Genomic DNA, 142,653 nt, shown 5'->3' on the forward strand with positions numbered 1-142,653 from the left:
CATCCATCCTGAAACCCCACCCCACAGTACTGTACTGTGGGGTGTACTGGAGCCCACAGTAGAACTGAGAGAATTCGAGATGCTCTGCCTCAGCCGAGGAGTCTGGGAAGCAGGGACTTGGCGCTCAGACCTGGAGATGACCAGTATGTCCAGAGTGACACCGCAGAATTCTCCCCCTGGAGCCCCCCCACCCCCAAAGGCTGGAACTGAGGTGGTAGCAGTTGAAGGGCCTAGGTGGGGGGGAGAAAGAGACCAGACAGAATGGGGTCTCCAGCCAGCAGAGAGGCATGGACAGAGGTGACTAATTTCCCAACTACTCATGGTGAAAATATCACATTTCATGCTTTGTTGCCGATTCATAGAAAAATCCTATTAAAACCGGGTGGATTATTTATACAGTTTAAACAAATGATGATCAAAGATTTAGCACGTTTTGAAAAGAACCCAGAGTCATGCAGGCTGACTGGTGGCTTATCCAGAGCTGGGTGGACAAGTGGAAGATGTGGGCGTGCCTTGGTAGGAGGGTGGGGCAGGCTTGGATCCTTTGGCCTGGGGTGAGGAGGGGTGGACTACTGTTGTTCTTTCCAGCAGGGGGCGCCCTCCCCCCAATGTTGCTACCCCTCCCTCCTAATCAAAGCCCCACAGCTGGGCAACATTTCATGTCCCTTTTTGTCTGTGCATGGACCTGTCTCAAACGCCCCTGGACAAGCAGTTGTGAGTTGTTAGTGTTAGTGGGACTGTGCTCGTGTGGCTGGGCTTTGCACCTGGACGTGCACGATACCGCCCTGCGTGTAACTGTGCATGCTGGTCCAGCATCCTCGTCTGGGGCCAAATGGGCCTGCCTGCCAGTGCATCTCTGCTGGGTTCCCTATTATTTGTCCTTTTATGAGTCCCATGCTGAAAGTCTTGTCATCATACAAAAAGCTTTTTGCACACACGGCACTTGCACACGCGGGGACGTGACTCACACCTGTTCGTGCAGAGGGCCACTTTCTGGGAGGCAGCTCCTAAGGACTTAGGTTGGGGTAGTGGGAAATGGTAGGTGGCTGGAAGTACAGGCCCCCCTCTAGCAGGTGTTGGGAGATCCTAGCCTTGGAGGCATTGCTTGACATGGTTCCCCAAACTCAACTCTAAGACAGCCACAGAACCTCCTGAATCTACCAATCCTAGCTCCCTTGGGGGTATAACCCCCCCCCATGGTCTGTCACCCTGAGGAAGGGGTGCTAAGTAGTTGAGGTCCCTGGCTGAAGGTCAGCCTAGAGCCATGTGGTGAAAAAGTGGAGTCCAGATCAGCCCCAGGAGTTGGGGGAGGGGGGTCAGAGAGAGGGGTGGATGGTGCCTGCGGCAGGGACAGAGTGGCCCTGCATCCCGTGCCCCTGCCCTTGTCCCTGCCCACCAGGCCGTCCTGCCTCAGCAGTTTTATTACCCAGGGGGAGATAACACCCTGGGGGGAGGCAGCCTGTTCTGAAGGGGAATGTACTCACCCCCCCCACCCCACCCCCTACACACATACTCCAGCCTCAGGGTCAGCCAGAGACTAGCTGGATTTCTGGTCTGATGGCTTCTCAGGGGGCTAAGCCAAGATTTCCCAGGAGACCCTGGGGAGGGCCCTGCACAAGAAGGGGCAGAGAAGAAGCCACAGAAGAAGGAGAGATGGCATCTAGAGGGAGATGGCATCTAGAGATGGCATCTAGATGGCATCTAGAGATGGCATCTAGGTCTCCCCTTCAAGGGAGGAAGGAGGAAGTTTTGATCAGTGTTGGGAACAGCAGATCCGCCCTCCAGGAGGGCCCCTGACTGGGGTAGAGGGGCGCGGGAATGACCTCGCACCTGACGTGCTGTGAGCTCTCCCTGCTGATGCTGGGTCTGGGGGACTTGCCGTTTCTTTACCACTTGGTTTGCTTGTGCATTTATTTCTCGTCGGGGTCCCGCATGGGGTGCACTCCCAGGGCCTGTGCAGCTAATCAGGGAGTGAGCCTGGCTGGGGGACACCATGTCACTTCATCGTGGAGGCCCTGGCCTATTTGTCTTCCCCCAGACCGCACCCCTGACTCTCTCCCTTCTTTTTCTTTTCTTTTTTAAGAGAGAAAACAGGCCACATCGGGGATCCTGCAACAGCCGTGAGTAGAACAATCGCTTGTGACTGGAGCATCCATCATGGGCCGAGGTCCTACAGCAGCTTGGCCTGAAGGAGCCACCACCATCACCGCTGCCTTCACCGCGGCCCGCGCTTTATTAGAATTTATATGTTGCCCCGATTGAGGGGGAAAATAATTAACACCCCTACAAATATATCGTAAACAAAATATTTATTAGAAATAAATAACTCATTTATTTTACATATTTCATTTCAACAATAACATTACCCAATTTATCATTTAACATTTTTGCAAGACAACTTAACGACTACTTATTAGCATTTCCATTTTTCACCCGCGCACCATAAAGCACGGGCTCTCCCCAAATGGCCTAGCACAGGCCGAGCTAGGAGCTCAGAAGACCCCGGAAAGCGCTTTGGACCCCCTGCATCCCCCTCCCATATCCTCGAACACACATAGGACAAACATTCCACACCAAATACGTGTAGCCACCTTCAGACATTGATACCTTCTATAAGCCACAAGCCGCTGCCCTCCCAGAGTACACACCCCAGAAAAGATAGGCACACAGATGCACGAGCTGCTACCTAACTATGGACACAGACCCAGCATCCGTGTGCATGCTTGCATACACACGCGCCCACCTGCACATGAGAGTCGCTGGCTGTGTCCTTATGCCAACCTCAGACCTCACACGTGTAGGAATCACCACCTCATCCTTCTTCCGTGCACACATATGTGGGGTCTGAGCCCCTCTAGCTCCTGCCTGTGGTCCTCCCATCTGTGCCCCTCATGTGTTTCCTCCTACTCAGCAAGGATTTCCTGGGGTCAAGTACCCATTTCACTCCAAACTTAGCCTTTCAGGGGGTCATCCTAAAGAGCCTGGCCTGGGTTTCTCTCTCTACACCCCAACCCCAAATGTGTTCTCTGGGAAGAAAGTGTGCAACCTAGGTCTCAGCCGCTGGGGTCCTGGCTGTAAGTTCAGAGCTGGAGTGCTGGGTTACAAAGGAAGGGTTTGGATCTGGGTGCTGATGTTCAGTACATTTGAGGCTCTCCTGAGTCCCTCGGGGTGAAGGCTGAGCCAGCTTCCCAGGCCCCCTTCCTTCCGCTGGCTAACACTCCCCTGCCAAAGGAAGGAAAGAAGGGAGCAGGGAGCCAATACCCCAGTCTGGGCTGGGAGATACTTCCCCATCCTCCCACCCCTAGCACTGACCAGGCGCCTGGCGGGAGGGAGGGTGTCCCTAATTATTTATGGAATCAAACCGTAGCCCCCACCCCATCTCAATCCTAAATAGCACACGTCCCTAGAGCGTCTGCATATTTCTGTGTGCAGAGACAAACGGAAGGAACAGATGGGTGCACACCCCTCAAGGACACACACGGGTGCACATATATGTGCCTCTCTGTGCATTCTGCCCAGACTGACTAGAGGCCCTCGCCCCTGGCACCAGTCACAACAGTTGGGAGATTAAGGTCTGTTTGCGTCCTGGGACATTCCCCCTCGAGTGCACAGCCTCTCGCTGGGAGGTGGAGGTAGGAGGCTGGTGGCTGGGGGGCCTGGGGCCGGGGAGACAGGGCAAGGGGCCCTCAGAGTCAGCCTAGCCCGGAGCTGGGGGCAGGGCCTGGGGGAACACACACAATGGCTGGAGGTTGGAGGGTCTGAAACAGGAGACTTTAATAAAAGCCACTGACAGCAAATAAAGCTGCCAGGGGAGTCCCATTACCCACAACAAGGACCCTTTGTCAGCTGAGCAGGACTGAACTGACCCTTCTCCACTGGCCTGGCCCCGTACCCACCCACACTGGGCCCCCTCTCTCTTGCCGGCTCCATGTCCCCCCTCCCCAGTCCAGCACCAGGCAGCTCAGGGCTCGCCAGTGCTGAGGGAACCCAGCTTGATGTTCCCCCAGACTGCTGGTCCCTCTCCATGTCTGCCCCTAATTGCTCTAGTTTCTGATGCCACTAGCCTTTGGTTACTTAGTCCTCTTAATACGTGTTCAGTAACTGCAGGAGCAGCTTCTGTTAAGTGAGTGGGGAAACTGAGGCATGGTATGGGTTCCATCCACCCAGTCTAGTGGTGGGAAGGAGCCATTGCTGACCTAATCCTGCTACAGAACCTGGCATGTTCCTTAGTCCTGAGACTGCCCTGGCCCTCCCTGGGCCCCAGCAGCGGCCCCAACACTGAGTATATCAGAAAGACTGCAGCACAGGGGGCAGGAAGACCTGAGTTGAGTCCTGGAGCTAAAGCTTAGTGGTGGTTTGTCCTTGGGCGAGTCATTTCTCCTCTCTGGGCCCCTGTTTGCCAGCCTTTAGAGTGAGGCAGATTTGAAAGTGACCTGATATGTGAGACTTAGTGACCTGGTGTGTGCAGCACTTACAAACTTTGAAGTACCCACGAATGGGGCCTCCCCAGGTGGCGCAGGCGGTTGAGCGCAGCGCTGTGAAGCTGTCTGCAGCCTCTGCAGCGCCGGTTCGATCCCGGCCAGCCGGTGAGGGTCCCACATGACACAGAGGACCTCTCCTGTCGTGCCCGTTGCTTCCCTCAGCAGTGTATTTTGTCAGTCTGCCTGTTCTGTTCCCCGCTTTATCTCTGGTGAATCCTCTCACCTCCCGTGCATCTGGCCTGTACCACGGTTCTTGTATAAATAAATAAATAAATCTTTAAAGTACCCAGGAATGAGGGTGGTTGTAACCACTTACCAGTTCAAAATCAAACCGTTACTTGAACACCGATCTTTACAGATACTGAGTGCTGCTCTGATTTCTGTAATGGGACAATATTATAAAGGATGCAGGAAGCTCGATAAATAATTGTGAAATGAAAAATTGCAGAAAGGGATGGAAGCTATTCTAATCCCTGACCTTCGCTAACAATTGGCCTGATTGGTGGAGAAATATGGGAGAGCCATGAGGAAGAGAAAAAGTTGGGGGTCAGACCACTGGCCTGCAGTTTGGAAATATTTGGGGGGATTGGGAAAAAGTGAGTTCCCAGTAGGGGGCCTCTGAAAGCAGAGTTGGGGTGTGTAGAGAGAAAGTTTCTCAGGTTGGGTGCTGAGTTAAAGAGATGGAAAGCCGGCAACTCGTGAGATTCGGGGTCACCACTTGCAGGGCGAGGTGGAGCCTGAGATGGGGGTTGGAAGCTGGGGGTCCGGCCATGACAAGCCCCTCCCCAGTCCAGCAGGAGGGGATGCTGGTGCAGGGCGGGGAGGGAGATTAGGAGGCGCTCTCAATTGCCTTAATGGGCTCTAAGAGGCGGGATCCTATTACAGCTCGGGGTGCCCCGGGGTGCCTTGCTGGGAAGACAAGCTAATCTGCCATGCAAATTAAATCCTGCCTCAAGACGCAAGGCCTGCTTAATGTGATCCATTACACAGTTTACTTGTTTATATCTAATATTGGAACAGGCAGCCCGGGCGGGCGGCAGCGGCAGGCGGAGCGGCCCAAAAGCAGGAGAGTAAATTACCAGCAAAATGAGCTTTTCCATCCTCAGCCGCCGCCCGCGCCTTCCCTGCTCCGTGCGCCCGGGCGCCCCCTCCCGCCCGCCCGCGGCGTCCCCTGGCTCTCCTGGCTGTCGGCTCTCGCCGCCGCTCGGTCTTCAAGTCTTTCTTCTCTTTGTCTTTCTCTTTCTCTCCCTGTCCTTTGACTGTGTCTGCGCCCTAACCTCCTGTCTCAGCCTCGTCTTCTCTCTTCTGTCTTTCTGGACGTTTCTTTCTGCCCCGCGTGGGTTTCTCTCACTCCTGGCTCTTCTCTCTGCGGCTGGCTCCCCCCCCCCCCCTCGCAGCAGGGCCAGAGACCAAGGGAGAGGCCAGGCAGCTGTGTCATGCTGTGGAGGGTGAGTCCAGGCTTGGGGTGCCCGTTTGTGCATACCCACCTGGGGGAGCCCTGAAAGAGACTGAGGTTTAGAGGGCCTGGCTTGGGGCTCAGTGAGCTCCTAGCTACTGTTTTGCAAGCAACATTATCCTTGATTGAGGGTATGTGTGACCTTGAGGAAGCATCCTGTGACCCTGGCCATGTGTGGGCATGGGTGGGTGGGGGCCTGCCCCTGTGTGCCTGCTTGGGGCAGTGTTTTAACAAACCCTGGGAGATGGTTCCCACCTCTTCCCAATGCACATGTTCAGCTGGGCTTTTACCCTCTTACCCTCCTGGGTTAGCCTTTCAGGGATGTGGGCCTCCCCTCACCTTCTTCCCACTTCTTGTTGTAGCTCCTTGGAAAGAGCCCCAAGGATCTCAGTGCCCCGGGATCACTAACATCCACTCTCGGCGTCTCTGGGGGCCAGTGCTTTGCCCTCCTCTGTCCCTGTGCAGCTCCTCATCTCACGCTGGCCTGTACCCCTCTCTGGATCTGCTACCCCTCTGGCTGGACTTTCCTGAGGCCCAGAGAGTCAGAGGCTTGAGTCAGAGGCTCACAGACTGAGAGATGGGGGACAAAAACTTACAGAGAGGTGAGGGAGACACACAGAGAAAGACCGAAGAGGTGAGATTAAGGCAGATGCAGTGGACAAGGTCCGGGCCTGCAGGAGGCGACAGACGTGGGCACAGGTCAGGGGCCAGGCAGCGGGGTGGGGGATAGCTGGGCTGAGGATCGGTGGCTGAGAGCTTATACTTAAGCTCACGAGGCCACACACCTCGTGGGCTGTTCCAAACTCTAAAGTTGTTTGGACCTGGCAGGACAAGAAGGCTTAATGGAGTAGCTGCCCTGGGGCCTCATCCTGAGGAGGCAACATGCATAGCTTAGGCCTAAGCTTCTGGACCCCTGGCCTGTGCCTGTGGTCCCAAGAGAAGAAGCCCTTGCCACAAGGTTCCCAGAGTCTTGGGCCCTTGGGGCGGACAGGGGTGGACAGGGGCAGGGGGAGAGAAAGCTCCCACAGTCCAGGATGTGCACAGCTGCTGCACGCGTGCCTGCCCGCACACACACTCACTCACACGTGCCAGGCTGGAGGCTTGCCAGAGAGGCTCCCCTGGCCCTGGTCCATGGCGCTTGTCCTGCAGCCTAGCCACACTCTCTATGCCTGGGACTCCTGACTCCTTCCTGTTCCCCACGTGCCTTGGCCCCTCCCAGGCCAGGGAGCAAAGCTGACCCCTACTTTCCCAACCCCCCATCTTCTGAGACTGCTGACCCCCACCCCTTTATTCCCTCTGATTCCCCAGACCCCCAGAGCCTCCAATTCCAGGCACATGTCTTCTTGTCCATGACCCTTGGCTCTGATTGGGGGTTGGAGGGGTCCTGAGGAGTGGGGTCCATAGGAGGAAAGGTGTGAGTCTGTATGTCTGTGTGGAAAGGGGGCTGTTTAGATAAACAGATGGCAACAAATGGCATAAAATTATATACCCATAATGTCAGTTCATAACATTTTGTTCGACATACTTGATTTAATCGCTTAGCTGACGATTTGGCTTTTGGGCCCATATGGTGGGGAATGAAGCTGCGTGGCACCCGCTCCAATCTGGCTCTTTTATCACCAAGGCTGGGGGGGCGGGGATGGGGGGGTCGGAGAGGGGGAGGAGAGGGATGCAGATGGAAAGAGAATGAGCTGACAGGAGGGGGGCCGGGGAGGGGGTGGCTGTAGGGACTGAAGGGGACTGGACCCTGGCAGAGAGGAGAAGGATGTCTGGAGATGGTGTGGGAGGGGCTCGAGTCAGCCGAATGGGCCGGGTTGTCCCCACAAGAGATCTGGACTCCATGGCTGACCTCGCTAGACTCTGGCACTTGGGTCACAGATCTGCTTCCCTGAACCTGTCTTTTTCTCTCTTCAAAACCAAGCCCTGGATGCCCAGCTCCTGATCTCTGGGGTTATCCCCACCACTTGCCAAACTGAGTGATGTATGTGTGCGCGTGTAGGTGTGTGCTTGTACACCTGTGCTTGTGCGCATGAGCCAGGTGTGGGGAGACTGAGATCCGGTGTGCTGAGTTAGGTCTGCGCCGATGGCCCGACTTTCACTCTGAGAAACTGGGAGAGGGCTGACCAGGGGCTGGTGGCTATTTGCGACTGAGATTTGATTGTGAGTGGGGTGCATTATGTTCCGTCTGACTGGGACTTGGGATGTGTGCAAGTATGAGTGACATGTGAGTTTGTGTGGTGATGAAGGTGTGAGAGCGTGTGACAGTGGCGGGTGGTCTGAGAGTTGTGTGGGGTGTGACTGAGTGTGTGAATGAGTCAGGCAAGTTGCAGCGCATAGTAGGTGCTCAAACTGCTGAGTAGGTACATCCTGCTACCTCTCAGTGGTTTGTCCTGGGTATGAATGCTGGCCTGGGGGTGGTGTGTACTTGTGCACAGGCACACACACACACACACACGCGCGCGCATGCATGTACACACTGGGCAATTTCAGGAGGTTTGCAGCATGCATGCACACCTAGTCCCTACTAGCATGTGACACTTCTTCAGGGGCCCATCCTGCACTCTGCAGACAAGACAGGCCCTACACAGATGCCTCCTCAAGTCCCCCAGCATCCACCCTGAGTCTTTACTCACCTGGACTCTTCTGGGGCTCTGAGAAGAAAGCCAGGGCCTTCCTCCACGAGATACCCCTCCCTTCCCCATTGCCTGTCCGGCCTGCATATGCCCAGTCCACCCCCCTCCTGGTCTGGGAGCTGCGCCAGCCCCCCCAAGCACCGCAAATCTGGGCCCCACTCAGCGCCCATCACTCACATCACAGCCTCATCTGCCCCCTGCTGAGTGCCGCCCCCGAGGCTCTGGAATGGGGTGAGGAGCCTGCTCAGGATGGGGGAGACACCTGCGGGGGTGGGAACTTGCTTTCCTCTTCTACCTCCCTGGGACCCTTTCCTCCAACCCCGACCTCCCGGGCTGTGCTCAGAGTCTTGCGGCCCATCTGCCCTTCCTGAGTTTCTGCCGCAGGTTTTCTCTGTCCCTCCCCCCGTGTCTTCCTGAAGGCCACCTTCCCTCTGCTGCTCTCCCTGCTTGGCCTTTTGCCACGTTTCTGATCCTCCTTGCCAGTGCTTTTCTCTCCTTGTGCCTTTGGTCGTTCCTCTAGGGGTCTCTGAAGGTGGAGACCAGGGCTGGGGTGGGGCTGGAATCGACACCCCTCGGTGGTTTTTTCCATCTGGGAAACTCCATCACCACCCTTCCCTCACGGCAAGGAGACAGGGGTGTGGCGGATGGCAGTGGGGAGTGACAGGGCCCCACGGCTGCTCTTCGCATCCCAAGGCCATTAGTTCCCGCAGATGCTGTCATGGGTCCAAACCCTCCTCTCCTTCTCAGAGCACTTGGTCACGCATTCGTCTGACAATCAGGAGCGCACTTGACCTGCCAGGCGCTGTACTGACGCATAGAACAAGATGCTGTAGACTCTGTCCTTGAGGGTCTCCTTCCCCCTCAGGAGACATTTCTCATGGGTGTGCAAGCAGAGGAGGACGTGGTGTTTCAGGGGATGGGCGGGAGACCCCAGGGAGGCCCAAAGGAGGCAGAATTATACGGGGAGGGTTGCGGAGGCCTGGCCAGAAACTTTACAAGGGGATGCTCAGCTTCATCAAAGTATTTTCTTTTTCTACTTACAAAAATAATACCCTGCAAAAAGGCACAGAAAAATTTAAGGGAGAACAGGAACAAAATAGAATCTGTTAAGAAAGTTTCAGGGAGTTCACGCTTCAGATGGGTGGAGTTTTACTAAGTAAATTATGTAGAAATAGGGAGAGGTTGGAGAAGGGTATTCCAGGCAGGGATGGGGCATGGGCCAGCCACCCGGATTTACATGCAGGATCTTTGGTAGCTGTAAGTTCCTGTGGTGCCCTATAGGCTGTCTTAGGGCTTTGGGCCTTGTTCTATAGGCAAGGAGAAGCCATGCTGGAGGCTAGAGTCAGGTGAATGGTATCATCCTGTTTTCTATTTTAGAGCAATTGTCCTGGAGGATGAAGTGGAGGCAGTTGAGACTCATCAGGGAGAGCAGTCAGGAAATGAGTCCAGTTGTCCAAGAGAGGCAATGAGAGGTGGTGACAGGAGAGTTACAGGGAAAGAGGATACAGAAAGAAGAGAAAACGCTGGGAAGGCAGAATGAATAGGATTGGAGACCGGCTCCATGTGGGCATGGGGATGGCAGAGGGGAGGAAACAAGTATGAAGCCCAGGACTTTGACTTGGTCACTAGATGGAAAATTCCTTGAAAGAGGAGCAGGGTTGGGAAGGCACGGGGGGACGGCTGGGTTTGACTTCGGACATACTGAATGTGAGATAGAAACAGGAACGTGGAGGTGTTAGTTGACAGTGGAATACAGGGAATACCAGTGTTTGGGATGCAAATGTAGAGGTCATTGTTCGATTCTGTGGATCAGTCAACAAATCTCTGTTGAGGGTCTATAGTGGACTGGGCTGGGGATGTTTTTGTGAGTGCATGAGCCAGGCTGCATGAACCCTTCCCTGTAGGGTTCGCGTCATCAGTGGAGAGGTGGTATCTGAGCGTGGGTGAACTTCAGAGGGAGAAGAGAGGAAGGTGCTAGAGCACAGGGTCATAGGGCTGGAAGAGGGGAAGCCGGAGAACCAGCGTTTCTTGTGGCTCTCATGCTGTGCAAGGTCATCTAGTACTTGCTCTGGTACCCCCTGAGACGAGCTTTGTTGTCTCCTGTGGTGTCCATTCTCCAGGCCTGCTCCCAGTGTGCCCAGCGCCCCTCAGAGGGTGTGAGGCAGCCAGGCTCCCGGCACTTGCCCTACTTCCAGCAGACTCTGGTTCTGTCTGACACGTATATTCTTCCCAAGGTCCTGACATTGCTCGAAAGAATGAGATTCCTGCCAGGTCTTCGAATTCCTTCATGATCTGGCTCCCGCCCTGTTACCCAGCCTCATCTTCAGACCAGCCTCCCAGAAGCCCCTGTGCCCATCTTTCCAAACTGACTCCCAATTCCTGATTAGCCCTTGTTCTCTCGCGCCTTCGAGCCTCACACATGCTGTTTCTCCTGATACCATCTCCCTCGCCCACCAGCGGGTCCACCTGACTCTTAGTGTCATAGCTCAAGTAAGTGCCTCCCATACGGGGACCTTCTCTGTCTGCCAGAGGCCTTTGGGGACATCTCTTTAGGCCACGGACTTCTCTTTAGGACGGCCATATTGGCTAGATGTCTTTTACTTTCTCTCTCTACCTCTAGATAAGGGAGCCCTTTAAGGTGAGGCTTCTTTGTTTTGTTCATCTCTGTAGCTGCAGTGCCTCGTAGAGTTTTACTCAAAATTGTAGGCTGTGCATTAGCCAGACGGGTCGTGCACTAGGCAGGTGTTGAGATAGGGCTGGTGGGGAGGACGGTTCGTGTAGGGCAGGGTGGGTATTGAGACAGAGTTGGTGTCAGGGAGCACTGACTATGCCTAGGTGTTGAGGTAGAGCTGAGTGTTAGAAGTGGAATGGTAGGTGCTGAAGATGGGGTGATTGTGGGGGGTAGGGCTGGGTGTCCATGTAGGGAAGACACGGAGGTGGAACTAGGTACTGGAGACTGGGGTCGCGTTGGTGTAGTGCTACGTGTTCGGAAAAGCGATGATGTCAGAATGTTAAGAGAAATGTTGACAGGTAAGCGGGCTCCTGGATCTGGGGGTGGGGCGAGGGCTGGGTGTTGCGGGCGGGCAAGTGAGTGGTGAAGGGATGAGGACGGGAGCTGGATTTGGGAGCACAGGAGAGAGTCCTCCCTCCCTCCCAGACCTCTCAGAGTTCTGACTTTTAATGCTGCTGATCCAGCTCTTCCTTAGTAACCAGCTTCTCCCCAGAAGGAGAGAAGGAGAGGAGAGGAGACCCGGGGAGAAGAGCCTAAAAGGGTGAAGAAGGATTTTCATTATGAAGTTAATTAGCTTCAGAGCCGCTGCACCTTTCAGGACGAGGAATTAGAGGGATTTAATTGCTTTATCAGCCTTCCCTTTGATTTTCAGCAATCAGGCCGATTCCATTTAATTTAACTGCCACAGACGAGGAGAAAATTGATGCGCTCACCTGCCTCCGAGCAGAAAGAGAGAGAGTGGAGAAGAGGGAGTGGGGGAGCCGGAGAGACTGGCAAACACAGAGTCTGCAGATTAATGAAAATCAACAGCATTTGCTCACCATTGGAGATGAAGTGTGCCCTCGAGGTGTTTGGAGCTGCGTGTGTGATCGTGTCTGTGTGGCCCTGTGTGGATTGTACGGAGGACCATGTGGGAGTGTCGGTGACTGTGCATGTCTGCGTGGGTGTGACTGTAGTGGCTGAGCTGACGTGGAGGTGGGTATGTGGGTGAATGTTGGCATTTGGCTGTAGGCAGGGCACGGCAGAGGAGCGTGATTCCTTGTACATGGAAACAGGGTGAAAAAGGAGGCTGTGTCTGCCTGTGTAGCCACAAATACAGTGACGATGTGTGTCCCATTCTATAGGTAAGAATTTTACTGTGTGTGAAACCGAACATCTATTAGTTTATTCATTCAGTAGCACTGACTCTCCTCCTGCTAAGAGCCAGACATAGTGGCGGGGGCAACGGTAACGAAGGTGGGGCTCCTACCCTCAAGGATTCAGAGTTTAACTGAAGGGACAGACAAGTAAATAAATGTCACAGTTCTGTGCCACATGGACTGGTGTGGAAGCACATTCTGGAAGGCCTCCCGGAAGAGGTGGCTTAAAATATTAAGTTTCCAAGTACAGATGGGATTGATGGGGCTGTGAACAGTTGCAGAGCATAAGGGAAGGGCTGCTGTGCTCACTTTGGCAGCACATATACTAAAATAAGGGAAGGGCCGCTAAGCAGGGCAGACCCCCAGCAGAAAGGGTCATGCTAAGAAATGTGGACTTTTCCCTTAGTGTTGAGTGGGAACCTACCAGATCTGCAGGTTCGAAAGGCTTCTCTGCTGTGTAGAGGCTGGACTGGAGAAGGCAAGACCAGAGGTAAGACAATTAGTCACAACCATTGAAAATTCCAGAGGCGAGATTGCAAGAGTCTGAGGGAGGAGGGAAGAGAGAATAGATTAAGTAGAATGGGCAGAAATTGGAAAGGGGAACAGGGCAGAAAGTATGGAAGGTTATAAAAATCTAGGTAGTAGGCAATTCCAGAAAGGGACATGTTGGAGGAAGAGCAAGTTGGGGGATGAGGTCTTAAACATGTAGAGACTCAGATGTGATAGGATCAGGTTGAGGTATCCCGAGGCAGCTGACTATGAATCTGGGGCTCATCAGAGAGATCCAACCTGGAGACAAAAAAGAAAAGGGTCCCCAGCATGTGTAGGTAAATCGTGCCCCAGGAATGGATGACACCACCCAGGGAAGTGTTGAGATCATGGAAAGAAGATGGTTAAAGGCAAGAGCCTGGAGATCACACACCTATATGAGACCAGGGGAAGAAAGAGAATCAGGGAAAGTTAACTTGAAGAATCAGAAAAAACAGAAGTATACTGAGAGAAAGTCAGGAAAGAGAACTCAGATGAAAATTTGAGTTCAATTTCAGATATGTTGCTTGTGGTCTGCTATGAGACATGTGTGTAGGGGAACCCAGGGGGCAGGATCTAGACATCGGAGCTCTCAGCATGAGCGGAGGCTGGGGGGGTGTGACAGTTCATGGTGGAATCTGGTGCAGTGGGTGTGTAAGATGATGGATGTAGAAGTTGGTGAGACTGGAGATGTGAGTTGGGGTATACATAGCTCTGAGTAGCAGCCTACATGTTGGTACTTCCATATGAAGCCAGGAGTTACTGATTTTCTCTTTAGAGACATGTCTTAGTTTGATTTCTCTCCAAATGAGAGACCAAAATTAGGATTTGGGTGACGGCAGTTTATTTGGGAGGTGACCCCAGGGAGTAGAATGGAATGGGTAGTGTGAAACAGAAGAAAGCTGATTGCCAATGTGGACAACAGGTGCTCAACCCTTGGGGAGCCACTCAGGAATCATGTACCTCAGAATTGTTCCTCTGAAGGATGGGAAGCTGGGCCCTTGCCTACCTACTAAAGTATTCCATCGGTTAAAGGTTGTCTGCCCCCCAGAACCATTACAATTTGGAACAATTGCACTGAAATCAGAAGTAGGCTTAAGGGAAGCAATGCTGGGAACAATAAGAGCAATGACTTGGGAGATGGATTGGAGAAGGAGTGATTGGGGTAGAGGTTGATCATATGTCCAGACAATCCAAGATGAAGAATAGAAGAACTGACAGAAGGAAGGGTATTTTTACAAGCATGGAATTAAAGGTCTTGAAGACAAACAGGGCATTTGGGGTTTGTGGTAGACAGAATAATAGCCCCTCAATGTCCAGAAGAAACTATGAATAGTCCCAATAAACTATGAATGTGTTGTTACATGGTAAGGAAAATTAAGGTTGCAGATGGCATTAAGGTTGCTAATCAGGTCCTGAAGATTATTCTAGGTGATCTGGGGGAAATGAATATACTCGCATGTCTTTTATACTCATGTAAAGGGGTGGCAGGAGGCTCAGAGTCAAAGAGAGATTTGAAGGTACTATGATTTTGAAGATGCAGAAAAGGGTCATGAGTGAAGGAATGCAGGTGGCCTCCAGAAACTGGAAAAGGCAAGGAAACAGAATATGCCCTCCAACCTCCAGAAGGAAGGTAGCCCGATCAACACCTGGACTTGAGCTCCGTCAGACCCACTTTAGACTTCTGATTCCTGTAACAGAAAGATAATAAATTTATGTTGTTTTAAACCACTACCTCTGTGGTCCTGGTAAACGAATAATGGGCTCCAGGAAGAAGGCTCTCAATGACCTCCAAGACATCTAGTTTGGGCCAGGTATAGGAGGAACTTGTTGAGAAAGGGAGAAGAAAGTAAACTGAGAGAGAAGCTTCTGAATTATTTCTACCTTGTTCCTGTGTGACTGGAGGGATTTCCACGTGGAACTGCTCTCATGGAACATGAAGTCATAAGGTGTGGGGAAGATTTGGGGGAGAGGGTCTTCATCAATGGGATGACACCTGAAGCTGTGGAAGCAGATGAAGGGACCTAGCAGAGGGTGAGACAAAGCCTGGGGAACCCACCAGAGCATTGGGGCTGATGGAGTTGGCAGTGGTAGTGGCAGGGCCTGTTGATCTGTTTCCTCCTAATGAGGCTCTTTGAGCTCGTGTGTTGGTCCTGGCCTCTATTCTCCCGCCTCCACGTCCCCCAGGCCCTTGGTTTCTCAGGAGGTGACGTGCAGGGCTGCTCTGTGCACATTCCACTGTCTACAGCCAGTGCTCTCGTCGACAATCTGCCGCCTCTGTACGTGATGGCATGGATGGCAGTAGCCACACCAGAAGAGAGACTCTCCCTCATCTCTAGCTACATATTCAGAATCTCAGCTCTGGCTTGAATCCAGGGTGGAAGAGAGGTCTCAGGAGCAAGCCCAGACTCAGAGTGGGAGCAGCCCCTGGAAGGAGGGCCCTGGAGGCCAGGCTGTCAGGTGTCCAGGCCCGATACCTTTGTCGACTCCCATTCCTGGGGAGGGCAGCGCTTCCCTCTCCTCCTGGAACCCTATCCCTGTTGACTGCCTTTTGATTAGAATGTGGACTCTAACTTGGAATTAACCTGATTAATGTAATGAAGGCAGGGCCGGCTCAGCACCGCCCGGTGATGAGGGGAGATGGATTGGGAGCGAAGGCGCTCGGATGGAGGCGCGGCCGTAATTGCTGCGTTTACTGCTACCTGCCTCGCTGACCCTGCTGTTTAGCCCATTAATGATGATGCACAAGCCTCACTTTCTAGAGATAATGACAGAGAATCTCGGGGGAGGGTGCAGGAGGAGGGAAAGGTACTGGGGGTCTGGGGTCTGACATGGGTCTGAGGATGACTGTCTGGCAAGGGTGATGCAATGAGGGGCCAGGTCACAGAAGCACATGGGGAGCTGAAGGGTGCAAAGGTACATCACAGGGGTTCCTCGAGGTTCCTGCCCCTTAGGGTAGCCACTCATCACTGAGTCTTAAGCAGGGGCCGCTGCATTTGGCAGGGCTTTCTAACTGGGTTGGAGGCCAGCACGCTGCCTCCCCAATTCAAGAGGGCTTCCTGGAGGAGGGGCTTTTGAGAGGACAGATAGTCTAGGCTGTTGCACAAGTGTTCAGTTAATACACCAGTCTTGGGTGAGGGGGAGAACATGTGGGAGGTCAGGGAGGAACTTTATTGACACCTGCCACCTGCCCCAGAGGCCAGGTGGGCTAAGTGGCCTGAGGACAGTCCTGCAATCCTCCGCTGGACTCCATTTGTGCACCCTGCACCCGTGTCTTAGCTTTGTAACTGGCAATCTTCGTGGATCCACACGAAGCTCCCGGGCAACTAGAACTTCCTGCTTTTCCTCACCTGAGCCACTGACATACCTGGACTGACTCACAATGCATTGGGGCAACCAATATGTGGCACAAATTCAGGACTTCACATTTATCTCTTAAATTCCATTTTGTCAACCCATCTTTCCAAGCTGTCTGTAAGAGCCTCGTTTCATCCTCCATCATTTGAAACATATTTTATATCTTCTGATTATCCGATGAAGGTCATTAACAAAAACAGAAGGGCCGCGGGTAAAGTCATGGGCCCAAGCTCTCAAAATTTCAGGCCTCCACACACTCACCTCCTTTTTCTTTCCCTTTTCCCATTTTGATTACTGGTTCTTAGCAGGCCTGCGCCGGTTGTCATGGCGCACGAGTGTTTTTGTCCACCCACTGGTGCAGTTAAGAATGCACGTTGGGTCAGGATGTAAATGCCATGAGGGCAAGAACTACATTTGTCCTGTTCATCACAGTATCTCCAGGCCCTAGTTCTCTCTCCGAGGCACAGGAGGTACTCAGTGTAGAGTCGTGGAGAGAATAAAGGACGTGTCTGACAGAAATAGGGGTAATAGTGACGTCAAGGTGGGATGACCAAGGGGCTATTGTGCAAGACGTTAGGGATATTAACTCGGTTATCACCTCAGGCACCCGCCTTCTGGACTTTGCCCCCAGGTCTGGCATTTGAAGGGGTGGAGAGGGGAAGATGTGGTGGGAATTTTTAAATAAAAACTCTGGAGGGAGAAAGAGAGAGGTACGTGAGTTGGCTTTGGGGTCAGGAAAACTTGGTTGTGATTTTGCTTTAGTTGTTTAGTACCTGCATGATTGAAGGCCATTGCTTATCGTTTCAGACTCTCAAGTTTTTTCATCTGTAAAATGGGCTTAATAACACCTACCCCCCTCAGTTGTGGGATTTAAATGCAACAATGGAGTCAAAGCTCAAAGCAGGCACCATGTCTGTGAGCTGTGGCCCCGGCGCCCTTTCTTCTCCCTCTTCCTTACAGTGGAGACTGAAACTCTCAGGGGAGAGAAGAGTGTGAAGAATGTTGTGACCAGCGAGAGGGACACCAGTTTACTAAGAGACTGTGTGAAGCACCTGAGAGGTTAAGGCTGGAAAGGAGGGGAGGTCAGTAAAAGCTGCCTGGCAGGACAACACCCAATAAACCCATGGGCATCCATCTGCAGAGAGAGAGGCCACAATCTCAGAGTGAGCCCCGCCAAGTGCTGGCACAATGTATATTATTAAATGCGACAAACAAGTTCAGAACAAAAATCTGTATTTTTGTATATTTGTGCATATACCAGGATATCACCTCTTTTTTTCTTTTTGCAAAGAAGTTAAGTTTAAAAACTAAAAACCAAGATTCTCCTTAATTTCTCCACATTTGTTAATCTTTGTGAAGACTCAATATAAATAAAACTCTTAGCATTAAAGGGAATTTTAAAAATACAGTGTACTTTTCCTTTTTCATTGTGATAAAATATGCCTTTTAACCATTTTAAAGTTCAAAAATCTGTGGCAATAATCATATTCACAATGTTGTGCAGTCATCACTACTATTTCTAAAAAATTTCTCATCATTCTAAACAGAAACTCTATGCTATTAACCAGTAACTTCCAATTTTCCCCACTCATAAACTCCTGGAAACATCTATTGTGAGTTTGCCTATAAATGGAATCATATGATATTTGGGGTTTTTTGCTTCTGGTTTCTTTCACTTAGCATAATGTTTCTGGAATCATCCATGTTGTAGCTTATATCACAACTCCATTCCCTTTTTGTAACTGAATAATATTCCATTGCATGGCTATATTAATACCACAGTTTGTTTATCTATTCATCAGTTGATGGCCAGAGATTTTCTCTCAATATCTGAAATACATTTCTTCAAATCAAATGCTCTGCTTGAACTGAGAACTTATTATGGTATTTTTAATAGGAAAAATGATAACAGGTCATGTGTCCACTCAAAACCCTGACTAATATATCCAAGCAAAGTGCCTATATGTATATAAAATGTAGCTAAATCCAACTAAAATGCCTATATATAAATAACAAATTATTATGTTATGGCATACTCAAAGCATTGCTTTCTGGTTACCAAATAATACACATGGTTGTAATAGATGACTGCTTCATTAGCAATAAGTAATTTCAGCATCAGCCACACCCCAGATGCACAAACCCTTTGTTGACACTTCTTAAAACATCTAGACATGATTCTGACACTCTACCAATTCTATTTGAAATGTAACTTTGCATTTTTCCTGTGTATCATTATGTTCAGAATGAACATAGTGGTGAGTTTTGGGGATGCAAATACTGAATATATTTTCCCTGTATAAACAACTCGGAGATACATGGGTTCTATAAAGTTTAGGTTCTGAAAGTCTAGAGCTGTTATTCCAGGAAATGTTAACAGGGGAATGTGTTCCACAAGATAGCAAATATGGTTAAACAAAAAACAAAAGCAGGTCCTCCCTGGTAGCACAAGGGATTAAGCACAGCATCGTGAAGCTATCCACAGCCTCTGTAGTATAAGTTCGATTCCCTGGCTGGCCAGGGAGCTACCCACATGGTGCAGCAGACCTCTCCTGACTTGCCCGCTGCTCCCCTCAGCAGTGTATTTCAGTCAGTCTGCCTGTTTTGTTCCCCACTGTCTCTGGTAAATCCTCTCACCCCCACCTCTGGGATGGAAATGGACAAGTACAGAGACTGTATTAAGCAAGGATTAGACAATGAATCCAGAAATTAAAGATTGGCAAGATTGATTCCTGGCAAAATTCTAGAAAATGCCTTTATATATGGGATCTGACAATGCTTAGCAAGGAGAATGCATCTGCCTTTTGGCGGAAGCCAGCCAGAAATACATGTCAAAGGGTAGAACATCTTGCTTCTTCTGCTGTTAAGGACACTGAATGGAGAGGTGAGGGGAAAGCTGAAGATACTGTTTTTTGCTTTTGAGAGGGTGTGAAGCAGTTTGTCATATTATCCTTGAGGATGCAATAAAGCAATGTGGGCTGCATAATATCCCTGCTTGGTGAGTTAATAACCTCTGACTCACTGCCCCCAAAGATGTGATAGCAACAGGGTTTACATTTTTCCACCTGGAAGTCTTCAAGTCTGTGACTCAGACCTGGGAATGTGATGTTTCTCTTAGTGGCTCAGATGAAGATGTAGGTATTTAGCTCATCACACTTCCAGATGACTCCAAGAGGAGCAGGATCACTAATAGGTTGGATGACAGACCTGAGATTCAAACTTACTTGACAGGCCGGAACAGGGATCCTACACTGAATGGCATTGGGAGAAGGGTGGATATGGAGTCCTGCAGACAGGTTAAAAAGATCAGAGGTACAAATATGGGGCTGGGAGCCCTGGCTTATGAATGAATCATTGGAAAAAGATCAAGTTTATTTGACAACTAATTCATTGTGAATCAATTGTGCAGCACTGCCAAGAGGACCATGACTCCCAGGCTCCCAAGCTGCCTTGTGGACAGAGAAAGGCCAATGGTCCCATTAGGTCCAGTATTTTGCTCATCTTGGGGGTGAGGATGGCATCTTAAGAGTGATGTTCAGGGCAGAGCAAGCCTGTGGTAGAGGATGCAAACACCAAGTTCAGAAAATTTACTACTAAACTGGGACATATTTGAGAGTGAAAGAAAGTGCTGTTAATAACTGCTATGTATAAATCTATCTTTGAAGCATCATTGAAAAAGCTGGGACTTTTTATATTGAAGAAAATTAAAAAATCAAATCAAATAGTTGTAATATGAGAAGGGGAATAGATTTCTATGGTCCATTTTTTTAAAAAAATGTTTATTTAAAAAGGAACATGCTTTTTGAAAAAAACTCAAACAATAGCCAGCTTCCTTCTGTCAAATGGTATTGATACTAGTGTTCATCTTGTTATGAGGACGAAAGTGTTCAGAATGGTATATGGCATAAGAATTTGTAAGATGGAGCCTCCCTGGTGCCCTGAGTTCTATCATCGGCCAATACAGTGCTGCAGACCTTTTCTGCCTCCCCCTCTGCTCCCCTCACCAGTGTATTTAGGTAGATCTGCCTGTTCTGCTCCCCACTCTGTCTCTGGTGAATCCTCTTACCACCGCCCCCCACCTCTGGCCTACACCCCAGTTCTTCTATGCATAAGTAAATAAATAATCTTAAAAAATTAAACAATAAAATGTGAAAAAGAAAGAACTTGTTAGATAAAGACAAAAATGAAACTACTTAAAAGAAAAAAAGTTTTCCTTTTTCCCATAATCTCCCATCCTCTCAGTTCTGTGCCTCAGAAGTAGATATATTATTAATTTTCTGTGTGTATTTCTACATTTTTTATTCAAAAATTTAAACTAATGTGCTGACATGAAGCAAGTGTAACAAGATCTTGATAATGACTATTTCTGAGTGATTAGAATATGGGAGTTCATTGTACTATTCTATTTTTACGTATCTGAATTTTTCATTAAAAATAGTTATGTGTATAGCTCAAAAAGCAAGCTAATACAAGGCTATAGCTATCCTCCTATTAGCTCCCCAAAGACTATCATTTTTAAATTGTTTACCTACATCTTCTCGTATTTATTTCCCTATTTCTATTGAAATATTATGTTTCCATTGTTATTTTTGGCTATTTGTGTTTTAGATATTATCTGTTGTCTACCATTTACGGAAGAAGAGGATTGAATTCTCTTATGAATATCTATATTAATGTTATATTTGTTAATTCTCTTAATATACACATCATAATTTGGAGTAAAATCAAAATTTCATATTTATGTACATGAATATATAAATATATGTATTTTATAGTTGAGGACTATTTTGATTTTCATCACATTTTATTTCTTGAATAGACTTTTGTTTTCTTTGAGTTAATTACCTCAGACATTTTTGGTGGTTTGCTAAGTTTTCTAATTACTTATTACTAATTCATGTACAAATTTCCAACAGAAATATGAAAATCATTATATTTTGTCATGCATATTTCATCATCTATTGTTACCATATTTTAGTGATGGCATTGTTTTTGAATCTGCATTTTTTCCATTCATGGCCATCACTAACACAAATCACACTTTTGAATAAATTAAAAAAAAACACTCTCTTTGGCCTCACGGATTATGAAAAGAAGTTTCCTGGGATGGCAAATTAAGAATGGTGCTCTCCTTGGGAAGACCAATTAGTAAGAGTGTCTTCTTTCTCTGGGTTTGAGGCGACTCTTCAAATGGGGGTTGGCAAGCTGAATGCAAGGTAGATCTCAGTTCTTATTTATGACCTCCAAGTTATTGTCAGGGAACAACTTACACAACTTCTACCTGTGCTGGTTACTGCATGGAATTTTCCTTCTACATCATTTTGGGAATTTCCTTCACCTCTCTCTTGTGTTAGATCTTTTACTTACAGATTCCCAAGTAGTGCTTTTTCTTGGGTTATTCATTCATTTTTGATAGAATGGGGAACACTGTGCAGCAGTTTTAAAGACAGGATTCATCGGAATTTTAGGGGATTTTGGAAATGAGATAGTGAGAATTAATTTTAGTCTAACACATAACTGATATTTTAGCTGGTTATAGAATTCTAGACTTACTTTTTCTAAGATTTTTTAAAAATAAATCTTTCAAGTTGGCTTTTTTCCAAAGTATAATTACTATTCTAAGTCTATCACATTTTCTTTTTTTTGTTTACTTCTTCCTTTTCTCTCTACACCTTTTTAAAAAAATTTCACATCTTTTCAATAAATTGATATTTCCCCACCACCACTCTCCTCACACCCCTTTGATCTTTTGCCTTCACTCTTCCCTCTTAATATCACTTTATTAGTGTCCACTGTATAAAAGTCCAATATTTGTCTTTGTCATTCTCACTTGCTGTACTACACGTAATTCCCTCAAACTCCTTCCACTGTTCTGTATATGGCAATATTCCATCTTTTCTTATGCCTCAATTATATTCCACTGTGTAGGTATACTATATCTTCTTGATCCAGTTCTCTATCAGTGGTTAGTTTTCATTGTTAATCTTCAGAAACTTACTCCCGAATTTTTGTAATTAAAACATCTTTTCCCTTTCTCTCATTCTCAAAGCTTCTCTGTAACCCTTTGTGTTCTAAAATGTTATGATTATGTGCTTTGTTATGAGAAATTATAAATACACTGTGCTGGGTATTATATTTTCTTTATTTATACTCTAGTTTTCATACTTTCTTTCCTAATTTCTTTCCTAGTTTCATCTCTGTGATTATTCTGTTTTCTGGATTTTTTTCAATCTTACCTTGAAAGTCTTCCATTAAATTTTTTTTTTCTCTAATTATATGTACATACACACAAATACACATAAATATTCATTTCCAGGGGTTAAAAATTATTATTCTAAATGTGCATTAAAAATACACCTTGTCTTTGTTTCATGAATATAAATTTCTTTGACTTTTTTGAGACTGTTAATTAAAGATGAGTTTCTTCTCTTCCCTGAATTGTCTTTGATACTTTCAAGTTCTTTTTCTTGTGGTAGGTAACCCTGGTTTATATTTCTTATGTTGGAAACATTTTTTTTTAACTTTGTTTATTTATTTGTTTGTTTGTTTATTTATTTATTTATACAAGAACTGGGGTACAGGCCAGATGTATGGGAGGGTGAGAGGATTCACCAGAGACAGATGGGGGAACAGAACAGGCAGACTGACGAAATACACTGCTGAGGGGAGCAGCAGGCGCGACAGGAGAGGTCAGCCGGATCATGTGGGACCCTCGCCAGCCTGCCGGGAACGAACTGGCACTGCAGAGGCAGCGGACAGCATCACAGCGCAGCCTGTGCCACCAGGGAGGCCCTGGAAGCATATTTTAAAGCACTAATGTCCTTCCTTTTCTGTCCACCAATACACAAAAGTAAAGTAGAAAAGACTGAAAACTCTGGGTATGTTTTGGATCTGCTGATTAATAGACATCATTGAAGAGTGATTTAGTGGGAAACCAGATTTTTTTTGCAGGAGAATCTAATTACCAGAATCTAGAGGTTTCTTCTTTTGAACTGGTAAGTTTTTCCAGGATCTTCAACTTAGTTAAGAAACTGAAGACAGGGCCTCCCCGGTGGCGCAGCGATGGAGCGCTGGGCTGCGAAGCTGCCCGCGGCCTCTGCGGCGCCGGTTCGATCCCCGGTTGCTCCCTGGCCACCGGAGGAGGGTCCCACATGGCGCGCAGACCTCTCCTGCCGCCCGCTGCTCCCCTCAGCAGTGTATTTCGGTCCTTCTGCCTGCTCTGCTCCCCGCTCTGGCTCTGGTGAATTCTCTCACCCTCCCGCACTTCTGACTGTACCCAGTGCTTGTATAAATAAATAAATAAATAAATCTTTAAAAAAAAAAGAAAAAAGAAACTGAAGACAAATGTTATTTTTCTGAAAGTCAAGATATAGAAGATGGCCACCCCAGAATTTACTAGATTGTTTTACTATAACAATGATTTGAAAACTTTTTATTATAGAAAATTTCAAACATATTTTAAAATAGAGGGGACTCCAGCTCCAACAATTACTAATTTATAGCCAGTCATGTTCCATATAGTCCCCAAATATTCTACCCCCCATATCATTTATAACAAATCCAAGATATTATATCACTGAATCTATAAACACCTCTGTTTAAGTTTTTAAAATAAAATGATTTCAAAAGTGACCATAATATCACTAGTATGTCTAAAAAACATCATAATATGCAATCAGTACAATGTTTGTGTATGTATTTCCCTCATAATTTGTGTTCCTATTCTCCCTGTTCCTCTTCTTTTTAAACTCTTTGCAGGATTCAGATATAGTACAATTAGTTGATATGTCTCTTAAGTCCGTTTTATCCTATCCATTTTCCTCTTTGCAATTTCTTTATTGAAGAAGCCAGATTGTTTTCTCTAAAATTTTTGAGTCTGGGAAAACTATACGAGCAAGAGCCTAAATCTGAATGCATCCTTGTGGTTTCTCAGTTCCTAGCATTACCTAGAAGATGGTAATTACCATTGAATTCTTTTTTTTTTTTTTTTTAATAGAGGCATGCTTTTTTTATTTATTTATTTATTATATTTGTTTGTTTGTTTTTTTTTGTTTATACATGCACTAGGTACAGTCAGAAGCGCGGGAGGGTGAGAGAATTCACCAGAGCCAGAGCGGGGAGCAGAGCAGGCAGAAGGACCGAGGTACACTGCTGAGGGGAGCAGCGGGCGGCAGGAGAGGTCTGCGCACCACGTGGGATCCTCCTCCGGTGGCTGGGGAGCAGCCGGGGATCGAACCGGCGCCGCAGAGGCCGCGGGCAGCCTCGCAACCCAGCGCTCAATCGCTGCGCCACCGGGGAGGCCCAATTACCATTGAATTCTTGATCAGATTCAGGTTTGATCTTTTGGAAATCCTACCTAGTAGGGTTTTTTTGGTTTTGTTTGTATTTTCATTGAGTGTCACAAAATGTTGTTTCTCCTTTTGATAAATTAGCAACCATTGATGATCATTACCTACATGTATTATTCGACAAGGACTGCAAAATGGTGATATTCTAATTCTATCCATTCCATCTTCATTCATTAGCTGGAAGACTTCTATAAAGAAAAACTTCCCCTCACTCACTATTTCATTTTCTTGAGTTACATTTCATATAAGAAAGGCAGTAGGCATGCTTTAGTCTCTTATTATCAGTTTTCCAAATAATGAGTTGGGTTTCTAGCATCTTCCAAAGAAGACCAATGAGACTTTTCTTTAAAGTTTAGCTTTGTTCTCATAGGTTTAAACATATGTGCTGAGTTTCAGTCAACTGCAACTGCTATTCTCACTGATACTTAGTTATCCCATTGTTGGTCAGTGGGAGCTTCTGATTTGCATGTAAGTCATTTTGAAATGACTCTAATAGTTTTCAATAGCTTCCTTTTATGACAAGATTTCCAGAATCATCTTGTACATTTCCTGTTTCAGACTTGGCATGTTCTATTTTCCCAGAGTTCTGGTTCCTTTTAGGACCAATGGTATTTAAAGACCACAATCTGAGGACTAGCAGTGCTTATTGTTGCTGAGTTGGTCAATTTCTTATCTTTTTCAGTGGACAGAACCAAGAGATACATTTTTGAAAAAGTAAAACCCATCAAGAGTTATTATTAGAGGGCCTCCCCTGATGGTGCAGCGGTTGAGCACTGGGTTGCAAAGCTGCCCGCAGCCTCTGCAGCGCTGGTTTGATCCCTGGCCACCGGCGAGGGTCCCACATGGCGCGCAGACCTCTCCTGCTGCCAGCTGCTCCCCTCAGCAGTGTACTTCGTCAGTTTGCCTGTTCTGCTCCCCTCTCTGGCTCTGGTGAGTTCTCTCACCCTCCCACGCTTCTGACTGTACCCAGTGCTTGTACAAATAAATAAATAAATCTTAAAAAAAAGAGTTATTATTTGATATGTCCAATTGAAATCCAGGGCCACAGGGAATTTATTTATCTTCACCCACTGTCCACCAGATTTTGTTTATTTCTCCCACACCAAATATCTTTAAGAACATCAGTACCATTATTTATTTGCTTTATTAGTGTTTGTCCCACTAGGAAATGTATATATTACAAGGTTTAAAATCAATTACAAGGTTTTAAATTAATTGAAATAGTTTCTTTCTGAGTGGTTATAATACCAACTCCAAAAGTAGTTTCATTTTGTTCTTGATTTGGGGCGGTATTTATTTATCTGATTTTGTTGCATTGTTATGTGAAATATTTACATAGTTCTAGAATAGAGGTATAAGCAATGATATCTACCTTCTACCCTGTTCTCTCCAGTTTGCCTCCTCCCTTCTTCACTGGACGAACATTTAAAAAATTTTTGGATTATCTTTCCATTTTGTAAAATGTAAGTAAATGAGTATATATATTCATAGTTCTCCTTTCTTGGATAAATGGTTACCAATTACACATATTTTCATTCACCTTAACATTAGTTTTTTAATACAATTTTTGCCTAGCAATATGTTATGTGTTTTTCTTGTGACTCAGTCTGTCCCTGGCTTGCTTCTTACCCAGGGACATATACTTCTTAAAGTAGATTCCCTATGGCAATGGCATGGATATGCTTTCAAGAGAAAGGGACATGGATTCAAATTCTAGCTCTACCCTTTATTTGCTGTGTGACTTTGGACAAACATCTTAACCTGTCTGGACCTCATTATCCTTATCTGTAAAATAGAAATTATGAAGTCTTTTTTACAGGGCTATTGTGGACAATTCAGGAAGCACACTGAGCACAGTGCCTACTCCATAAACGTGAATTGTTTTCAATTGTGTTTTAAGTGCTGAGTTTTCTTTTATACCTCACAATGTGGTGATTCTAAGAATTTTACAAGTACTGAAGGTCATTTACCATCTGAACAGATACCTTTTGAGCCAAGTGAGCACTCAGAATCCTGAATGCTGCCAGGCATGATCAGTGACTGCTTTGCAGTTGGGGGCAGCCTCTTTCTGACCCCAGCCTAAGGCACCACCATTCTGGCCAGCTCTGCAGAGCTGTGACCTGTCCTGAAAAGCCACTGCCATTTCTTGCCTCACTGACTTCCCCTCTTGGCTTAGCCATTTCCTGTCCCAGGCAGCAGCATCCCTCCGGAAGCTGCTTCCAGACCTCTGGTGCACCCTGAGGAGGCTTTAACCTTAGATTAGGTAAGAATTCCGTTCTTGGGGCCCTGGGACTGAATTCCGTCCGCTTCCCTTCCCCTGTGCTTTATTATTGCGTAACATCATTGCCACTCTGCCATTAAGTTGTGGCATCATTATATCAGTACATCATTAGGTAGTTAGCATGATTATGCTGTCAGGTTGTCATTTCATTGTTGGGTTGTGTGCCTCATTACAGTCATTTCAGCACTACAGTGTCACTGAGTTCATGGTTACCTCATTACCACAAAAAAGCCCCATATTTTTAACCAGTATATTGACCCATCGTTTCTCTGCTGGTGTTTGTCAATTGTCATGTGGTTATCCTGTTTCTGAACTACACCATTACAGCTCTACACTATCGCCTGTACTTGGTGACTTGTTTTTACTGCATTGTATCTTTGTAGGGTCACTTTGTTTCAGTGTTATACTATTCCTTTGCCACAGGCCTAGATTGATCCACCCTGACTGAAGTCAGATTTGGAGACTAAGAAAGTGTATTTCTCAATTCAACATCCCAAGGCCAATTCACCCCCCTGAGCTAGTGCTTGTGGATTCTGTTTATTGGACTTCGTGCTCCGGAGTGTCAAACTCAGACAGGTACGCAAGGTCATACTCATTGTTTCTAACCCCAAGTCAGTCTTCTCACCTCTGCTGATGGCCTCACCGGCTACCCAGCTTTTTGGAAGACAAACGTGAGGGCAGTCATCTCGACCAGAGTGTTAAGCTGGAAGTCAGTGTATGAGTGCCTGCGCCATCTCAGACAGCCTGTCACCAGGCCTGCTTAGGCTTCTAAGCAGGGAGCTGGAGCCCCCTCAGTTCACCTGTCTCCCTCTGCCCTTCAAGAGAGACTTCTCTAACACAGACCTTCCTTCCTCAGGGCACACGCTCTCTCTCTTTCTCTCTCTCTCTGATCTGATGGTTTCTCTGTCTCAGCCTTTCTCCTCAACTACACTGACAGTCAGAATTAACTTTGCATCTGGCCATCTTTAGAAATGGTCAATGACCCTACTCCCACCCCCACCCCCATTAGGGGCAGGAAAAAGGTTAAGCAAAGTCCTGTCTGCTACCCATTGCCCTTCACAAATTGGTCTCCTTCTTCCTTATGCCTTCCACCTCATCAGTATCCAAGTCCTGTCAATTTGATCACTGGTAAATATATCAAACTCACTTTTCACAAGTCCCCTTTCTAACTCCCTCCCCTGGCCAGCCCTTCTCTGATCAGCTCCGTGCTTCAGCCAACCTGTGCTTCTGCACAGAGCAAGCTTCTAGGCCCTAGCTCTGCTTTCCTTGAAGTCCTCTGCCTTTGCTCTACCATTCTGCCCTGCAGCTCTTGGCAGTCTCTCCCTCTTAGCCCAGCACAGCTGGTTTGGGCCAGTGTGACGAGCTCAGCCACAAGTTGATTGAGTGTTTCTGAGGGTCTCTCATCCCTCTAGCCACCCCAACCTGTCTTGGGCTGACAGCAGTGGTCTGACTGCAGGATCCTGGCCCCAGAGTTAGGCCAGGGATAGAGCCAACACACGGTTAGGTCTTTATTCATTCATATATTTATTCAACAAATATTTTCTGGTATTCATTAAATGCCAGATTTGAAGAATCAAGACAAGGACTGAAACTTAACATTTTGGTGGAAAGACAGACAAGGCACATGTTGATGGATAGGGGAGTTTGGGGAGCTGTAAAAGCGCATCACATCAAAGGGTCAGGGAAGGCTTCCAGGAGGGAGTGATATTTAATCTGAGATCTCAAGGATGAATAGGATTTAGTCAAGTAAACGGGGGAGGGTTTTGTGTGTGTACCTGAGTGGAAAATGCTTTCCGTGTGCAAAGGCCAGAAGGAAAGGTCAACGGGACTGGAGCAGAGAGATCAGGGAGGCGTGCTGGAGGTGACACTGGGCTGGAGGCAGAGGCTGGGGCTTTGCAGTTTGAGTTAAGTTAAGAGTTTGAACTTGAATCCCTGCAGGTCCATTTGGTCGACCAGAGTGTTAAGCTGGATGTCAGTGTATGAGTGTTTGGGAGGTGAGCAGAATATTCTTTGCATTTTTAATGATAATACTAGTTATATGCAAGAGTCTAAATCAAGAGAGCACACAGAACTGCTGGTGACTCAGCCTTGGGGGAGGAACAAGAAGCAAGAAGTATTAAATTTGACAGTTTTCCAGAGGCTGAATTGACAAGACTTGGATTGTGATTGGATAAGAGGGATGAGGAGAAGGGAGGGGTCAAGGACAAGTGGTGGGATTCTGATTTGAGTAGTTGAGTAGCCTGATTCCCCCAGATCAAGCTTAGTGGGTAGGACAACCATACTTTGGGCTCCACACAGAGATTCACCCAAAAGGTTTGAGGGTAGTGATAGGGGAGTACAGGTTGTTATGGGGCCTAGCCCAGTCAGAGGGTCAAAGAGGGCTACCCGGTGGGGCTAGTGGATGGCAAGGCCGAAGTCCAAGTTATGCCTCTAAAGTCCAAGTTATGAGCTTGGGCCTAGGATTGGGATCTGGGGGTATCTGGAACATGAGGAAGTAGAAGGCCTGGAGACTTGGAAGTGGACTCAGGGTGGCCCACGTCCTGGGTGACTCTAGCCTTGGTTGGTGACAGACGGCTGGGCTGGGCTGGGCTGCCCTCTCCTCCTCCGATAATTAATCCCGCGCGGGGGCCGCGGGCGATGACAGGGCTGTCTAGCGTGCACTTAAGCATTAAATGACCAATTTCTGTCAGACTAACTTCCCCAGCCTCCCCGTCCCCTCCTCTGCCGCCCACCCCCCGCCTGCACCCCCTCCCTCTGCTCCCTGCACTCTGAGTTTTTCAGCAACTGATGGCTCCTGGTTCATTTCTGTGGAATTAATTGGTCCCTGAATGAATTCTGTTGACAGGGCAATTTATCATGTGTTTGGGCTGACAGTGCGGGTGTCGGGGGGTAGGGGGGTGGGGAGACGAATGGGGGGGCTGAGATGAAGGGAAGGAGGGGGTCTGGGTTGGGGTGAATATTGACCATAGATGGTGACTTGAGAGGTGCCAGCCCAAGGGCTTGGGGTGCCATAGAGCACCCCAATCATGGCTTCATCCTTTGCTACACATCCCAATCCCACAAGTTTGAGAGAAAATGCCAAATTGGAAAGAGCTCCCCAAACTTTGTCTGGCTTCTCAAATCTTCAATCATATCACTTGGGGGTGTCTCCATTGGGGGTATTCCGCATCACCCTACTTTAACCCTCTGAAGGCTGAAACAGGGCCTGGGACTCTGGGAAAGATTAAGGGAGTATGAGTGTGTATGTGTGTCTCTGTGCGTGCACGTGCGCACGTTCATGTACTCAAGGAGTGAAGGACTGATTAGTCTGGGGGGTAAGGGGGCTGGTCCCCAGGGAGTTGGGCGCTCAGCCGGCCTGGCTAACAGGGGCCTAAGGGACTGGCTAATTAAGGTATTGGGATGATTTGGGCAGGCGGGGGTGTGGGGGGAGGCAAGAAATGTAGTTGGTCCCAAATAACTGTTTCCTTTGTCTCCCTACCCTGCACCCTCGATGGTCCCCACCATTCTCCTGTGTCAGAGCTTGCAGCCCCTACCCCTGGAGAATTGTGGACAGACGCTGGAAAGAGAGATAAGAAATGGCAGTGCTCACTCCCAGGTGGGAGAGATGGCAACACATAAATAGATGCAAACCTCCTTCTTCTCAGCTTACAAAAACCCCATCTGAATACAGCCACTTCACTTCCACCACAGAGCTTTCTTGAACTTCTCCTGGCCACAAAGATTGCCCACGCACCTACAGGCCCCAATGCAGAAGCCTAGAATATCAAAGCAGGAAGGACTAGGGGACATCTGGTTTTACACAGGAAGAGACTGAAGCACAAAGAGAAGGAGGGGTTTGTTGAAGGTCACACGATGACCTTGTAAGCCAACTTCTGGCCCCTTCTACACTCCTCTGGGAGATCATTACACACACGTGATTTCTCTTCTCCTCTAGGCTGCATATGGGAGCTGGGAATTGCTTGGGGTGAGGTTCTTATTCACACCTCACCTACAAGGTGGCCGAGGACACTCTTGGGCACTTGGGTACGGACAGTCACAAAGATCGCACCATGAGAATGGGCTAGGGATGAATCAAGTAGGGAAGTCACAGGAGGGGGGTGCGGATCAGGTGGGAAAGGGAGAAGAGTGGTAACTTGGGGCGCCTGGACGCTGTGTCCTGAGAGACAGAGCCCAGCCAGGGCAAAGGCCTACCTCCCGCATGTGCACTTCCTGAGCTGGCTGGTAGTAGGCTCCTGCTGCTCTCACAGCTCTTTCTGGATCCCCAAGAAAGATTCTTCCCAAACTCTCTACCCTCAAGGATGGGCCCAACTCTGTCCCCCAGCCCCGCCCCACTTTCAGTAGATAGCAGTTGTGTCTCTTGCGATCTCTGAGCAAACCTAGTAGCCCCCAGCTTTCATGACTTCCTCTCCCCAGGAGAATTTTCTGGTTCCTCCCCAAACCACACCTCAAAGTCTCCATCCACCATTTCAGGCCTCCTTCCATAAGCCCCTCATAGCCATCTCATAGCAGCCCCACCCCACCCCACCCCACCTCCCTCCACTGCTCCAGCCAGCGGGCTTGTCCACACAGCCCTCAGCCTGAAAGAAACTTCCCTCAAGCTCATCGACCACCCCTGCCTTCTAGACCTTTCAAAGGACCTGTGCACCCGGTGCCTCCTCCTGGGGCTCAGCCACCCCTCTTCCCGGTGACCCTTCCTCCAGCTTCAGAAAGCACCAGCTTCGGGTCACCAGGCGTCCCCTATTCACCAAATCCAATGGCCTTGCCCTGAGTCACAGTCACACAGCCACACCCTCCTCTCCAAATTTGGTTGACTCATTAAAAAGGGATGGTTTTCCACATGTTCCACAATGTTTGCAGCAGCTTATTTGCAACAGCTAGGACCTGGAAGCAGCCTAAACCTCCTGCAAAGGATGAATGGATCAAAAAGATGCGGCGCCTACACACCACGGAGTTACCACCTTGCCACCAGGAGGCCCGGCGCAGCCACTGCCAACAAAGTGGAGGGAATCTGAAAAAAAGATATTTGTAGCAAATTTAGTCGGAGTGATGAAAACAAACACTGAACTCATCTGACAGACAGTTCAGCAACATCAAATACTTTCAAAAACGAGTGGACAGCAGTAAACAGCACGCGGGCGCTGAGGCTAAGATGGAGGAGGGAAGGGCAGGGACACAGGGTCCCCAGCGGTGGGGGTGGGAAGAAGTAAAATGAGTATCCCCCCAAAAGTGGTTTTTTTAATCTGTCGAAGACCTGAATCTCTTTATTTTTTAATTTAAATTTTATCTTTCAATAAAATAAAAGTCACATTTAAAAAGGACACTCACAGAAATCTCCTTCCCCGCTCCCCACTTGTAACTACATTTATTGGATTGTTACTTTTCTGCTGTTATGTGTATAGTGCGAGTGGGGTCAAGACCTTACTTTCCCTCTGCCTTACAGAGTGCCCACGGTGGCTGCGCATTTTCTTTTTTACTTAAAAATATAACGTGGCCATGTTGCGGTGTCAGTGTCCTTCACGAGCTAGTCCCTTGTTTGGACCCCGTCAGCTCTTTTTTAAAGATTTATTTATGCATACAAGCACTGGGGTGTAGCCAGAGGTGAGAAGGTTCACCAGAGACAGAGTGGGGAGCAGAACAGGCAGATCCACTAAAATACACTGCTGAGGGGAGCAGCGGGTGAGACAGGAGAGGTCGAGCTCCCTGGCCAGGGATTGAACTCATGCCGCAGTGGCTGGTGATAGCTTCACAGTGCTGAGACTGAACCCCTTGCGCCACCAGGGAGGTCATCTCTTCCCTGCCGCCTTCTCCCAGCCCTGCAGAACTGGGCCATGGTAATGGGCTCAGACAGGTGTCCTGCCCCACTGTTTCTCCTTGTGCCCGCTCCTCTTCCAAAAATGTCAATCTCTTAAGCTATTCTTTCTTGCTCAAAAAATGTCTGTGGCTCTTACTGCCTGTAGAAAAAAGCCCAAATTCCCTCCAGAACTGCTTAAGTCAGAGCTTTCTGGTTGCAACGGACAGACACCCACCACAGTTCCTTAAGTGAAAAAAAAAGGAGAATGTTTTGGACCCTGGAAGTTTAAAAGTGGCTCTGGCTTCAGGCCTAGCTGACTTCAGAGGCTCGAATGAGCCATCAGAGCGCCTTTTCTCTCAGCCTCTTTGCTCTGCGTGTCCCTGCCTGACTCTGGGGCTCACTGTGCCCTCAGGGAGACGCTCTCCACAAGGTGGCAGGGAGTCCTGGGGGGCAAGAAAGAGAGCCTCTGTCTGCAGCACCCAATAACAGGCCTCTGAGGGGACTCTTGTTCCTGGTGTGAGGTGTGTGTGCTGCGGACAGAGGTGGGTGTTGGGCCCCATCCATGGTCAGGTGCTGCGAGTATACTCTTGACAGTCCCGTGAGAACCACACGAGACATGTGGAGGGGTAGTTTCCAATGGAAAAAGGGGTGCACCCTTGATGTCCCCCATGGGATTGTGAGAAGTATGTTGGGTTGTAAGGAAAGTCACCCCAGATAACAGTGGGGGTTGCTGGACCAGCCTGAACCACGGGGCTGCACGGGCAGGGACAGCACTGCCTCTCCCAGCCCCCTTAGTCACTCAGCTCTCTGGGGATGCCTGCCTCCCTTTAGTGACTGACGGGTCCTACCATCTCTCGCCCTCCACTCTAGTTCTCTCCCCTGCCTCAGGCTCTGGCTTACTCATAATTTCTCCCTCCTCATCACTTTATTCATTTATTTGTCTGTTATACATTTGCAGAACAGCTCCTGTGTGCCCATCACTGAACCAGGCCCTGGGGACAGAGCATTGAACAGAACAAAAAAAATCTGCCCTCATGGAGCTCACCCTCCAATGGGAGAGGCAGGACAGGCGTCGAGCAATAAGACATAATCTATCAAGGGGCGAGAAACAGGGAGAGGGAACAGAGTGAGGGTGGGGTGCTGATAGTCTCCTGAAGTTGACCAGGGAAGGCCTTCCTGGATGGTAATGCCGGAGCAGAGACCTGAAGGAAGTGGGGGTGCATGTCATGGGGCTGGCTGGGTGCAGAAGTCTGCAGAAGCGAGTGCTTCGTGTGCTTGGCGTAATCGAGGTGCAGAGGCCCACGCATCGGAGCACAGTGATCTGGGGAAGATATGGGGGGCAGGTTACCAGAGGGGGAAGGATGTGGGGGGCAGATAGCCTCATCTTGTAGGCCACCTTCAGGTGTCTGACTTTGACTCTGAGGGACGAGGGGAGCCACGGGAGAGCCCCCGGCAGAGGAGGGCTGCGGTTGAGGCTTTGCGTTCTGGAGGAGAACAGACTGGGGTGGGTGGGGCGAAGACAGAAGCAGGAAGTCCCATGGGAGCATCTTGTGTAAGATCAGGTGAAGGGTCAGCGCAGCTGGCTGCGGGCGGGCGGCGTGGGCAGTCAGAGGGTGGAATTCTGCACCTGTTGTGAAGGCAGAGCTGTCTGGCTTTGCGTTGGGTCAGCTGTGGGTGGGGAGATAAGAGGGGTCAGGGAGTCTTTGGATTCTTGGCTCTTGTGACTGGTAGGGCGGGGTCGTCCTTGACTGACAGGAGGAAACTGGGGAGTCCTCTCCGGGGCCCCATTGGGCACCGTGGTTAATGGCCTCATTCGTGCCGTACTTCCTACTTCTGTGTCCTGAGCGAGGGGCCTGGTTGGAGTGGCTTGGATTCGCGCCCAAGTCCAGGTTTAGGAATAGAGTCATTGGTGCAAACATGGCATCTAGGTGGGCAGGAGGGGCCGTGAGGGGGCAGTCTCCCCACGGGGGTTGTGTGACTGACACCGTTGGGACGGGTTCGGTACAGCAGCCTGGCTTTCCACTACTTTTAAACCTCGTTGCCTGCCACCTTCTCCCACCCCTTCTGTCTCTTTCTTGGCACTTGATACTCCAGCCACATGTTACTTGATCCAGCCCATGCCGCCATATTTGCTCCTTACAGCCTACTGTTCGCTCCTTACCAGGACACCCTTTCTCCACCTGTCTCTCTCACACTTGAGAACTCTAGGAATGGGCAGGGACTGGACTTGCAGGTTCAGAATTAGGTGAGTTCTGGGGAACACTGAAGCTGGAGAACCAGTTCTCTTTGTGTTTGGGGTGGCAAATGGGATGACAGTAATAGGCAACTTGTCAAAGACAATAGAGCATGTTTTGGGGGGCCTCAAGTTGCTCCCAAGCAAAAATAAGTAGCTCAAGAGGGACACAACAGAAATGCTTCTGGGCGGAAGTGGTCACTATAGACAGTGGATGCTCACTGCCCAATTTGATATGAGGATCCAGAAATAGAACAGAAGGTAAGAAATTCTGATGGGACCCAGGTAGAAAGTCGTGGCTGTCAGTGTGATGGGTTGGTCAGGGCAGGCTTCTCAGTCTGGAGGCAAAGGCAGGTACTGTGGGCCAGGTAGCCAGTCGTGATCATGAGGGCAGTAATGCTGGGCCAGCCCAGTGCCTCGATGACTTCAGGACTCACCCACTGGGCATCAGGCAATAGTTCTCCCATTCTGAACATTCATGGGTTCTGATCAAGATCTCCGAAGAAGGGTGCGCATCTTTGGGGGGCAAGGCAATCCATTTAGGCAAGAGAAGAAGAAATTAGAACTGCTATTTCTGTTTAGTCCAACTTCATCCTTTTTCTTTTTTATGTCTTGTAAGAGTTATAACATGCTAGTTCAGTAGTATATTTGTGGAATTTGTAAATAGTGAATGTATTGGGAGTGCATGTTTAGAATTCCTTTTACTGATAGGGCTATGATCAAAGAAATTTTTACACCATTCTTCTAGGAGACTCCGCATGGGCAGAGTGGAAGACTGGACCGAAGTGGCTGAACTCAGAAGACTGCTGAGATTGGAATAGGAAGGGGTCACAGGAGGGGAGGAAGATGAAATACAGTGCACTTGATTAAAGACTTGTTGAACTGCTGGGAATCCTGCAATGTACTGGCGTGTGTGAAGCAACTAGGGTTGGGGAAAGAAAGGTCGCTGGGATCCTGGTGGGAGAGAGACCTGACACAGCCACCAGTCAAGCAGGAAGGTCACTCCTTAGTTTGTCTCTTGCTTGCAGCCCCCCAGCCACTCCTAGCAGCTCCGCTTCAAGATACTTTCAAGTGAGAAGAGACAGAGAAAGGAAGCTGAGCTGGGAAGGTTTCCCAGCGGCAGAGAAGGAAAGTCTCCAAGGGCAGAGACAGGTGGAAGCTGCAGCCGTTCCAAAGTAGACACAGGGACACACACACACACACACACACACACACACACCCTTCTCTGGACACCTGGGCACAAGAACAGCAAAGATGTTTGAAGCAACAACAACGACAGTAAGGGTGTTTCAAAAAAAAAAAAAACAAAACAAAAACAGCTCTCCCACCCCCAGACCCACCCAGGGGCCTGCAGACCCAGGCAGGCCAACACCGGACAGAGAAGCAGCCTCCCGCCCAGCCCAGCGGGAGACACGCCCAGACCACACCTATCAGAGCAGCTGCGCCAAGGCCCCCAGATTCCTCAGGAACGGGGGTGGGAGGGTAGGAGGAGGAATAGAAAGGGGGTGCCAGAGGGCGTGGAAGGAGGGCCTGAGAGCAGCCGCAGGTTCTCCCAGGGTCTCGGCGGGGCTGCGCCCTCTCAGGCGGGGAATACACGCGCTGCGCTGGACACTTGTGGCAGGGAACGCGGTCTCCGCGGCCTCGGGGCGCCCCCGGGGAATAAAGCTGCAACTGCGTGGGTGAACCGAGGAGAGAGAGGACGGCAGACAACTCCCCACTCGTGGGGACAGGGCGCCCGAAATCACGTTCTGAGAGCCCTAAATCTGGGCGCCGACGAGAGGCAGGGCACAGACATGGCCTAGCGTGGACGCGTAACTCCAAGTGGTCGCTGAAGTTTTGGCCCCGACAACTCCTGGCGCGAAGGGCGCAGGCTGGGGCTTTGGCTGTAAGCGCGGGTTCACCTGGGTCTTCACCCGCTTTCTGCGGCCGCTGAGAGGGGGGCGGGTTTCGCCGTGGGGGTGTAGTTGGGAGGATCGTTGAGGGGGTTATTTGGGATCGACCAGCGTGAGGGGAGGCCTGTCCCAGAGGCAGGGAGAGACAAACCTGGAGCCATGGGGAGTGACATACAAAATTTTATTATTATTATTATTATTATTAATTATTATTATTATTATTTATTTCTCATGTGCACAAAAAAAAAAAGAAAAAAGAAAAAGAAAAGAATCAAAACGAACCGACGCGCTGAAAGTGGCCAAGGAGACCAGAGCCATCGGGGATCTGTCGAGGGTTCCGCGGGGTCCTGCCTCGAGGGGCCCTCGCCGGGCAGCCCCTGCAAAGCCTGGGGTGCGCGGGCCTCGGAGCTGGAACCTCGGCGACCCAGACGCCCCGCTCCGGCCACTGCAGCCTGGCGCCGCCGGCAGTTCCCTTAAACTATTCTCTTTTCTCGTTTTCCTTTCCATACAAAAAGGCTCGAAGGGGAGAGCGATCTGGGCGAGAACTCCAAGCCTTTTGGGATTTGTTCAAGGATTTTTATTTATTTATTTTCACTTTTATTGACTTTGTTCTGTTATTTCGAGTCGTCACGATCCACGGGTGAGGAGACATGCAGGGCGCATCGCCGCTACCGAGAGAGCAACTACGGGGCGGGGCGGCCCGGCCGCCGGCGGCCCAGGGCGCGCGGGGCGCCGTCCGAGGGCCGAGCCCGCGGGCGGAGCGGCCGCCTCCCGTCGAGCCTGCGAGGACAAGGCGGGCGGGGCGGGGCGGGGGACACTGGCCGGGGCGGGGGGGGGTGCGGGGGGGCAGAGAGAGCGACACGAGAGAGACGGAGACGGAGAGACAGAGACGGGGGAGCAGCAGAGAGCGGTGGCGCGGGGGAGATGCGGAGGGCAGCGGAAACACGGAGTTACAGAGAAGTAGCCAACAAAACGGAGGCGAGAGGAGTCCACAGGACCATGTTCGTCATTTTGCATAGAGATTTTTCTTTCGTATTTTTTTTTTTGTAACATAAAAAATGCCCCCTCCCCCAGGACGTGCTGTGCTTTAGTGGGCGCGTAGCTGTGTCCCCCCCTCCCCCCAGCGAGCGGCGACTCGCAGCACAGACAGCGGGGCGTATCTACAGGCAGGGCGGGCGGCGGGGGCGCTACCGGGCGGGGCGGGGCGGCGGGGCGGGGTTATATACACGGGTTCGCCTTCACTCGACACACACCGTCTTTCTACAAAGCAGCAGCCTGTTGGGTTTTTGTTTTTCTTTTTTTTTTTTTTTTCCTTTTTGCAAAGACCATCATATTAAATAAATGCAATTTTTTTGCGGGTCCGTTCAGTCCCTGCCAGAGGAGAAGGCCAGGGGTGAGGCTGGGGATAGAGTGGGCAGCCCCCCCCTGCACCCCTCCGCAGCTCAGAGCCTGCTCCTACCACCAGCAGCTCGAGGGTCTGTGCCCGGGGCAGGGGCATCAAGTAACTGCTCGGAGACGAGTGCCCGAGGCGTATGGCAACTGGTCCCGGGCCGGCACCCCGGAGCCTCCGATGGGGTGGCGAGTCAGGGTGCAGATGGGATGGGGCAGGACGGGCAGGAGGGGGCACCGGAGGTCGGCAGATGGAGGAGCTGCTGAGGTAGGGGCAAGGCGGGGCGGAGCGTCGGGCGCGGGCAGGCGTGCCCGGCACCCGGGCAGCTGATGGGGAGTAGGGGAGAGCCGAGAGTCGGGCTCGGGGGCGCGGGCTGCCGGGGCCTGCGAGCCTCGGGTCCCGACCTTGGGAAGACCTGACTATCCCTGTCCTGTCCCTAGAGCTCGGCCCCCGCGGCCCCCTCTCCGTCCACCTTCTGGGGCGGGGCGCGCCGGAAGGTGGGGGCGGGCAGTCCGGCCGGCGCGGGGCGCGGCCTTCCCCCCGACGGCTGGGCGGCGGGCTTTCTCCCGCAGAAAATCGTTTTGCGCTGTTTGCCCGATCCCTCCAGCGGAGCCTCCCGGCTCCGGAGCGTCCGAAGCGGGCTGCCCGGGCGGGCCGCGCCGCAGTCCGCGCTGATTGTGTGTCACAGGAACGTGTCCCCCGCACGCCGCGGCGGGTCGGGCCGAGTCCGGCGGGGTGGCCGGCGCGCTCCGGGGCCGGCTCTGGCGAGGCCGGGCCCTCCTCGCGACGGCGTGCGGTCCAGGCAGGCGGGGAGGGGCGGCGGGCGGGGTTGGGGGCGGCGGGCCCGGGCCTGAGGGTCCCGCCCGCGGCTCCACCCGTCCTGTCCGGCCTCCGGCGGGTGCAGTGAAGGGCTGTGGGGGTCCGGGGGGGGGCGGGGGGCGGTGGCCGGGAGGCGTCGCGGCGCGCCGGTCCTCCCTCCCTCCGGGGCGGGCGGTCAGACGGGGACGATGTGGAGGCCGAAGCTGTCGGCCTGAAGCTTGATGTGGTCCCCGCGGTAACTAGTGGCGGTCATAGGCAGCGGCAGCAGCGGCAGGGGCGGAGCCCCGGGGGGCGGCACTATAATAATAAGGGGAACCTGGAAGTTAACACAGGAGAAGAATGGGCTGGGTGAGAGGACAAACAGGAGAACAAAAAAGGAAAGAAAAGCAAAGCCAAGCCCTCCCCGGGCCGGGGTCCGGCGGGATCCGGGCGGGCAGCCCTCGCGGGGTGCAGGGCCGGCTGTCCCCGGCACAGCTGCGTTCTCGGGGTGCGCGAGGCCGGGCCTGTGGCGCCGCCGGGCCGCAGGCCTCGGGGAGGGGCGCGGGCGCGGCGGGGCAGCGCCTTCCCGCGCGCGAAGGGAGCGGGGTGCGGGATGGGGCCGGAGGCGCGGGCGTCCTCCGGGGATCCCGGGGCCTCAGCGCTGCGCTGCAGAGCCTGCCCGGGCCGGCCCCTGAGGGTCGGGGTCGCGGGGCCTCGGGCCCGCGCGGGAAGCAGCCCCCGAGCCGGCCGGCGGGCGGACGCGCGGCCAGCCGGGCGGCGTACTCACTTAGTAAGGCGGGGTTGCTGAATCTCCAAGCCTCGTTGTAGGCCGTGTACTGGGGGTGGCTGTACGGGTTGCCGGAGAACTCACTCCCTGCGGGAGGGCGGGGAGTGGGCGTCAGACACGCACAAAGTCCCCGCGGACCCGACGCGCCGGCCGGCGGCCTCCCCGGGGTCCGGGTCCGAGGTGCAGGCGGGCGGGGCAGTGCCCTGGGCGGGCACGCGGGCTGGGCAGAGGCAGAGAATCCACCAGGTCAGCGCAGGGAGCGCCCGCGGGCGGGAGGAGCGGCAGCGAGGCCTCGCACACTGGCCTGGGGGGGCTTGGGGGTCAGCACTGTCCGGGCTCCCCGCGGAGGCGCCCCGGGCCACCCTGGGTCCCGGAGAGCCCGGCCCTGCGTTGGGGGCCAGGGCCTTTCCCTGGAGACTCCGGGTCTAGAGACTCTAGTGCACGGGATGGGAGCGGGGGAGGGCGGTGAAGCGGGGCCTGCGGGACACGCTGTCCCAGAAAGTCCTAAGAACGGCATCTGAGCGCGGGGCCGCCGCAAGGGGTGGGGGCTCTGCTGGGAAACACCCCCTCCCGCCTTGCCCTGAGAGGCTGGAGACGTGGGCCGCGCGGGGGGAAGAGGCGGCGGGAAGCGGGCGGCCTGCCCGCGGGTCCGCGAGCCCGAGCAGAGGGCCCGGTGGGCCGAGGGCCGTCGGAAGCCGCCTCCCTCCCTCCGCGGGAGAAAGGCCAGGCCTCAGGGTTTCCCCCTCGCCCTTTCTCCTGTGTGATGACCCCAGACTGTTTACAGTGATCCCTAACCGCGGGTTAAGTAGAGGAGAAGGGGCCCCTCTCGGAGAGGGAGCTGGGGTGGGGGTGGGGGATGCAGCCACTGGAAAGCCTGTTTATTGACGAGGAGGGAAAGCATGCGTGCAGCAGGATAATGAGCTTCTGAGCTCAACTGTGACCAAGAGGAACTGAGCTATCTCCTTCCCCATCGCTAATGAAACAAGTGTAATTTCCTCATCAGCACTAGATTCTGTTTAACGACTCCCCCCTTGCCACCATGAGCTCTGGCAGCTCCCCTCTTCCCCACCTCCTTGCAGACTGCCCCCCTCCATCACCGCCACCTCTCTAAGACCTCCAGGCTCCACCTGCTCTCTGCCAGGGCCTCAGGAAGCCCTGTTGGCCTCATGCCTCTGCTTCCCTGTCCCCGACCCTGGGCAGGAATCCCCGCACCCACCCCACCCAGCTCTCCTTGGTCTAATTCCCTTCAGGCCCGTCCACACCCCCCTGTAGCCATCTACCTCTTCGCCATCCCCGGCCCCCAGTCCCCGGATGGATGGTCCAGGAATCAGGCCAGCCACCCTCTTCTATCTCACTCCCCCCATGGAGGCCGAGCTCTGGGGAAGGGGCACCCCGGAGAGCAGCAGAGAGAGTGTGTTGCAGGCCCAGTGTCTCACCCTCTAAAATGAATGGGGTTTGGGTGGCGGTTGTTTATGTGAATAGGCACATCAACCCTCTGGCTTCAAGCTGGCCTCCCAATCCGAGGTGGAGGGTTGGGGAGAGGACAACACCCCCCCCCACCCCATAGTCAACAAGACCCTAAATGTGGGCTCCTCCTCTCTGATCCACGCATCCCAAACCCAACTTCTCTCAGACAAGGAATGGGTCAGAGCCCCCAGGGGCAATGAGGGTTCCCCTAAGCAGATGTGGGGGTGCTCTAGTTATATCTCTGAAGCCAGTCTCTGGTTCCTGCCATAGCCTGTCCTCATTTCCCTTCTCCTAAGGGACTAGTTCCCTCCTCTCTCAGGTGGGGCTGGTCCTCGGAACTGGTCTTCCCTGTGGGTTGGTGTGGACCAGGGTGGCTTTGTCTGAGTGACTGACATGTCCCTGGAAAGTGGCTCTTGGCTCCAAGTTTCCATGGAAACCAGGGTAGGCTCTTCCAAGCAGTGGGTTGGGGCACTGAGGGTGGAACTGAGGCTGAGTGCTCCAGGGCACAGGCTCAGGAGGATGGGCACTTTTGGGGGGCATGACATACAGTCGGGTGCATACAAGGGGGCATGTCTGCAAGCTTCCTCCCTGGGTTGCTCATGGGGACAGGGGATGAGGGACCAAATGAGAGAGATGGAATAATGGTTTTTTGGGAGGTGATGTTGGGTTTCCCCCAAACCCCAGTCTCAGACTATAGATCACTCAGCAGCTCACCCACAATTTAGTTACCCCCACCCAAATTAGGCAGCTGCCGCATTGTCACCTACCAGGCACCATTCCTGCCAGGGTGGAGGTGGGGTAGCTTCCCTGGCCAGTGGGGGGCACGTGAGGGGGGTAACCAGGCAGAGTGGTGCTCGCCATGTCACGACCTGGAAAAACACAAAGGGGAAGGAGTGAGGCCTGGAAGAGAGGGGCCTGCCTCTACTCACACCAGGGGACTCCAGGGAAGGGAATCTCCCAGAGAGGAGAGGAAAGAGCTGTACACAGATATGTGGGGATGCTGCTGGCTGAGCAGCCCCAGATGTGCCTTTACATGTGTCCCCGCTCATGAGCTGCATGTCAGCCTGCGATCAGCTGTGTGTGTGCCCCTCTGCTCTGTGTGTCTCTGTATATTTGCATTTATCTATGTGTCTTTGTGACCCAAACCCAGATGGGGATAGGAGGGAGAGGGCCTGTTATAAAACTCCTCCTTCAGCAAGATATTCTGTAGGCGTCTCTCCAGCAGCCAAATGGATCTCTATAATCCTGCTCACCTCTCCCTAACACCCCATCTTTCCTTCAGGCTTGGACGACACCCCACTACCACCCACACAGGAGCTGATGGGTGTTTCCTGTCCCCTCCAAGTGGAGCTGCAGGTGCCAGGCCTGGCAGGTGTGGAAAGCAGGATCCACAAGTGCGCTCTTTTGCTTTAGTGTTTATGACATTTAAATGATAGAAAACCTTCCCTGAATCAAATCAGGAGCTTTGAGCCAACAGTGCCAGTGGATCAGATCAAGTTTCAGTAAGCAAAATCTGCTCCCCCTTCCCCCTAGCTGCTGCTGGACTTTTGTCCCTGGAGACCTCTGTTAGCTAGAGCCTGGAGGGTGGGAGACAGAGTTTCCTTAGCAGTATCCTGGAGTGAAGGCAAAGCAAGTCCCAGGGACTATGGGAGATGCCCATGGTCCACAGACATCTCCTCTGGACCACAGCTGCACCTGAATGACCACCCTTCCTTGCCCACCCTCCATTGCTGGGAGGGGCTCACCACCTCCCTTTGCACTGAGCACACGCCAATCTCTAATGACGATAATTGCCCTCTCCCATCTCCCACACTTCCACAGCCCCAGACTACTTTATCTTCTGAGTATCCAGGCCCCATTTAACCTGTCCAGAGACCCCTCTTCAGCCAGTGCCACTCTGCCATCTAGTGCCTCAGCCCGACCCCAGGAAGGCAAAGTGAGTCCTAACCCAGGTCGCTGTGATTTGCCCAGTCACCATCCTCTTGAAGGCTACTCCAAGATACTTCTCGCTCTCCCCTTAAAATTGACCCCACCTCCTCCTTCTCTGAGACTTGTGGGCTTCCTCACCCCTTCCCACCTCTTCCCACCCCTTCCCACATCCATTCTCCCCTCGGTGTTCAAACAGCAGTGCCAGCCACCTGCCAAACACTTCCATCCATCGGCTCACTGGCACCTCAAACCTGACAGGAGTCAGAGGTGACTCCTCTCTCTCTCCCCCCAGTCAGTCCTGCAGACCCTCTAGAAGAACAGCAGGCCCAGAACTTTGGAGTCCTTCTCGACATGACCTCCTCCCCCCACATGAAGTCACTCACCATGTCATCAATTCTTGGCTATGTCCTGCCTCCACTTTCTCCACCACCTCCACTGCTCAGCTCCCGAGCACTTGTCCCACCACATTTTCTTGGTTTGTATATTCTGCCTCCATATTCTGACCCCTCCCCTCTCTCCCAAATGTGGCTGCTCAGCGGCTAGTCGTCAGGAAGCACGGCTTTCATCGCACCACTTCCCTTGTAAAAACCATCATCGATTCTCTGTAGTCTACAGTTTGAATCTAAACTCTGCCAGGCTTCTCGAGCCCCCAGGTCCTCTGCTGTCGCCCAACTTGCTCAGCTCTGACTGTCACCCCTCCTGGTTCAGTATGACAGTTTCACTGTTTATGTGCTGGGAAGCCTCGGTGCTTTTACCACATTGTTTTCTTCTCCTTCCTCATAGTTTCCCGCTCCTTCCAGCTCAATCCTCAACCCCCTACCATCCTATCTGCAGGGAAAGCGCCTCTCCTTTAAACTGCAGTCTGTGCTGCGCGGTCTACCTGGTGGCTCGATTTCTTCCACCAGCCCTATTGTTTCACATCACGGCTCCTCAAACAGATCATAATCCGCCTCGGGCAGGGCCTGTCTCTTCTTTCTTGCATAGTTGAGAACATGATAGATGCTCAATAAATACTTGTTGATCAATTCTCTATCACTCTATTGCACTTATAGTCAATTCCAGGCAGGTTATATTGTTTTCTGATTGTTTTACACGTGTTAGTCTCTTTTATAGAGGTAAAGACAGGGACAAAATGTCAATGTTGGAACCGGCTTTTTTCTAAAAATAGTTTAAACAATGGGTTATGATTTACAGTGAGGGACTGAGCTTTATCAGACAACAGAATAAGTTTTCTCGATACCTAGCTAATATCTTACATTTCTTGAAACTCAAGAACAAACAACAGAATAGAACTGTCAAATAAGAGATCAAATAACTGTCAAATAAGAGATAGAGACAGAATCTGTGTTTGCTGCCAGAGAGATAGAAGAAAGAATCAGGTTTTCTTTTATTGACTTCTTTTGTCAATGAAAGGTACCCTCCTCCTGACCACCTCAGCAGAGTAGACCTGAAGTGGACAGTGACAGCAGTATCTCCTAATTCCTAGAGAGATGGATAATGTGGCAATTTACTGCTTGAGAAAGACCCAAGACAGGAGAGTAAGGAAGAGATTTTGAAATTGGAAAGATAACAGAAACCCAATTCCTCCTGGCCCCACAATCTTAATTCTACAAAGCAGCCATGAAAAGAAGTATGCTTCTTTCTTAACGAGCAGGAATGTAATCATGACTGAATTCTGCCTGGTTGCCATAACCTGTCATGAACTTCTTGTACCTGAAGGTTTGTCACACCGTCCCCTGCCTAGCTTCAGGAGACAGGAAGAAAGACTGGATGATGGAGAGATGTGTCCCTCACACACTCTTTATTTCCACTGGTTTTTTCTTTCACAAAGTGGGGCGGTCCACTTCCAGCACACAGAAACTTCTGCATCCTGAAAGTCACCCACCCGACTATTGAGGCAAAGACACATCTCCAAATTCTGTTTTAAAAACTGAATCTGGGGGGCTTCCCCTAGTGGTGCAGCGGTTAAGCGCTGGGCTGCGAAGCTGCCTGCAGCCTCTGCAGCACCAGTTCGATCCCCGGCTGCCGGCGAGGGTCCCACATGGTGCGCAGACCTCTCCTGCCGCCTGCTGCTCCCCTCAGCAGTGTACTTCGGTCCTTCTGCCTGCTCTGCTCCCCGCTCTGGCTCTGGTGAATTCTCTCACCCTCCCGCGCTTCTGACTGTACCCAGTGCTTGTATAAATAAATAAATAAATCTTTAAAAAAAAAAACAACAAAACTGAATCTGGGAAATGCTATGTCTGTATTTTCAGAAGGTGAGAAGAGACCCCCGATGAGGAAAGGCGCGCCAGCTTCCCGACGTTCTGTGTACAGCTGTGCTGCTGCTGCTGCAAATTCTGTAACACTCACCAAAAGAGGTACCTGTGCAGGGCCCCTGAGCCGACTAACGTACACATGACTGAATAGAAAGCACTCTCAGTGGCTTCATTAGTACACAGGTGACTCGTGGAGAGCAGGGAAAAAATTGACCAAACTCTTTGTCAGAGCCATATATTCTTCTGGAATGCCGTTGTCAATAATGGAAAACACATAGAGCAGGAAGTTTTCAAATTACTAAGACCGTCATAGCATTTGCCCAGCAGCGCTCTTGGAGCAAGCCTCTTTTGGCGAGAGAATATGAATGGAGAATGGGATCTGTGCAAGGAAGAATTGACAGAGCACTGGGTCTTGCATTACTGCAGATGGGTGGACACAGGGGTGCAGAGATGGACTTTAAAACTGTAAGACAGTACAGTCTCTTCCTTAAAACAAACAAGCAAACATTCAGAGACAGGAGGGAACAGCTACGTGGCAGAACATCTCAGTTATAAAATATGCGCCATCCAACAGAGGACAGGAAGCAGGAAAGGATTTGCTTTGCTCACTGCCAATGCCAGTAACATGAAAACAGCATCAGGAATCACAAACGGATAAAAAAATCCATGAATTATAAGCGAATGAGCATTTCATGTTGGACATTTGCTGCCTAAGGTTATAAAGTTTTTAAAGATGTCAGAGACTTTGGGATTATCGGTCTAACAGTCTGGTTTTTAAAGCCAGGAAATGGAGGCATAGGGAGGCCTAATGACTTCCCGGTGACTACACAGCTAGTGAGTGATAGAGTTAAAGTTCGAAGCTCTGTCTATATTACACTGTCTTTAATGATAACATGAAGCCAGATGCTCTCAAAAGAGGCGAAGAAAAGGAAAAGAAACCTTCTGACAAGCAAAGTCTCATATTGTCAATGCTGTCATTAAGATAAGGAAGGAAAAACAGGACACAAAGAATAAAATACTGATACTGAAACTCTGTAGTAAAACTCCATGGGGTGGAGTATTAATCTCCTTTGAGAGTTTTCTAAAAAACAAAGAGGCTCTTCAAGAAACAGTAGTAGTCGAGAATCTTAAAGTACCCAGAAGTGTTAGAAGCACTGTACTTGATGAGGATGCCTTCTCAGTTCAACTGCAGAAGTCCCTGAAGATTCTAAAGCCAATTTCTACAGCAATCACTACATCTGAATCAGACAGTGCACTTTTGTCAGACATTCCTTACTAAATGGGCCAAATCAAATCAACGGTTTTGGAGAATCTAAGTGCAGTTTCTCTTACAAGTACAGAGAAAAAGCAAAGTGAAAGAAACTTTATTAAGAAATTAGAAATTTCTGTTCGTCAGATAATTTGTTATCTTGTCAAGTCTGAGAGTTAAGGACAGAGTTGTGTTTCTACCTGCACCTGACTTAGCTAGAATTTGCTGAGCACCTACTATATGCTAGGTATTATCCTAAATAGTTTTTGTGTATATTATCTCATTTAACCCTCATTTCAACCTAAGATGTTGATCTGTTTTTAATTCCTATTTTGCAGAACAGAAACGAAAACTCAGAGCAGTAAGTATGATGTCCAAGACTTCTCAGCTAGTAGATGGCAGAGCCTGGGCTACAGAACAAGAAGAATACTTGAGAGTTGATTCTAGAAGTCAATAGTCTAGGATTCTACAATCTCAAATATTGTAGACCCAAAAAAGATAGGTATTTGATCCAGGAAAGTAACCTGGGATTATGCTAAGCGAGTCCTTCCTATTACAGAATATCTTGTCACTTATTTTTTCTTGTATGTTTTAAGTTCTTTCATTTTCTACTGCAAGCATTTTTAATTGGGGTCATTGATCCCATAGGACTCCATAAATGCCCTTCAGAGAGTCCATATAAAGCTATACATAGATGTTACAGATACATAAATGTACAATCTCTAGATGACTTTTATCACATCAAAAGTATTTATGATCAAAGATTAAGCACTGTTTAGAAAAGACCAAAAGAACCTCTGTTCTTTGACATAAGAAAGACACTGATTTTCTTGAAACTACTCAAATTGTACCAATAAACAAGAGCATACAAAGAAGAGGAAAAAAATCTGAAGACGCAGACAGCCTTATCCCAAGTCAAGGAAAATACCAGCATTTAGAAGACCAAGGAAATAATAAAAAGGAAACCGCCAAAGAAGCAGAGACTGCAGGTAGGGATGGCTTAGTCAACAAGACTTATTAGACGTAGATTTATACAGCTAAAGTTATATTCAATGAGTTCAGAGATGCTTTTCCTCAGCATCTTTCTCTGAAAATGAGCATTTTTGCTATCCACTTGACACTATGGAGGACCCTAAGGCCAGAAAACATAACTCTTGTTTTACTATCCTATCCTCAAGTTTTGTCTGCTTCTTAGAAGGTAGCAAAAATAAAGACATTAGATTTCTTCAAGGTTGACAGTTGGTTCCTGTATTTGACACAACATTTATAATACAAGACTATACAGTTATTAAATCTGTAATTACTGCCTGAATATACTGTACATTTACTATACCAATTATGAGCTCTTTATGACCGATGCCAGTTATATATGACACACTAAAATGATATACTTTAAATTTGTAAAAGACACTTGAAAAGGAGACGGAGTTTTCTACATATTTCATTTGTTTCTTTTTTCCCTGGGTTTCCAAATCCTAGCAAAGGTTTGTCTTCTGGGGCAGGGGTCCCAGAGGGCTTAAGGTCCCAGCCCCAGGCCAGAATTGCCAGGCCTCCCCCCACCCCAACCCCACTCGACCTGAGGCTGGCCTGCTCTTCACTCCAGCAGAGGGGGCTGTGCCCACAGCTCAGGTGGCTGTTTTCCTGACCTAGGTTCTCACTAACAGCTGCACCTTTAGTCCCTGGGGTGTCTGAGACAGAGAGGCTGCCCAGATCTGTGCGGGCTCAGTGAGGTCTGGACCTTGATGGCCAACCAGGGGGACACAACCAGTCACTGTTCCTTCCCTTCTTCCCAGCACGCGCCCCACCACCCCTCATCTGGGTCCTGTAGCCTGCTGCCCAGGGCCCCACAAGAAGTGGTTTCCAGGGATGGAGATGCAGCCTCAGGTTCCTGGGACTAGGCAGAGAGAGCTGGGAGAACCACATTTTCAAAGGCTGAAAGGCTTTTGGTCCAACTTTATTTTCTGGTGGAAGAAACCGAAACTCTTAGCAAGGGGAAGTCATCCTCGGCCCTCTCCCTCCTCTCTTCAATTCACTCCCCCGCATGCCTTCTCTGGCTCCTTTAGTAAACCACAAATGAACACAAATGAATACTGGACTGGCGCAGGCGCTGGCACTGGGCTCTCCCGAGGCTGGGCCCAGTCTCACGGATGGGCTGACAGCGCGAGACCCTCGTGCTGCGGGCACAAAGGTTAAGCCTGTTTGCACAGTCTCCTGATACTCCAGGTCTCCCAGTTCCTCTCGGGCTTTATTTTGTTCTCTGAGAGCACTGAATTGTCAGCTCTAATCCTTCCGAAAGTGCAGCGTTTTTCAGGCGCTCTGTGTAAGTGAAACCCTAATCCCAAGGAAAACGGCCAGTTAAGCTGCTGGAGCATTAGGCTGCTCTCTGAGCCTGCTGCGGGATTTCCTCCCTCCCGGCCTGCCAGTCCAGCGCCACCGGGGAGGAGAGGGAGGATTCCAGGTTGAAGGAAAGCAAAGCCTTCTCAGAGGTAACAATAGTGGCAGGGTTCACTTCCCAAAGCTCAGGGCTGAAAAAGTGCTGGCTTCTTTGTCCCGAGGCCACAGCTAATAGTGGGGGAAGGAAGCATCTGATTCCCCTGGAGAGGGGGTGGGGGTCTCCTTAGGGTGAGTGGCTGTCTCCTTGGTCAGGAGAGAGGAAGGGTCTCACGTGGTAACTCAGCTCACCAGGACATTTCTGAGCCCTTGGTTCCGACTCATAGCAGGACAGGGCTATTTAGAATTTCTAATCATTCAGAAAAGGTAGGGTTGACTGACTTTATTTTTACCTAGCCAACCTTTTCTTCTTAGAAAGTGCCAAAAAAAATGGAGTGAGCAAGCTTAGTGCCCAGGGATCCCTCTTTTTGGAAAACTCTCCTTTGGAACATCCCAAGCATCTCTTAACATTTACAGCAACCGAAAGGCTCCCTATAACCGAGCTGATCATGTAAGCGGAGTCCAGTGTTTTCTATGAGGCAGCCCTGAGCAGCCTGAGTTGGCTGCTACATGCACTGGAAATAAAGATCTGTGATTTCTTGAAGAGATTTTTTCCACAATCAAAACTGGCCTCTCCCCTTGATCTCTCAATGAATTTAGTGAGACTGGGGGCCGGGGGAGCAAGTACAGTCCGTTTGGCGCGCATGGTGTTTGGGTCTCATGGATGGAGAGCAGAAATGGAGGGAGGCGTGAAGAAGACCCAAGAAGTTGGGCCAAAGTGAGATCATATTAGAAGGCCACAGACCTGGGTCTTCGCTAAGGTGCCAGGAACACTTCGTAACTTCATCCTCCCCAGATGCTCCTCCTGCCCCAGCCCTATTCTCAGCCTGCCCCAGGTGCTTTTGCCCAAGGCACTCTGCAGGGGAGGGCAGCCTATCATGCTGGGATGGCTGGAGATTGGAGCACTCGTTGATTCTGCTCAAATCTGGCCTGATTCTACCTGTCCTAGAGCGGTTTAGTGTCTCTTTTTAATATCCTTTCCCTCTAGAGGTGAATCTCTTAGAGGAGGGCAGGAAAGAGCCCTGATCCCACGGCCCCCTAGGCTGCGGGCCCAGAGCACCTGCATTATCTGTCAATGTCTCATTGCTATGGAAATGCCCCCATAATTAAATCAGACTTGATGTCTGGGGGTTGGAGGTCCTTGGGGATGTGGCTGAAGGCCTCAGGGATGTTTGGAGGAGACTAACCGTTTTCTCTTGGGCCTTCTCAGCTAAATGAGGGGTCTGGAGCCCTTGGGTGTCGGAGCCTCCCTCTGGCTTGGTGGCCTCTACAGTTAAGGGCTGTCCTTGCAAGGTTGGAGAGAAACTCTGATGTCTGTGCCCTAAATTCCTCTAGCTAATCAGGGGCTTTGAGCCAATAGACAAGGCTAGGAGCCTCCCAGCCTCCTTCAGAAACATTTCTCAATCTTTATTGCCCCCCTCCTCCCCCGGAGGGGCGGGCCAAGGGCTAAGCTGTTTGTTTTATGGAGGGAAATGCAGTTGCATTGGAGGGGGGTTGTTAACTGCAGGAAAGAGGCAGTTCCTGGAGGTCCTCAGGACTCCCTGCACAGGAGGAAGAGTGTTTCCCAGGGTCCACACTTCTGTCTGCTGAAAGGCCACTCTGCGACCATCCCAGATATGGGCAAGGAGTCTGCTTCTGTGAGTTCACAGCCCTTCCTCAGAGCCCACACTGCTCCCAGGCTTCCAGGACCCTTGTTTTCAGCTTTGAACTTTGCCTTGCTGGCATCCCCGGCTGTTCAAATTTGCCAGATGCCAGGAGACCAGCATCCTCTGCTCCCTCTCCCTCTTGGGCAGCATCCACATCCCCTGGATCTTAGCTAGAGATTCCTTCAGGGCCACAGTCTCTAGGCAGCAAGAGAAATTTTTCCCAGAGCAACTGAGTAAAACCACCTTCTCTGAGCCTCCTTGCTACCAAGGAGGGAGTTAGCAAGGCTTCCCTCCTCTCCAGCCTGCACTGGGGAGGAGGGTATTGGCCTTGTTCCTAGTTCTCTGGTGTTCAGACATCTTTCTAAAGCAACAGGAAGGTTCTGTGGGAGACTCAGCTGTCTGGGAACTTGCATGAACAGGGCAAAGGCTCTGTTTTCCGGCTGCCTGAGGCTCAGGCCTTTCTGCAGCTCCTGCACCAGAGCAACAAGCTACAGGTGTGGTCTTCATTCTTGGCCCTTCTTGGTTTGTATTATCTGCTGATTTGCTGAGCAGTGGTGGGGAGGGGGATGTGGGATCTGGGTCTATGATAAAGACACAATAGATACTTCTCTTTTATCATTTTTAGAATATTAAACATGCTTTTTTTTATAGTTGTTTTGGATTGGATTTTGCTATTAGCTCCAGTTTTGGAGGGTTGTTAAACGTCCCATATATTGCTGCTGCTAACGCTCCCTCATGCTAGTTTGTATTCACATGAGATGAGTAATTTTTTATAGTGAGCTCATCTTCAGCGGGGGCTTTGTTTCCTGCGGGAGTCCCATGGGCCCTGGATTGTGGAATGTCTACAGAGAAGGCCTGCCCTGCTTCCTGCTGGAGTTTCTGATTGGGTTACTATCCTGGACAAGTTTTTTTTTGTTTTTAATAGAGGCATGTTATTTATTTATTTGTTTGTTTTGTTTATACATGCACTGGGTACAGTCAGAAGCGCGGGGGGGGGGGGTGGTGAGAGAATTCACCAGAGCCAGAGCGGGGAGCAGAGCAGGCAGAAGGACCGAAGGACACTGCTGAGGGGAGCAGCGGGCGGCAGGAGAGGTCCGTGCGCCATGTGGGACCCTCCTCCGGTGTCCGGGGAGCAGCCGGGGATCGAACCGGCGCCGCAGAGGCCACGGGCAGCCTCGCAACCCAGCGCTCAACCGCTGCGCCACCGGGGAGGCCCTATCCTGGACAAGTTTTTATGTAAGTTCTTGCCTGGGGATGTCCGCCACACACTCCTGGTGTGAATGTGGACTCTCACCTCCATGTCTCCTGATGACATTTTCCCCCCTCACTTGCTTCCCTAGGCCACTGGCAGGAATTTGCATGTTTCCCTTTCCTGGATAAGTCTTAAAGAGGATATTCCTGCTTCTGTTGGATCCACAGTCATGTCTCCTGTCTGACACTCCAACTTCCCTAATTCGGGTCCCCCTTGTGTGACACCAGCAGTCACTTGCATGTTGCACCGACTTGAATCTCCCTGCATTTTGGCACCAGAGAATTGGTTTGGCCCTGTATTAATAATTCTCATTGTTTTATTTTTTCCAGCTGTGCTTAGGTGGGTCTGCCTGCCTTGTTTCCGGACACCATCCTGTTCCTCCACAGCCCTCTGGTACTAAATCAGGGTGGTGGGAACTGCATGTGCACAGACTTCCCCAGTGCTGGGCAGTACTGCCCACTAGAGACCAGTGAGACCCACCTGCTGCAGCAGCTGTGGGGCGGTGGTGCCCCCCTCAGCTTCCCGAGTGAGCATGGAGAGCCTGGCACCAGCCCTGGCGTCCTCCAGCACCATGCAGCTCCATCTGGACTCTAGGATGGCGAGCCTGCTCTCACTTCCAGGGTGGACGTTCACTAGGCCAAAGGGCTCTCTAAATGCTCAGAAGCCTCTCCAAATGACCTTGGGAATGCTGAAACTAGCACTCATCTCTCCTCCCAGGATCAACCTCACTGCCAAGGTCCCCTCGTGCTCCTCTGTGGTCACAGACCTGGGCAGGCACAGAAGGCAGGGTGGAGGGGAGCAGTTCACGGCAAAGAGAAGCTCTTTCCTGTCTGTGACGGGAGACTTGAGGGAATGAAGGCACCAGCCCACAGTTGGGGGAGGGTCCTCACCGAAGAGGCCTGGCCCAGAGGTCCCCGGACTCTTGATGGAGGCTGCCTGGGGGTGTTTTGGAAGCGTAAGGAGGCACTAGAAGGTACCAGCCACAGCCAGACAACCTGAGAAGCCTGGGGCCAGAGAACCCCCCAACCCACTCTCATCTAGCTGGTCCCTTTTTCCTTATCACTTAGGAGCGACTCGGCTCCGTTCCAGACCAGCAGCCTAGAGCAGTGGGCTGGAGAGAAGAGATGCCGCTGAGCTAGAGCAGCCCAGCGGCGGAAGGGAAAGTGGGTGATAAATTTAAATAACCAGCTTGACTTGGCAGCTTGCTGAGTTGTGATGCAGTGAAATTAAAATCTCGGCAGAACTTGCAAACACTACCCAGAAAAATCAGTCTCTCTCCTTGGTTCCATGATGGAAGGTGGGGAGGGGAGGCTGCTCGACCGAGCCCCTGCCTGGGCGGCCACCCTTGCTTGCAATGTGATTAGCTGTGTCCTGGCCCACTGGGTCCCTCTCCCCCTCCACACAATAGTCCAAGCTCCACTCTTCTCTCAGTCCTGACCTTGTGGAACAGCTGCATCAAGTGGCTGCTGAAGTTTGAAATCAGCCTCCAGTGCCAGGAGGTGGAAGGAATATCAATAAGGTTGACTCTTCAGGTTGGGCCAGGGCGTTCCTGGGCTGGTTTCCCCAGGACTCCTTCCTGAAGGCTTGCAGCCTCAGCTGCTATCCCCGGGGAAGAGGTGCTGGGTGCCTGAGCTGCAGGGGGTGAAGAGGCTCTCAGAACACCCTGGCACACCCAAGTCATCCTCTGGGCACAGGACCACTGCGCTGTTCTCTCACCTCTGACATCCACCTCGCCAGGCTGCCCTACGTGTGCCATCTCTCTTTTTCTTCCTTCACCAAAGACCTTCATATTTCCCCTCCCACACACAAAATAAGCTTTGTAAGAACCTTCGAAGGAAATTTCTACAAATACGCCAAAAGCCTCTCCTCAATCCCAGCCATGCTAGAAGTCCAGTTCTCAGAGATGCCAACATCTTTCTAGAAGAACTCACCCAAAGTCCACCTCTCTTGGGTCTGCTCTCCTTGCACCATGATTCCCTGCTACCCACGAAGGCCCGAATGGCGCGCGGACCCACTGCCAAGATGGCCCGTGAAGCCTCTGGACACTGCCCCGTTTCTCACCTTGACAGTACCTCCAGCAAATTCTGTTTGTCCCCATAATAAACACATCATGAATCATTCATCTTTAATAGATTATGCAAATTAGGAGGACATAAAATCAACAAAGATCAATAACTGCAGCCGTTTAATTGCCAGCAAAAACATTTTAAGAATGAGCATAATCTGCAGCCCTTTCTCGGGTAATGGCACCATTAATCCAAACATTGGATCTTGGCCTAAGTGTAGAAAAATCGTTCCCTGCCCCCACCCTGATCCCCTCCCCTCCCCCACCTCTCCACACACTTCTCTCTTTTTGGTAATTTCCAGTTTCTGAGCGAGTTTCCCCGTCATTACCACTGGTGAACAGCTCCGAATGTTAATGGTTCTGCTTTTGTTACTCCTCGCTTGATTGAAATGTCGCATACAGATTGAGATGTTAGTGCTAACTTGCCACCTGGGAATGTCAAGCTGGGTCTGAAATGAACTTTTCTCACACTTGGATCCAGATGGATCAGCCGGAGATGTTCCCGGGCTGAGCTGGGACTGTTCCAGGGCCATGGGGGGGGGGGGGGGGGAGGCAGGCGGGGGATGCTCAAGGTGGAGTCACTTTTCTGCACCAACCCGAGTTCTCCTGCAGCAGGAACCCTATCCTGAAGATCCATCTCTCCACCCCAGAAAGCCCCTCCCTGCCTTCTGGACAGTGGACCCAGGCGCAGGGAAGCACAGCTAGGTTTAGAGCAGTCTCCTGGGTGCCCTTTTGCCAGCTGCCCGGGTAAGCCACTTTGGGAAGCGACCACTGTAACTTTCAGCAGACCAGGAGAAAGCAGGCTGGCGTGGGCCATCTCTTCCACCTTGGGACAGAAGAACCGACAGGTCCGAGAGCTTCCAAGTTGAGTGGAGGAGGGCTCCTGCCGATGGCCAGTTGAGAATTGTCTGTATCCTGACTGGTTAACCCAGCTGAGGTGGTCACTCCCCAAAGCCCCATCCAGTTCTCTACGCTTCCGGAACTGAGCCGCTGATTGCCTAGCCGAAGAGCTCTAGTCTATACCAAGACACCCCCTTAAGGAGAGCCTGGGAAGCTAACTGACAACAGGGCGTGCCCAAGCCCCCAGGTGGAGGCTGGGTGGCCACTTTCAGACCATCTCAGACCTGAGCCGTGCTCAGATCAGCTCCAAGTCAGAACCAGCTCCCTGTGCCACAGCGCGGCCATGCCTGCTCCCCGCCTTTGCCACGAAATGCGACTCTCGCTGCTTACAACCCTGCTGCCAGGTCCCCAGGCCGCCTCCGCTCGCCTTGCTCGGCAGGTAACGCCTCAGTGTCTCCCAATCCCCACTGAGACCCTTCTCAATCATTCTGTCTCCCAAGGAACAAACGGCACATTGGCTTTAGTGTCTCCAGAATAATTAGGTGAATTTTAATAACACCTCAATGTGTGTCTCTCCCACTTGGGCACTTCCCTGGCCCCGAAACCCTGCTGCAGTGCCAGGTGCCTTCCACAGCCTGCAGCTCCGCAGCCTGGAGCCCGGCCCTTCACTGTGTCACACCTCAGCCGTCTTCCACTTGCGCTGCCTCTGCTGTTCCCAACCCATGGGAACACCCAGGTGGGGTGCTCCGCCCCTGCGTGTGACTGCAGGACAGGCCTGACCCCACCTGGCTTTGAAAGGAAGCCTTGGTCCCAGGGATTTCCTCAGGAAGCAGAAGAAGGACTGGAATAATTGGGTTGATCTACAGCCACACAGCTGGATACCATGTTCTGAAACCCACAACCAGAGGGAGAGGAAAGCAAGTCCTCTAAAAGCCTTGGGGACACAGGAGTGTGGCGGCTGGACACTGCACACTCCCTTCCATCCTCACCAGCCTGCTCTAATTGCCCTTCTCATTCCTCTGCACACGTCACAGCAAGAGGCTTGTAATTCTAGCACCTTAGTGAAGGCAAGAAAAATGGTAGAAGAGAAAGAGGCCAGAGGCTGGGCAGAAAGAACCAGCCACAGTCCTCCTGGCTCTGCTCTTTCCAGGCTGAAGCCCACAGAAACCCTGACCACGAATTTTTCTCCCCCGTCTGCACACCTGTTCAGGAAGCACCCTGGGTTCGGAGGCTCATTCTCTGCAGATATCATGGCAGGGGGCCCACTTGTCACCTGGGCCCCAGATGAGGCTGTAGCACCTCCAATGAAAGCAGCGCCCCCACCCTCCTGGAAGCCCCCTTACCAGTCACCACGGGGTAGGTCTGCGTGCCTGACACGTTGCTGCCCAGTTCGGGGTTAGTGGATGCAGATAGACTCGACTTGACTTCATCAAGCCCAGGGGTCAGGGCTGGGAGGGAGTACTCATTCCCCTGGGAGGAGAGAGAAAGCGACAGCTCTCTATTGATGAGCACATGTGGGGAGAGGGCTCAGTGTGCAGATGGGGAGGAGGAACAGGAGGAACAGGGGAGCCCTCCCAGATGGGGTGGAAGGAGGTGGCCAGGCAGAGGGCGGGGGTAGGGGGAGGGGTGGGCACAGCGGGTGATGGAGGGTTCTGTGTGGGTGGGGTAGACCTGACTCTGTGAAGCTGGGGGTCTGGCCTATACATTATGGAAGGTATCCCCGCACCCTCTAAATGTCTGCGGCATCTCCTGTGCAAGAAGCCCCAAGAGCAGGGCACAGCAGTGAGGATCTCCCTGGCCAGAGGCAAGGGCTATTTTAAGGTCCCCTGGGGTGAGGAGCCCTGGGGAGGAGGGATGAGCCATGACTTGCCGGCAGGGGCCCTGGCTGGGGGAAGGGCCTGGTGGGGCCTTCAACCTGGCACTGCTGGGTCTGCTGATCGGGTGCTGGCGCCCCTTTTTTTTTAAAACAAACAAAGACGGCCCCACGGGCCCCTCGCTCTCTGCCTGTGCACTGGGGTATGAAATTGGGGAGGGGGAGAGTCCACATGGCTAACAGAAGGGTGGGAGGGGGCCAGTCATTGACTCTGAAAGGGTGTCCTGCCCGAAACACTCGGGTAATTGCCTTTTTATTGCAACCACGCCAAGCCAGACCCCAGAGCCGGGCAGGCCAGGAGCCTGCACAAAGCAGGAAAAGTTGCTCTGATTAATATTACGTTAAATTAAAACTGATTTTCTGCTCTTTCGGGTCCGTTTTTTTCCCTTCCGCTTCCTGGCCCCCCCAGAGGGCCCCCTCCCCTCCCTGGCTGGACGGGATTGCCTCGTCATTTCCAATTCCTTCTCGTATTGATCTTCCTGTAGAAATCAGTTTTGTAATTAGCTGCAAATTAGGCCTTCTACTGGGGGTGAAGCTGCCCCCTGATTTATCACCAGAGTAATTCGCTGTGATCGGAGAGAAATTAAAATGAACTCAATTAGGCTTCGGATTTGCTTTATGGGCCCTGCTCCGAGTTTCAGGGGGAAAAATGACTGTGCTGGTGTTTAATAGTCTAATGAAAGTAAATAAAGGTTATTCATTGTAATACAGCCGGGGACTCAGGGAGGGTGCACTGAGCCGCCCGCCTCGGCCGGCTCCTCCTTTGTTGGTTTATGGCTCAGGGCACCTTAAAAAGACTTTTGATTTTTGTTTTATGAAGACAAACAGCTTATGGGATAAAAGGACGGGCGGGGAGAAAGGCGAGTGGCTGGGAGCTGGTGGAATCCTAGAGCGGAGCTGTGTGTGTGAGCCTGTGGGGCTGTACTGGTGTGCGTGTGCATGCGTGCAAGCACAGCTGGCCATGCTGTGGGCCTGCACGAGGCTGTGGCTGTGGGAGGAGGGGGTGTGTGAGAGGTACACTGGGGCTGGACTGATGGTGGGTGGAGGTGGTGCTGGGCTGGTGGTCTGGGAAAATGAACACCTACTGGCCAGTGGTTACCGTGCAACAGGGTGTGTGTGTGTGTGTATGTGTGTGTAGGGGGTCGGGGGGATGGTCTGTAAACATGTACACACAGGTAGCTGTAAGGCATCAGGAGATGTGTTTCTGCACATCTCCTGAGTGGTGGTGCAGCTGTGTTTGGGTGGTTCCGCACCTATAGGACACCTAACGGTCTAAAGGTAGGTCGGCAACCTGCCTGGGATCACACTGGACGGCTGAGGCAGCTATCCTGACACCAGGCAGGAAGAGCACACAGGCTTGCACAGATTTTCTGTAGGAGCCTGGGAACATGCAGGCCAGGGCGCTGCTGAGTGCTCTGGGTCAGGAGCAGGCTGAGAGGACCTGCTAGGCCACACAGCCACATCCTTCATTGTACAGATGGGGAAACAGAAACTCCAATAAGGGATAAGATTTACCTACTGCCATACTTTCTAATGACCATGTACCACAATGCTTTTTCTTCTCTATCGCAATGTCCTTGTGTGTGCTGTTCACACAGCATGTACACGGCGCGGCAGAGTGAAGCACGCATGTTGAGCACATGGCTGATCCATGACACATTTCCCAGAGGCCTCCCTCTGCCCAGTTCCTTCCCCCTTCCATCAGCAGAAAGTTCCTTCCTCACCTGTTCCGATTTGATGTGCTCTGATGCTTGGAAGACGTCAGGGTAGGAAGGACGCTCAAAGACCCGGTCCAAAGCTTCCAGCTGCTGCTGGGTGAAGGTGTCAGCTCGCAAGTGCTTCCGCAAACTGTCCACACCACTCTGAGAGTCTCCATTGGGGACTGAACCCTCGGACACATCTGGAGGACACACGGACACTGGGGCATCAGCACAGGCTGGCAGAGGCACGAGTGTGCACTGGGCAGAGGGGGTGGGCCCCTGCTTGGCCCCTAGAACTTTGCCCCCCTGCTGGAACCCCCGCCCCCCAGTCTCTTGGCTAGAGAGGCTGACCCAGGCACTGGCCATGACTCAGAGATCTGGCTGAGGAAGCTGGAGCCTCCAAAGGACTTGGGAAGAGAAACAGAGTTTGCCATAGCATGGGGGGTGGGAGTTGAAACAGGGTGAGGCAGAGGTGAAGCCAGAGGGGCTTTGGGGCCACCTCCCCAGGCCTATCTTCCCTGGGCCCCTCTGTCCCTGCCTGGGTCAGTCTGGGGGAGGGGGAGCAGGGCGTCTTGGACCAGCATCTGGAGCCTGTGGAGAATTGAACTCAGCTCTGAGATGAATTTCAGTTCCACTGACTCCAGAGGTGGAAAATCATCAAATCTCCGAGGCCGAGTATTACACGGAGACTGGGTGAAGTAATTAACTTCACCACCAAGGGAGGAGGGACTCTGAAAGCTGAGCTGAGACATTCAGCCTGCGATGGGCCGGGACTGAGACTCAAAGCAGGCCGGCAGGCAGCGCAGCAGCAGCAAAACACCGACTCAGGCAGCGACTGAGGACAGGATCCCCTGTGCCTGGCCATCCTTCTCTGTCCCTGATCTGGACACAGGCCAGGGCCCATCGGAGGCCAGCTACTTGGCCCCCTAGTTCTTGGGTCTCCACAGGGAGCTGAGACTCACTCTGTGAGGGAAAAGCCACAGTGGTGCCAGACTAGCGCTCGCTCCCAGGAGCTGCGGGCCAATCCTGCCCACCTCCTGCTCCACCCAGGCTTCTCACTACTCTGCCATCCCTGCGTTCCTGTCCCTGCCTCCTGCACCAGGTCCTTGCCGGTTTTCAGAGCAGACAGTGGGCAAAGCGCCTTCTCTGCCACCTCTCCCCTCGCCTACAGTGAGGTCCCCCCCGGCCACAGAGATGTTATTCTTCGGTTTCCCTCGGCCCAAGACCAGCTGGGGAGCACTGGGCCTGGGGCCGGCTTGTGCTATAGGCCCCAGGGTGTTCCTCTGGGACTGTTATATATATCAGTTTATAGGTGATTATATGATATGATATAATCAATACTGCATTATATACAGTAACACCATACAGTATCATTCAGGAGACCATAGAAAATATTACATATTGATTAACCTCAACCTGCCGCCATCCTTTCTTGCTGGCCTCCGAGATGGAGCATGGGGGTCTGCCTTCCAAAGGGGTTGCCTGTCTTCCCTCCACTCTATTCCAAAGGAGATGGGAAAGCAAAGAAAGTGGTCTCTGTGTGTGTGTGTACGAGAGCGAGAACGAGAGAGAGATAGGAGAGAAAGCCCAGGATCTAGTCTGAGGTAGACAGAGACACAGAGCAGCCCTGATGCTATTTCTACGTTCCCTGTGTTCTTACTGACATGAAACTTCGTTGTTGTTTTTTTTCTGTATAAGCCTCTGGAATGACCTCCTGCCTTAGAGAGTATATGCATCTCTGCATGGATTAGGGTGTGGCACATTAATTTTTCCCTTTCGCGTGAGTATTCTCTGTGTATATATATGTGTGCATGTTCAGATCCAGATAAAAAAGTGTGTAAATGACAGAGCAAGCGCCTTTCTGGAAAGGTGAGTGACCACGTGCAGCTACATGGGGAGCATGGACCACATCCCCCATGTTTTTTCTGGGCCTGCTTCTCTCTCCAGGATGTGGCATCACCCTAATTCTACCCTTTGTGGCTATTTGCATATCCCATCGTGTGTAATTCTCTCTTGCCGGGGTTCCCCTACCTTTTGTGGAAGCCCTGCCATCAGGGCCATCAGAGGCTGCAAGTGTCTTTGTGTGCAGCCCCTGCAGTGTCACCAGTGGGTCCTGGGAGTGGAGTGTACATTTATCTGTGAGCCTGTGCTCACACGTGGGTGTGTACACCTGTGTGGTGAGACTCCTGACTGCTCCTGTGGATTTGTGTGGATTTGTGCATATGCCTGTGTGTGGCTTGACTTGGCGTGTGTGTGTGCGTATGCTTGTGTGTGTGTGTAGGGGCTGAACTGAAGCTTTGTCCTCAGGTCACTGGCTGGAGGAGTCTCTTTTCCTTCATTTATTCAGGGGCCCTTCAGATCTTGACAAATCTGTCACTCTAAATTTGCGAGAGATTATGGTGCTCTCTCCCCAGCCCGCAGAGAGGTGATATATGATATCTGCTGCCCCTATTGATTGCCTGATCTGGTGGCAGAGGCCGGCGAAATGAACTTGAAATGAACATCATGCCTCAACTCATTGTGCGTATAATACACTACTTAATCCCACATTTTTCAGCCGCTATGGAATTCAATTGATCAATCATGTTCCACTGATAGTACTGTTTTAGGGGTTATTGCTGCTCCCTCCACTCACTGACCTTTTTATTTATTTATTTTTTTGTATACGCAGGCCCTGGTGATAAGACAGGTTACCGAGGCAGCACTGGAGAGAAAGGGGCGGGCAGGGCAGGGAAGGGGAAGGGAGCCTGCTACTGGGAGAGGTGGCAGCGGGAGGCGGGGAAAGCAGGGGAGAAGGAAGGGGGTAGGGGGAGAGAGATAAGGCTCTTGAGGAGCAGAAAAGCAATGTGGAGAGTACTTGAGAATCCCCAAGAAAGGCTGGAGGAGGCTGGAGGAATCTCCCCAAAAGAGAAGGAAGGTGATGAAGAGGGAGGAAAGCAGCAGGGATGATGAATGGCAAAGGGGCACAAAGAAGTTATGGGGGACCACAAAGGCAGGAGAGTGCAGGGGTATTACTGGGGGCACAGGAGGCAGCCTCCCAAATCAGCCAAGGGGCCTACAGGCTCCCGCAGACTCTTCAGCAGGGTGGCACCTTCCTGCAGCTGGAGAAGGGAGGGGGAAATGAAGGCAAGGAGTGAGGTCCAGGAGCGAGGAACGGAGGTGGGAGAGCCCCTCCTGGAGTGGAAGGCCCAAGGAGGAGGGACCCAGGAAAGGCAGAGGCCCAGAGGCACAGGACAGGCAGAAAGAGGGAGAGAAGAAAGCGGAGCAGCCTCCCGCGTCAGGTGGCTCAGAAGCACTGACTGGGCAGAGGGCACTGGCACTGGAGGAGCAACTGTGGCCCTGCTTCCCCGGAAACAAAAGCGGCCCTGCTGTCCCGCTGAGGAGGCAGCCAAGGGCCTGGATGGGAATGGGGTGGGGGGTGAAGGTGAAGACAGAGAGGTAAAGCAGAAAAGAGAACGAGGAAGAAGAAAACAGGAGGAAAGGGACAATGAAGTGGTTTCAGTGCCCACCACCTGGAGAGTCCTCCCTAGGAGGGTGGAGCTCAGGGGGACTCCTGAGGATAGTCTCAGGGTGACAGCAAGGCCTATGAGAGCACTGTGGGCCCAGATAAGGGAGGGTCCTGTGGCAGAGCTGAGTTCAACTGGAGGAGGCAGAAGTAGGTTTTGACCTAGGTGAGCAGGGAAGCAAAGTGTGTGTCATAGCTGCTTCCACCCTTGTGCCAAGGACCAGGCTGTGGCCCTGGTATGCAGAGACGGGGCTGCTGCATTGCTGCAGCTCCAGGGCCAGGCAGGGGGCTAAGCAAGGAGGCAGCACTCAGTGGATGAACGAGGCTCTCCTGGGTGCACTCAAAGCCAGACCTTGGGCAGGTCTCAGAACTGTCGGCCACCTGTCGGGTTTGGCACCCCAGGATACCTCAGGATGTGTGTCAGGCAAGTCCCATGCATCCCTAGTGGTCAGAGGATGTGCGGAGACCCACAGCAGGCACCTGGGCAGGCCTGTGTCCTTCTTCACTCACCCCTAACTGCTTAGAGGCTTTTAAATGTTTCCAAAAGCACCAACTCTCACTCACAGGGGGACCTTCCCACTCTCAACAATATCACCCTCTCCACCTTCAGCGCCTCTATCCACAGGGCAGAGGCCACCATGTCCCCAGCTAACCTTGGTGGCCCCTCCTCAGACCAAGGCCCTGGGCACACAAAGCAGGATTGGGATAAAATGAGTCTACCCAGCTGCGGTGGGCACGGGTTCCAAGGAAGGCCTATCGTAAAGGATAGGAGGTTGGGCTCACCTTCACCTTGGTGGGGTAACCAGCAACCCTTGATCAGGGCTTCAAGAAGAGGGTGGTCATAGGGTCTGGGCTTACTGGACCAACTGTGATTTCCAATACTCTTTCCCAGTCTCAGGCCACATTTGACTGAGGTTGGAAAATGTGGCTGCTGTGGGTTTAGTAAGACCCCAGAGAGCCAGGAAGGGCTGTGTGCTCCCGGGCGGCCATACACGGAGGAGTCAGCGCTGCTCTCCAGCGCCCCCTGCCCAGCTGTCACTCACAGCAGCCTTCGGGCCTGGGAATGGATCACAGGCCTACAGCGCTGTGTGGCACACAGCTCTTCCAACCCTTTCAACAACCCAGGGGGGGAAGAGAGGGAAACCTACTTTTAGAGGGGTTAAATAGCTCACCCCAAGCCGTGTGGCTGCGAAATGACACTCAGGATTTGAATTCAAGCCTGTCTGCCTGCAGAGCCTGCTGCTACCTCATTTCACCCTGCTGCCTGGGTGCCAGACACAGGGGCCCAGATGAGGCCACTGGACCCCACCCAGGACTCAGAGTTCTGCCCAGCACCCTCACTTCTCTGCCTGTACCCTCCCTGCACTGAAGCTACCGCCGGTGGTCTGTGTGCTGGTTGAGCACAGATTGTGTCCAGAATGATTAGGGGAGCTCTGGCCCAAACTCCTCATTTTACAGTAAGAAAAGCTGGGGGGTGAGCAGGAAGGTGGAGGAGGGGCAGGTGACCCGTCCAAGGTCAAAGGTAGGTAGGAATCTGGGACTGGAGCCACTGGGGTGCTTTGTCCAGTGCAGTGTGAGCACTTGTATGGAGAGTGAGCTACCCAGAGTCCTTTTTATAACCGGACAGAATATAAATAAATTAAACAAACTGCTGAGTTAAAAGTTTGATGTATATTATTCTTCCAAGGGGAACAAAGGCTCATATTGTCTTCTCCTCTGACTGCTTCATATTTGCTTAGCAGTTAAAAAAAAAAGCTTGCCTAGACCTTTGCTTATTTGGGCTTCTCAACCACTTTCCAAGGGAGGTAAGGATTATAATCCCCTTTTTGCTGGTGAGGAAACCGAGGCTCTGAATAAATGGGGTACAGATTAGAGAAGGTAAGTGCAGAGCCAGAGGGAGCTGCACAGGGAAGGTACTCTGCGGACACTTGCACTGAACCAATGAACAGCAGCCACCCCCTGCCCAGCCGACATCCTGGGCTTTAGTGGTGGCGCCCCATCTCCAAGCAAAGACAGAGAACTGCCAAGCCAAAAGAGCGTCTTGACAGGAAGGAGAGTCACTGACAGGGAAATAGTGGAAAGTTCCCAATCATAAGCAAATTATCTTCCTCTCAGCTAAGTTTTTCCATGTTGCCGAGGCTTTGTCTAACAGTCATGCACTTCTTCTAGAATCATTAATAGAAAATGTCTTTTGTACCTAAACGTGAAGACCTGACCTCTTTCATTCTAGCTTTGTCACCCCCCACCCATTTCTGGGCTGCCTCGGAGCACAGTCTGACCTCCTAGCCACCTCCTGGACATCAGGCCAGAACCCTCTCCCAGGCCAATCATGAATAGGTTTGTCCAGCGGGGTCTCAGCAGCTCGGGGGTGGGTGGGTGGTGGGGGAAGTCACTGAACATTGTATCTTAGGGACAAGGAACACAGCAGAAGGGGCCAGCATCCTTGTGTGTTGCTATTCTACCTGCATTCCCAAGTGGTCACTGCAGGGGACGAGAGAAAGTCTACAGAAGTTAGGCAGGTGGCAGGGTGGGGGTGGGGGCAATAGACAGAATAAAATGATGCCATTTCTCTGACTAGAAAGCACCAAGTTTCATCAAGATGGGATGATGGGGGCTGCCCACCAAATCCCGACAAGTAGGAAGGAGGCATTTGAGAGGAACTCTTTTACAGTAAAGAACTATACTAACCTCAGTTTTCTAAACCTACATACAATTATTTACCTGGGGACACTAATAATATTAGGTCTTTCATATATGCTCATTAAATCCACCCAACTCTACGAGGTACTGATTATTCTTCTCACCTTTTTAGTGAGGCAACTATTAGCTCAACAACACCCAGCTGGTGAGTTGAACTCAGTGATATCTGATTCCCAAGGCCTCTCTGTTCTATCAAACTTGCCTTCTTTGCCAAAGGTTATCATTGTCATCATTTACTGAGCACTAACTACATGCCAGGCAGCTTGAAGTGCTTTCCACACATTATGTCTCATCCTCACAGGACACTTGCAAAGGAGATGCCCTTAGTTCAGTTTCACAAATGAGGAAACAGGCGGAGGAAGAGTTCACATGCATGCAAGATCACAGCTGACCAGGCGCAACCTTAGGGAACCTTGCCTTCCTTCACCCCCAGAGAATGCCCTGAAAAGGTGGTGCTGGAGTGAAAGAGAAAAGCTAGGAGAAAGTGGGTGATGGGCCTCAGGGGCCCAGGGGAGCTGGGGAGTCCATGGTCAGCGGTGGTACGGGGGGGGCGGGGGTGGGGGGGGTGGGGTGTGTGCAAACCTTCACTCCATACCACTTCAACAGGCAGCCTCTGCCCCCTCTCTTTGTGCCTTAGCTCCTGGAACACCACCTTCCCCTTCTGAGGGGTTCACCCCTAAGCCACCCTCAGTCTCCCCAGCTGCCAGTTGTTGCAGTTTCCAACTCAATTGTTCTCCTCGGTACTGAGGCAAATGGAGTCATTAATTACCTTCTATCGGCTGGGCTGAGTTCAGAATGCGATCAATATCCCAGCTTGTCATTCAGGGCAGCCCGCCTTGCGGCCAGCCCCACCCCCACAGCGGTGCGGGGGGGGGGGGGGGGGTACCAGGGAGGTCTGGGCTGCCCCCCTGGCCCTCCCATCTAGTGAGGTGTGGATGCTGAGGAATGGGGCTGCTTTCCAGACTGGGAGAAGAGAAAGGGTTGATGGGATGGGTGGGGGGAGGCCCAAGGCAGGGGAGGTGGAAAGGTGTGTGAGGGAATGAGGAGAGGAGGGAGGGAGTCAGGAAACGCGAGGGGAGGAAAGGAGGAAGAGCCAGCGGAGAAGCTGTGGTGTAACAGGAAAAGGAGGAAAGCAGAGGGAAGGCTGCTGTGGTGTGCTGAGGGGGCTGCCCCGCCCAGGCTGGACAGAGGGTTGGTGGGACATTGGCCATGGAGATGGGGCTGCAGACCCCCCTGTATCCCATCCTTAACCTGGACAAGCTCCAGGGGAGGCGTGAAGAAGCCCTTGGAAATCTGGTCCAAAGCTTTGGCTCTGAGCAAGAGGGGGTTTGACCCAGGCTTCCAGCCCTGGCAAAGCACCTGCTCTGGGTGGCTAAGCCCAGCTGGAAAACATGCATGTGTTTGTGGTAGGGTGACAGGTCTGGGGATGGGGTGGGGCAGTCCCCCCTCCTCTGTCTTGCTGGGCCCATTTATACCCAAGCACCTCTAGGGACACAAATTGCTGGACCGGAAGTACCATCTCCTAGGCTGAAATTCTAGTTTTGATATATGTCATACTTGCTATATGACCTTGGCCAAGTCCCTTGTGCTTTTCTGGCTTGAGCTCCCTCAGATGTATACCAAAGGGGTGCTAGCTCCTTCCTCAGTGGCATTAATTTCTTCCTTCCCTGCATTCCAGTAGCCATCTATCAAAACTTCTATTATAGAAATAATAATAATAACAACTAAAATCGATCCAGTTCCTATTATGGCACCAGACACTATGCTTATATACCGATTTAATCCTTACAATAACAGCAGCTAACATTAAGTGCTTACTACATATTAGGTGAACATTTAAGGATTATACATATATTAACTCATTTAATTTTCACCAGAACTTAAGCAGGAAGCTTCTATTATAACTCCCATTTGGTAGATAAGGAAATAGAAGTACAGAGAGGTTCAGCAACTTCCCTGATGCTACACAGTTAACCAGTGATGGAGGAGGCAAAAACCAGGCAGGTACATGCCTCTGGCAGTTGAGCTCACAACCTGGGGAAACCCCAGAGTTATAGAGGTTACTTAACTTCCCCCAGATGACTCGCTCCAGGCGGGCAGCAGCATAGCCAAATTTAGAATACACACACATACCCCCCATTATATATATATATATATGTATGCATATATATATACACACACAGACACACACATAGAGACACACACATATATCATATATATATATATATATGAAGGGAAAGAAAAGTTATTTATTAACGTGTGTTTTCTCCATCACACTGTAACTATTTTGAAGGCAGGGACCCATCTTTGTCCTCTACCTTAGAACCTTATCTATAGGAAGTGATACAAATGTTGGTTGATTCATCTAATAGAATTCTGAAAGTACAAGCTAGTAAACTCTTAACTTGCTTTGCTCAACATTTTACCTTTTAGAAGGAAAAAGAGGTAACATAGGAAATTACTACTCTGGAGTCACAGAGTAACCACATTTACAACTGGAAAATATCATGGAGATCATCTAATTCTATTTTCTCTCAGAGATTAAAAAACAGAGACTCAGAAAGGTTAGGGGATTTTCTCGTGTCACACAGTTAGCCAAGTTCGGATGGAAACAGGTTCTCGCGCATTGTCCTTTCCATTATTGTAGATAACCTATTTTGACCAAGAAAGAAAAACTGATAAAGGAAAATATTGGGGCTCTGGAGACTAACAACCATATCTAGTTTGACAGTAGCAAAGAAAAGGGGCCCAGGACAGATTCCTACTTGAGGAAAGCAAACTACTATACATTGAGAAGAATGTGATTCCCATGGCAAGAGATTCTAGAAGGGGATATAATTCCATAAGGACAAGACGCTCTTAAAATGAAATTCTGCCTCTACAAGCTCAAACAATCAACCTGACAAAGTAAATCGAGTGGGAGTGGGGGAGGGGCAGGAAACGAAGGACATTTAAGGAAAATCATTGCTGTTGCACATGGATAAGCGTTAAAATATGATGAGCCTAGATTTTAAAAGGACATGTACACTGAACAGTGGAAGATTATGCAGCCATTAAAAAATCATGTTTTCAAGGAATATTTAATGATATGTGAAAATGGTCCTATAGAATGTTAAGTGAAAATAGCTAGACACAAGCTGTATATACAGTATCATTCCAATTTTGATAAAAATTATATATACACAGAAAAAAACAGACTGTAAAGAATACACCAAATTCTAATAGTGGTTCTCTCTAGGTGATGAGATTATAGGTGATTTTAAAAAGTGTACTGTATCTTCTGAATAGTTTACAATGACCATGTTTTTACACTTATAATCAGACCAAGTTTTCCCCTCTTGTAAAGGACACACAACAGATGGAAGGAAGACACCATAACCAAGGGTGGGGATGAGCAGACCATGAGCCTGTCAGAAAGACAAAAGCTTAGAACAAGCTGAGACAACAGAAAAGGGCCTGGTAGCTACATTGGGAGAAAGAACAAAAAGGAAGGCAGCTTTAGACTCAGTGCCAGGGAAGAGGCGGAGATTCTGAGAGGAGAGAAGGCAGGACTGGTTCACCCCCAGCTCGCCTGTCTTCCCCACCAAAGAAAAGAAACTTCAAAAGGGGACAGGCAGGAGTCACCCAAGTAGGCAGGAAGGAAGGGCAGTGTGACAGGGTGGCCCGGCAGGTAACTTTTTTTTTTTTTAATAGAGGCATGTTTAATTAATTAATTTATTTGTTTGTTTACTTATACATGTACTGGGTACAGTCAGAAGCGTGGGAGGGTGAGAGAATTCACCAGAGCCAGAGCAGGCAGAAGGACCGAAGTACACTGCTGAGGGGAGCAGCGGGTGGCAGGAGAGGTCTGCGCGCCATGTGGGACCCTCCTCTGGTGGCCGGGGAGCAGCTGGGGATCGAACTGGTGCCGCAGAGGCCACAGGCAGCTTCGCAACCCAGCGCTCAACCGCTGCGCCACCGGGGAGGCCCAACGGCAGGTAACTTTTAACCCCACTTCAACTGAATCAGCTTTCATGGATCAGGACCCTGGAGGGAAAGTGGTCTGGCTCCTAAAATTTTTAGTCATGCTCCTTGAGAAGTTACGATAAAACGGTGAGAGAATGACAAGGCCGTCCTACCTTATAACACAGGGGAAAGGTGAGCAAATGCAATGACTCTAATCAATTTAATATTATGAGCTGAGATCTCTTAAAAGAAATAATTATGCAGCTAATTTGTGGGCACTAGATAAGAAAATCATGGTATCTTGGAGCCTGTGTGCACTTGGCAGGAATAAGTTGTGGCATATTAACTAGATACAGTCCTTAGGTCAAATGCTATCCCCACCGACTCCCTCAGTTGCTCTGGTTGGAAGCCACTGCCTTTCATTTTACGTTCATCACAGCACTTCACACCTCGATCAGAGCATCTATCACATTCTGCTTGTATAATGATGTGTATGTCCATCCCCCCACTAGAATAGAAACTTCTTGAGGCCAAGGACTGGGTCCCATTTGCCTTGTAAATCAGTCTTTTCAGGTTTATACATAGCAGGTATTCAATCTGCTCACCAACTTAAATTGGATTTTTAAAAATTGATTGATTAAGGAAATGCTGTGGATGTAGTGAATGTTAACATTTCACAAAGAATTTTGCTCCTAAGTTTATGGACAAAATGAGGAAATGTGAAATGGTTGGTGGCTGCTGGGCTCAACAGCATCTAAAGCGTTCATTTATTGCAGCCAGGAGGGGGGTCTCCACTGGAGCCATGTGGCTCTCCTTTATTTTAAAGAAAATAACTCTTAAAAAAAAAAAAACGACTAGGATGATGATATGGAAGACATCCTTACGATCTTAATCGGATAGAATTAAGAGCCCAAACCAATATGATGAAATTCAACAGGGATAAATGGAATGCCCTGTGTTTAGGTTAAAAAAAATCAATTACACAAGTGCAGAATGGGGTAGACCTGGCTTGATAGCAATTGATGTGAAAAAGATCTCGAGGTTTTAGTTGACCACGAACTCAATATGAGCTTTCGTCTGACATGGCTGCTAAAAAATCGAATGTAATCTTAGGCTACATTATGGATGTAGAATCTCCAGGTGGAGAGTGGCCATGGTTCTATGTACTCGGCATTGGCCAGACAGTCTCTAGGGTTCAGCGTTCATTTAAGAGGGACTTTAACTGGCAAGAATGAATTCAGAAGTAGGTAACCAGGGTGGTGAGGGACGTCCCTCAAACGCAGGGCCCACATCCTGTGAGAAGCTGAACTCTACCTAGGGCTCAAGCTAGTGTTTTTCTAGGCACCCAGGAAAGGGGGTAGAATGAATGGGAGGGAGAGAGAGATGAGAAGGTGTCAGATGGAGATCTTCATCAGCACTCTACTTAGCGAGTGTTGTTATCTCTCTCTCAAAGGTGAGAAAACAGATTCAGAGACATGACCTAACTAACCAAAGCCCCCAGAGCAAGTAAGGAGCAGAGATGTTCACATTCAGACATGGGGACACCAAGTCCCCGCTCTCCCCTCAACACCATTGACTCTGCATAAAGACAGTGCAAACCATGACAACCGCCCAGTTATGTTCCATGTCCAGGCAGGGGCTGTGCCCTGTCAGGCAGAACTGCTGGAAGGGAGATATTATACAAGAGTGGCAGATAAGACTGGATGACCTTTAAGAACCTCTCGGCCTTGTCACCACTCAGCCCAGCCACCGGCTTCCCTCCACACTGGGGTGGGGGAGGGGTGTGGGGGGAGGGAGGGGTACCTCAGAGACAGCCCCTCTGAATCTTAGCCACTCCCAGGCTCAAGTCCCATCTCCTGCTTGCTTTTCTAGTCACTTCCCTGGATCTCTACTGAATGTTCAGCCACACGGGTCTCCAGGTAATGAACAGCGGGTTGTCTGATGTGTGAAATCCTTGCCTCCCTCACGAGATTGTAGGTTCCTTGAGATCCATGCCCTGGTTACTGGTCCTCTCACACAGCCCAACACAGTGGGCACTTGGGCCCATGCTGATACTGTTAGGGGGAAAGGATGATCTGAGCAAACTCCATACAGGCTTTGTGGACTCCACAAAGGGGAGGAACTACAAATCCCATGATCACCAAAGGATAGGCTGTGAGGACCTGAGGGCGGAGTTAAGCAACTAGGCTCTCGGTTTGAGTATTTAACTGGCCATGTGGCCGGAGGTCGGCCTCTTGGCCACACGGTGTGCTCTCCCCAGCTCGGCGGGTCATGGGGATTCCACGTCAGCGGAACGGGTAGGATGCATTTATGAACTTATCTGCCTCTTTTTCTCCCTGAGTTATTCATTTCCCCATCCCTTGCAAATAAGCCTTTTATCAACCTTTTTTGTATGTCTGCAGTTTAGCATTAATAAGTCCCCTTTAAGCATGCGGGTGAGGACCCACAGTCAGGCACCCCGTTTTATATTGAGGTTTGCCCTGTAACGATACAAAGACCTCCAGAAAGCTAAGTGTAAGTCTTCTCAATATTCCACTTATTTACAAGCAAAATCATAGATTCCAGCTCTGTGAAATGGTTTATAGGAAATCTGCCCAGGCACAGAGAGAACGAGAGAGCGATCAGCCAGGGCCTTCATATTTCCTAGCCAACCAGTGGAGAATAGGGGCATATGGAGCCCCAGGGAGTTGCACCAGTACTGCTACCTTCCCCCTTCTGAATCTGTTACCTCATGCTCCTCACAAAATCCCTCAGGTTACCTGTGGAAAAGAAGGGCACGGGCACCTACTGCCAACACAGCCCCCGAGTGCATGTGACCCAGATGTAGCACGAGGTGGGCAGGCACCTGTGATGGGTGGGGCAGCAATGGGAGGGAGGGGAGCCAACAGGTAGTGGGAGGAGACAGCTGCACAGAGCAAGGGGAGGGATGCGCACTGGATGGGCTGGGGTGCATTTCCCTCAGTGATAAACTTTCCTGCCTGAGAGCAGACGCTGTGCTTCCCGGCTGAGGTGGAGGCTCCAAGCTCACTGGCTGGGGGACCTGTGTCTCGGCAACAGAGGCCCCTCGGCCCAGGTGGGCTGTCAGGGCAGGCTCCAGCCTTCTGCCTGGTGCTGGGCTCCAGCTGGGGCCAGAACCAGTTAGAAACCCTCTGGAGCCAGGAGGGAAGGGGGCTTTGTTAGCTCAAAGGACACAAGCAAGGCGAAAAATTACATACCAGGCCGCCCTAAGTATGCTTGTTTAGAGAAACTGCTTGCATTTATGAAGTCTTTGGTGCGGAAAGCAGGGTTGCAAATGACTGCATCAGAGCGACAGTAAAGGCCATTAATTTCCTGTTATGTTTTCCTGTGTTGGGGGCTTTATTAATTTAATTTTACACTGTCGAACAACAGCGAGAGCTGACACTGCCACACCGCCAAGGCTGGGGTTTTCTTTTTGTGTGTAGCAAGGCTTTGCCTGACATGCAAATCAACGCTATTACCGGAACCAATAAAGATGTGTGAAGGGGAAGAGGGGAGGGATAGGAGCAGAGGGAGGGCAGGAGGGAGGAGAAAAGAGAGGAGGGGAGAGAAAGGGTGAAAGCCATCCTTGGGCAGGTTCTGCCTTCCTCCTGCCTAGTCTCCAGGGCCCTGCACCTCCGCGCAGCAGTTCCTGTCCACCCTTCACAGCCCTTTTACTTGCTTCCTTCTTCAACTCTGCCTTCTCTTGGCTCTACCCCTCCCTGTCCCAGCTCTGGAAAAAACATGGAAGTTCCCAGGGAGAGAGATGGGAGAAACTCCCCACTGCCTGAGAGGGGCACAGGGAAAAAAAAGACGCGGCCTACTCTGCATCTTCAGGGGCCTGTGGTCCATAGCGCCATGTTCTCTGCACTGTCCTTTTCTCCATGTCAAGGATCCTGGTTCACATACATATTATCAGTGCACGCACACATGAACCCAGGTGTTAGTGCAGGAAGAAGAGGCTAGAAGGCAGATACACCAGCTTGCACAGAAGCCTCTCTGAGAAGAACCTCCCTGGTGGTGCAAGGGGTTAAGACGCAACCTATGAAGCTATCAGCAGCCACTGAGCTATCCACATGGCGCAGCAGACCTCTCCAGACTCTCCTGCTGCTCCCCTCAGCAGTGTAATTCAGTCGATCTGCCTGTTCTGTTCCCCACTCTGTCTCTGGTGAATCCTCCCCCCCCCACCGCACCTCTGGCCAGTACCCCAGTTCTTATATGTAGAAACCAATAAATCTTTAAAAAAAAAAAAAAAAGGAAGCCTCTCTGAGCGCACCCATATCTTATCCTAGCCTTGTTAACTACTTATCTCCTTCCAATTCCCCGGGGAAAATACTCTCTCTAGTTCTTTCTCTGTAAGAGATTGCAGCAGCTATCTTCAGTAGCTGCAAGGTACCCACTCGGCCTAGGCCAGGACAAAGAGAAATGGATCCTAGCATCAAACAACAAAAAAAGGCCGGTTCCTGGGAGACCACATTCTGATCCATTTTAGAACCTGGACCTCATACCCACTCTCCCGAGACCACCCAGGCCGCCCCTCGCCCAGAGCGCCTTCCACAAGCTGGTTGTGCCCGGGGTGCCCGTGCCCTCCTCCCAGTTCACCACGTCACCAATTCACATACTGCCCCGTGTCTGGGTCGGCTGCACTGACAAGGAGACGGACATGAGAGAGGGCAGGGAAAGGGGAAGGGAAGCTCCTGGAATCACTGCTACCCAATGCACAGTCTGCGCCCCTCCATCCCAGGCCTCGTAGTCTTCCGGGGCCTAGGGGGACCTGCGTGAGCCAGAGAGAGAGAGATCACGCATCCATCTCTCCCTCTGTCACCGGCTGGCTGGCTCTCCTCTCGCCTGCCCGCACTTTCTGCTTCAGGAGCTGCTTGGCACTCTGAGAGGCTGCTGGATGGAGTCCAGCTCTCCCTGGGAGGAAAGCATCAACTCCATCAACTGCGTTTACTTTAATGCAGGTTCCTGGGGCTGCTGTCCTCGGGCTGTTCTTCCCTCCCCTTGGCCGCGCTGTCTCCATCGCATTTTATCCCTACCTCTGTGTGCACCCCCATGCAAACCCCCCCACCCACACACACTCACACCCCGGTACTCCTGAACAAGATGGAGGAGCAGGGAAAGGTGCGAAAGCCCTGTTTAAGGGGACATCCCCTGGGATGCCCACGTACTCGCAGCTAGTGGAGATGAGCACAAAGGGTGTTTTGAGGCAGCCAGGGGGGCGCCCCAGGGAGGGAGGGAGGCTGACATATGTGGGGATGGAGAAGTTAGGAGCCACCTGGAGGCTGGGCCCTGGGGCTCCAAGGAAGGGGGGAGAGGAGGCAAGGCCTCCACGCAGGTTGAGAGGTTTGTGAGGCCTCCCTTGTCTGGTGCTGTCAAGGTCAGCAGGTTCAGGTTCACTGAAGGGTCAGGATGGTTTGAATTACTGGCGCTGCTGCCACTCGGCTCTGAGGCTCGTGATCTGTCTCCAGCCCCTGAGCCAGGCCCAGCCCTCCCCCAACCCTCCTTGTCTTTCCATCCCACGAGGTGGGATGGGGAGGGTCCCAGAGAGCCCCCCAGTTACCATGGCCCTGAGGGAGGCCGGTAGGGAAGGGGTCCTTCTTTTTTAGCCAGCAGTGGTATCGGAGGCTACCAGGGCTCGCTCATGCGGTGGACAGCCATCCTGGGTGCCCCCAGCCCACGCTCTCTCCAAAGCCTTTTTTCTGAGGGGTCCCCGAGGCCCCTGCCCTTCTTAGCCGGCCTGCAGAGGAGGAGGTGAGCCTGGGAGTAGGAGGGCTTGGGGTGAAGCCTCAGCGCCTGGCTCCTCCCTCCTGGGGCCTGGCCTGACTTGAGGGAGAAGGGCAGAGCTGAGGCAGTGGATTTTGGGGTGTTTCGACTGGTGCCCTTGCCGGGTGGGGAAGGAGAATGACTCTTACTTGCAGGGTGGAAGGTAGTCGCCACCCTGGAAGTTGGGAAGACTAGTTCTGGGAAGACACGTTCTGACAAGATGGGGGGTGCATACAAGTGCCCAGAGTATACAGACATGGAGTGGGGGGCCTAGGGTCTTTGCTGAGAGTTTTACTACTGGACCACACCACCCCATTTCCAGTGGCCAAGGGCCACACACAGCCCCTTTCTCGGCAAATCCATGCCTTCTGCCTGGGGGGTGGTGTCAGCCTATTTTGATTTTTTGGTACTTTATGAGGAAAAAAGTACTCTTTTGTGTAAATCTCAACACACCTCCTCAACACACTTCCTCAGACAACCAAATATAACTATCCAGCATGAACTGCTTGGGAAACTAAGGAGGTTAATGATTTGGCTGCAGTTTCTGTACAAGCGCAGGGATTTATAGACAAATTCACACCCTATGTAGCTACACCAGGCATGGCTAACCCTGTACTTCCCCAGAGAAGCCCAGATGTGCTCAGGGTCCAAGGTAAAGGTAGCCAAAATCAGCCACAAAGCCTACCCTACCTCTGTGTAATGACACGGTCAGTGTTCAGCTGGCCCAGGGCCAACATTACCCAGAATTTGGCAAAAATATTTGATCCAACTAAAATAAGAGCAAACCTCCCCCTCAGGTCTGAGCAGCCTCATGTCCCAGGCTACCTGGAAGAGACCATCATAACAGTGAAAGTGTGTTGATAGTGGGGTGGTTTTCATTTCTTTAGTGTCTTAGTGCATGCTGACCTTTGAATCTTAGTTTTTCCTTGGACTTGCCTCATGGAGGGCAGAATCTATGACTGTGCTGGGCAACATAGTTCTGTGAAATCACACCATTCCAGCAATAACCCGCAGGCCCGCCTGACCTCCATCCACCAATACAGCCCCTTCTTACAGGGCCTGGAGGAGAGTGAGAGCAGAGGGAGGCCCTGCCGCTCCTCCTATGATACAAGCTCACTCCAGCGCTGAGGGCATAAGCGACCCAGGGCCACACTCTCCGATGGGTTTTCTGTAAGCAGGACCTGGAATGGCTTACACACACTCCCTGTGTGTGTGTGTGTAAGGACGAGGTGGTACACAGACACAGCTGTGCCCAAGAGCGGGGTTTAGGTTAAGGAATCAGTGCAACCTCGTTTACCGTTTATCTGATATCTTGCAACCTCACCATGTCTTCCGGGCCCTCATCTGCACTCCTCCCAGCTCCCTCAGGCTGAATCCTGCTCCACTAAAATGGTGTGTGCTCAGCAAAACTTCCCTATGCTCTTCCCAGGCAGGGAACACTCAGAGCCCTCGCTAGTTCTGCCAGCCCCCTGCGTCTGCGCCAAAAGCCCACAGAGAACAGGCCCTGGGTCCTGCCTCGGCCTCTGAATGTCCGCCATGCGAGCCTGCCGGGGGGTGCTCACCTGCAGACTCCCCATCAGCCTCCTCCAGGACAGCACGCTACACCCCCAAAGTCTCAGGGCCTGGGCAGCTGGGCTGAGGCGGCCTCTCCTCTTCCCTGGGGTCCTCCGCGTCTGCCTTTCCTGACACCAGCACTCTTTCCGCTGCCCCTCCAGAAAGAGCGTGGGGAAGAGAGCCGGTGGCCAGGGCAGGCCTGGTTTACATTAATGAGATACACCGAGTGTGATCCAGCCACCGCGGCAGCCTACAAAAGGAGGCGATCGGGCGGCCAGGAGCAGAGCAGCTCAGGTAATTGGTTTATCTATCTGGAAGCAGGGGGAGCAATCTCAGCACAGACAGACTAGCAGTAAAGTCTCTTCCTTAAGGCTATTTCCTTTGTCTTTTCAATTGCTTGCACATCCATGTGAGAGAGGGAGAGAGTGTTAAAGAGAGAGGGAGAGGGAGAAATGTTAATTTGTGAATTAATGGCTTTTCTCAGCGGAATTGTAAATTCAAATGTCACCTCACACGGTGACACCACGGCTGGTCTGCTGAAGAAGCAATGATAAGATCCCCCACCTCCCTCAGTGCCCCTCCCTCCCCAAAGATCGCTGTGGAGTGGAACATGCTACTTTTAATTTGCAATAACAACACAACAGAGGTATGCAGTAATGACTGCCTTTCTCCACCCTCCTCCTGGCTTCCTTCCCCCCAGTCCAGTTGGCTCCCCATTTCCTCCCTCCCCACCCCTTTGCTCTTCTGAAACAACACCTCACCTCACCCTGGCTGCCCCCCACCCACCCATCCAGGGCCTGATCACATGGGGGGGGTGCCTTTGGAATTGACGATGCTGCAACCCTCTCTTCTCCTTCAATAATCAGGGAATTAATGACCCTGAAGTTAAAGTGAGGCTGATACCGAGGCCCTGCCCAGCGTTGGGAAAAAGCCTTCATTGTTTTCAAGCAGGAGGCGGGCAGCAGTGAGGGAGATTCATGGATGGAGATTGAATATGCAATTTTCTTTCACCTTGCCAAGAGCTGCCCCTGGGCTGTGCCTGGCCTAAATTTTTCCTTTTACCATCTCTGCCTTATCCGGCCCTCCCACCTCCCTTCCATTCTTTCCAGAAAATTACCTTCAAAATTGATTTCCACTTTTACAAACAAATATAATGGGAACACAGGAAAAAACTTGGGCCGTGATGAATTAGGGCTGTCAGGTGCTTCCAGGTCTCCTTTGCTTTTGTTTTACTACCCGATCTGCTCTTTGTTTTTCCAAGGGCTGGAAAAAGTGTCCCCCTTCCACTGAGGGCCTGACCCCCAGGCCACTGGGGCCTCAGCCCCCAAAGCCCGCTGTGGCCCATGCGGAGTGATCCGGAGCCTGAGACTCCATCAGCCTCCTGGTTTCCCAGTGAAGCCCGAGCCACCTTCTCCTTCACCGCTTAGGAATCCACTCTCTGAATGGCCTCTAGCCGCCACCCCCAGCTCTTGCCCCTGACCCCCACACCATGTCCCCTCTGGCCCCCATACCTCTTAAAGTCCAGACCAGATGCAAACCTCCACCTCCTCTAATGTGGGCAGGATCAGTGTATACCTCGACTAGAGCAAATAAGAGACAGACAGACACTGAGAGTCCCGAAAGACAGGCAGGCAGACGACTAGGGGCAACACCCTGGGACTGGGAGACCAGGCTCCTCTCAAGTGGCTGCGAGGGTTCTGAGCTGCAACTCCCACACAGCCTGAGAGTGTCGGGGTTCCCAGCCTCAGCCTCCTCAGTCTCCTCAGGCTCAGTGGGCCCCAGGCCATCCCTGGAGGTAGGTCAGGACAGCCCATCCATTTGCCAAGAGGATTTGGGGAGAGGCCCACAGGGCCCTTTGGGCAAAACTGCATGCCAACCTGTGCCTCAGGACCACAGACACACCACACTCAGGCCTGGCTGAGAGCTCTCCCCATCATGGGCTCGGGCGGACACGCTCATGCCCACATCCGACCATCTCTTCAAGCATGTCACGACCTAGAAAACGGCCTGCCTGCCAATGCCTGGCATCCCATGTCCCCTTTCACCCAAAAATCTCAGAATGGTAGAAAACACCCACAGAACATGTGGGTAGAAATACCCACATTGGCATAAACATGTAAAAATTACATATGGGTCCATAAAACAAACATTTTCCAAGGTAAATAAGCTTGCATGTGGGAACAGAAAGACACCCCAAATAGATAGAGGAGCCTTCTTGTTAGAAAGACGGGGGTCCTAGGTTATTTACACGCATCCAGAATGCCCATGGATGCTAAGACACACGGCTCGACGGGATAGCGCAGAGCGAACGAGCAAGCGGAGATGGACAAAGACCCTCCCAGACAAACAGGTGAGGCTGCGTCCTGGCCCACCTCCTGTCCCCATCAGGTTAGCTTGTCCCAACACCGACTTCCTGGCGCCACAGTACTTACCAAGGTTAAAGAGCCTGTGCCCAGATAAGTTCTTCCTGACATCACTTTCCTTTCCCCTTGAGACCTAACCTGCCAGTTAGGCCTTCTCCTCATCTTCCAAGATGGAGTTGGCTCAACTCTGTAGCCTCATCTCGGGAAGTTACCATCTCCATCTTAGAGATGAGGAGGTGGAGCTGATGAAGGGTAAGTGACTGGCCCAAGGCACTAGGATTCAAGTCCAGTCGTGGCTCATTCCAGAGTCCGCCCCCACCCCCATTCAGGTCACGCACCAGGGGGACCTGAACGTTCCTTCCTGGGGTCTTTGAAGCCTTTCCTTGCCTGAAACCAGGGGCTCCCAGATCATCTCTTCAGTTAGATATACTACCTGGACAGAGGCGGTTCATCACCACAGCCTAATCTCATTTGCTCCAAACCTAACCTGAGCATCACACTTGGGGATGTCCAGGAGGAATAACTAAGGGAAGAAACTGCTTCTTCCAGTTACAGCTTCGACCAAAGCAGAAAGGAACCACTGGGGGCAGGGACAGAACGTGCTGTTTGCAGCCCTGCAACCTGCCTGCCTGCACACGCACAACTGCACGGTTTGGCAGCGCTCAACTGCACAATTCATTGTGCAGCTAATTAATGGAATGCAAAGTCACGGCCCCCTGCAATCCCACACATCAGAGGATGATACCAACACACCTCCCCTCACACAGATCAACAGACTCACACCATATGACTTCATTTGGATTTTTGGACAAGTTATGTAATTGCTCTGTGCTTCAGCAACACCGACAGACAGCAATGCTTTGGGCCTCTGGGTGAAGGCAAAGGAAGGACTTTGGTTTTCCAGGTTGACCCGAGAGAGGGGAAATACAAGAGTCTCTATCCTCCAGTCATGTAAGCAGCTACGTAGCTAAAGGGGTAAATATTTCAGCAGGATCCTGAATGGGGATCTACCTTCTCAGACTGGCAGACAGCCCATCTTCTGGGGGATTTATGATATAACTTCCTCATCTATCCCTGCTCTGTCTACTTGTCCCATTCTGGGAGCTACTAGACTCTTAGGGAAAGGACTCTTAGCTTAACTAGCATATTTCTCAAAGGAGATTCTGGGGATCTTTCCAGACTTCCAAAGGCCAAGTCATGAGGCCGCCTCTCAGGCTCACAGCCACTGTCAGCTTCCTGCTTCCCCAGAGTCCCAGCTGATCGGCCCTTTACTAATATCCCCCAGATATGATTGCTGCAGATACTAATGACACTGTCCATATTCCGAGTGCCAATGCCAATAATGCTCTGGGTATTATCACTGTGAACACCAATAACTACTGCTGAGATTGTCTCCAATAATGCCAGCACACGCTGCAGTGATTGTCCGCGCTAATGCCCACCACCGTGACATTGTTAGAGCTGAAGAATAGGCCGAAATGTACCCTGAGGCAGGAGCCAGAGCGGCTTCCTTGGGGACAGAGAGGCTCACAGCTTGCCCTAGGGGGATGACACTTCTAGGGACATGTCACACAGTGCTTGGGGCCAGCAGAGGGCCAATCTGAGGGAAGGAGTGGGGAGGGTTGGGGAGGGCATGGAGGGAGACTGCCCCTCCATGCCCTGGAACGTCCAGTCCCTTGCCACGTGTCCCTGATCCCATCCAAGTGCACCTCAGTGTCCCAAGTCAGTTTCCTCTTCTGCCTGTGGTGCTGGCCCAATAGCTGAAGGACACACCTGGGTGTCTGCAGCCATGCCTGAGGCAGCCTCCTGCAACCGGCCTGCCAGCTGCTTTGCTACCTTGGCCTGACTGCAGAGTTGGGCTACATCATCTTGACACATAATTATCTCCCCTATTCTTAATCATCTGAGCTGCTCCCTAATGCAAACTGGCCCTGGCTGTTTGGAGGCACCCAGAGTGGAAAGTGGGGGCGGGGAAGGTCTGCCTTTGCTCTGGCCTTGCCTTTCCTCTCCCTTCTCACTTGGGTGTATGGGGTCAAGTGCGTGTGTGTTAGCGGAAGGGCATTAGGAAGACCTAGTCTCCCTTATGGTCTCTGACCTTAGCCAGGAAAGGGACATCGCCATGTGATCTGGGGTTGGCCAAGAGGAAGGGGGTAGCCAGGAGAAGACACACAACGCCCCCCGCCCCCAGGTAGTGGGACCTCTGATCCTTCTTGCCACTTGACTAGGCCCAGGAAATAAGTGTTTAAGCAGCAGGAGGTGATGCAGAGAGCCCCATTCTCTCTTACCCCAAAGACTCCAACTGCTTCCGAGGTGTCACCTCGCTGTCACTTACTGCCACCCTGCTAGAGGGTGAGCGACCCCAACCCTGCCTTACACTGCTCCCTTCTGCTTTCAGATGCTTACAGTGTTACACCTGCAGAAGAAAGGCCAAGCTCCTTACAGGGTCCAGTCTTGGCCCAATTCCCTGTAGCCCCACCCCACCTGCTTCCCCTCATGCCCTTTTATCCAGCCAAAGTCCCCTGCATTTTCTCACCAAGGTGCCTGCTGGTTACAAGACTGAGTTTATCAGATAGAATGTCACATGACCATTGTCTTTGAACCTGCCTCTCATTGCTTGCTCAGGCCACTCCTCAAATAGCGGCCCTTCCTGGAGTCTATGCCCTCCCTCTCTGGGCAACATGGCCTGCAGCCAGACCCCCTCATCACACAAGTACCTGACAGGCCTTTCTGCTCTCCAGGCTCACGCGTTTCACACACCCCACTAGACTATAAGCTCCTTAATGACAAGAGTCATATCTTGTTCTGCTTTGGGACCCCAAGCACCAAGCCTTTCTTCAATTGATGCAATTGATGCAGCAGGAAAGGGCCACGGAAATGAACGACTTAAAACAATGAGTGTGATCAATGGCTCAGAGGGGAGCTCACTCTGTTCCAGGCCGGCTGGGTCCGACCTGGGTGGCCACAGTTCGAGCCAGTGCCTCCCTACCCCCAGCCTCCTTTCATGGCCCACAGAGCCAGGAAGCAGAGGGCATGCTTGGTCCCCACCACAGACCTATGGGAGAAAGTACAGAGGGGTCCTGTGGCCTCCCCTAGCCCCCTAGACATCTCACACTCTAACAAATGCAGGGCTGGCAGTTAATGGAGAGAGCCCCAGGGCGCCAGGGAGTTTGGCTACAGCCTGAATATGGGTAACCCCCCCGGGGAGAATGGAGACTCACGGCTGTTCACGCAGCCTCCCCTTGCCCATCAGGGGCTGCCGCCAAAACAACCACAATGAAATTTAGTGAGTGGCAAAGGCCGTGGCAGCCAAATGGGTTTGGATATTTTGGAAGAAGGCGAACTAGAGCCAGACAAGCTGTTTCCCTGTGAAACGAGGCCATTAGGGCTTCTGGAAGGAGGCCAGCCCCAGGTCATCACTGTCTTGCCAGGCCCAGGCCTTTCCTCTGCTCCGTCCATTCCGCTGGAGACCAGGGTTCTCACACCCTCCTTTCCCTCAGCCTGAACTCAGGGAAATCCCAGCTTGACCCCCCTTTCTCTCTTCCTTAGCCCCGAAAGCTTCCTCAGTCAAAGGTTTACCTATTTTGGAATCACCATATGATTTATTGTCCAAACAGGACATTTTTGAGAGGATAGGAGATGTTGACTGGCCAAGATGCAGAAACAAAGGCATAAATGGGGACTGTCCTAAAGGGGTGTGTGGCCACCCCCATCTTAGAGGCTTCTATTTCACAGGAGATGCACTTAAAATCATTGCTGTCCCTAGACCAAGTGGTGACTGCTTCCCCAGAGGGGACAGGAAGCAGCCTCCCGGCACCGTGACTCATTTGTCTGGCCTCAATTATCAAAAGACGGTCACCTAGGGGTCCCTCATGTCACCACATTCAAAAAGCCCCTCCCAAGCTCCTGGCCACCACTCTCTCCTCTCACTTCCTTCCCTTCCCTTTAATGTCTTGCCTAACTGCTGGTCTTGCCTTGAGACCAGGCAGGGAGTGAGGGGAAGCTCCAGAGAGGAGACCGAGAGGTGTCTCCTCCATGAGAACAGACAGGGGCTCCCTCCCTCAGCGGTGTTATGGGGGTGGTGTCCACATGTCAGAGAGAAAGGACATTGGGCTCAGCTGCACAGGACACTACCCCCCATGTCCTGATGGGTTGGGGTCAGGTGAGGACAAGGCAGGTCAGTCTTCCCTCCTCAGGTCAGAGACCAGCTGTCCCTCAACCTCCCAAACCTTCCCGAGGAACACGGTTCATGCTTCTCCTCCTGGCATCCCACCGGGATATTCAGGGTGAGACCCAGCGGCAGGTGAGGCGGTCGGGGCTGCCGAACAGATGGCGAGGCTGATGGTCCCCCAGCAACCTGCCTCCCTCTCTCTGGAGCCAGCAGGGCAGTGGGGGGACCTGGGCTTTGCTGCTAAAACTGATCTCACAGCAGAGCAGCTGTGAGGCCCGGCGAAACCGGAGCTCTGAGCCCGAGGACAAAGCATGCACAGGGGAAGCCAAGTCTCCGCCCGCCTCCCTACCTTCATCACGTTTCCTCTTCTCGCCATTGGAGCGAGGGATCCCCAGGATCCCGTTGATGGAGTAGGACCCCACTGGATCATTGGAGGCGCTGGAAACAGGAGGGGAGGCCGTACTGGGAACTGGATGGGAGCAAGGAGGATATGCCATCAGGAGAGCAGTTGTGATCACAGGCCAAAGCCCCAACCCCGGGGGCGGAGGAGAGAGGAGGCGTCTCCCCCTGGGGTTTAAGGATGAGCATGTCGCTGTGCTCCTGTCCAGCGTGGGCAAGTGGCGGCCAGTCAACCCCAGGCCTTCTCTGCAGACCTACAGGTCTCACTGACTCAAACCTACAGGTTTGAGCTGACTCAAACCAGAAAGCGACTCAGTTTCCAGGGTGCCAATGGCACAGTACATCCCCTCCTGGGGCTGGGCCGATCCCTCTGAAGGAACCCAGCTTGTGGTCTTGCAGTCTTCCGGGCTGTCTGTACCAGCCCTGATTTAGAGTCTGTGGCTTTCTAAGGTCCGCCTCTGACTCTCTAGGAGACACAAGAATGGTCCTGTAGTCCCCAGAGTGCCAGCTCCTCTCTCCCTGTTGCTTCTGGTCTTGAAATCGCTTGAGAAGTCCTAGTTTCTCCCCGAGGGCACGAACTAGTGAACACTCTCACTCTGTGTGACCAAGCAGGCAAGGCCCAGGCCCAGCTTTCCCTCCCAGCACGTGCTGTAATTCAGGCCAGTAAGCAACAGCTCCCCAACTCCAGGAGGGCTGGGAGCAGCCCTGGCTACTTCCTGATGGTCGAAAAGGAAGGGAACAGCTGCCAAGCGGGGCAGCAGGGCAAGGCTCACCACAGCCCATCCCTCAAGCCCAGGCCTCCTCTGTGGCTGGCAGCACCAGGGGCCCTTCAGCCAAAGGGAAGACAGTGGGGGGGGGGGGCGCTGGGAGGTATTCTGAGAGACCTGGGTCTGGTCTCTGGGACGTCCTGTGCAAGGATCAAAAAATAAGGAGGTTGGGGAGAGACAGAGAGTCACCATGTGGTGAGAGAGACAATGAGATCAAGGCAGGCCAAGAGGTGAAGGGAGGGTGCGGGACAGAGGAACAGGCACAGAAAGGAGAGAAGAGCCAGGGAAAGGCAGACAGGAAGGGAGAGGAGAGGAGGGCGTGGAAGGGAGAAGAAAAGGATAATTTTTTTAAAATTAAATAAAACTAGAAATGGAATATAAGTAAATTGAAAGAGGGACAGGTAGGGAGGCCAAATCATATCAAAACAGAAGATGGAGAAGCAGAAGGAAGGGAAGGAAAACTGGAGGAAATACACTGAAGAGAGACAGAGACAGGCTAACCACAGCCAGGCAGCTGCCAGGAGATGTGGGTGGGGGCAGGGAGCATCCCAGCGAGCTGGTCACTCTTGGGGAGATCCCAAGCCCTGGGTCTCCGAGAAAGCTGGGATTTAGAATATGGCCTTAGACCTTGGACCTCCTGGTGGGGCAGGTGAGCAGTTCCTGGCTCTCCTAGGTGGGGCCCGGCCTCCCCCCTTCCCTGAGCCTCTTACCAATAGTGTGGCCAGGGGCAGTCACTCCTGTCCCGGCCCCATCTGGTGTAGGGTGGAAAGGCTGCTGAACTTTGGTCCGGATGATCCTGCAACAGCATCACAACAGCGTCATGTATCACATGCCCCCCTGCGCCGTCCGGCTAGCCGGCCCTGCAGAGGAGCTCTCCTCAGCTCCTCGCCTGTCTGCTCCCTGCACCCCTGACTGCTGCGAGGCACAAGCTTTTCCTCCAGATGGTTCTACGGTCCAGCCTAGTGTAGGGAGCACCTGGGCGAGGCAGGCTGCGTTCTGTCCTGCCGTGAACATCATTCAATTTGCAGCTTGTATTTTTTGGTGCAAGGCGTGGGGCAGCAGAGTGGGGCACAGCATCCCGCTCTTTTTTGGGGGGTGGAGACTGCCCTGGTGCTTTGCTGTCTCCTTCCTTGCTCAACTGCACGCCCATCTCCTCCTGGGAATAGGGCTGGCTGGGTCGGGGGTGAGGGGGTGTCATTTTGAAGCTGGCTTCCCTACTGGGACTGTATCACATCCTCCAGAGTTGAGGGAAGAGGCAAGATTTCCCCGTTGCTGAGTTAAGAAGGATCCTTTGGTCCCAGGTCCAATACAGCATGGTCTCCTTGCCAGATGCCAGGCCCTGAACACCTTCTTCCTGAGTCCATGCGCTGCTCTTAGCAAGCCAGAGCTCTGTCCCCAGTGGGCTCCCGGGCCTGATGGCTTCCTCTTCTGGGGTCTTACTTGGGCCATAGCTACTTACCAGCCTAGGTAGAAGTTTGGTGCTGCCCACCTCATGCACTCCCATGAGTGGGGGACCAAATCAAAGATCCCACAGCTGGGCATAAGCCTGTTTGTCAGTGATCCAGAGGCCCCAGGACTCAGTGATGCAAAAGACCAACCTGGGGCCAGGATGCAGGAATACGCCCCTTCAAGCGCTGGCCAAATTAGGTGCCTTTGGAAGCAGCTTTTCCGAAGGCATTGCTTCCCTCCCCAGAGAGGTGCGAATCAAGTTCATCTCAACCAACCAGGTGAGTCACAGCCATGAGTGTCCTCCGCTCAAACCAGCTTTCACTACCCTCGCAGGCAATAGACCTAAGGCCCCTGCCTTACAGCACTGGGAATGAAGCTGGGGAGGGCAGATTCATGCCCAGAGAAAGCTAAGGAACCCCGAGGGAACTGGCGAAATGCAGAAGGATGCGGAGTAGGAATCACCCCCCTTCCAGGGATGGGGGTTGGGAAAGAAGTCACTTGAGGAGATAAAATCTGATCTGCAGAGCAGAGTGGGGCTGACCGTGAGGGACCAGAGGCACTGAGGACAGTGGAGAGGGCGCCAGGCTGCACGGAGGGACCCTCAGTCCCACTTTTGACTCCACTCAGTGGCTACGTAGCTGTGGACTCGCCTTTCTTCTTCCCAGGACCTCAGTTTCTTCAATTCTAAAGAGTTTAAGCCATGGGGCCTTAAGGTGGCCTTTCCCGGTGAAAATACATAGATGTATATGATTCCAAGAACAGAGAAGCAGAGGGAGGGCACTGAGGCAGGTGCTGGAGAAGGCGAGGGCAAGCGAAGGAGCTGAGTGAGCAGGCATTTTAGAGCCTCTCACCTTGACCAGTCAGCCGGGGCGGTGGAGGTATGGGAGGGAGTAAGAGGAAATAAGGCGGAAAACTTGGAAATGATGAGTAATAGCAATTTTCCACTTATTGATTGTTTACTATATACCAATATTACCTGTTCTTCATATCATATAGATATACACACACACCATAAATGCCAATGTATAAACGTGAATTCTTACAGTCACCGCCAATGTAGATACTGTCACGCTCATTGTGCAGATTTGAAAAGCAAAGCCGACAGAGGCGAAGCGTCTTACTCAAGATCACACTACGAGTCAGGGCAGAGTTAGAATTCCGACTCCAAAATCTGTGCTTTTTGTTACTTTGCCATACTTCCCCCAATATATAGGTTTAGAAGGTCTCAAGGCATAAGTGATTTCTAAACTAGAGGGGACATGTACATACTGATCCGGAAAAGCAACATACAGGTACTGACCATAAGCAGCTGGTCTCAGGAAAGAAAGGGAAGCATTTGGAAGACATCACCAAGATAGAACGGCCAGGATTTAGCAATGAACTGGAGTCAGCTGTGGCTCTAAGACCCCAAAGTCTGTGAAGTAGAAGGCTCGGGGTTTGTTCCATCATCAGGAAGAGGGGTGAGGGGAAGGAACTGTTTTGGGGGGAAGTGGCAATGTTCGTCCCAGACAGGTGGTGTCTGAGCTGGGAGTGGAGCATTCAGGTGGGCATGGCCATGTCCCAGCTGGCAACATGGCTCTCGTCTTAGGAAATGGTCAAGGAAAGGAATATTGAAAGGGACAAGAGGTCTAAGCAACAGATACTAAAAGACACCCACTTGCAGAGTGTCAAAGATGACATGAAGATGGAAGGGGGTTGGAAATAAGAACAGCACAGGTTTGGGAATTTTGGTGGCTACTCGTGACCTTGGGGTGAGTATTCTTGACAAAGCAACTGGAGCCAGAGGCAGTTAGAAAAAGATTAGCAAAAGAGTAGGAGGGAAGGGAGGCAGTGAAAGTAGACTACTGCCCTCAGAAGGTGGTAGAAAAGGAAAGGAGATAAGAGTGTGGAAGCTGGAGGATGGAACTGGCAGCTTAGTGGAGGGAAGGCTGTTTAGGCTGGAAAAGACCTGGATAAGTTTGTAGACCCAAGAGGAAGAATTGGTGAGGAGGGAAGAGACTGAAGTTGCCTGTGATGATTCCAAGAGTGAGGCAGAACAGGGGGAGGAGGAGAGGCCACGGGGAGGAGCTAGTGAGAGGGGACCCAGTGCTTCAAAAAGGGGCTTTTAGAGTTTTTATCTCTCAGCAAAGCACAAGGTAAGTCTATCCCCAAAAGTTGGGAGGAGATTTGGATCAAGATCACAACGAGAAAGATCAGACAGTGTTGACTGGTCTACAAGAAGTCTAGAAGGAGGGCCTCCCTGGTGGCGCAGCGGTTGAGCGCTGGGTTGCAAAGCTGCCCGCGGCCTCTGCGGTGCCAGTTCGATCCCCGGCTGCTCCCCGGCCACCGGAGGAGGGTCCCACATGGCGCGCAGACCTCTCCTGCCGCCCGCTGCTCCCCTTAGCAGTGTACTTCGGTCCTTCTGCCTGCTCTGCTCCCCGCTCTGGCTCTGGTGAATTCTCTCACCCTCCCGCGCTTCTGACTGTACCCAGTGCATGTATAAACAAAACAAACAAACAAATAAATAAATAAAACATGCCTCTATATAAAAAAAAAAAAGTCTAGAAGGAGACTAAGCAACTCAGGACAGCTGCTCCTAACTCACTGCAGCAAACATGTCTGGGATTTTACTGGGCCTGCAGGTGGCTCTGGCTCAAGGACTGATGGCTCAGTACTCAGGAGCTGCAGGGCTGGAACTGGGCGAGAAGGGAAACTGGAGTTTGTCTTTGTTACCCAGAGCCTCTGACCCCTGGGGCACTGGTACAGATTTAGCTGAGGCAGCAAGTGATGGAAAATCACTACTCCCTGACAGCAGCTTGGTGGTGCTTGGGGAGGAGCTGCGCAGGGTGCCTGCTGTGAGTGACTAATGCTCTCCACGACCATCCATGCCCCCCAGGCAATGGGCACTTGCTAGTCCCAGAGCTGATCTCAGGGAATTTAAGAACTGGGCCCGTGGAAGCCTGATGGTCATCCATTACCCTCCCGCCTCCCACACACAACCAACAACTCATGGCAATGTCACGGAGGGTTAAAAGGATAGTGCAAAGTATCCTTGGGTAACTGTCTGATATGCTTCCCCCATTCCTCATCCTTGTCTTGCTCCTCCTATTCCCTTCTTCCTCCTCTTATTCCTCCACTTCTTCCTGGTCTCCTCCTCTTCTTCTACCCTTCCTTCTCCTAACCACCCTTTTCTCCTCTTCCAAATCTTTTTCATTCTTGACCCCACAAAACATTCAGGAAGGAATGGCCTAAAAGTTAAGTGCCCCAGTATGGATCCTTGGAGGGTACAGTCAGGATCAGGGGGCACATATCTACTTGGGGGCTGAGAGGTGCCACTTCCTATTTCCACAGAAAGACTGTCCTGCCTGCTCCCCACTTCTTGAAATGAAGATATTTTTTCTCCCTCACCTTTCCTGGGAACCTCCAGGGCTTTGCCTGGGCCCAGCATGGAGACTTCAGGCAATCAGCATCTCCCACAGGGAGCAAAGGGGAAGGGGTGGGCTCCAGGTTCAGTTTGCCTGAGTCTCAGTCCCAGCTCTGTTAATTACTGCTTGTGAAACTCCTGACAGTTTCTTATCGCGTCATCTGTAAAAGTAGATAATGCCATTATCCACTTCACAGGACTGCTGCGAGGATTAAATAGGGTAATCCGTGTACAATGATTAGTATGGTGCTTGGCTCAATAAATGCCAGCCACAGTGATAGTAACTACTAGTATTGTTATTCCTAAGGGTGACCTGAGGCTCCTGCCTCCTATGTAGGGGCTGAGCCCGGCATAGTCAGGTGGCCTTTTGGCCGATCTGCTGATGGATGAAGCTCTGGGAAGAGCAGCAGCAGGTGTCACGGTCTGACCCAAAAAAAAGCTATACCAGAGAGACTTTTGGGAAACAGATTGGGAATCCCTGCCGGGGTCTGAAGCAGCTCCTTCAGGAGCCAGGCGATGCCGGGGCAGAGGCAGAGCTCTAGAGTAAAGGATGGCAAGGCAAGGGAGTCACTCTCTCTTTGGTCAAACTCCCAGGAGGCCTCCATCCCCCACCAGGCTGGAGATCAGCAGGGTTTCATCAGTTCTGCGAGTTAAAACGAAAGCATGTAACACGTCTCCTATTCCTGGAACTCAGGGAGAAGCAGAAGCTCGTACCACTAAGAAAGCCCTGGGGAGATGTGTACCCCTCTTCTGCTTCTAATCCCTCTCCCTCTTCCTCCTTCTCTCATTCCTTCCTACATGCTCCATTCTGTCTCTTTCTCCCCTCTCCGACTGTCCCCTTTGTCTCCCTTCTCTTTGTCTGTCTGTCTGTCTGTCTGTCTCCTTGCACCCTCAAGTCCCAAAGTGGCTTGGTGAGTATATTGATTTCTGAAAGCTGGGGGAAAGCAGGAGGCAGGCTGGGGTGCAGGCTCACGGATGGAAATAGAAGGCTATAAATTATTTGTGACAGGAAAGCAATAGTGGCAGAGTGCTGAGCACAAGTCCTGTGTCACTATTAGATTCCTTTTAGCCTGATGACACTGTAAAAAAGGTTAAGTGTCTGCTGGAATCGTACACCTGGGGGGCCGGGGCAGCCTGGGAGCAGAACAAGCCACTGAGAGCAGGTATATCAATTCTCCAGGCCAATAATATTCCTCTCATTGATCGCCACGCAAAGTTCAAAAATCTCATTACAGCCAGGCAGACCGGGAACTTTTTACAAATCAATAGAATGATATAATGTATGTATACTTAGTACAAATGTATCTATTCATCTATCCATCCATCCACTGTCCGCCTCAGGGTTTCCAAGTTAACCTACCCATCATATTATGTTATGTTATGTATGATATTATATTGCATTATATTATATGATAACAAATGGTGTGCAGAAACTCACCCTCAGGCAGAGACAAGAGGGGTCCTGTTAGCGTCGAGGTGGCCTCAGACAGCTCACCTTGGCAAAGTCAGGTGGCAGCATTTCCAGGACTAGGCTGGCCAGGACTTCTAGGAGCAATGCTTTCTTAACAAAAGTTCTGGTAAGAAAAACTATTGTGTGCTATTTACTATGTGCTAGCAATACTCTAAGTGCCTCAAACAAGTAGTTGACTTAATTCTCACAACAACCCACTTTGCAGATAAGGCATATTATAACTCCCCAAGGTGATCCATTTAATAAATAGCAAGTCTGGGGTTTGAAGTCAGGGGGACTCACCCCAGGGCCATACCCTTAACCACTAAGCTACACTACTACCAGGAGAGAGGATTCCAAAGCCCAGCATGCAAACTCCTAGATTCTACTTCCAGCCTCTTATTCTGTTGTGTTCTAAGAAACAAAGGTAAGGACTGTTTGAGCTCCAGCGGTCCCCTCTAAAGAGAGAGTAGCAACACCTGCTGGAAGCAGCTGCTGACGTGAGACACACCCACAGGTCTCCAAAGTTCCCGTGGATCCTATTCAGCTGCCCAGAATTCACTGTCTCCTCTCAGGGTAGATAAGTCACTTCCTAGTGGGACTGGCTGACCAGGACTGGCCACTTCACTGCTTTGCCTAAAGGGTGTTTGGGGCAAGAAGTCAAGTACCTACACACATGTATCATATACACATACAGAAATGGGTTTAAATCATCCCGGGGTTGACTGTCTACTTAGAGTCTCCGCAGAAAACATTTCATCTACACTATGGGGAAAGTCTTTCCTGATCTGATAACTCAAAGGAGGTCCACAGCTGGGCCCACCACCCACCGCACTGCATTGGCAGTGGGAGGTTCCCCTGCCAGTGACTTCAGGCCACCCGGGTATTGCAGACTGGACCATAATTGGGGACAATCTAACATTTGCTTCAGCAAAGGATATTTTGCCCAACGAATGCAGGTAATTGTGTCACCTCAAGCCTTCCAGAGCTGCCCACATCAGGCACATGTCCCTGGCTCAGCCCCGAGGCAAGGCAGAGCCACGCCAACAGCTGCAGGCTTTCTATGACAGAACCCCAAATGAGAGATCATACACCATCCAGCTCACTTTCACTTGTCCCCAAAATGGTTCCTGTTCTCTCCCTACACCTGAGAACTTTAAAGAACTAGAATCTTCTGGCTGTACATCCCAAGAATTGCAAAACTACGATTTACTACCTCCTCCCCACAGGAACCCACAGGAAACAGCATCCACCCTCCCCTCCCCACCAGCAGTCCAGAAATGCTGAACATAAATTCTGCTGTTCCAGGCTCCAGCTTAGCAGTGTGCACCGAGTTTAGAGTCGTCTGCCCATGCCCACTCAGATGCCCTGCAGGTATCGATTTGGACAACCGACCAGATGTCAGGTAGGGGCTGTGCATGGAAATGGCCACTGATGAGAGGAGGCCGCTCTGCAGTGCTATAGGCAGGGCATTCCACTTTGGCTGCATCAGGGTACAGCTGGAATACAGGATTCCTGGGTTTAGAGGGTCCCCCAAATGTGTCAAGACCCTTTGCCCCTTTGGTTCCTTCTCAGAAATCATAACTGAGCTCTAAGAGATAGGAACCCTACTAAAAAGGACTTTGAGAAGGGGGTCCTCAAACTACTGCCCTCGAACTCCAGGCACTGAAATCCCTCAGAATGTGTGCTAGAAGGCAACCCCCAGGGCCCACTCAGACAGCTGATTAGAATTTCTTTTTTTTTTTTTTAAAGATTTATTTATTTATTTATAAAAGCACTGGGTACAGTCAGAAGCGCAGGAGGGTGAGAAAATTGACCAGAGCCAGAGCGGGGAACAGAACAGGCAGAAGGACCGAAGTACACTGCTGAGGGGAGCAGCGGGCGGCAGGAGAGGTCTGCGCACCATGTGGGACCCTCGACCAGCAGCCGGGGATTGAACCAGCACTGCAGAGGCTGCGGGCAGCTTCTCAACCCAGCTCTCAACCCCTGCACCACCGGGGAGGCCCTGATTAGAATTTCTAAGGGCGGTGGAGCCCAAAATTCTGTAAGCATATTCTCAGGGTTGTTCTCTAATATTTGAGAAGACTAGTTCAAGCCAGGGAGTAAGGAAACCATCCTTAAGACAGTTGGGAGTAAGTAAGTTAAAAAACCTAGTAGATGACTCACACTTCCCTCAATCCACATTTTTCCCCACCTTCTGATCCTGACCCCAACTGATACAGAAGTTCGGTTGCAGTTTGGAACTACCGGCAGCTGTTCCTCTGTGCAAATTAAAGTACAGGTTAAAAATACAAATAATTTCAGACTAGTTTTTGGTGCAATCCTGGACGAGACTCCCAGCGGGTTCCATAGACACCAGGCATATACTTTGTCAATTTAGTCTCCTAAGAGCGGCACCGAGGGCTATAACCCCTCTGCCACATGTCCCTGGGAGCCCAGGCCAGATACAATTTACCAGGCTAGATGGGCCATGGGGCTGGCCCAAGGGGGCAATAGTGATGGTTTATATGATAAATGGTAAGCATATGGATTGATTTAACTTCAAGATATGCATAGGTTTAAAAATTAAGGGGCAATGTGTTTAACTAACCATTTGGAAACCAGTCTGCAGTGCATGCCAAGCCCAGCGCGTGACCAGACTAGCTCCTCTGCCACTGGCCCTGCCCTCATCTGTCAGGGCTTCCAGGCTAAGCTGGGGTCCACCAGCTGTCCACCCCACGGCCCCACTCAGGAGGCTCAGAGGCTAGAAGGCTGCCCAAAACATTGGTGAAAGGGGTGCTGCTGTGGACTCATTGCTGGAGCCAAGTCCTCCCTAGCCACCTGGGCCCCCATGGCATGCCCATCCCCCTGGGCAAGCAGAAGGAAGTGTGGGGCCTGCACACCTCCTGGTCTCCCAGCCTCTAGCCCCACCCACCTCTCACCTAGTTACTCCTGTATTCAAAAACAATCCATTGAGTCTCTCTTGGTTTCCTTCTGAAAGAAGGTGATGCAGCTAAATCCCACAATTGCCTCCTATTACCTGCAGGATAAATTCAAAATTCCTCAGCCTGGCTTTCAAAATCTTTTCCAATCTGGTTCCACCCTGGCTTTCCAATCTACTTCTCTGTACCCCCCTCTTCCCCTAAGGGTCTTGTTCTTTTGCTTACTCAATTCACATGAGTACCCCACTTGACTCAGCTCCACAAGGACAGATGTCACGCCTATTTTCCCTGACCATTGTATTTCTAGCACCTAGCAACAGTGCCTGGCATAATGTAAATACTTAAAAACTATTTGTTGAATAATGAGTGTCATGATTATGATTAATAGTAACAACAGCATAATCTTAGAGGGACATCGTGACTAATATATGTTCACTGCATACCAGGCAGTGACATCATAGACCTGGATCCAAAGTCTGGCTCCATTGCTAAGCACTTTATGTGGATCATTTAAATTGTTTCTCACTTCTTATAAAGATTATTATCTCTATTCTGTAGATGTAGACGTTGAGGCTCAGAGAGGCTAAGTAAGTTGCTAAAAGTCACATAGCAATAAATAGCAGAGTCAGGATTTAAATCTGGGAGCCCAACTTCAGAACCCATGCTGCTATTCACTGGATAGAATAAATCAATCTCTCAAGGACAGAGGGTAGACTCTCTGAGAGGCAGGGCCTGAATAAAAGCTATATATTGATATAATCATAGTAAAAGTAATAAATATCATTTATTTCATATTCAGTATATGGTAGTCATTGTAATAAATGCATTTTCTCATTCAAATCCTAACTACAACTCTATCAAATCGGCCTGTTCTCTATTTTACCAAAGAGATAACAGAGAGGCTAAGCAACTTGCCCAAGGCCACGTGCTTAACAGCAATGGAGCCAGACTTTGGATCCAGGTCTATGACATCACTGTCTGTAGGTTGAACCATATTACCTCCTCTGGAAATACCTAAATTACTATTTCTTTTCATTTATTAACAAATGGAACACAAACAAAATTTTTTTTGTCTCTTCACATCCATGATCTGGACAACTGAGCAAATATGTATATCAACAATTACCAGAGATTGCAGGTAGCTATGATTCTGAACATGCTTACCCACTTCCACAGTTATATTTGATAAACACCATGTTTACACTACAACTACAATTTTAAGCTAAGTGGCTATGATTTTAGTGTATTTTATATGCACTGCAAGGTTCGGGGGGTGGTGGTAGATTTTCCAAATTGTATGTGTGTGTGTATCTAGTTTCCAACTCATGTACATGACTGTGTGGCAAACTGTAAAGGGATGTGTTTCTCAGTTTCTGTGTTTCCAGAAACTATTTCCATGATTAGTGTATCTTTATATGAATATGTGCATTAATGTATTGATACAAGATTTATAGTGCTGGATATATTTGTTAAAACCTCCTTCATGAATAACCTGCCGATTTCTGTCACACATGTAAGTCACAGTCATATGTGACTCTACACTCACCACTGCTCTCTTTCCAGGGTTTTGAGATGTTCACACCACAACTGTGATTTTATATTGGCCCATGCACAATATTGATGTGCATAAATGTGCATTTGTATACCTGTGTATCTTTCTCTCTGTAGCCAGGATGGGATGGGGGTGGGGGGATGTGGAAATGAGAGAATTATTAAATGCCAAGTAGATGTGCAATAAATTCCATTGATTTTATAAACTCCAACTTGTCTTCAGTCTCCTTCCATTCTTTATCCTGGGGGCATTGCAACAAAAACCTATTTTAAATACCTTTACTTTCCCCCTTCCCCCTCCCCAAAAAAGTGTCAATATTTTATTTGGATTTTTAACTTCGCTCCATAACAGTTGTTTGACCTCCTGACTCGTGCGAGTCACATAAATTCTGGGACTTTATTCAGGAGCCATGTTCCTGCTATTGAATAAGCAATTTGGGAGGGTGAATTAATGACTTGTGCTGTTGCTGGAAAGTCCCTGAAGAAATATTAAAATTGCTTGCAGACTGAATCGATACTCAGTGAACACCCAGCAAGAGGGCTTTGGCTATGGAATGGCCACAGCAGGCAGGGCTGGTGAAGGAAGGGGAATTCCTACACCCAGCTTAGCGAGCCCCCTCCACCCCACCCCCAATTTTCCTCCAACCCTGGAGCTCTGTCATTTTCAGTAACAGTGAAGTCTTATTAAACCCCAACCAGGAGAGAGCTGATTTGTCCTGTGTCAGAAAGCAGGCTCAGGGGATAGTTTACTCTCTCACTAGCAACAAGAGCCTAGAGGCCTTATTGGAGGTATGGTCTGGACACTTCCACCTGCTGCAGAAATAGATGGTGCTGCTTCTCTCTAACAGGCTGCACTGTGCTTGGGGATCAGGAGCGCACAGGACTTGAGGAAGCTGATGTTGTGACTGTTTCCTGCTGGGTCGGCAGAAGTGTCAGCTCCTGCACTACTGGCCCAGTCTGTGCATCTGGCCAGTACTGAGATCACTCAGATGGCCCCACGATTTCAGCCTTTGTGTATGGGTGTGCCTGTGGGATGGGGAGTTTGAATTGTGTTGTGTGTTACTATGTATTGCATTGTGCCCCAGCTCATTCTGGCAGCTAGCTTCAGGCTTGTTACTTGGTGTTTTGTGGTATTGTACATTGTATCAAGGTGACTGCACTTTGTGTAACACTGAGCTGGAGGAATTTGAGTATTGTTTGGTGGCAATGTCTGTATCTTTGATTTGAATTATATTCGTTGATCATATCAGCATCTTTTTTTTCATAATGTATGTCTCCGAGATTAGGTTAATGGGTGTCTCCTAGGTGATATGAGTTGAGTAATGATGTTGGATCTGGGTGGTGGTGCATTATTTGGTAATTGCTTTTTCTGTGTGGTTGTAGGTAAGTGTACCTATCCTGATTCTTAGCTTGCTCTGGCTTGGTCATCTGAACTGCCCCTTTCCAGAAGGAAGATTCTAGAGATGCAGGACAAATCTCTTCTTCATAACCAAATGTACAATTTATGTCCTCTTGGAACCAAGTTGCCCCCTTGTTCTACATCCTCCTGTCATCTGCGTGATTTGGAGTCAAGTCCTTTGATCAAATCCTATGGCTATGGAGAGCTTAGATCTCTGGTGGGGCAAGAGGAGGATGGATGGGAACAAAGCTCCCCAACCCCAACTGAAAAACAAGATGAAGTCTCCCAGTCTGCTCTACTCTGGCTCTGGGCATCGGCACCTTCTTCCTTCCCAGTATCCTCAGAGGATGTGGGTGACAGTGGCCTGTGCTCACAGGGCCACCTGCACACCATGGAAGAGAACAGGAACATGTGCCAGGAACAACCTTCTGCTAGGGCACAGGGTCTTTGTTGTGATAAATGTATGATGACTCACTGGGCCTGTAACTGCAACATATATATATATAGCACTCCCAAGAGATTACACATGCCTATACTTCCTTTGCTCCAGAGTTGACATGAAATAGGGCGTAGTGGAATGCACGGGGATTTTAGAGCCAGTATTGCATGGGCTCAAATCCTAGCTCTGCTACTTAGCCTATGACCTGAACAAGTTATTTAAGTTCTCTATACTCCAGTTACCTCATCTATAAACAATCCTATAAAGCCCTATGGGGTTGTTTATGAGGCTTAAATCAATTAATACATGCAACATGCTTATAACAGTTCCTACTGCAGCAAGCACTTGTTAGCTATTATTATTATCGTGAATATAAGGACTTACCAAGTGAAGCAGTCATAAGACCGGCCTACCTTTTGTGCAAGCCTGTACACATGTTTGCTTGTGTATATAAAGCCCTCAGCTAAACCAGGGGGTGTGTGACTTAAGTAGAGAAGTATAAAAACTGCAGTCATGTTCATGGAGCCAGGGGTGGTTTTCCTCTTGGCTTTCTGGACATTCGGGCAGTGACAGGGGCTAGGGGTTGATGGAGTTCACCCTGCCCGTTCCCTGCAGAGGGTTTCATTCAGCCCTGGGCAGCAAATAGGCACCAAGAACATGGAGACCTTTGTATGCCTGACACTTACAAAAAAAATTTTAAGGGTGATGGAGTTCTCATGATTCAAACTTACTTCATTTAAATTTATTTCAATTTATTTATTTCAATTTATTTATTTACTTCATCCAAATTTACTTCCAATTAAAAAAACCACCCTGGCAAGGACTGTGGGTGCTATGGTGGTGGGAGAGCTCTGGTGACCACATCTGAGGGGAGAATTCCTGAACTGTCAAATGTTAACAAGAATGTAAAACTGTGATACTTCATTAATAAAAATATTAATAAACTTTACACAATTAAAAAATAAAAAACAGGACCTTTACCAGCTGATAGGTGTAAATAAGGAATAGTGGAAGCTAGTTGTTAAATTGGGAACTAAGGAAGGGGTAAGAAAGGAATCAGGTAAGTGGGTATCTTAATATTCACTTAATAGTCACACACTGGAAGTGTGCTGACTTTAAGTCCACTGACCTGAACTTGGGTTACCTAACTAGGCCAAAGGAACAGAGAGAACTTGGGACTCCAGTCCCATTCCATGGGATTTCCCATGAGGATGGGGAATCAGGATACATCCCTGTGAGTTTGGGAAACTTTGGTTTCATCTTTGTTCTTGCTGGACGCAGGGGACCTTTCAGTTACCCTGTGACTTTGAGCTACTGCACAGAAAACATTAAGCCCAAAGTAGAATTTTTCTCTTAAAATCCTTTATCCCTGAGCAGTGGAAATAACTGCAGTGATGATCAGTTTCTGAGCTCTTCTGGAATCTCCAGCTATGAGGGACAAGGGTAAACAGACATGGCTTGAATCTGTCAGTTATTCACTCACTTTTCCTCTTTCCTCTTCCTTTTTTATCTCCATTTTCTGTCCTCTCTTCCCCAACTCTTCCTGCTCACCTCCCTTTCCTCTACCCTTGATGACATTTCAGAATCGAAGGCACCTGTCAAACCCATCAAACAAGAATTTCCCCCTATGACTGCCTCATCTTATCTTTAAAAGAAACACAAAATGCACAGCACCACACGAAGCCCAGAAGCCCAGAAAATGCCAACCTTCAACTCCTCAAGCAACAGGTAGACTCATCCTAGAGAAAGAATGTACAGTCACATGAAATCCCCCCACACACATACACACAGGCTGTGCTCTCGGACAAAGTGGACAAAGGGAGCAATTATTTGACTAATTCAACTCAGAAAACTGAATCACAGAGGTTTCTTCCTGGAAGGACACAAGCAGGCCCCCTTCCTAAGTCCAGCCGGGCTACAGGAGACCATCATTCTCACTGCATTTCTGATACACAATTATGTTCATGGAATATCCTTTGGCTCCTCAAAGCTCCTTTATTTTAAAAGAATTCAATGTTTCTGCAGGTATGAGCCAGTGAGTAGCTTACACACACTGAAGCTACCCACATGGCGCAGTTCACACACACTGAAATAAACACAGAACAAGAAATATATACTTGATGATTACTATTGCCATAATAATAACTAGCATTTATTTAGTACTTTATATCTGTCGGGCACAATTCTAAGCAGGTTTATGTGGATTAACTCACTTAACTCTCATGAGAACCTACGAGAGAGCTGCCTGATCATGCTGAATGAGGAAACAGAGGTGCAGCAAGGATGAGATTTACCAATCACCATATAGCAAGTGAATAAGGGAGTTTGATTCACACTTGGCCTTTCTCCAAAAAATCCCACTTTCTTACGTTTTTCTACATAGGTTTTCATAAACTGCCTAACACATAGTAGGTGCTTAACCCCGGTTTTATGAATGAATGAAACAATAAGTGGATGAAAAACCATATCAATTAAGAACTCTGATTGTCTCCCTTAAGATGGTAAAGTGGGGGCCTCCCTGGTGGCGCAAGGGGTTGAGACGCAACCTATGAAGCTGTCTGCAGCCACTGCAGCATGAGTTCCATTCCCCGGCCAGGGAGCTATCCACATGGTGCAGCAGACCTCTCCTGCCTCACCCGCTGCTCCCCTCAGCAGTGTATTTCAGTACATCTGCCTGTTCTGCTCCCCGCTCTGTCTCTAGTGAATCCTCTCACCTCCGCACCTCTGGCCTGTACCCCAGCTCTTGTATGTATAAATAAACAAAAAAAAAATCTCATTAAAAAAAAAGATGGTAAAGTGGATCCCTTCAGGGAAGCCAGGTCTAACAGCAGCTTACACTTATTGAGAGAGTGATTTTCCCTCCTGAGCAACCTCAGGGGAATGTGTCCATCAGCTGTGCTCCATCAGATGCCAGATGCTCTAACCACCAGGTTTCCACTTGACTTTAGAACCAAGTCCAGCCTCCCTTCAAACCAGAATCCAGGCCCCAATGCACCAAAGATGCTTTCCAACTGAGTTGTTTCCTAGGACATTGTCCTTTGGAAATGGATATTTCCTAGTGAAATGAAAAACTTAGAAAATGAAAACCAGTGCTGGTGCTCTGTCTGGATAAAAACTAAGGAATTCCATCAATTGTGTGCAGACATTTCTAAACTGCCAGATATTTGGCATCATATTAACAACGCTTACAGATGATTGACTAGAGGTTTTGGTTTTCATCCAGATGTTTGGGAGTCACCACAGTCATTAACCTGTTTGTCAGCAAGTGCTTTTGCATTTCCTAGAGACATAAGTGAACACTAAAGAGGAAAAGAAGAACCCTGAATAAAGCAATCTAAAGAGGACAGGGGTAGCAGCTATTTGACAAAACTAGTCAAGCAGACTCTGTTCCAGGAATGGGTTGCTGCCTTGGAGATCCATTAGAACATGGATCCAACCCACAGGAGACTCATGTGCTTAAAGACCTTTGAAAACCTCGTAAGGCTGTCTCCTTGGCTATCTACAGAACACCAATCAGGTCTCTGCGTGGTGGAGCCAAGACATCAGTCCAGTGTCCAGCACAGAAAGCCCACATCATACCAGTCCACCCCCTCACCTGCACTGCCGCTCCACCCTCCGGGCACCTCGCTACCTGCGTGCTTGGCGATCTCTCAGCAGCACCAGTCCTCGCTGCAGATTTTGCAAAGCTTGGTGCAATTGTTTTGTGTCTTTGTATGTGCACCCCTATTTGAGATTTAGTGCTCTGCCTTTTATTATTTCCCTTCCCTCCATTTTCTTCTCCTCTGAACTTTTTCATACTATTTACAACTTCCTTGTCCGTAGAGAAACACGGTGATCTTTCAAGTGATTTTTCCTCTACTCAATTTATGTCCCTGTAAATAGGAACTTAGATTGTTCCATTCAATGGTATTTAGGGTGACCACTCTTATCAAAGAGATCATGGCACTAAAGGACTCCTTGCAAGGGACATTTGTCAATTCTTAGGAGGAACCGGCTCGCCTTACGTGCAAGAAGGCTGCGTGCATGCAGGCACGCTTGCAGGGCGTCTCATCTGTGCCTCTATGCTCCACTGCCCTGTGTCAATGCCGCTTGGCACTGGCACCAAGAGCCCAGTGAAACCATGATGTGGACAGCAGCCGACCCTTGACCTGCTGGAGATAAATCTGGGCTCCCGCCCTCCCTGCTGCTGAACACTCAGTTCTTTCAGGGGCAGATCCACACGCCTGGCAGGGCTGCTTCCTGCCAGCCCTCCCTCCCACGCACACCCTCCCTCCCTAAGCTGCAGAGGAGGCTCACGCTGACATTATTCACAAGCAAGATTTGGGGTGTCTCTTCTCCTAGAGGTGTGAGTTGGATGAGAAGCATGGAAATCAAGCAGGACAAGCCTCTGCTTCTGGGTCATCTACTGCCTTTTTCTCCTTCTCCGGAACATCTCATATCTTCTCATTTCTCACTCTATTTGACCTTGAACACTGGCCTCTCCTTTCACACCAAAATGTGTCCCAAGGGGGATGGCACTCCCAAAGAAGCAGTTACCTGGCCTGACAAGCCTGAAGACCAGTAGCCAGAAGGGCCAGCCCATCACTTCACTCCTGGAAATAAATCCCATTGTATTTGCATTTTAATTTTCCACATAAACAAAGGCCCAGAGTACTCGCTTGGGCAGCATCACTGGACGGATTTAATTAGAAATGAAAAGTTTATAGGGCCCTCTTTAATGCGATTAATGCTCAGTTAACATTTATCACATTCGTATGCTGGGATCGCCTTTTCTAAGCACTCGCTGGCCATGAAATGAATTTTGCCCAACTTTTTTTGTACCTGCCCTAGGAGGTCATCTGCTAAGGAGTCTGTACTGGCCGCCCAGGCTGTCGCCCTGCAGCCAGGAACTATCTGATCCCCAGAGCCAAGTTAAGGGAAAGAGAGGGTAGGGAAGGGAAGCGTGTGTGCTGGGGCAGGAGGGGGCAGCGGATGGGTGAGGGTGAATACTGTTTCTAGGAGGAGCTGGGCCAGAACCCGGCTCCACCCTCTGCAAAGAGCCGAGCGCTCAGCCCCACAGACTGGCTGAAAGACTTTAGAGCCTCTTCCCTACTGAAAGCACAAACATCTGGTCCATTTCTGTGGCCAAAAGCCAGGCTCTGGCAGGGGCTGCTCGGTGCAGTCACATCTGCCTGTCACTTCTCTCTGTCTTCTCCCATCTTCTTTCTACCTGGAGATTTGGTGCAATTGTTTTGTGTCTTTGTATGCACACTCCTATTTGAGATTTAGTGCTCTGCCTTTTATTATTTCCTTTACCTCCGTTTTCTTCTCCTCTGAACTTTTTAATGCTATTTACAACTTTAATGCTATTTACAATTAGATCTGCCCTCCCGAGCCCATGGTGGCTAAAGGGAGGAGCCCAAGTCTTGACCCCGGCAGCACTCATCTCCTTGGCTCTCCCAGAGGCCAGGCAGCCACAGCCAGTGGGAAGGCTGCCCACCCTGGTGCCAGCTCCCCAGGGATGCAGAGCAGCAGAACATGAAACCTCTGCCGGGAGGATGGCCTTCCTTATCTTATCAAATTCTTTTCACCCTTCAATTAGAGGCTACTGAGATTGGCCTCCTAACCCAAGCCAGCTAACCTAAGTGATGGAGAGATAGAGAGAAAGGGTAAGGGAGGGAGGAGGGAGGGGGGCATCCTCTCCACAGATGATAAAGGGAGATAAATAGCTCGACCTTTGTCCCTACCTACAGGCATAGTGCCTTTGAGGATCTCAGCAGACACAAAACAAGCAACAGCTACCAGTTCCCCTAGCAGTGCCTCACGCACACCCGCCAGTCTGTTCTACACTCTCCACGCCATTACCTCTACCAGGGCAAATGCACACGTGCATGCACACAGGCAAAACGTGCCGGGGCCCTTTGTGTTCCTGACAGGCTTCCCCACTCATCAACCCATGAGGACCGCTACTGTCCATTCAACCCCATGCTCTCCGGACAAAGCCTGCCAACATGCCAAACATGCCAAGAGATGGCAGGACTTCTTTCTGGAACCACACATTCGCTACAGCCGGAAACCCGCTGAACGGGAAACCACCAGTGCCCTGTTCAACAAGACTGACTTCTTTTAAGAGCTCCCTGGTATGCCAGGGCACCATTTAGACAGCCTCCCAGGGCTTGAATACTCGACTCCACGAGCCCACATGCTCTTTCCAAAACCAAAGCCCCCAACACACAGTCACCAGTTCCTCCTGGTATGACACATGCAGGTACCATCGTATGCTCTCGAATTAGGACAAAAGGTCACAGGATAAGGGGTGGGATGGGGGTCTCCTCTCTGACCACCTCTGCAGCCTGTCAGGTCAGGTGCTGCCTACAAGGCTCCTGGTTCCTTTCACCAGCTCAGCAGAGACCCTGGGGCCAGGAGGGGGCATCAGGCCCCGGGCCCCCAGTGTCTGCCCGCCCCCACTTGTTCAAGCTGGGAACCACCGCTGTGCTCCCTGCCCACCCTCCTGCCCTCACTAGCCCTCTCGAGTCCCTCCTCCCTGATTTCTTGACCTTACTATGCCCACGAGGTAGGTCCAGTCCCTCCATCCGCCTGCTGCCCTGTCTCACAGGAGCCCTTTCTCCCCCCTGCTGCCAGGAGTCGCCTCCGTGTCCTCTGGCTCCTTTGTTCCTGCATTGCTGCAGAGGAGCTCACTGCAGAGAGGTTCAGGCAGGGCTGGCGGCTGGCAGAGGAAGTCCAGGCAAAGTGGCCAGGGGCTCCTGGGAGGGGGCGCTCTCATCTGCAAAATCCAGGAAGCAGGGGAGTCCTCCCCTGCCTCTCGGTCTCTTCTGCCAGGGAGCATACTGGAGCCCACGGCACTGCAGCAGCCCAGAGCCACTGCCAAGCTGCCTGACAGTGTGCTGCCCAGGGCCATGAACTCTGGGTCCCTAACTTCCCTTCCCACACCACTCCCTTCACTCTGTCACCTTTCTCCCCTTGGCTGCCCCCCTCTCCCCTTTCCCACCTTCTGAGTCTCTTCAGGCACCCACCAGCCTGGTCGACCAGTTGCCCAGAGCTCTAGCTCCGTCCAACACCCCCAGACCTTGCAGGGCTACCAAAGGCCCTCAGGCCAGAGGAGCAGGAGCAATGCCCCATTGCCAAATGTCTGTGGCTCCCTGCTCTGCACTCTCCTGAACGACCTGCCCAGGCTGCGCCAGCTCTGCCAATCCAACACCTCCCCCCTTTACCTCCGAACCCCATCACCACCTTCCTCACTCTCCAGTCCTCATTCTGTTGTCCGCCCCTTGCATCTCACTCTCGTCATCCCTCGCTGTAGAGCGCACCCTCTTTGCCACCCCCCACCCCCCCACCCCGGGCTTCTGGACTACGAGCATCGGAAACTTCTCATCCCCTGAACTTGCACTGAGGCTACTGCTCTGGTCTGAGCAGAAAGATAAGTCATGTCTGGTTGCAGACCACTGGCCCATGAACAGAATCAGGCCCGAAGATGTGTTTTATCTGGCCAGCACAGGGGTTTTTAAGAGCACATCTTACTGCTTCCAAGCCGGACCTGTGTGTTCCAGCTCACGCCACCGTCTCGTCCCCCACACTGCCTCCTGCTGACCTTCCCCGCAGCGGCCCCAGGACATCTGTGCTGTGAGCCCCCAGACCCAGTCTGGGCCACCCGGCACCTCCATCACTGCTCCTCACGAACACACTTCGCGGTCTTGCTTTGAAAGCACTGCACCCCTCCCCACCCCGCAACACACCTGACCTCCCTAGAATGCTGTTTCTCTAGAATCTCTGTTCTTTCTCTCCTCACACACACGAAACATCTCCTTGTCATATTCTCTCTCAAGAAACAAGAAGAGTCCAGTTATTTTTGTGGTTGTGAGGTTAAGCAAGCAGAGAAGCCGGTGCTGTGACCCTCCCGTCTCCCCGGCTCCCTCTGTACCCCTCCCTCTCCCACCCAAGAGCTCCCAGGGTCTACAAGGAACGCTTGCTCCTTCTCCTCCACTCCGGGTCTTTCTCCTCTTGTTTCCCTCTCTCCCAACGTCAACCTGACGTCCAGCTTTCCTGAGGATGCCCCCACAACCCCCACCCCCTGCCTTCATGGCCCCCCAGGCTCCAATCCTTCCCCAGTTCCCAGCTATGTGTTTCTCACAGCTTCTACCTTCTTTCCCCAGCACCGAGATTGTGGGCGAAAGATTGGGAGGCTGGGCCTGGGCCTGGTCCTTGGGAAAGCTCTGCCAGGGACTGTGTGCCAGTGCCACTGTGGTGCCTCCTGATGCAGGAAGGGCAGGTGCCTTGGTGGGCGCTGTCTGGTGACTCTAACTGGCTGGGGTTGGGGGGAGCACTGGGAAAAGCATCTTTTGGCTGCGTATGCCATCAGCCCCAGGCTGGTCCCGCCAACTGAGCAGGTGGGACTCAAGTACGGAAGCACAATGGGCAGTTCTTCGTCACAAGCCAGCGTTGTTGCAGCAAAGACCTTTCTACAGGGGCTGACTGCCCTGAGGAGTGTTACATGCAAATAAAAACTGAAGGAAACTTTGGTCCCTCTTGCCTGAATTACGAGTGAGGACTCTCCAGCCTGGTCCTCAGACTGCTGCCACTTTCCCCCCGGGCCAGCGGCGGCCTCACTGATTGACCTGCGGGGCCCAAGAACTAGGCATCCAGCTGGTGTCTGTGACTGCAGGTCGCACCCTGTGGGCCTTTCTCTCTTTCCTCTGCTTGCTCAGAAGCACCTAAGAGCACCAAGGCAAGCTCGCACACCCACACAAGTCCCTACACAGCAAAGGCACAAGCTCTATGCCTACAAACCATCATGAATATATTCCAGCCGCACCTTCAGAGCACATGTGCTGAGCACACACAACTCACCTGCTTAACAGGAGAAAAACATGTCAACCCACGAGCTTAGTGGTAGATGGAGAAGCCCCAGGTGGTTTTCTACTTGACTTGTTATTTGGGGCCTGCTGATGAAACCCTGTTTCCCATTCCACCAGTCTGTGGGAGCCCTTCTCTCTGTCTAGACTCACCCTGGGGCTGGGGGGCTGCACGGGTGTACTGCACCTTGGCCGCTTCCCCTGCTAGAATCTGCACTCTGGACACCTGGCCTGGGGCGGGGTGGAGTGGGGGTGCAGGTCGTATTATGAGAAGAGCCTGCCGGAAGCAGGGAGTTGGCAAGCCAGGCCAGCAACTTTTCCTGCATTCTTCCAAGGAAGGGGACGTGGAAAAGGAATTCTTCCCACCACAGTTTCCTCTTAATGTAAGAGCCCCAACTCCAGGCAGAAACAAGGAGGGCAAAGGACAGACCTGAGCATTATGGGAAAACGTTGCAGAGTAGCTAGAGCTGAGGGTCTGGGAAGCTGCACGCACACGGTGGAGCCCCTGGCTTGAGGTGTTTCTTCGTCAGTCTTGCTGAGAAGACCGGGAAGCTGCACCCCTTGAGGGCTCATAAGGAGCCCCTCTTTGAGGCTCGTGTTCTTGAAAGGGGAGGAGAGGGTTGATTTGTCTCCTGCACCAGTTACTATGAGAGCTGCGCTCTCTCCAAAAACTGTAGTGTTCTTGTCCGTGAACACACATCATCACATATACAATAGCATATCTCATGTGTAGCAGGACAAGCCATTTCCCAACTGTTCCTGTCACCCCAACTTCCAACAATGCCTCTCATCCTCTGAATCTACTTTGCATAGTAACCCCCACCCCTTGTGCCTATAGGCACACAAAGCCATGCCCTCCTGGGCCACATGCCTGCTCCCTCCCCAGCATTTCCTTCTCCAGGCACCCCGCGTCCCTTCTCTAGGGGCTGCTCATGCCTGGCCCCATCTCCACTTGGCTAATTCCCCCTGTGGCCCCTGTATTGAACTGTTGTGTTGTCCATTTCCCTGTGACAAGGGCTCTGGTTACAGAGTTATTGATTGGTTTTCATGCAGACAGATGGGCCCCTTCTGAGCTCCCATCGAAATCCCTGGCTGTATGGGTTGATTGTTGCCTCTCGGGGTGTAGGATTGCACTGGAGACCACCCTCCACGCAACCTCCTTTGCCCAGGCTATGGCCGGTAATAAATGGAGGCAGCCTGAGCGATAATAAAAGCAATCGAGTAGGTTACCTGCGCAGACACAAGATTTATGTCTCTTCATATTTGATGGGATTGTTTTATTGAGTTCTCAGAGGAGTTGGGACACTGTTTATTTATTCATTCATTCATTCATTTATTTAAGGTCTCCCTCTTTTTCTTCTTTGCATCACCCTTCAAAACTGCACATCTTGGGGCACACTGGAGCTTTCATTAGGGACAACCTCTCCTGTCTTCCTCTTCTCAAGAGTTGCCAGCTAAGCGAAGAACTCAGGGTAACCAAGCCAACACTGTTTTCACCTGACGGTCAACCTGAGCCAACCAACAAGGAAACAGACCAACAGGACTGCTGGCCAAGATGGCCTATCTAAAATAACTTAGGGAACAAAAATGGGCTTCCAGGCAGACAACTCCAGCTCATTTTAAGTTATAAGAAAACCAACAGTCACGCCTATTTCACATGGAGTTCTAGTGATGGGTAACCTTGGCAGCAAGTGACCCTCTGAGAGGACAGGGAAGCAAGACTTTTCAGAAAATGGCATGCTGGTATGCTACTTGTGACCTGGCCTACGAGGCCCAGGGCCACAGAAGGCAAGTTCTCTGTCTTTATTGCTCCCATTCCTCTATGGGAAGACATCTTCTTAGACCACCAACTGGCCTTGGCTCTTTGCTGTGAGTCCAGCAGTCCCGACCACCAAACAAGTGCCAGGGGATGGAGATGTGGCAGGCAATGTCGCCCCTCTGGCCTGCTTTCATGGCGAGCCAGGACCAACAGTCCAATGTGCAGTGTTCTAGAACCTAACTTTCAGACAGGGAGCTGCTGACTCCAGCTTGGCTAAGTGTCATGGAAAGGACATTGCATGAACAGCTGGTAGACCAGTGCCACCCCACTGCCAGACCTCTGGTGACGAACGAAGACCTGCACGTGGCACAGGATGTATTCTTTAACACAGCACGGGGGCTGTAACCTTCGTGAAGTCAGTGTGGCTTCGCCAGGAGAATGAGTGTGCTCACTTAGAGCCAAATAGGCTCAATGAGAGTGCAGGAAGCACCTGATCAGGGAGAAATTGACTCTGAAGAGTCCACTCTGAAGATCTTGGGGCAGGAGTGCCCAAAGAGTGCAGGGCAGGCTGCAAAAGTTAAGAGTCATGGACTTATTGCCAGCTCATTCCAAAACAGCACCCTTAGGGAATCTTTAGCAACCCAAGACTCTCTGGAGTGTATGTCCACTCTTCCAGGGGAGCTGTATTCCCTGCCCAAGGCAATAGACAAACCCAGAGATTTGGGCATATAATCAGGAAACTTCTCCTGCTAGTCAATTGCTCAGCCATATAACTAGATGACATGTCCTGCCTTTCTGGGGCATGGCTCTCCCTTCATCTCTCCTCCGCCCAGTCATTTCCCACACTAAGTTTCCTTCTCAAGTCACCTGTTTATAAACACTCGCCTTCTACATAGATGGTGTGCAAGCCAAGGAGCTGGCCAGTCCATGCTTAGCAATCAGTAACCCAATATGGAGAATGAGTCAGACAGCACACGCTAAGCAATCCAGATTTTTGACAGTGGTCTCAGGAGGCAAGTGGGGAAGGGGAAAAACTCTGAGGGCCTCCCTAACCAACTCTCTTAGCTCAGAGGTATTTCTATGAGGATTTGCCAAAGGAAAGTGTGTGTTGGATGTCCAAGCTTTTATCGCGACAGGATCAGAGAAAACCAAACCAGTTTTAAAGCATGAAAAGCAATTTAGTTTATAACCATGACAGCATATTTCAAAGTGCGTCCACAGCATCTGTTTTGGGGAGAAGCTGAAAAACCTTCTGATTTGGCTAAGGTAGGTAAGCACATTTGGACTTTCTTTCTTGCCAGCTACCCCCGCCCCACCACACACACATACACCATTACTCATGACCATTATAAGTAATCCAACACAAGTGGGCACTTCACCAGCAATAAAGTTCTAAACTCAAGAACTGCCCATCGCCCCAGTGCACCTTGCTTTCTGCACAGAGGAAAACCTCCAAGCTCTTCCTATAGCGAGTGAGAATTTGCAAAGTTTCTGACATCACCAAGCACCAGCAGAAACATCCCGTCTTTATCAGACTTTAGGGTGAGACAAGGCATCTCAGACAAATGTTCCCCTTCAGAGCAAAGCACCTACAGGCATGAAGCGAAGGGCATGGTGCCCAGATGCAACCCCCGCCCCCGCCCCCCACCCCAACTCAGCAGCAGACAGGGAAGCCCCTGGAATTTTTTCCAAAATAAGAACATGCTAGGTTTCAGTCTCAAAGCGCAATCAAGAAAATCCTGGCTGCTCCTCGTTGACAAAGCAAGCCAGAAAGCGGGCCTGCAGAGCTGGGGCAGACTGCCCAAGCTGCCCAGGCCTCCCTGTTCCTCTCCTCCCACTCCATCTCCATCTCCAGTAACACCTGCCCACAGATGGCTATTTCTCCACACCCAAAGGAAGCCTTCCTGCTCTTTCAAGTTGAGCAGATTCTGCAACTGTCAGAGCTGTCAAGCTGAGGTTTACTCTCTCCCACTCTCATCCCACTCAGGGGTCATTTCCCTACATTCCTCCAATTCTGGTGGGTGCAGCTCAAGGCTTCTTAAGCTTGTGCTTGGGTTGCCTGCCTCCTGCTTTCTGTGACTTTTTTGGATGAAAACAATCCTAATGTTTGCATAGCCAGTTTCCAAAAACATCTCAGGCAATGAGGGGTATATATAGGGAAAGAAGGAGACACAGGATGCTAGACAGGGTGCTGGGCTAGGGGTGAAGCCACCACATGGATCGTTCTAATACCCCACCCATCAAGGGAAGCAAATGACTTGATCATGCATACATACACATAGACCTTATTTTCTTTTCCTATTTTTTCACCTACAACAGCATTTCTTGGGATCACTCTGCAGAACTCCAGCACCCAGTCCCAGCACCGTTACTCCTCAGCCAGCCTGCTGTCCTCCCAAGACCTCAGTTCTAACTCACTCTCAGGACCAGCAGCCAGCAGAGTCCATATCCCTGAATGACTCAGAAAACAATAGTTTGCCCCCTACCCAGTGCTCACCAGCACTCCTGCCCCAAAGCTTTCCCAGCTTCTCAGGCTGGCTTTTAAATGCAAAAGACTCTTTCCTCTTCCAAATAACCCTGCATCTTTCTCCTGCTCCTTCAGTAGGTGTCTGAATGTCAAATCACTATGCTTTCAATATCTGGCTGAGCCAGGCCCAGGGAGCTGGAGGGTTTTCGGAGGGTGTATAATTAGCTGATCAGTATTATGTTACCCTGTTCATAACTGAATAACCATTTTAATACAGATGGCACACACTGGGATAATTTCTGGGGTCGCCTTGCAGTACGTTACAGCACGAGTGTGGCAGAGGGAATCTTCTTTAGCCAAGGTACATTCTACCAGCTAATTTTACCTGCTGTTTTCAGGATGATTTGGGATAATTCCACATCATTTGCAAAATACTAAAAAAAAATTAAAAAAAAAAAAACCAAACCCTGACACATGATGCCAGTTTCAGAAAAAAGCACCATCTGAATTCTTAGTTGTCCTTAATGAGCCTATGAAGAGTGGAGAGAATAACAAAGGTAGGAAACCTTCAGCCCTCTTCTCATTTGAGGGTTTGCCTTAAATGGGGGGACAGGGTGTGAAAGACTAGCTAAGGCTCTCTGGAACTCACACTGGGCTGTACAGTTCTGTGATGGGGAAGCCAGCCTGGGGTCCTGTGTCCTACTGTGGTGTTTATGTGCTGTTCCCATCGCAGAGGAGCACGCCCACTGCCTACATGGAGTGTGCTCATGTATACTTCCAGAGAGCACACTTAGGAATTTTGTGCTACTCTGTGCCAAGCTGACTCCAGCCTGTGTCATACCCCATGTGCTGGACCTGTTGTCAGTGCCGACTCAGGTCTGGACACAGGCAGCAGAGGAGTTTGGCGGCATCACCTGAGGTTTAGTCTCAGGTCCATGAGTTGTACCTCCCTGCCTGGCATCCCTTTTCTTGTCCGGCTCCCTAGCTCCCTGCCAGCTGCTGGCTGCTGGTGGCTCTACAGGCCTGGACACCCATGCATATAGGCCGGAAATTCGCACAGCACTGGCCAGCAAGCCTGGGCTCCTGGGAGGCCAGCTTTGTGGGAGTTGGCAGGTTGGTGGAGAAGCCAGGATGAGGGGTTGCCCCTAGGGAAGCGAGCATGCCTTTAGAAAGGGAAGTCTGTTTGGAGGCAGTGAATAGACACTGGTCATTTGAAAGGCTTCGGCTGTGGGCTGTGATTGTCTCTAGATACCGAGGCGCGTAATCTTGGAGTCTTAATTACCACAAACACTTGGATTCATTTCCAGGATGCTGCCGGGAGAAGCCTGGCAGGGAATACCCAGGCCCAAGCTGGAGTCTGCCCTGTCTGTCTGTCTAGCTCTATGCTGCTCCCTGCCCAAAGGATTTCGGATGGGGCGGGGGAGGAAGGGTAGAGGGTAGAGAAAGAACTGAGACCCACCGGTGCCGAGAAACCCTCCTGGCCACGAGCTGGGGACCCGAGAGCTGCCCTGCAGACCAGGCAGCACGCTCACCTGTTGATGGAAGAGACGCTGGGCACCGTGTCGTTGTCACAGATGCCCTCTGCCAGGAGCCGGTCTCGGATCTCCCAGGCAAACATGGTCGGGTTCTGTCGCTTGTATTCGGCAATCTTGTCCACCACTTTGGGCGTCGCTACTTTGGGCTTGGAGCCTCCTATCACTCCAGGCTTGATGCTGCCAGTCTCGTAGTACCTGCGCCGGGAAGGCCGGCGGGGTCAGCGAGGGGCGCAGCGGCAGCGGCAGCGGCGGGGGGCTGCAGGCCCTGGAGTTGCTGAGCCGCTCTCCCGCCAGAGGCAGCAGCAGAGGGAGAAGCCCGGTGTGACTGAGCTGGCTTCCAGAGGGCGCCTGGCCAGGGCAAGGGACGGGCCACCGCGGAGGATGGGGAAGGGGGAGGACAAAGGGGAAGTTCCCTCCTGGGAGGGGGTCAAACCACCCGCCTGAGCAGGTGGCCCTGGGGTGCTCAGGCAGGAGCACGGGCAGACCTGTCAGACCAGGGCGGAGGCACAAGCTCCAGCCCTTTCCCACTGGGCACAGAGCTCCTGAGCGCCTTCTGCCCCCCCCCCCCCCCCCCCGCTGATTTTTCTCCTCTTGGGAACCCATTCTCACTACTCCCCACCCTGTTCCTCCAACACCTGAGTTCCAGTGAACTCTGCCAGAAGAGGCAACACCCCTTGCTTAAGACTGGAATCTAGACTGCCTCTCCCCCTTGCCCTGGAGCAGAAGGGGGTGCTGGTGAACCCTGCTTCACCCTTGCTCCTGCCCCCCCACCACCCGGGTGCCCTCTCCAAAAGGAGCAGCTCTCCAGACACCCCCAAGTCAGGGCTCTCCCTTTTTCGTTGCTGTCCTCAACTTTTCGCCAAGTCCTTGGGCTGCAGACCCAGGACTGGCCCAGGAAGGAGGCAGGGTGTCTCCCGGGGGCAGCTCTGTGGCCCTCACCTGCCCAGGATTTTGCTGACACAGCCGTGGCTGACCCGCAGCTGCCTAGAGATGTCGCAGGGCCGCACGCCCTGGTGGGCCAGCTCCACGATGCGCTGCCTCACCACGTCGGGCAGGGGCCGGCCGTTCACAAACACCCCCCCGAGCTGATTCACACCCCCGTGCCCTGCTGGGGAGAGACAAGAAAAAAACACAACACCCCACACACAGCAGGGACCGGCCATTAGTCAGGGTCCGTGGCCCAGGACGTGTGAAGGGAGCAGGCAGGGTGGAAAGGTTTGTTCCCGAGTTCACGGGAGAAGGGCGGCCGCCGCTGACCACAGCGCGGAAGACGGGGGTGGGAACCCGCCCTACTGTGGACGCAGAAACGTGGACGCTGGACAGAGAGCAGGGAAAGAGCGGGGCTCGTGGACCAGAACCATTCAAGGGAAAAAGGGAGGGAAGGAATGGAGAAGCAAGGTGTGGGAGCAGAGAGAAGGGGGAGAAGAAACAGCAAGGGGACGAATGCATCAGGAAAGAAGTGGGAACAAGGCAGGCCAGGCCTGGCAGAGGAGCGCCCAGCACGCAGCCAGATCCCGCCTGAGCCGCAGGCAAGAGGGAGCGATGCGTGAGGGCAGGCGAGGGCTTGGAGGTGGGTGATTTGGGGGGGTCTGGGCTGCCTGACTCTGTCTATAAGGGCTCCAAGCACAGAGAAGGGGCTAAGTCCCTGATAGTCCTTCTTCTGCCCCCTACCTCTTTCCTTGCATTTATTTTTATTTTAAATTAGGTTTGCAGTTTTCTTCTGCTTTCCCTGTGTTTTTGTTTTGCATTTTGGTTGGGAGTTTTTCTTTCCTTTATGTTTTATATCTTCAGATATTGGGGGAGGCATATTTCCCTTCACTTCCCTAGTGTACGAGAAAGCCAGGTGGAAGAGGGGAGGCTGAAGAGGTAGGGCCCAGAGGCAGCCGCAAGCTCAGGGGCAGCGGAGAGCATCCAGAGAACAGCAGCGCCTGAGCTCTTCCTCCAGCGCTCAGCCAGGTTTGGGGCCCGCCTAGCCCAGGTGGTGTGGTGCAGGTTGCCCAGGGGGGCTGAGGGCTTACAGGGCACCCTTGCAGCCAGCAAGAGCCAGCTCGCCGTCCCCCTGACCTCTTAGGAGTCAGCGGCAGCCCAGGAGATGGCAGCGCCAGGGCGTCTGCTGTCCTGACCAGGCGCAGGGCGCTGGGCTTCCAAGCCGGCTCCAGAGCCCGCTACCAACCTGGGCACCAAAGGAGGTCACCAGGTGCCAAGTCTGAGGGCACTGTCCCCCTCCCCCTTCCCCTTGGCCTGCGGGACACTTGAAATGCTGCACCCGGAGCCATCAACCCACAGCTGCATTCCCAGAACTTCGAGTTCCAGCTGCCACGGGGCCAAACGGCCCCGAACCTGCAGCCCCGGCCCTGCTATCCTCAGGCGACTTTCGGAAAAAGCGGGAACATGCACACCCGCTTTCCTTCCGGGTCCCTTCTCCAGGAACGGAGAGGAAGGCAAGGCAAACCCTGGGGGAGAAGCCTCTGATCTGGAGGTCGGTGGAGGCCGGAACCTTTTCTTTTACCCCCCATCCAGCCTGTCTCCCCACCTCTAGCCCCGCTCCTCACCCCCACCTCCAAGCCCCAGCCTGACCATTAATAATTTAGGCCCCGGGAGAACTCGCGTTACCGGTATGAAAAGGCGGCAGCTGCGGGCGGATTAAAGATGAATAATTCAGCCTCCCCGGGCTGCGGGCCCGGCCCCTCGGCCCCAATCTAAGGGGTGGGGATGGGAAGGGGGCGCCGCTGGCGTCCAGGGCTGGGGGCCGGGAGCCGCCGCTGCGTCGGGCCTGGAATGCGCCACCGCCGCCGGCGCGGGCTCGGGCTGCGGCTGCGGCTGCGTGCGGGTCGGCCCGCCAGTGCGCCGGCTCTCGCCGAGATGGTCTCCCATCCTCCGAACGGCTCCCTTCAGCTCTCCTCGCTTCCCTTTGGGTTTCAAAGTGCCATCCGGAGGACGGCTGGGGCCGGCGGATCCCCCGCAGAAGCCGGGAGAGGAGTGAGCGCAGCGGCGCGCGGGCCGGGCGCAAGCCGGGCCGGGAAGGCGGCCGTGGTCCGGCTCCGCTTCTCCAGACAGGAGCCAGCCTGGCTCTGCTTTCGGAGCCCCGCGGCAGCCCAGGCCCCTGGCCGGGATCTTCTGTGCTTGAAAATTATTTAGGGAAATGTATTTTATCCCAGGAGTATTTTTTAAGCTCCCCCCTGCAAAGCTGAATACTTGGTTAGAGAGAAACAGAGCTCTCCCTCCTTGGCGCTCTTGTCTGCAGCACAGATCCAAGCCAGGTCTAAAAAGTTTGCTGTGATGAAAAGTTACAAATCATCCTTAATTATTAATCTACAGTGAGGAAGTTTTTTACTTATCTTTTTAAGCAAACCCCGTAAAAAAAAAATTCTTAGGATTGTTTTCCGGGCTAAAGATATACAACATGAATTAGATAAATTCAAATTTCATTAAAGCAAGCCCTCTTTTCCTCTTTTTCATTTATTTTCTCCCCTTCCTCTTTTCCTGCAGCATCCTTTGCGGCGTCTTTATCTTATTTCCTTCCCCTTGTTTTGATTTCTCTCTCCTTTCTCCCCACCTTTGGCATTTGTCTTCCTTTTGTTCTTTTCGCTCATTTTCTGCCTCTTTGCCTATCCCTGGCCAGGTCACCGGCGGGACCATCATCACCAGGGAGTGAGAGGCCAGCGAGGAGCCTCCAGAACAGGAAGCGGAGCTTTGCTCTGCCCAGGGGTCGCCTGCCCAGGGGTCCTCCCCTTCTTGTCTTGTTGACTTAGATTTCTCCTTGGAACCCCTCTTTGTTTTTAGAGCATTTACCAGGGAGAGGTGGACAAAGATGACCACTCTGCCCTGCCGAGCCTGGACCCCCAACTCAAAGAGAAGGGGAAGGAGAGGTAGAAAAGAAACGAAGTATTTCAAACCAGCCCACAAGAAGCCTCGGCCGGGCTGGTAGGGCCAGCAGACACTGGGAGCTGAGGGTCAGATGGGGGCACCCCACCCCCCACAAGCCTGACTGTCCTGAAACTGAAGCTGACCACGCTAGGTGTCTCCTCCTGGACAATCACAGTCTAACTTTGAGCCAGGTTGAGATGAGGAAAGGGAGGAGGGGGAGCCGAACAGAGAGAGAAGACAGAGGAGACACAACACAACACAACACAAAACCCTGCCAACTGCCTCCCCATCAGTGCTGCACTCCAGGGCAAGAGGGTGACCAGAGAGCAGGGTGGCTGGAGCCGGGGCCGGGGGCTGAGGAGCAAAGGCTGAAGGAGCAGGCGGCAGGAAGGAAGGTAAGTGACGGGCACCGGGAAGGTAGGAAGGCAGGTAGAGGCAGAAGTATGGGTGACAGAGGGAGCGGGAAGCTGGAGACTTTCAGAAACACTGAGACATGAGGGGAAGAGGTAGAACGAAAAGGGGGGTTGGGAGAGGCCAGCGTGGCCTCCAAGGTGGGATCTGAGCGCCGCGGGCCGGGGCCGGGGCCGGGCCGGGGCTGGGCAGGGCAGGGGCCGCGAGCCTGGAGCCGCAGGAGCCGGGCGCCGGTACTCACGGTGCATCGCGGAGAAGGGATCTGCTTTGCAGTGCATATCCATGGGGAGGCAGAGGAGCGGGAGCAGCGCGGCCGCCGCCGCCGTGTCGCCTCTCAAACTCAACTTCAGGACTTGAAGAGAAAAGGGAAGGACGGTGGGGGTGGGGGTGAGAGGGCGCCCGGCTGCGGCGGGGCGCGCGGGGGTGGGGGGCACGGCGCGGCGGTCCCCGCGGGGACTCCTCCCGGGCCGGCCGGCGCTCGCAACCGTCGCTGCCGCAACTTCCCGCCGTCGGGGCGCGGGGCCGGGCGGTCAGCAGAAAGGTCCTGGGGCGGCGGGCCGGGCCGGGGGGATCTGGGGGCGCATGGCGCGCGCCGCAGCGGCGGCCGGAGCTGAGGCTGGGCGGGGGCGGCGGCGCGCTCAGCTCCCCTGGAGCCCGGTCATCCAAGAGGCAGCGTTCAGAGAGGGCGAGGGCCGGGGGCGTCCCGAGGGCGCCGGGTGGGGAGCCGGGTGTCTCCAAGTGCCGGTGAGTTGGCGAAGTTGGCGGAGAAGTAGCAATCCTCGGGATGTCCGAGCGGGCGCCTCCGGGAGGACAGCGCGAGCCGGGCCCCCGCCCCCGGAGCAGGCAGGCGCGCCGCCGCGGCCGCGGGGCCGGGAGAGGGAGGGAGCCGCGCGGCGCCGGCAGCGCTGGGCTGCCCCCAGGTGGGTTGCGGCTGCGAGCAGGCTGGCCGGAGACTGGAGCCTCGGCTCCCGGTGCGTGTCTCTCTAAAAGCTGCAAAGCCCCCTCCAGACCCCCGCCTCCTCCCCGCGCTGGAGATGGATGACTTGTCAGACAAAGGCAATAGATTCCACCACTCTGTGATTCGCCAGCGCCGGAGCCCCGAGCCTCGGCGAGGAGGGCCCCGCGCCTGTCACTCCGGTGCCGGCGAGGGGAGGGCGCAGGAGGGGGAAGGAGGGAGGGAGCGGCGGGCGCAGGAAGAGGGAGGGAAGGGAGCGGGCCAGGGGGAGGGGGGAGGGGGGCAGGGGATTAAAACTACACTGAGAAACGAAACTCGCCGATAAGATAAACGTTAGATAAGGATAAAGCGCGGCCGGCCTAATGAATATTCAGGCGGCGGCTCCGGGCCGCCGAGCGCGCGGCGCTCGGAAACCCGCTCGCGGTCCCAACTCCCCGGCCCCCCGGTGCAGCCGCCAGCGCCCGCCGGGGCCACGCGACCCCGAGCTCGGTCCGCACCCCTAGTCCGAGCCCCTCTCGCTCGCGGCGCCGAGTTCCTTCCTGACCGTTCTGTCCTGTCTGGTCCTTCCTTTCTGCCTTTCGCCCCTGAGCTACCTTCCCAGCCACGCGCCCCCCGATTCTCAACCCCGGGCAAAGTGCTGGCAGTTCGTCCTCTCCCGCACGGCGCGCGGCGGCACGTAGGTGGCCCTGGTCCCCTCGCCCCTCGGCGTCTGCGCAGCCCCGAGCGCGGGGTTTGGCGTCCAGCTGGAGACCCGGCGAGGACCCACCTGCGTCAGGGGGACCCGGCAGATGGTGGGAGGGCGCCCGGGCCTCCGGGAGGCTGGGGAGAGGGGCTTGGGGTGGGAGGCAGCGCAGAGCCACTGCTCGCGGGCGGTAAGGACGCGGACTCCTGCTCTCCCGGCTGGGAAGAAGAGGCTGCGAGGGAGGCTGAGCGCCGCCCGCCGCCTGTTCCGCGCGCGGAGCCGGCGCAGGAGGCGCTGCGCGCTCGGCTCGGCCGGCTGCTGCCCCGGCGGCCTCCGCAGCCCTCCTCCGCGCCGGCTCGCGCGCCCGCTCGGGTCCGTTCGCACGCACCAGGCAGGAGAAGCCCTTTGTCTGCTAACTGGTTAAGTACAGAATATCTGGGAGATCTTTATGAAATATTTTCCCTCGTCTCATAAATCATCTTGGCACTTCAGCTGATGTTTTAACTCCCGCTCCCTCCCCCCGCTTCCCCGGTCTACGAAAGGGCTGCTCGGGGAAGCCCGCGCTGCGCACTTGCCGCCCGGACTCGACTCCCCTTCCGGGCCGCTCCCCGGACCCCGGCGCCCAGGGAAACGCGGGGACTCGCGCCGCCGTCCCTCCGGTCTCAGCCCAGGAGGCTGGTAGGATGGCGCCGCGCCCGCCCCACCCGGTGAGGAGGAGGCGCCCACTGGGCCTCTTGGACCCGGGCTTCAGGGCGCCCTCACTCCTCGGGCGGGGCTTGGACCGGGCAGCCCAGCGCTGTGGTGCGCCCCGACTCCCTGGGGGCCAGGTTTGCTCTCCTAGCGTTTGCCCGCCCGAGCCCGAGCGGCTCAATCCACCCGCCCAGTAACTTCTGGGAGAGAAAAGCCCTCCCCGCAAACCCCTCCCTCCCCACACCCAATCCCACTTTCCCGAAGCGGCCAAGCTGGTTCCCCTGAGCAAAAGGTTGAAGGCTCAGGGTCCAGCCCCGAAGGTCAGTCTCTTCCTCTCGAGACCTGCAGATGGCACTCTCGGGTTTGCTTTGGCCTCACAACCCCACGAACACGCACCAACTTCGTGTGTGTGGAGCGAAACAGGAAAACTGTTTCGCACCCCTAAAGGGAACAGCTCTCCCACGTGGGAGTCAGGGGCTCTGACATGGTATTATCTGGCACAGCCTTGGACTTTCTTCAGGGAAGTGATAAACCCAGACCTGGGGGAAAGAAAGGGTCCTTGCTGAGAGGAGCTCCAAGTAAAGGAGGTCTTTGCCCCAGGCCTCCTTGTGTTGGATCAGTAAGTTAAGTCTTGGGGCGTGGAGGAATGAACCGTAGGGGGAACAAGGCTGTATGCAGAAACCTCCTCCACCCCTAGACTCCAGATTTTTCTAGATCAGATGGACCTGCCCCTGTGGATGTTACGCATACTGTGAAGAATTGTGGACAAGGACAAGTACTTTGACGTACCAGGCAGGAGAAGTTTTTGAGTTTTGTTGGGAAGGGGACTTCATGCACAAAGTGTGCCGAAAGTTGTGCGCCCGCACCTTCACGTGGACCCACAGGCACTCAGCACCTTTGCAGGCCAGGCCAACTCCCAGGTAGCCTGTGAAGACCCAGACCATCCTGCCCCCACCCCCACCTTCCCAGCCCCTCCAGCAACGAGGTCCCCCAGCACTGCAAGTAGAGAGACACTCACCCTCCCACTAGGTCAGCTCCCAGCAGCCTCCTCCTTAGCTCCAACCCACTCCTGGGTCTAGAAAGTCAAACAGGAACGCTTCCTGCTGATTAGAAACCCATTTCACCAAGGCTCGGCCTTCTCCTAGGACGAAAGGCGGGCCTGCAGACTTCTCTCTGGGGCTGGCCTCTGCCTCCAGTGCCCCCTTTCCAGTTCTTCCCTTTTTTCTTCTATAGAGTGTAGGAGAGGAGGGGAAAGCAAGAAAGGGAAAAAAGGGGAAGAGACAGAAGAGGAAAAAAGGAAAGAAAGAAAACAACCCAACCCCAAACACAACCCAGGCTGCGACCTGTCAGGGTTGGTTGCTTTCCCGGCTGCCTCTAAATGAACCTTTTCTCTCTAGTGTTTTCAAAGCGGCCCTTCCACCCCCCAACCTAGGGGCATTTACACTTCAAACAAGGCACCCGCCTCCCTACGGAAATTTAAAGGCAAATAAACTTTTGGGGAGTTGCTCTGATACCCATCTCAGGATCTGCTTCATTAGCCGCCTCTGTGCATCTGATCTGCCAATAAATCTTCCTTGTGGATCTTGGTTCCTTCGCCTTCTCTGCTCCTTTCCCTGCCAGGCTCTACTGGCGCCCTCGCCGCCTTCCTCACCGCAGAGCTGTTGCCTGCCTGGGCCCCTGGCTGGACCGGACCTGCCCTGTCCTGGTGCGGGTATCTGGGATGCAGTGCTCTGCCCTGAGCTCCTCCCGCTCGCGCACACATGCACAGGAACTCCAGGTCACGCTAGCTCTGAAATGCGTTTTGGGGGCAGACTGTGCTTGGAGTGAGGTGCTGGTATAGCCCCAATGGTCTATATAGTCCAATACGCTGGTTTTCACTGCTCCCTTCTGGACACTTCCACTCGGTTTTTTTGGTTTCCCATTCCCTGGCCCAGCACTTTCTGCCCCAGCAAGAGAAGGCAGAGGTCTGGCTGTCCCTCCTTTGCAGGCGGGGCCCTGGCCACCGGTAGTGTTAGCCCAGGAAAGCCTAATGGGGGCTAAAGGAGCACCCCAGCTGTGTCTCTCCCTGGCGGCCTAGGCCTGCCTTCCTCCCCCGGAAGCAGCAAGGGGAGCCGGGTGAGGCTCTGAGGGAGGGGATTAGAAATTCTGAAATTAAATGCATCTCCCTAGGAAATGCCTCCCACCATGCGGACCAAATTAAACACATTAAAGTTGGGGGGGGGAGAACTCTTTAGAACCAAGGGGGAAGAACTAGTCCAAAGAGAAGAGAAGCAGAACCCGAGGCACACTCAGGTTGGGAAAGTCACTACCACAAAGAAAGAAAAGTTCCTTGGGCCATCCAAGTCGGGACAGCCGCAGCCCACTCGCCCTCAGGGTCCCTGCGCAGCCCTCGGTGCAGAATCCAGGGGTCCGGTCTCTGGCAGGCGGCCTGCGCACCCGGTGTCCCTCTACAGTTCAGCCGACCAGCTCCTACCAGGCCTGTCCCCTCCTCCCCCCCCCATCCTCCCGCGGCCTCCCCCTTCCTCGCCTCTGGTCACGTTGGAGGATGGGTTTTTTTTTTTTTTTTTTTTTTGGAAGAGCTTCTGGTACAATATGGAGCACCATGGGCTGCAATTTCACACTCCACGGCACATTCCCCCTAAAGCTACTTTCTTTTTTTTTTCATCTAAGACCCCCTAATTTCTGCTTCCTCGCTCCCTCCCTTGCTCCCTCCTCCCTCCCGCTCTCACTCCTCTTTTCCCGCTTTTGTTCCCAATATTTGGGCTCCCTGCACGAAGCCCGGGGGGCCTGATTCCAGCCGAGCCCCGCCTGGGTCTGTTGGTCCTGCGGAGGCCGGCGCACGTGCTGAGCCTTTATGCTCCGACCCTCCCCCTTAACCCGGCTGCTCCTCACAAGAGGGCCCAGCGACCTGCCCGGCCCTTTGCTGCCTCTTTGAGGGGCAACGACAATACAAGCCACTTGGCCACCAAAGAGGCCTCTTAGCGGCACGGGCCTGCCAGGTGGCTGCCGCCCTGGGGGCCACCCTATGGGTACTGAAAAAAATAGCCAAGCCAGGAGGAACTGGGCCTGTGAGCTCACAGGGTGGAAGAGGAGGGCCCTGCTCCGTGGAGCACAAACCAGGGGGGTGGGGGTGGCTAGAGACGCCGTGAGACCCTAGTCCTTTTGACTTAAACCTGACACCGCCCCTGCCCTCCCCACATCATTGGTTTCAGGCACAGCTAGAGGGACCCGTCCTCACCCAGCCCAGAGAAGGAACCAGAACCGCCACGTGAACTGTCTCTTTGCCTCTTTGAGTCTCAGTTTTCTTGCCTGTAAAATAGGAATAATCACACCTACGTGGTTTACCCCACGGAGCATTCTGAAAAACCAAACATTTCTATGGTAGATTAAGGAATAAAGTGCCCGGCTTTCTGAACCGTTAACCTCCCACGTAGGGAGGGAGGGATCTGGGCACTTAGGCAGGGCAAGGGGTGGTGTTTTCCACCCAACTTTTATCCTTTAAAGGTAACTAGAGGGTTCCTTGCCACTTCCCTTCCTGTGTTTGTCCCTTTCTGGATTTTTTTCCTTTCCATTCACTCTGCCACACCCCATACATGTTTGTCACTCTGCCTTCCGTCTTTCCTGCCGCTCTGCCACCCCCCTACATGCGGCACCCACGCAGCTGCTGGAGATCAGTTAAATCCTCAGGCCCCCACCAAAGCCGGGTTAATTGTGGCCTCAGGCGCGGTCCCCTTTGGGCCAGTCTGCCAAAACCCTCTGGCAGAAGAGGCCCCGTTGGCGGAGACTGGAGGGGGGTGGGGGATCCCGTCCAGTCCGGTTCCAAACAAAGAAAGTTGGTTCGCCCAAGACCTGCAGTCGACCTGCCAAAGTCAGAGCCGAGCTGAGACCGCGGGGAGAGGCCTGACCGAGGGAGCGCGCAAGGGGGGAGAGAGGAGGGGAAGGAAGGGGGCGTGAAAGGCGTGCGGAGGGAACGGAGCAGGTTCCCATCTCCAGAAGGCCTGAAGAGGCTGCTTCGAGCGCAGCCCAGGTCCCCACCCGGCCGTCTCCCTCTTCCCTCCGCCTCCTCCCCCAGGCAGGTGAGCGTTCCAGTGAGGCTCAGCGTCGGTGGGAAGTAATGATTAACCTTCCCAGCCAGGCCTGGAGCCCGCAGCCCGGCCTGCCTGTGGTGCAGGGCGCAGAGGCGCGGGCCCCAGACGTCCCCGGCGCTCCCCGCCACCGCCACCTCGACGAAGGGGCTGCAGTCGAGGCGGTGGCCAGGCGGCGGCCGAAAGCGGACGGAGTGGTGGGCAGGGGGAGCGCAACTCCAGAGGCTGGGCCGACCGGGGGAGCGAAATAAGCCCAAGTACCCGGAAAGGCTGGGGCCGGGCGGCGGCGGCGAGAGCGCGCGGCGCCGCAGCGCACGGGGTGGCTGGAGGGGCGGGAGGCCCCCGCGGGCTGACTTTCCCGGAGTTGCGAGCCAGCGCCAAACCTCCCTCACGGATACATCCGCGGCGCGCCCGCCCGCCCTGCCTCCTCTCCCAGCAGCTGTGCGAACGCGAGGCGCGGGCGGAGCAGGCGCCAGAGTCGGGAGCGGGTAAGGCAGGGGGAGCCGCCTGCGAACCGGGAAGCCGAAGGGCACGGCCGCCGAGGCGGGGGATCGGTTGCTCGGTGCTGCGAAGGGCTGGAGACAAAGGAGCGAAGAGGAGGGGAAAGGGGAAAAACCGGCGGCGAGGGGCTGGCTGAGACGGGGCGACGGCCGAGATAAAGGGGTCTCTCTGGGGACCGCCCGCGGTCCGTGCGCTCCCGCCGCCTGCGCCCACCGCCAGCCGGGATCCGGACGTCCGGGGCGTACTCCCGTGGGGTCCGGCCCGCGGGCCTGTAGCCTGGGGTCGGGCCGTGGGGGGGGGCGGGGGGGTTGCTATGGCTGGGAAGGGGGCGGGGGGCGCGCGCGCGTGCGTGCGCGCGGGGCGGGGGGTGGGGGGCGTTAGGCAGGCAGACCCGGGAGGAGGAGAGGGAGGGGCGGCCCTTCGCTGTAAGGTTAGACCCCCGCCCAGGTGGCTGCACACCTCTATCCCCCCACCCTTCGCGGCCCACCCCGGAACTTGAAACAAAAGGGCTGAACCGAACCCACAGGAGTCAGGACAGGGTCTTGGAAAAAGTGCGCTGGCTTCAGACTTTAAGGTGACCCGCATCCAGGGCTATTTCTTAACTTTTCTGTAACTGTTCTGGGGGGGGGGGCGGGGCGGGGCGGGGAAGGATGTGCAAAATAAATCTCGGACAGAAAAAGCCTAGATCCCTGCAGTTGATTCCGCCATGTCTGAGCCGGCAGTGAGATCTAGACCCCGGGCTAACGAAAGTGTGGGAGAAAACGGCTAATGGAGAGAGGAAGTCTCCTTCAATTTCTAAATCAATTAGGGAGAATTTCTGGTGTGTCTCCTTAGGGGTTGAACGTCTCCTGGTGAGGGGATCGTGTGAATGAGTGGTGTAGGGTGTGCAAAAGGCGTGTGGGTGAAAGAAGGGTGTCTAGGCTGTGTCCCAAGCGGGGCTGAGATTGGAGCTCAGGATCCAGACCCGGCACCTCCCCCTCCTCCCGCTGCCCTCAGCCGGGGCTGCTCCGAGGCCAAGGCCTCCGCAGCCTCTTCCAGAGGGGCCGCCAATCAATCCTGCAGGTCAACACAGCAATTAATAACGGGGTGAGGAGGCCTGGCAAAAGAGGGAGGGAAGGCGTCAGGCTGTGTCTCCCCCAGGCTCTGAGGGCCGGCGTTAGGACCTGGGAGGGGTCTCTGGGGGCAAAAGAAGCCTGGAAACTCAGTGTGGGCCGGGAAGTGGATTCGGGGACCCCGGGAGAGAGAAGCCGGGGGCCAGCAGCAGAGCGCCAGCTGGGCGGGCCTGCGGAATAAAAGGAAGGACATCAAATACAGGTCTTGCTTTTAGGGTTCTAGGGTGTAGGCAGAGGTCAAAGTCCAGGAGAGACCCAGTTGCCTCTTCTCTCCCCGCCTCTCTTCCCTTGCCTTTTCCTGACGGGCTTCCCCGTCCCCGAACAGCCTCAGCGAGACTAAACAAATCCCGTCTCCTTCGCAAACCCGGCTGCGGCGGCTGCGCCAAAGCGTCCGCCAGGCGCGCTCGCTCGCTCCCGCGCATCTCATTGTGGTTTTTAACTAGCCGGATGGGGGACGGAGAGGCACCCCCCACCCCCGGCTGTGTCCCTGCTGGAGGCATCTACGGAAAAAATGAGGGCCAAGGAACGAGAAGGGGCGGTGAAGAGAAAAAGAGAGAAGGTGGCTTGGCGGGCGGATGGATGGGCTCCTCTCCGCCACCCAGCCCAGCTTCCCGCGCAGCCCCCGGCCCTCCCCACCCTTCCCCAAACCTGGTCTGGAAGGAGCGTGGCAATGGGGAGGGCGCGGAAAGAGAGAGGGGTAGGGGGTGCGGGGCGCAGCTGCTCTTCCCGGCTGCTCTGCCTGGCGCGCCGGGAGAGCTGCTGCCTGGCGGGCGCAGGTAGGCGCAGGCGCCCCTGGACCAGGGGCTTGGTATCTTCTGGAGCGTCCCAAGCGCTGGGAAACTTGAGATGAGGTCCCAGGCGGGCGCTCAAGGATGCCGCCCAGCCCTCGGCCTTCTCTTTCCTGAGGTCGGAGAGGGGGTACAGCTGCCTTTTCTGGGAGACCAGGACTGGGAACCTGCTCCACGAACCTGGGGCCTACAAGGCAGGGAGCGTCACCTTCCCAGAGGAAAGATGGCAAAGTGGGAGTGTCAAGAAAGCTGGAGTAAAGGGGACCGGGAAAGAGGGGGTGGGTGGGGACAGGAAGCCCTGTGAAGCCAAAGCAGAGGCAGACGGTTGAGAGAGAAGCCCTGTGCGGGAGAGGAAGGAAGGGGGAACTAGGTCCCAGGAAGGCCCTGCCATTAGGTCTGTCCTTGGGCTGCATATTTATACGGTCGAGGGGGTGCACAGATGGGCTCGCAATTGAATTCCATCTTCAACACCATCAGAGATTGATTTTGTACTCGCTTTTAATTTTGCCATAATTAATTAGATCATTACAACTGTTTGCTATTGATCTCCCTACTTAAACCTCTGGTGCGGAGGGGTGGCCCGGAGCCCTAAAAGCCCAAGAGGGCACTGTTGACACTCGTGGGGACCCGCCTTCCCCAGAGGGGACAAGGCCCTCAAGGGGAAATGGAGGCTTCCAGGGACTGGGCCAAGAAGCTAGAGGAAGGACAGTGCTGGGGGTGGAAACTGGACGTCAGTTGAGAGAACTAGAACCGGAGCTAGTGAGAGAGGGGGAGGAGAGGAGGGAGGCAGTTTGAGGAAGGTGAGGGTGAGGCAGAAAAGGAGCCTGAAGTTAGTCCTTGAACTCTGTGGAACTGTCTTGAAAACTCTTGGAAACCTGATCCAAACCCCTCCCTCCCCACTAAGTCAAAACTGAACTTGGGGCCCTGACTTCCACCCTACCCCCAGGACACTGAGGAGCTGAGGGCCTGGGGAGAGCAGGAAGGAGGAAAGGAAAAGAAGGCGACAGCAGCCTCCTTCCAACCTCTCTGCCCTTTGAGTAAGCAGGTTCAGGCTCTCCCCTACCTGGGCCCCTGGGGCCTACCACCCCACCCCTTCCTCCAAGTCTCCCTTGAGTAGCTTCTTTTGGGGACAGAGCCCCCCACACCTCACCAGTGCTTACACTTGGGTTGATACTCAAATACACCAGCCTCTGCTCACACGTGCACACAGACATATGCACACAGCATGTGCCCACGCCCGGCCACCCACACTCTGTTCCCACCAAGAATTAGGCCTTCCCAGTGCTCCCAACTCCAAAGAAGTTGGGTAAAATATTTATACACAGAGGGAAAGTGGAAGATAAAGTTCTAAACGCGCCACAGAAAGGAAAGGACAGGTTCTGCGAAGAGACAAAGACAAGTTGTAAAACTCACGTTTTCTGGGTGAAAAGTTTTTAGTAGATGTAGAGGCCACCGGGAGGGAAGGCCCAGGAGGCCCCAGTGGTGGGGAGAGAGGCCACGGGCGCCCCTGCCCCCGGACATGACACCGGCCCCGCCGGTTAGGCACAAAAAGGAAAAGGGAGTGAAAGCCTCCCTCGGCTTGCCAGCCGCCCCCCCTTCTCCATGCCCACCCCCCTGCCTGTGGCGCTGAGGGGCCGCTCCCGGGTCTTACCTGCCCGCCCGGCGCGCTGTTCCATGCTCTGCTCCCCGCCGCTGCACTCTGGGCCTGGGTCTCGTTTCTCCGGCTCCTCCGCGGCCCGTCGGTGCGTCTCCTTATTCCGCCGCCGCCCGGAGATTGGGCGCAGCCACCCAAGACCGAGCGGCTCAGATAACCCGGGCTGCCCGCCGCCGCGGCTGTGCGCTCGGCTAGCGCCGCGCTCACGCCCCCGGCCGCGCCGAGGCACAGCCACGCGCCGGGGAGCCCCAGGCTCTCCACCCCGCGCACACGCGCGCACACGCACCCGGGCCCGAGCCCGCCGCGGGCAAGCCGACGCCCGCACTGCCAGAGGCACCCGAAGACCGAGTCCCCAGCCTAGACGCCGGCACACCCTCTCACCCCACCCCCTCTTCTTCACCGCCGCTCGCTCCCGCCAGTCGCACAGCCTCGCTCGCAGGGGCGTCTTCACTCTCCTGCACTCCCCAACTTTGTGCGGCTCTCCTCAGCGTCTCTCGGCGCTTGTCTCACCCTACTTTCTCAACCGTGAGGCTCCCAGCCTGCTACCCCCCCCACCACACCCCTGCGTCTCAGCCTCAGTTTCCAAGATTACTACAGACCCCAACTTTGTCTGGCCTCATAGTCACTCCCTGTAGGTCCGTGCAGCAAAGCTCAGGAACTGCTTACTAAATCCCTCAGGAGCTCCCCAGCTGTGAGGTCCTCTCCCCTTCCCCCCTCCCAACCCCCTCTTCCTCCTCCGCTCAGTGAAAGGGAAAAGCCCTGGCTTCCTTCCTTGTCCTGGGAGAGAGGATGGGGGCAGAGAATGACCAGATCTCTCCCAGGAGCCTACCCGACCCACATAACACCCCCTGAGTGCACACCATTCCACAGTACCCCAAATCTCATGGACTCTCGGATTCACATTCTCTCCACACACAAGTCAGGCTCACTTTAGCCTTGTGCCACACCATGCCCTCCTGATGTGTAATTTACACCCCTCACACCTCACAAATTCTCCCTCAAATCTCATCCACCACCTTTCTCGTACACACTCTCCTGGACTTTTACTTTTGACACACTCACAGACCTGTCATTACCCCTTTCTCACCATCCACTTGCCCTGGAACCCCCATCCTCACATAGTCTTGCCCACACATGCTGAGTAACACTGAGAGGCTGAGGAGAAAAGTGCCGGGTGAGCCCCAGAGTGCAGGCAGGGGCCTGTGGCTGGCTTCATCTCTTCCACACACGCCTCCAGGCCTCAGGCAGAAAGGCACCAAAGCAGGGAGCAAGACCCAGGACCAGGAGACCCACTGAGCCATCTTAGGTGAGGAACTGGGCATTCCTCACTAGGAGTCCCATCCACTTCAGCTAAGTTCCTCTAGAAAGATTATGCAACTAGGGCCAGGGAGCTGGAGGGGCTCAGAATCCCAGAGGTAAAATCTATATCATGTTCTTCAATTTAATTTTAAAAAAATTTCCTAGAGAAACGTGCCCTTTTAGAAAAGCAAGTCATGGCCAATTTATCATCTTACCAGTATTTGTGATTAAAACATCAGACTTTGTTGGTATTTTTTATCTTGTCTTAAAAAAAAAATCTAACGATGATTTTCCAGTGCAAGAGCACAGAAACTTAAAAGCAAAAAAAAAAAAAAAGTTGCTTTTTGGTACACAGAGAACAACATTCCCAAGGACTAGGATGGGAGAGCAACATGCATAAATGAAACCTTAGTCATACGCAAATCGCAAATCACACTATCATGTGGTCAGTCACTGCATTACACACACACACACACACACACACAAGATGTCACCTACAGAGCCGCATACCCAGTCACACACAGGGCCATGACCTGCTGAGTCACACTTTCACCGCTTTTTGTGCCTTTGTTACCTCTTTTCTAAAATAGTGTTAATAATCCTTGCCCTTCTCACAGGTTTCTCAGGAGATCTCTAGGATGGAAGTGACTTTTAAAATGTGAAGTGCAACTGCACACACACATTTGTTGCTCTTGCTTCTGTATCATCAGACAGGAACAGAGCCCAAAAGTTACAGAGTAAGGAGGTGCCCACTGGGAAACAGGGTATTTGGAACTGGGGACAAGCACTCGGTTCAGTGTCCCTGCCTGCTCTCAGGCCAACTTGTCACAGTTACCTGAACACAGGGCCCAGGGTTGGGGCAGTGCCAGGGCTGGGGCCATAGGCCCTGGGGAAGGCAGCTGAGGCCATTGTGCTAAGGAGCCTGTCTCAAATCGGAAAGACCAAGTGGAGGAAAGAGACTTCTAAGCTCCTGACTGGGGACTCCTGACTTGAGCCCTGGGAACTCAGGAAACCCACAAAGGGGTGCCAGGGCCCAGAGCCCAGCTCCCACCTCACCTTCCTTCCAGTCTCCTCCCTCAGGCTCTGCTTCTTTGTCTCCCAGCCCTCACCCCCCATCCCACATGGTCTCTTGGGCCCTTTTGCTCATTGCCCGCCCCATTGATTGAAAGTCTCTCTCAGGTTCTCCAAGGAGTCCCAGGAAAAATGATCCGCCAGCCTATTGATTCTTCATTAGAATTACATTTTCACGTGTGCTAAATTGGTTTTAAAAGCTTTTTCTGTTGTTATTGTCTTGTCAGACCCTGCGATCCAGGGCAAACCAAGTTTAAACGTTGTGGCTTCTTTAAAAAAAAATCACCAGGGCCAGGTCCGTGATTACTCGCTTTCCTGCCTTATTGTTGTCATGATGACAATTGTGATTTGCTTTAAGTATCTTTAGGAAAAGGGCCCTGCAGGAGGCTGCTCAGGTCAGGCTGGGGCAGAAAGTGAGGTGGGGGTATGTGTAGAGAGGGCTCTGGTGCTCCTGGAGGAAGGACACCAGAGTTTTTCTTACTTGAAAATTAAATTTAGCGCTCCAGCCTGTATTGACTGCTTCTGGGACACGAGGAAAGGCGAAGGTGTTAAAACTCATTTTTATTTCCTTACTTCCCTTCCATAGTAAATAGAAGAGAACTAGAAAACACACCCCCACTTATTCTAGCTCCCTCCTCTTAACCCCCCCAATACCTGGGGAGGGGTGTCAGTTTTTCACGAGGTTCTCAGGGAGCGCTCACTCCTGATTTGCAGTGGGGTGGGGGTCCAGCCACAAGGAGGCTTTTCATTATTACTCTCTGCGCTGAGGGGGAAATGACTCCACATGAGGGGAAAGAAGTGGGAAATGAGAGCTAGAGACTCCCACAGAGAAAGGGGATGGTGGGACAGACTGGAGACAGGCAGACAGACAGACAGACACAACCAGGGACAGTCTGATGGACTGTTCTTTGCAGAAAGTAAAGGACAGCAAGGGAGGGCCGAGAAGCGAGGAGGGAAAGTGAAAGGAAGCAAATGGGGGTAGAGGAGAGACTGGGAAAGGAAAATGTACAGAGGAAGGAAACGAGCAAGACGGCCGGGAAGAGAGAGAAACAGGCCAAGGCAGACCCACCAACAAGCCCAGGGGAGCTGGCGGCCCCTCCCGCCCCCTCCCTCCTCGCGGCCAGGCAGCCCGCGGCCTGTGCAGGGGAGTGGGCACGGGGGCGGTGGCGGAGCCCAGGCAGGAGAGCCGAATGTCTCTGTGATGTGTTTATCCCCTAATCAGTTCATTAGTTATAAACAACATGACATTAGAAGTTAGGAGGCAGTTGATATTAATTTTTATTTAACTAGTTGATGTTTAATCCGTCACGCCAGGCTGGGTAGCAGCGAGAAAGATCTTCCTGACACAAAACCAGTTAGAACTTCATAAGGCGCAATCAGTGTCCGCGCGTTGAAACAAACAAGAGAGACAGAGACAGAGAGACAGAGAGAGACCGAGAGACAGAGGCTGCTCCTCCAGAGACGCAGCCGGCGAGGCGGGAGGGGGGAGAGCTTAACTCGGAGCTGGGACTGGGGAGAACCTGCTCGCGAGCTGAGAAGCCGGAGAGGGCGGTTAGGCGAGGGGCTGGCGGCCCTGAACCCGGGCTCCAGGTCTCCGGGGCCGGCGCAGCCAGACGCCCTAGACAGGCGCGGGGACCCGCGCCCCGGAAAGGCCGGGCCAGGGCAGCGGCGGGGCAGGCTGCCAGGGCCTTGGCAAGTCTCGCCGCTGCAACCACCAGCGCCTTCGGCCGGGGAACACGTGTGGTGTCCGGGGGGCCTGGCGGGCGGCCAGCGCGGCCAGACCCCGACTTTCGGGAACAGCCCTCTCCCCGGTGCAGAGGCCGAAACCCTCGCCGGCCCCGCTCCGGAAGAGCGGGCCGGGCCGGACAGGAACGGAGGAACAGGCGGGGAGTTTGTGTCCAGCGGTTCAAGTTTGACAAAGTTTGCGGCGGCCACAGCCGGCGGGGCGCGTGTGCCGCGCGCGGGGGCTGCGCGGCGGTGGCGAGGGGGTCGGCAGTCTGGGGTTCTGCGGGCCACAAAGGGCTCTCCCCGAGTCCACCCACGCCTCCGGGGGCGTCCCCGAGTGCCGGGCGCCGAGTGGGCGCGGGCTCCTCGGGTGGCCTGGCCCGGCCGCGCGTCTGAGGTCCCCGGGGCTCGCGGGGTGCAGCGCCCCGCTCGGCCCCGCCCCCAAGCACGAGCGCTCGGCTTTTTCCACCTTCGCGGCGGACCCCGGCGGGGCACGGACTCGGTCACGGCTTCGTGCGCCGGCCCGGGGCGCGGGGGTGGGGGCTGAGGCTGTAGTTTTCCGCGGGCGCGAAGGACACTCTCTGGAGGGGCAGAGGCATCCTCGCGGCGCGCAGACTCGAGCCGAGCATCTCACCATTTGCATGTTAATCTGCCTCCACCGCGAAAAGGAAATCGCTGAAATTCCGAAGAAAATTGCCTTTCGCCAACGGTTAATAGTTAACTCGGACGGGAAAGTTCCCAGGGAAAGGCGAAGGCTGGGGCGAGAGGCGCGGGAGGCGGCCCGGGAGGGACGCGGCGCCCCGGCCTCTCCCCTGCCGGCCGCGCCCGGACCCGCGAGCCGCCCCTCCTCGGCGGCGCGTCCCCCGGCTCGTAATTAGCATCGTTTAGTTCACAAAACCCTTCCTGCGAGAAAGCTGTTCCCTCGCTCCGGGGCTCAGTTCAGCACCCGATTCCGCCGGGTGAGGCGAATAAATCACGGCGGCGGGGGGCGGGAGCAGCACCCCAGCCCGCCAGACTGGGGTCCCCGCGAGAACGAAAAGTGACTCGAGGATGCGGAGTCGGGGGACGCGGCGCGGGCGCGGGGGGCGGGCGCGGGGCGCGGCCCGGGAAGGGAGGCCCGAGAGGGACCGAGCGAGGCGCGGAGAAGATGCCGAAGTGGGAGATGCAGCGAGACCCGCAGAAGAGCGGCGGGAGAGTGAGAGGAGGCAGAGGGAACGAAAAGAAAGGGAAAATGGGGGTGGGGGGGAGAAGCCAGAGAAGAAGAAAGAGCGGGAGGATATGAAAACGGAGGGAACAAAAGAATAAAGAAAATAAAAGAAACTCAAAAGAGCAAAAGCTTTTGTTCATTTACAAAAACTCCCCCTACGAGTCTTGGAAGCGAAAGCGCACCCCGCGGGGGCTAGGACTGGCGCCCCCGGGCCCCCAAACCAAGAGGCTCCGCGGGGAGCTCAGCCTGGCCCCCGGGGCAGTAGGCCGGGTGGGGCGCAGAACTTTAGTGGAAGTTGCAGGGAGCTGGGCGCACCCGAGTGTCTGCCCTGGGAATGACCGGCGTTGGTGGTGGGGTGTTGTCCTGCTGCCTGCGGGGAGGGGGTGGGTAGATAAGAGGCGCTGGCCTTTCTTGGGTGCGCCCTGGGCGCCTGGGGCGCGTAGGGAGTTGGGCACCAGGGCTGGGCGGTCTTCGCGCTCTCGGCGTAGATCCCCCAGGGTCCCCATAACTAGGAACTCCTCCCCCATCCCGCTTTTCAACAGGACCTCGGAGAACCCCACCTCTTGGCAGACCCCCGGCGCCCAGGCCAGCGCGGGCCGCAGCTGTGAGGGAAAGCGGCGAGAAGCGCGACCCAGTGCCAGCGGAGGGCGCATTTCCTGAGCCGCTGCCCCGCGGACACTGAGGGGCGCGTCGCAGATCCCACCTTTCTCGGGGCCAGACCCACCCCGGGACAGCCGGGCCAGAGGGTGGGGAGGAGGAAAGGAAAGGCAGGAGAGGGAAAGGCAGGGATGGGATGGGGCAATGTAGGAGAGAGGCAGAGAGGAAAGGAAGTGTAAATACTTAACGGAGGGAAAAGAAGGAGCTAGAATGTCAAGATTCTCCTCTGAGGTCTGAGGAGGTCTTTACATGGACAAATGTGGGAGCACCTCCTCCCCTGTCGCAGTATTTTGAGCCCCTGTACTCTGGCACCCCCAGGATTGAAGACTGAGACCCCCACGGGGCTGCTGGAAGGCTCTGCACACTTGGACCCAATGGGTCAGGAGAGGAAGGCTTCCCGTCCAGGCAGTCCCTGGGTGGCAAGGGCCAGGGAAATGTTCTGACCTTTGTTTGCACTTCTTGGTGGATGTGGTCCAACTCATTCGATTCTGCCTCCCCAACACTGCTGCCCCTCCCTCCTTTTGTCTGGCTGGTGGGGTCAGTCCTAGAGCTGGACTGGAAGGCCGAGAGTATGCAGAGATGCCTCCAGTAAGGAGATGGGCGGCACAGTCACTCGCTCCTTTTGCACCAGTACTAACACCTAGGGCAGCACGCTTTGGGCTGGGGAAATGGGAAGGCAACCACCAAGCCAGGCTAAGTCAGAGGGCAGCAGTCAGTCAGTACATTGAGGTCTGCGGTGTGGACACTGGGATGATGGAGGTAAATCAGACACTGGCTCTATTTTGGAGAGGACATATCCTGGTGGCAAAGAGAGCTATAAACCGAGAAACTCTGTAAAGATGTGGGCTGAAGGAGTGACTGGAATGCAGGGAACACAATTGGGGGTGTAAGAGAATGCTTCATAAAGGGGGTAGGGTCTTGCAAGATGATTAGATGTGCACTGAATGCTGAGGATAGCTGAGTGAGGAAGCAGACCCAGGCAGAAGGGAATCAGGAGCAAGGGCCAGGGGAGGATACACAAATCCACTCAGTTGGGCCTGCAGAGAACTCTTAGGCCATGTGGGGGTGAGAGGAGAGGCAAGGGAAGTAGGGCTTGGAGGAAAGGGCTTAGATCAGGGCTGGAGGTAACACTCCCCTCCCACCCCCAACCTCTTGTATCCTTGGGAGGCAGCCACAGGGAATGATGCACACAACAGACAAGGTCACCTCCTCACTAGCCCCAAGACAGAGAAAGCAGCAACCAAGAGGGGAAAATGGAGCCAGGAGCCCTGAAGTAGACTCTGCCTCCCTCAGGTCTAATTAGAACCAGTCATGTGACTATGACACATCCCTTGAACTCCTTGTGCCCCACCGTCCACATCTGTCAAATGGGGACAAGGACACCTGCCTTATACAATTGTGGGATGGTATTAAATAAGGATAATTGTTGTCCCCCTTATCTGTGGTCCTACTTTCCACAATTTTGGTTACCCACAGTAATAGCAATCCAAAAATATTACATATGATATTTTGAGAGAGAAACCATATTAACATAATTTTAATTATGGTATATTATTATATTTGTCCTATTTTATTAGTAGAATGTTAACTTATTACTGTGCCTCATTTATAAATTAAACTGTATCATAGGTATGGACATATAGGGAAAAATAGTGTATGTATAAGGTTCTGCACTGTCATGATTTCAGACATCTACTCAGGATCTTACAAAATATCCCCTGTGTGTGAAGAGGGATTATTTTATTTTATTTATTTATTAAAGATTTATTTTATTTATTTATGCATACAAGAGCTGGGGTGTAGGCCAGAAGTGCAAGGGGTGAGAGGATTCACCAGAGACACAGTGGGGACCAGAACAGGTGGATCTACTGAAATACACTGCTGAGGGGAGCAGCCAGTGAGACAGGAGAGGTCTGCTCTGCCATGTGGGTCAGCTCCCTGGCCAGGATTGAACTCATGTTGCAGTGGCTGGCGATAGCTTGATGGTGCTGAGACTTAACCCCTGTGCCACCAGCGAGGCCCAAGAGGGATTATTTGATATTAAACTCTGGCATGTAGATGTTGGACCACATTAGTTAATTCTCCACGACAACCCCAGGTACACGCTGATTGAACATTATCGCCTACATAGGCACAGAGTTTAAGAGCATAAAGAACAGTGATAACGAGACACTTTGGAGAAGTCAATCCAGGCAGAAGGCCATGATGGAGCAAAGTTAATAATGACAATAAGAAATAAAATTTATTATTTAAAAAAATAATGATAATAAGAACAAAAACTAACATGTCTGGAAAAGCTTACTACAGGTCAGGCATTGCTCTGGATGCATTACATAGATCAATTCCATCACTCTTCACCTATGTGATTAACCCATTTTATTCTGTGTGTGCGCTCCCCACCCTTCTCTCTTCCCTCCTGGAAGCCTCAGATCTGTGGTCAGCTTTCAAGGCTGGGGGGACTGACCCCATTTTAAAAAGATGAGGCAACTGAGGCACAGAGAGTTTTAGCAACTTGTCCACAACGTGCAGCAAGTAGGTGGCACCCAGATAGAACAGAAAGGTAGAATGTGCACCCAGATACTGCCTTCAGAACCCACACTAGGACATGCTATCCTGGTGCCCAAAGGGGAGTCAGAGGGAGGACAGAGCCTGGCTGTCCTCAGGGGTTGAGTAGTTCTGACAGGGTTCCTTCAGGGCACCCAGGAGCCTCCTCCCTGCCCCCCCTTTCTTCCAGGTCTTCCTACCAACCCCCTCTCACCGCCTCTAATTCACTGAGAGGCTCCTTGTAAGTAAATGAGCTGTGAGTTCTTTAAAATAGTCACTGTAGCCATGCAGATCTTACTCCCAAAGTGTCAGCACCATGGAGCAAAACTATTTATGGACTCCTTTTAGGCGTCTGCCTCCCGGTTGTAGCCTAGGCTTTTGAAAATCCTCCAAGATGGCCTGGGTGCTAGGCAATACGCCAAGTCATTCAGAGCAGGTGCTAGGGATGAAGGTGACTGGATGGAGGTAAATGAGAGAAAGGAACTTTCTCTCTTGTCACCCCCTTCCAACCCTCCACCCATACACCACTTGTTCCTCAAGGAAAGGTGTGTATGGAGGCCGCTGCTCCAGGTAAACAGCTCCCACCCCAGGACAGGCTCCTCTCTGAGTCTTAGAGTCCTCCTCTGGGGAGCTCAGCCCTTCTTAAGAGGCAAGTCACAGGGAGAAGCGCCGGCGAGGGCTGGAAGATGGGGATTAGAGGCGCGGGGTGCGGAATGCACACCGGAGGCCGCTGTGATCCCCCGTAGGAGTCCGACGCGGGCCGGGCCGCCACTGCCGCGACGCCCGCCGGGCTTGGAGCTGCCCCCGGGGCCCGCGCGTCCTCCGCGCTGCGCGCGCGCTCGCCCGAGGCCCGGCCCGCCCCGCCCGCCAAACGCCGGCGCCCGATTAATAATCATAAACCCCCCGCTCACCCTCCTCTTAAAATTAATAACTCTGTAATTAGAGTCATTTCAGAAGCCTCCTGAGCCGCCAAGGCCAGCCGGGCCGCCGGCCGCCCCGCGCGGCGGGCAGGAGGGAGGGGGCGGCCGGGCGCGCGGCCGCGGCATCTGCAGGTACAGAATGAGAATTAAAATCGCTCTCAACAATCCAATACACTTTTTATCAGCCATCTATCTGCGAGCCGGGCCCATTCATCATCCGAGGCATTCTCCCTGAAAACAAGACCCATTCAGATTTTATACAAATTATCATATTTATCATCGTCTCCAACTCCGGAGTAACATCTCCGCAAAGTGTCTGCCGTCTCCCCGGGGAGCCGCGCGGCTCGGAGCGCCCGAGCGCCCGCCCGGCAATTCCCCCGCTGAGCCCTCCCCGCGCCCGCTTCTCCCCTCCCCCACATCGCGGGGGCCCAGTCTCTGGCCTTTGATCCGCTGTCTGCTCCCCCCCATTTTCTCCCCACTACCCATCAATCTATTTTTCTCTAGTCTCTCCCCTGCTCTCTTCCGTCTCTCATCTCTTCCTCAGGCCTTTGAGTCAAGGCCTCTCTGCTTTCCCCTCCCCCTTAGCATTCTCTCTCTCCCTCTGTCTCTCTCTCTGTCTCTCTCTCTCCCTCTGTCTCTCTCTCTGTCTCTCTCTCTTCCTCTTCTCCCCTGCCCCTCTATCTCCCTCCCTACACCCCCCTCTGGCCTGCTCAGGTCTTCCTCTCCCCCTACCTTCCTCTCTGTCTCCACACCTGCCTGTCTCCCTGGGCCTTTGGTGCTCCCAAACTAGCCTGCTCCTTTCCTGGCCAGAACCAAGAAGCAGGAAGGACCCTTGAGGCAGAGCAGCTTGGGTCTATCCTCAGGGACTAAGAGGGTGTTCTTGACTCCTGGGTCAACCTGGACCCACATCTAGGAGTCTGAGGAAATGAAGCATCACCACACAAGAGAGATGTTCATGCCCGACACATATGACAGCCTACAACCCCACCCCAGCTCCGCAACCCACAACACATACACAGGCCACACAGTCACCACGCATACCAGGTGCATATACATGGCTCTCCCAGTACACGTGGCCCCCTCGCACCACACCCACAGCTCCTCCACACATACATCACAGCCCCCAGCACACTCATCCCCAGCACACACCCCACACATACCCCTACCACACAGCTCCACCACCTACACGATACACATACAGCACAGCCCCCCAGCACACACACAGCTCCCTATTATACACATGGCCCCCAATACACACGGATACACATAGTTGCAGGAAGACACACCTTCCAAACGCAGATGGACGGGTCTGCACTGCCCTCTCAAGTCCCTTCACCCCGATTCTCAGCGCCTCCTGTCTCTCCCCCCTCCCACCCCCCCTTTCTCTGTGCCTCCTTGTCTGCACACAGGCAGAAACAGGTACCTGACCACATCCTCTGAACAACTTCTGGGGGGAGGGGGCTCCCTGTAACCAGCAAAAACTCTCTGTCCCAAGATCTCAGCAAGCACCACTTGCTCTGCACTGATCCTAGGGAGTTAATGGATCTCCCTAGTACAGGCCCACAGACACGGAGATGTTTCAGAAGGGACTTTTACTTAAATTCTAAGGAGGCAAGCCCTCACCAAAGGGCCAGCAGGAATGTTGAGAACATAAGATTCAGAGTCAAACAACCAACTGTGGGTGACTGCTTCCTTTCTAGGTCTTAGTCCTGGGGTGACCTTGTTGACCTCTCTGGGGGTAGCCAGTCTGCAGCATTATATTGAGGTCCCCCCCATCCTTAATTTCAAAAGACTGAATGGGTGAAGGAGCTTTGACTGTGTCTCCTGTGGGCCTTTGGCTGGCTGATTCAGTCATTCCTCTCCTTAATTCAACAACTATTAACTGAGGGCCTTCTCTGCCCTTGGCATGGGAATAAGATTGGTGGTCAAGAGCTACCCAGTCCCTCCCTTGGGGGGGGGGGTCACAGTCAGAACAGTGCTGTCCAATGGAGCCTTCTGTGGTGGCACAAATATTCTTTATCTTCACTTTTCTACAAGGCAGCCACCAGCCATGTGTGGCATTTGAACATTAGAAAAACCAAATGTGACCAAGGAACCGATTTTTTAAATTTTATTTATTTCATTTAATGTTAATTTAGGTGTAGGTAGCAGCTACTGTGTTGTGCAGCACAGCAGGTTAGTCTTTGTTTGGTTAGATGGGTCAGGATATATGTGGAAGAATTCTGTCTTTCCTTCCAGAGCCATGGAAGGCCTGTGGGAAATGCAAGGAGCCTCTGAACACAGCTTCTCTTCCTGTTTGGACCACCAGTTCCCCACACACTATAAGAACACACACAAGGGGCCTCCCCGTTGGTGCAGCGGTTGAGCGCTGGGTTGTGAAGCTGCCCGCAGCCTCGGCGGCGCCGGTTTGATCCCCGGCTGCTCCCTGGCCACCAGAGGAGGGTCCCACACTCCTGCCGCCCGCTGCTCCCCTCAGCAGTGTACTTCGGTCCTTCTGCCTGCTCTGCTCCCCGCTCTGGCTCTGGTGAATTCTCTCACCCTCCCGCGCTTCTGACTGTACCCAGTGCTTGTATAAAATAATGAATAAATAAATAAATAAAAAGAAAATGTTCCCTTTACCCAGCATAAAAAAAAACCTAAAAAAAAAAAACAAAAACCCACACACACATGCATGATCGTAAGAACCTGTGCGCTTAAAACATTCTAAGATTTGTAAAGTGAAAAATTTCCAATGAAAGCGTAACAATAGCATTTCTTGAATATTTACTACCAGATACTATTTGCATATGTTGACTCATAAGTCTAACCAGAGGTTTACAGACACCAATGCCTGTGGGAGCAGGAACAGTTGAGAAGACCACAGAGAGGAGGGATCTGGAGCAACTGGAGAGGGCAAGGCCTCTCTAGGGGAGGTGACGGTCATGCAGAAGCAGGGGCCTGTGGTGCCAAGTTGTCTGGTTTTTCTTTTTAGGAGCAATCGGGAATCTTGGTTTTTATTTAAATAGTTTCACTGTAAACTATTTTTTTTTAAAAAACCTAACTGAGAAAATGATAAAATGATAGATACACAAGGATATTCACTGCAGCTTTGTTTGCGGATTAGAACTAATCTAAACATCCGCTAGTAGGAGCCTGGTTAAATGACTCATGAGCTATCTATTCAATGGAATGCTAGACAGTCTTAACCAAGAACGAAGTGCATCTTCATATACAGGTGAGGAAATTAAGTGAAAAAAGTAAGGCATGGAACAATGTGTAATGTGCTGTTTATTGGGCGAAAAAGACACACACGTACATGCTTGCACACATTTATACATGCATAGATTTGCTCCAGAGAGACATGCAAGCAACCGGAAACAGCAATTGCCTCAAAGAAGGGGGGTAGGGGTGGAAGATTTATTTTTCCCTGTATACCCTTTGGTATGTTTTGATTTTTGTACTGCAAAATGTGTTACATATTTATAGCAGAGGCCCAGCAAACACTGCTAAAGTTCAGCTATGGCTTTTGGGTCACATGCTTATAAATGCTGATCTTCGTGGGTATTCCCCTGAATTAGGTATCACTGACCCCACTGTACAAGCAAGAACGTTGAGGCTGATTTGGATTAAAGTCGCAAGGTGGCTCAAGTTTATACCACCGGTTAGTGGTGGAGCATCCATCCTCACCAGGTCTCTGGCTCCTGGGCCCCAGCACTCCACTGCTTCTTCCCCCAGGAGGGAGAACAATGAAGCTGATAATATCACTGTTATCAACAACAATGTTTACCAGGAACTCTGTTATGTGCCAGGCACTGTGATCAATTCCTCATGTCACAGTCAATCCTCACAACAACCCTATAATTAGACACCATTATTATCCTATTTTATAGATGAGGAAACTGCAGCAGAGAGGTTTATTAAGCCACCCAAGTTGCACTGGCTAGGAAGTGGTGGAGTCAAATTCCCTACCTGGCCCTTCTAACTTAACCATCTCCATGCACACAGTGAAATCCATATCCTATTTTTGTACCTCTGGTGGGCTCATCACAAGAATATGCTCACACTTCTCTGGAACCTGCCATGAGCGTACACTGACCTCTGAGTATATGTTTATTTACCTGAACATACCTGCCATGCCCTGGAGCAGATACCCTCAGAGGACAGACTGCCTGTGTCCTCTTCCCTAGTGAAAATAAATGGGTATCTAGGGGCCTCACTGGTAGTGCAGGAGTTAAGTCTCAGTGCTATCAACCTACCTCCAGCTACTGTAGCATGAGAGCCATCCCTGTCCAGGCCAGGGAGCTGATCCACACTGCACAGCAGACCTCTCCTGTCTTGCTGGCTGCTCCCCTCAGCAGTGTATTTCAGTAGATCCACCTGTTCTGTTCCCCACTCTGTCTCTGGTGAATCCTCTCAACCCTTGCACCTCTGGCATACACCCCAGTTCTTGTATGCATTAATTAATTAAATCTTTTTTAAAAAATGGGTGTCAGCAGTGGTCCTTCAGATTCCTGGTAACCTGCTCTGCCCACTTACACCCATGCACTGCCTCATGGCCAGAACCACTACAGTTGCTCTTTCTCCAAGAAAATATGATTCTGACTTCAGGGGTCTGGGCATTAACAACACCACGTGACTCTTTCAAGTCTCTTAGCACCCAGTGAGGAAGGCAGGAAAGGATTACTATGTCTGTTTTGTGGATGAGCAAACTGAAGCTCCCACATCACACACAGATGCACATACTTGTAAGGATTAAAAACATCTTTTGGTGCAAATTAATCTGCTCATTTCATTATCTCATGGTCATACATCCAAAGTCCCTGTTCCCATCTGGGAACTACAGAGGGAGCAAGATCAAGATGGAGGAAGGCAACAAAAGAAGCAGATAAGTAAGGGGAGAACCCTGGTCTTTGAGCAAGAACTCACCCCACTGGTGGTTTGCATTCTATGGCTGCAGCGGTGGCTGAGAAACCGACGCTCTAGAGCGCCTCTCTGTGACAAGCACATAGACGTATATTGCTGGCTCTCAAACCACCAAGTCCCCACACAAGTTCCCTTTCCCCCATAACAACCCTGTTTTCCAGTCAAGCCAGACCAAAGAGCAAGTGAAGCGGAAGTTCCAAAGACTTTCTACCTGACCCTCCTCCCCCACCTGTCCCATCAGTCACAGGCCTAGAAGCAGGCAGAGATTGAGGGATCAATCAGCCCCATCAATTATGGCCATGCTTACCTTGGCAAAGCACAGGGTGGCAGGGTCCAGAATCTTGCAAGGCCCAGGGTAGCCCTCTGGCTTCACATCTTTGAGTCTGACATTCCTTCTCCCCTCTTATAAGAATCTCATGATGACACTGGGCATGCTATGATAATCCAGGATAATCTTTCATCTCAAAATTCTTAACATAATCACAGCTTCACAATCCCTTTTGCCCTGTAAGGTAACATAGTCACAGATTTGGGGGGTTAGAATATAGGTATTTGGGGGGACTGGCTGTTATTCTGCCTATCACAGCAAGTATTAACTCGTCTAATTGTATAACAACTCTTTGAAATACGTGCAAGTCTATCCCCATTTTGCAGATGGGGAAGTTAAGGCAGTCAGAGATTAAGTTTGCCCAAATTCATATACTTAGTATATGACAAAGCTAGGATTCAATCCCAGAGTCTATGCTCTTAACTACTATACTACAAGTATTCAGGAACCTCATAGAAACAGATGTTCTGTATCTGCACTTGCAGACACACACTCCACAAACTGGGACCTCACGTAATGTCTGTGTATTTTTCATACATATAACACACATGCCTTTCACATACATATGCACAACATATGAATATGCACAAAATACTAGGACACACATGTTCACAAATATCCTCTCTGCTCATGTACACTTACACTGTACACATGCCCTAAATACACACATACATTCATGTATGCACAGTTCCACACAGACCCTATACATAAATACATATTTAGCACACATAGCAAACATTCTGTTTCTGTGCCATTTGCACAATCATCCTGTGTTCACAACCTTATAACACCATGATATATATGTGTGTATATATATATCTTTCGCATAAGTACACTTAGAACCATGCAAACATATATCTTCTTTATAAACACATCCTCTAAAAAGATATATAATGTTCCTGTAATGACATACATATCTTGTACCTAAAGCTCCATGTACACACACAATCTCAGCAAATACCTATGCTTTCTCCACACATATCTTACCCATAAATAGACCCCCCGCACACACATACATATACACTACATAGACTCACTTGGCATTCTTGTGTATAATGAACACACAGGCTCCTGCACCCCAAGGCCCTTTCCTTCCACGCTGCACCTACATACACATTAATACACCATTCATATGTTCTCAAGAACCACACATATGCATACAGTGGGCCTGGGTACACACACCCTGCACACGCACACACATCCCACTCCGAATTCATGCATTCAGACACACAGTCCTTTCTCAAGGCATCTGATACCCACATTCCGTAGTTACAGACACATGGATCCCATTCAGCAGGCTAAATCCATTTTGAATGGTTTGCTTTAATCAGCACTTGGCACAAAAAAACAACTTCCTAAGTGTACAGCCTTACTGGAGGGTTTGAAGCGCTTCCTCAGACGCTCCCCAGCGCTCCACCAGTTAGCCCCATTTTCCGGGGAGGAGGCTGAGGCCTGGGGGGCGGGACCAGCCCGGGGCGCCCCGCCCCCCCAGCCCCCCTCCCGCCGAGGTGTGATCACCCCCGCGCGCGCGTATCCCTCAGCCCCAACAGAAAAGTAGTTCCAATACCATGTTTGTTAACTAGGTTATCTAGGCTGTGGAAGATTTTAATGTTGAATTTTATAGCTTTACCACGCTCTGCCGTCCTTGTGAATATTGTAATATTGCATTTTTTACAAGTTACTCTTCTGTTAATGTTCCAGCTAGTAACTTTTATAATCCTCCTCAATGAAATTTTTTTGTATTCTTCCGCACCGTTAACCCCAATGGCGGCGCCTCGGCCCCTGGCAGGAGGCAGATACGAGATGAATTCCTCTTTAATCAGAAATAATAATAATAAAAACACACACGCGGCTCCACTGCCTCGCACTCGGCTTCCCTCACCGCCGCCTCTCAGGGCTGCCTGCGGGCCCTGCAGCCGGGGCTTCGGGCTGTCCTACCAACAGGAGCCTGGGCTGGGCCCAGGGCTGCTGCTCGGCCGGGTCTCGGGCCCTCACCCCTTGGCGTCTCGCTTTCTGATGCCCCTGCCCCCTCAACCCGAGGCTTTCTTCTTGCTCCGACTCTTCAGTCCCCATCGCACCCTCTCTGCCCCCTTGTCCTGCCCATGTGTGTCAGTCTGTCCCGGTCTCTGCTGCCTCTGCCAATCAGTTACTCCCTCTCGTGTTGTCACACCTGCCCTGTGTGAGGCACTCTGCATTGTCTCCGCCCTGCCTCTGTTGTGTATCTCTTCTTCCAAGCGTGAAGGTTTCTGTGGCTAAGG

General features: G+C 52.2%; 1 protein-coding gene across 9 annotated transcripts; it reads right to left on the bottom strand.

Moving 5' to 3' along the window:
• Positions 1-39,254: 39,254 nt before the first annotated feature.
• Positions 39,255-115,622, bottom strand: PAX2 (paired box 2; the record flags this gene model as incomplete). 9 transcript variants are annotated; one of them, XM_084245002.1, is made up of 11 exons in its annotated part: positions 39,255-39,376; positions 39,846-39,932; positions 42,080-42,181; positions 56,382-56,508; positions 58,636-58,811; positions 77,590-77,658; positions 82,959-83,078; positions 84,486-84,571; positions 110,995-111,192; positions 111,937-112,105; positions 115,517-115,622. In XM_084245002.1, 11 exons carry the CDS (start codon positions 115,557-115,559, stop codon positions 39,255-39,257), a joined length of 1,299 nt encoding a protein of 432 aa, XP_084101128.1. The 9 variants fall into 9 exon arrangements, with proteins under 9 accessions (XP_084101128.1, XP_084101130.1, XP_084101129.1 ...); XM_084244999.1 differs by having other exon boundaries at positions 39,319-39,395; positions 111,937-112,102; positions 115,517-115,559; XM_084244998.1 differs by having other exon boundaries at positions 39,319-39,395; positions 115,517-115,559.
• Between the last annotated feature and the right edge of the window lie 27,031 nt (positions 115,623-142,653).

This window comes from Talpa europaea (assembly GCF_964194135.1).
Source record: "Talpa europaea genome assembly, chromosome: 10".
Taxonomy (NCBI): Eukaryota; Metazoa; Chordata; class Mammalia; order Eulipotyphla; family Talpidae; genus Talpa; species Talpa europaea.